This window comes from Athene noctua, chromosome 8 (assembly GCF_965140245.1).
Source record: "Athene noctua chromosome 8, bAthNoc1.hap1.1, whole genome shotgun sequence".
In the NCBI taxonomy this organism is placed as follows: domain Eukaryota; kingdom Metazoa; phylum Chordata; class Aves; order Strigiformes; family Strigidae; genus Athene; species Athene noctua.
Genome location: NC_134044.1, coordinates 24,555,608 through 24,669,332, shown reverse-complemented (window position 1 = coordinate 24,669,332; position 113,725 = coordinate 24,555,608). Strand labels below are relative to the sequence as shown.

At 39.9% G+C, this 113,725-nt stretch overlaps 4 protein-coding genes across 16 annotated transcripts; 3 read left to right on the top strand and 1 right to left on the bottom strand.

Annotated features, from left to right (window-relative positions):
• Positions 1-4,038: 4,038 nt before the first annotated feature.
• Positions 4,039-22,594, top strand: SEC62 (SEC62 homolog, preprotein translocation factor). Its single transcript, XM_074912383.1, has 8 exons — positions 4,039-4,111; positions 12,247-12,355; positions 12,734-12,839; positions 15,402-15,612; positions 17,005-17,097; positions 19,341-19,401; positions 20,285-20,404; positions 20,993-22,594. Exons 1-8 carry the CDS (start codon positions 4,076-4,078, stop codon positions 21,457-21,459), a joined length of 1,203 nt encoding a protein of 400 aa, XP_074768484.1. The 5' UTR covers positions 4,039-4,075; the 3' UTR covers positions 21,460-22,594.
• A 10,745-nt stretch (positions 22,595-33,339) lies between these two features.
• On the top strand, positions 33,340-36,650 carry GPR160 (G protein-coupled receptor 160). Of its 2 annotated transcripts, none has more exons than XM_074912095.1 (2): positions 33,340-33,558; positions 35,083-36,650. In XM_074912095.1, the coding sequence occupies exon 2, from the start codon at positions 35,136-35,138 to the stop codon at positions 36,153-36,155; it is 1,020 nt and encodes a 339-aa protein (XP_074768196.1). In that variant the 5' UTR covers positions 33,340-33,558; positions 35,083-35,135; the 3' UTR covers positions 36,156-36,650. The 2 variants fall into 2 exon arrangements, with proteins under 2 accessions (XP_074768196.1, XP_074768197.1); XM_074912096.1 differs by lacking the exon at positions 33,340-33,558 and adding an exon at positions 33,565-34,046.
• A 509-nt stretch (positions 36,651-37,159) lies between these two features.
• On the bottom strand, positions 37,160-75,367 carry PHC3 (polyhomeotic homolog 3). 10 transcript variants are annotated; one of them, XR_012634013.1, is made up of 16 exons: positions 75,323-75,367; positions 71,867-72,014; positions 70,937-71,095; positions 69,430-69,507; positions 67,684-67,842; positions 65,341-65,439; positions 62,475-62,715; positions 60,095-60,972; positions 58,513-58,663; positions 57,447-57,700; positions 56,491-56,647; positions 52,310-52,424; positions 50,762-50,912; positions 50,439-50,670; positions 45,102-45,929; positions 37,160-44,793 (listed from the first exon to the last, which is right to left on the bottom strand). XR_012634013.1 is itself a non-coding variant. In XM_074911608.1 (15 exons), the coding sequence occupies exons 2-15, from the start codon at positions 71,990-71,992 to the stop codon at positions 45,775-45,777; spliced, it is 2,955 nt and encodes a 984-aa protein (XP_074767709.1). In that variant the 5' UTR covers positions 71,993-72,014; positions 75,323-75,367; the 3' UTR covers positions 37,160-45,774. The 10 variants fall into 10 exon arrangements, 9 of the variants coding, with proteins under 9 accessions (XP_074767709.1, XP_074767712.1, XP_074767711.1 ...); XM_074911608.1 differs by having other exon boundaries at positions 37,160-45,929; XM_074911611.1 differs by having other exon boundaries at positions 37,160-45,929; positions 67,684-67,809.
• Positions 75,368-78,671: 3,304 nt separating this feature from the next.
• PRKCI (protein kinase C iota) lies at positions 78,672-109,016 on the top strand. Of its 3 annotated transcripts, XM_074912048.1 has the most exons (18): positions 78,672-78,968; positions 86,851-86,972; positions 91,683-91,772; positions 93,050-93,100; positions 94,267-94,352; positions 95,666-95,806; positions 96,778-96,832; positions 97,547-97,605; positions 98,060-98,236; positions 99,202-99,299; positions 100,340-100,426; positions 101,064-101,199; positions 102,214-102,301; positions 103,479-103,604; positions 103,708-103,787; positions 104,818-104,907; positions 105,178-105,293; positions 106,414-109,016. In XM_074912048.1, the coding sequence occupies exons 1-18, from the start codon at positions 78,853-78,855 to the stop codon at positions 106,499-106,501; spliced, it is 1,806 nt and encodes a 601-aa protein (XP_074768149.1). In that variant the 5' UTR covers positions 78,672-78,852; the 3' UTR covers positions 106,502-109,016. The 3 variants fall into 3 exon arrangements, with proteins under 3 accessions (XP_074768149.1, XP_074768150.1, XP_074768152.1); XM_074912049.1 differs by lacking the exons at positions 78,672-78,968; positions 94,267-94,352 and having other exon boundaries at positions 86,938-86,972; XM_074912051.1 differs by lacking the exons at positions 78,672-78,968; positions 86,851-86,972; positions 91,683-91,772; positions 93,050-93,100 and having other exon boundaries at positions 94,314-94,439.
• Positions 109,017-113,725: the final 4,709 nt, after the last annotated feature.

Below are 113,725 nucleotides of genomic sequence, written 5' to 3'. Positions count from 1 at the left end.
ACAATTAGTTTTTCCTAATTCTATATCCTTAAATATTACCATTCTTCTCCTCCCCTCCTGCCACTGCCAAAAAATAGAGATACAAGCAAGCCTTTTATAATTTTTTTTTTTTTTTTCCCAAAAACCTCAGCAGATTCTTCCAAAAAATGTATTGATGTATTTTCCATTTAACATAGTTATGTGTCCAGGTACATCCCCACTGACTCCAGCACGGTCTGCTGGACCAGCAGATTGATGGTGGTCTTTAGGAAGAGCTATATACCACTCCACATCAGGAGAGTCATGTCCTTACCAGGGTTCATCAGTTGTTGCTAAAATGAAAATAGATTCTTGCAACAAACAAAGCTGGTATTTGAAACAGATGCAATTAATTACAGAAGGACCAGAATCAGGAGAAATTAATTCTTAGTTCAGCTATGTTTTTTGTAAGTTATATGTATCAATTAATTCTGAGTTGTATAGAAATGAAAAGGAACTTGCAAGACTAGAAGTGTTTAAGAAGCTTCTTAGTGAAAGATAATTCTGGAGATTTGTCTAATGAATCCTTGTTGTTCTGCTAAATTAAAAGCTAAGTGGCTAACTAAATATTTATAAGCTTCTGAGATGGAAGTGACTCAGGATACGTCTACAGTGGAGTGTGCTTCTGAGTTATGACTCATGTATTTGTGGGAGGATTTTAGCTGAACCTGCCTTGAAATTATGTGATGCTGTACAGTACAAGGACTATATTCCTTGTATTTTAAACCCATATTCAGTGCTGAAGCTGACTGGATGAAAAGAGGGGTCACTCCAGAGCCTGCAGCATGCTACCATCTGTAGATGAGCTAGGAAATGGCTCCTAATATATTCCTGGGGAATTTGGATTCCTTTGTGGAAGCTCTTTCCTTCCTGCCTTCCTGTCTTCCCTCCTGCCTGCCTTCTTGCCCATCAACGTAATAGTTGAGGTAATTGTGATTTGTGTTCTCCTCTGTCTTCCCCCAGAGCCAGAAGGATTAACCATGGGTCCAGTGGATAAGCTTCTTGCAAGTGAAAAGTTTGTTCTGCAGAACAGACACTTGCTCAGACTTCTTGTGTCACTTCATTTTCTGTATTGTAGAAGGCAGTGTGACTCTAGAGATAATTCATTACGTGCTTGCCAGTAATTCAGTTGCCAACTTGTGGCCTTGCACTTCTGGCGTGTATTAACCATACCATAGTGGTAAGACCACATCATCTTAGGGACCCAGATGACTAACAATGAGCCAAAACCAATGAGATTACCAGTACCACAAATGCCAATAAATTGACAAGAATAAGTGCATATAAGGGTATAAGGAAATACGTACCAGAAAGAGTAGAACACCACCTAACTTGATGTCCTGCCTCAGAGGCCAAAGAGAGGATACCTAAAGCAAAGTGTAAGAACAGAGCCAACATTTCAGAATACTTCCTTTATCTCCAGGGTCCTATCTTGCAGACAGCCAGAGGTGATTTTTATATTTAATAGCTCCTGATACACTTTTGCTTCATGAGTATATCCAGCTGGTTTTTGAACAGTTTCCAGCATCCATACTGCCATATTAGATCACAGAGCTGGAGCAAAGAGGAGGAGAAGGAGGGAAAAGAAGCTAATGAAATGCTGTCAGTTTGGCTTCAGTTGAAAAAGGAAACCACTCCACTTGCATGCAATATCCTTCACAACAGTAATTTAAGTGGTCATGATTCTGAAACCCTGCTCTAATCAAAATGGCAGTTGGCACTTAAGGACTTAAGATTTTACTGCATGGTTCTGAAATGCTTCTTTTTGCAGCTTGCCCTACAGCTGACACAGACACTAACCTTAAACATAAGCTGTCTGAACCTTCACTTCCAGTCCCTGGCTTTCTTGAGATTCAGCCACTTGCTTCTCTCTGTTCTCCTGCCGTACTGACAACTGCAAATAAACTTGTCCCATGTAAGATTCAGTCTTGATAGGCTCTGTGCTCCATAGTGGTAGGAAGCTCACCATCCAGTGCCTCACACTGAGGACACATTCCTCAGACCACTTTCCATCCTTTGGTCCTTTCTTACAGTTCTGCTTGAAGTGGTCAGTTTGCTCCCCGTGCTGCACACCAAATCTGCTGCTGCATGCCCAGCTGTCCCGGGAAAAGCTCCTGCAAGTTGGTGTTTCTCAAACTTCGGATAAATTAAAAGTTCTGTGGGGAAAAAAAAAAAAATACAGATTAACCAGAAATCCAAGGTGTTTTTCTGGCAGCAAACAGCTTGATGTACTGCAGATAATACACCATGCCAAAAAAAAAAAAAAAAAAAGGCAAAAAAAAAATGTAAGCATTAAAGGTGGGTTTATGAATCAGCACTAGATTCCAAGACACAGAAGGCATATGGGAAGTAAGACCTTAAAGGAGCCTGAGAAGTATGAGGGATGATGATCTGGAATGAGACCCATCACAAGGCAATTGCACTCTTCGCAAGGAGGGCAGCGAGTGGACGGGAGCGTGGTTCCAAACAGCCTCTCCCATAGAGCAGGGAGGAGTTTCACAGCTGAAGTTCAGCTTGTGCCTATGCAGGGATAGCAGAGGAGCTCTGAGCTACACCATGCTCAAATCCTTACTGCAGGCATTGTGTATTATTAGCAAGCCCGAAGTTACAGATAGCTAAAACTTCTTCCACAAGAAAGCCCCCATTTCAGATGTGCTTTTATATTACTGTAAGTTAAGCACATGAAATAACTGTTAAAATGATTGCCAACTTAAAAGTGTATTTTTTTAAATAAATGCAGTTTGCCTACTTTTTACAAGGCATTGTTTTATTGTAACCATAAAATAATTCCCTATGCCTACAATTTTATCTTTTGAATTACACTTTTATAGTTCGTTCACTCTGCAGTCAGACAGCTTAATTTGTAACTTGTATAGATTTTCTGCCCAGCAACAGCAAAAGGAAAACATTCAAAAGAAGACGTCATACCAGAAAAAGCACAAAAACTGGCACGGTGACTCAGGGGCAAACACACTGCTGGAAACAATTTTAGGCTTTTAGTTCCCTAGTTTTCACTCTAAGAGGTTCCAAAATCTTAGGAACGGGAAGGGGCAACAAGATTTGGAAGGACTGGACAAGACCATACAGGACTGCACATACTTTTCCATCCCAAAGTGCCAGGGTGTGGTTTGGAAACATGGAGCCAGGATAAACCATTATAGGCTTTGCTAACTTGAGTGACCTCATAGCAAAAGCATGCGGGACAACCTCTGACAGAAGGCCATTTTACTTTATATAGGTTGCTTTCTGAATCTAATTCTGTAAGTATTATGAGAAGGTCTGAGTAAGCAGAGGCTGTTTAGGGAACAACTAACAAAGTCCTGCTACATCGAGCATCTTTTAAGGCCCAATATCCAATTTAGGAGTATCAAAACTATACATTTTTGCCGACAGAGAGCTGGAGCACCTTTATTCCAGCAGGATGGGCTAGCTCTTCAGATACAAGTGAGACTCCTGAGCCCCGACAGGCACCCAGGCTTTGTCCAGCCCGCAGACACGGCCAGGACGGGGCTGCATCGCTGCCTCCTGCCCTGGGTAAACCCTGACGCGCAGCCCCGACTGCCTGTGGGGGAACCGGGCGCCGAGAGGCCTCCGCCTCCATCTGGAAGTCGGACTTGTAGACGACGAGGCCTGAGCACCGCGGGGCGAGGCCGGGGCCCAGGAGCCGGAGAGGCCGCATCTCCCCCGCGGGGAGTTTCTCATTAACCAGCGCGCTGCCGGGGGCGGGGAGAGGGCTGAGACGGCCGGGCAGCGATGCCTCTAAACCAGGGTTGACCCAGACCCACCGCCGGGACGCTGCGAAGCAGTTTTCCCCTCACAGCCCCGCACCGCCCCTCACCGCCCGGCCGAGAGCCCGAGGCGAGGCGGGCTGAGGCGGGCTGAGGCGGGCTGAGGCGGGCTGAGGCGGGCTGAGGCGGGCTGAGGCGGGCTGAGGCGGGCTGAGGGGGCGCGGCCTTCCCCCGGCTCCCGCCGCCTCTCGCGAGGCCGCCGCCGCCGCCATCCCCCCCCCCCCCCCCGCCCCCCGGCTCACGTCACCGGCGGAGCAGACGGGGACAACATGGCGGAGCGGCGGAGGCACAGGAAGCGGATCCAGGTAGCCGAGCTTCTCCCTCCCTGCCCGGCTCGTACCCCCTCCCCGGCCTCGGGGTGGCCCGGCCCCGCCGGGTGCGCTGCGTCGGGCGGCCCGGCCGCCCCTCAGAGGAGCGTCCCCCTGTCCCCGGTTCTGCGGCCTCCCCGCCCCGACGCCGTGCCGTTGCGAGGTGGCGGCGGGCGGTGCCGGGCGGCCCGCGGGAGCCGGCGGTGAGGGGAGCGCCCTCGTCTCGGCCGCCGCCAGGACGGCGGGAGCCCCGCAGGCTGGGGGGGGGAGCGCGGGAGAAGCGCCTCACCGGAGCTCGGGGAAAGCCCGGGCTGGCACCGGGCGACAGGTTTTCCTCAGAATTTTCTAGCAAATTCGTAAATCCTAGTAAATCCGAGAAAAGCTAGAGCCCGCTGCGCGGCGGCGGCGGAGAAGCGCAGGTAGGAGCATTTCGGGGGTGCCGCCGCTCCGGGCCCCCTCAGCACCGGCTCGGCTTTAACCTCGCCCTCCCCTTTATCCGAGGGCCCGGCGGGTCTGCGCCCTCAAAACTGCAACGTCTTGATGAGCAGAGGGTGAAATCTCGAGCTGTTTACCTGTTTGTAACCCCGAGTTACACTTCGGGTTTCACCCGTTACCAGCGTCGAACAATAGCTCAGTGTGGTATAACAGCACAGGATCCCCAGGCAGCGACCACCTGAGCCGAGAGCTGGCACCCAGCGTGGCTGTTCCAGCGATTCTAAAGCAAAAGACGTGGGACAGATGGAATAAGCATCTTAAAAACAAACGTGCCCCAGCCAGGAAATGATGCGGTAAGGAAAGGAAATTTGGGGTTGGAAAACGTAAACAAACAACCGCGTCTAAAAATAGACCTAATCAGCTTTTGAGATCACGTTAAAATGTAGTGATAGTGATGTGGTGTCACTTAAAGGCAAAGTGAGGACTGCTTAGGTATTTTGACTTACCTGGAAGTTTGGACTTCTCAATATGTCACTTCTAACGAGTTTTACAGAGGTTTTTTGATGCATGTTTTGGGCATATTTACAGCCTCAGCTACTATAATGCCTGTTACTATCATGTATTATTAACGCTAAGCCTAAACAGCGTTTGTTTGGGATTTATTGCTCTGCTGTAAGTGGAGATAATATTCACGAGAGAAATCATAGAGCCGTTCAACAATGTACATACACTTCATATGTTATCCTGCTTGGCTGCCCTCTCCGTTCTCATCCTTTCCCTTCCCAGCCCACTTTCCCTTCCCCCAAGAAGATGGAGATGTGCCTGTGCTTGTAATGGTTCCTCTTTTGAATGGTTCCTTTTTTCCCCTTTAAACAGGAGAAATGTGGAGAGGAGTTAATCAAAATCTTGTTAAGCAAGCCTTATCAATCACTCACAATCAATGAATTATTGTAAAACACTACAGAATTATTCTCTTGTCATAATCGTTACAGACTGTCCCTTACCAAGGATGACAACAGCTCAATAAAGCATCCATCAAAACCAAATTAAATGTATTCTAATGTTTTGTATAATACCCAAGACTGTGGTGTTGCAGGCACTTAAGCACATGCTTAATTTCCAGACTGTTAGCAGTATTTCCCCCATCGATTGTTAGTAATTAAATCGATGTCTGGGTGCAGACATTTAAGGTTTAAGATTGTGGCCTAAATTTGTGATATAATGTTGTAGATAAATGTGGTTTGCATGTTCGTTGTTTCCCAGTGTATGCCCACAATAATGGGAACAAAGAATACTGTTGAGTGCCCAAAGGGTGTGCTTAGTTGGTCAGTGAATAAAACAACTTGTATTTTTCTTGGTAGTTGGTTTGTTTTTGGGTTTTTTTTAAAGCTTTTTGAACGTTTCTGGCATAGTTACAGTATGATTACCATGTTTCAGGGTAATGCTGCAAGTTTCTTCTAAAATGCAGTGTGGGATTTTTATTTGTAGGTGTTTCATGTGCTGTAGAAGCGGGTACTTATTATAGAGTGATGTGTACCTGTTAATAAAGAGACTATTTATCATACTGTATGCAAGTCTGACATTTGAATACCCCCCTGTCATTAAGGAGAGCTGTATTTCTTGACAAGAGTAAGATTCTTAGGAGGAGGCGGTGTACTTAGCTGTGGAAGAGACTGATGTAATAAAGTTCAATTACAAACGCTGTGTGTACAAAACCTGGATTCTGAATAATTTTTATAGCATTTGATGTCTGCCATCAAGATTAGACTTATGGGAGTTAGGTCAGCTAGCTATACCTGAGATGAGACACATAGAAGGTCTCAGTAAGGTAATAAACGTGCTGTCAAGCCTGCTTTCTGTATTTTCTGTCAGAAGTGATAATGGGGAAGATGTCTTTTAGGGAATGCATTTCCAGAAAGACAGTTGCCCAATCTGTATTGCATAGCTTAGACTCTTCCTCTGGCAACAAGCTGAAAGTGATGGAAGTTGTCGAAATCTTACCTTCAGAAGCTTGAACAAAGACATTTTAATAAGTTTTCAAAGTGTCATTCTTAACGGTAATTTAACTGCAATTAACATGGAGATTACTTCAGACATGCAGTAGTGAAAAGAGGCTGCTCTGTAGGATGGAGATTGCTCGAGCCAGTGGGCTCCAACGTGATTCAAATTTCTGAAATCAAGAATGCCTGCTGGATATAAAGGACTTATTAAAAGAAAAACGACATATGTTGTCTAATGGCTAGTTTAGTATTTTTTCTTTAGACAGATACATCTCAAAAGATGGGAGAAGTTTTTGAATGCCTGTTACTCCAGCAACCTGATCAAAGCTTTTTCCACTTCTTGGAAAAAAAACCATGGTTCCATATGTATCCTGAAATACTCACTTAAGCACAAAATCTTCAGAGCTGGTTACTTTGACAAGCATTCAGCTGGGTAACACGTGGCACTTTGTTGGCAGGTCTGCAATTTGACTGTTAAGTAGGCATTAAGTTTTAATTACATTGGCCAGATTCCATTGTGCACAGTTTTATTCTGCCCATGTGAAGTTTTGTGTATCTTTGCATTGAGATTAATAGCACTTGTACAGCACCTTAGTGCTGCGTCCTGTCCTCTACTTTAGAAATGTTAATGCATATAAACACTGCTCTTACTAATCGAGAAAACAGTTCTTAGGCAAACGTCTCTCGCTGCAGATTGATGGCTGAGGTGGCATCAGTGCTGTGTACATGCCATTAATGACACATACTTGTAGATTATTTTTTTTTTCCTCTTGATTCGCTGGATTCAGGCTTTGAGATTCTCCTGATGAAGGACATCTACTAGTCAATACTAACTGTTGTAGCCTACAGTTCTGTCACATTGTGATTTGTGCTCTGCTGACAGGAAAATGCAACAGCTGCATTGCTGCTCCCTGTGTTAGAGTTTTTTGTGAATGAGTGTGGAAAGGATCTTCAGAAATTACAGTGCGGTGGTTTTCCAGTAAAGCAGATTATAATCCATTTTGCCCATTTGTCTTTATTTTCTCCTAAATTCTAGTAGAGCTGAGTGGGATGATAGCAAAGGAGAATGGCTAAATAACTCCTTTGAAAATGAATGGTATCAGGTGATAGAGGAGGAAGAGACAAAGACTGAGGGGTGAAAAATTGCAGAAAAGTGCAGCCCCACTTGTCAGTAAAACAAAAGACACCGTCTTTTGAAAATCTGAGTTACATTTTTGGATGTGGGAAGGGAAAACGTTGAAACAACTGGCCTAGGTTTAGAAGAGGACTGAAGCTGGCATGTTTTGACTTCAAAGTATTGTACATTGCTCCTTTAGCATGTGTTTTAGAACCTGTAAGTTTACAGCTTTTGCTCAAAAAAAAAATAGTGATGGCTGAAAAGAAAGAAGGAAGAAAACAAATACTTTATAGGATATATATAGGACCAAAAAAATCTGTTAATCTTTTTCTGTGAAGAAGTTAATGTCTTGTGGCTAGCACACAGCCACAGTAATCCAGAAGAACTGGTTTCTCTGCATGGCTCTGCCACAGTTTCTTTTCAGAGACCTGGGGCAATCCATGTACTGGTCATCAGTGCAAGAGTGGGACAATTTCATGTTTATTAGTCACTGAAGAAAATACTGATGGACTCCTAAGACTCTAACATGTTTGTGTCCACCCTACTCACTCTCACCCAGTGATCTATCAGATCATGCTAATTTGTGTGATTTTTCTCTGTTCTTCTGCACCTTGATTTATGTTGAGCAAAATATAAATGTTTCAGCGAGATTGATGAGGAGTACCTGTTCTTCTGGCACAGAACATCTAGGCTAAGGTCCTGAGAGTCAACAGGGAAAGGAAAAAGATAATCTTGTGATTTAGCCCAAGCTTTGATGCGCTCAGACCATCTTCAGAGAAGATAACGCTAATGTGGTTGTAATGTCCTTATAATATGAGGAGAGATGTGAAGGATGGAACAAGGGGTTGACAGTGTCATTTTTGACATAACCTCAGCTTAAACAGGCTGCGCATGACAAATGTGCTTAAATTTCTTCTTTTCCTTATCTGAAAGCTGTATAAACTCTTAGGCTTCAGAAGTCTTCAGTGAGGGATGGTGTTCTGAAGTTTAAGTTCTCAGATGTAAGAGCAGAGAAATAAACTAGATATTTTATTGAAATCAAAGAATTTTGATGGTCGCTTTGAAACAGAGGAGCATAAATCCCTGTAATGTGTTTGCACATGGAATAACTTGTCTTGTTAGCGATGGTCATCATTTACTCTGTTCTCTGTTCTGATTTTCCAGAAACCTTGTTTATATTACATTGGTGTGGAAGGAAATCATTCTGTCTTGGGTCGTGCCAGTCTTCTCACACCTGTGATGCAAAGGGGGAAAAAAAATTGAGTGAAATTTCAAACTGCAAATTCGGTTTGGCCTTTCCACTGAGTGGTTCCAGGAGTAAGAGACCTGAATAAGTCCTACTTGGGTAGAGATGAGAAGGAGAAGGATGCTCATGGGCTGGTTTTAATAGCTCAGTTCAGATGCTTTAATTTTTAATGTGTACGGGCCTTGCTGCTGCTGCAGTCCCAGTTGGAGGTTGAATTAACTGGGAACTACTTGAGTGTATGGAAGGAGGTTCAGAATGCACTCTGCTATACTTCTATTTGGGAGATAATGGTAAAAAAAATAATTTGATTAGAGTTTTCCTTTCACTTCAGTGGGTGTGGAAGGTCCCCGGGTTTCAAAATCTCAGTGTCATTTTATGAATTCATATAAGGCAGAATTTTGGTAGGAATGCTTGAGAGTTATTCTTAAAAATTTAAAAATGTCAGTGCATTTCTATTAAGTAGGTAGACTGAACACTGCTTTTCCTGTCTTCCTGTAGGTGGAGTTCTTCTGTCTAGATAAAAAAGAAATTGGGTTTGATTTTATTTTTAATGGCATTCTTCCAGAGTTTGTACATTGTTAGGGTCATAAATCTGAACATTTTACATGCTGTCTAGTGACACCGTGTATGTTTTTGGTATGTAAAATTAAAGTAGGTGCAAAGGTCTAAACCAGAATCTAGAGCAGAAGTATTTGGAAGCTTGACACCATCCTATTTTTTTATTCATTGAGAACAGTTTAATTGTAGAATTTTAATTGAGAAGACATTTTACAATATTCCAGAAACATATTGCCTGAGATGTTTCTTGAATCCTTCTGTCTTTCCTGTAAAAACAAACTTTAAATACCCAGAAGTTTTCATATGCTTTTTAAGGCTGTGTCATCTGTTTTAAAGCTTTATAATTTATTGAGAACTACCCCTTGATTCACTTATATAATCTTTTTCTAAATGTATAAGACTTACAGTGCCTGGGTTTTGGCTATTTTTACAACTTGAACATAAAGATCAGTTGAGCTGCATCTTTAAAAAGTTGTGTTTAGGATACTGAAATTTTCAGTGCTTTTGTTGATTTTATGATGAAATGTAATGTTCTATCAATTGTCTGTTTTGATATTTTAACTGAAGTCTGGCTCTGCAAATAAAGGCATGAAAATAAGATGAAAAAATGGAGATTAAATTGCAGAGGAAACTTTCTCAGAATAAGCTCAGTTAAGCTGTGTCAGTCTCCCTTGCAGGGAAGCTTTTTTTTAGTGTGAAACTATCCCACAGAAAAGGACAAAGCAATGGATAGTAAGGAGCAATAAAAAAAAAAAAAATCTCCTGGTGCCAGCCACTGCCTGCACGGCACATCACATGACCTAGCAGGATCATAAATATTTTAGGAAGAAAAAAATTAGCAGTGGAAGTAATATTGATGTGAATATCTGTAGTTTCTCTTGACTGTTTTACTGTCTGTGCTGCGAAGAACAATATTTGCCCCGTGAGTTGTTGTTCCAAGTTTAATTTGCTGTTAGGAAATACTAGAAAAGCGTTATTTTGAAACAGTTGGCTGCATCAGTCTCCGTGGTACCTTAGCATCTGTGCCACACGGTAACAGTGGTACGCGCTTGCTCGTTTTCTTTAAATGCATTGTAACTCATTTTGTTGGTATTAAACCAAATCTGGTTTGGTACCAAACTTGGTAGTTTGTAAATCAGTACAGCTGTACCATATAAGGAGACATCAAACCACAGTACATAAATTATGCATGTACATGCACTGTCAGTGAATGTGTTATGTGACGTTTTATATGGATTTTTAAAATTTAAAAAGAAGGAAAAAAAGGATTGAACATGGAGTAGGAGTTCATGCAATCTCTATGAGGACTGTTGGGATCATCTGGCTTAATTTGGTTAGTTCTGAAACTAACTGGTGAGTGTGAGAGCATATTTCTATAGATATATGGAGAATTTAGACTTTAAAAAAGTCTCAGTAATCTCAAGACTAACAAAATGTGGAGTCTTTTCATCATTTGGCTATCTTATATCTATATTACTCTCTTTAAAATTGTCCTCAGATAGGAAAAGCAACAGTCCCATCTAGAAGGATAATTCATTAACCAGTTGATTTTGCAAGTTAGCTGTGCAGACTGTTGAAAATTAACAACTCTCACCATCTGAAGTTTTTATTCTGGTGTAACAACATCTATTTGACCTTGCATTTCCACTTAAGGTGCTTCCTGCTATATGGTTTTTACATCTTAAAAGCAGTAATGGAGGGTGTATATGTTTATTGACCTTGAAAATCATTACATCTTTAAATAGACTCTGGTGATTTACAGGAATATATAGAATTCTATCTGTTTTGTGGCTTCTGTAATGTATTTCTTTGGCCAGCATGAGAAGAATAGGTACAGAAAACGTAACTGGCAGTCTGAAAAGCTGTCCTAGCGTTTCTCTGTTATTGATCTGTGAGTAGCAGGGGGATTTGGAAAATTAAGCCTTACTGATTAAAAACACACTTCCAGAAAGGAATTTCTGAGGAAATTTGCATGAGTCAGTGTAATGTGCCAAATGTTTGTTTCAGATATAATTTTATGAAGCAGGAACACCAGAAAGGTCTTCCCTTCCTGCTTACAAATATTGGGTCTTAATTTGACATAATTGGAAATGCGCATCTCCATCCTTCTGTCTTACAAATCTTTGAATTCTGCTACCTCTCTGCAAGTTGGTAACTGCACAGGATTTACAGATGCGTGCACACCTGGGCCTCCTTTTCCTAAAACAGCTCTTGGCGTTTGTGTGCTTCATTCTGATGCTTCTAGTCTCTAGGTTGGAAGAATCTCTGTTGTACTCTGAAGTTCAAGTCATTTTGTAGTCACGCAGTGGTACTGAAATTTTCGAGCCAAATCTTTCGACTTCTTTGCAACATGGTTTTCTCCTCTTTCATGTGAAATTCAAGCTGCTTTGTATTCTGTCAGTGTGCCTGCATTGCTGCCATTTCATACGTGCTCGTTCCTCACTCTGTTGTTTTTCTTTGCTCTCAGCTTCACAACTGTTTCCATCCAAGCTTGTGTGCCTTAAGCAGCTTCCCATGCGCTCCCTGCGTTCCTCTTAGTTCCTCCTTTAGTTTGCTCTTTTTAGAGCTGCTCAAGGAGTTTGCAAAGGAATGCTTTTTTGCTTTATATAGACAGAAAATTCTTGGGAAAAGTGACTATTTTCACATCTTCTGTGTTTTATTATTTATACGTTGCCATAAAATAACAAAACCTTTGCAATATCTGATTTTTAAGCTGAAATGAGTGTCTCTCCCATGTGTTTCAAACTGTAGTAATTTTGCACTTTTACTGTTACAGGAGGTTGGTGAGCCATTCAAAGAGGAGAAGGCTGTTGCTAAATACTTACGTTTCAACTGTCCAACAAAATCCACCAACATGATGGGCCACCGAGTGGATTATTTTATTGGTAGGGTTACTTATAACCAGGGAATGAAACTTCCTTCTTCTAACATTGTACTTGCGGTGTGTGGGAGGGCCTGTCTTGTTTTTATTATTAGTGCTTTATCTAATAAGGACTGATTTTACAGTTTGGTTTTGAAAACTTATCTTGGCATTAGATAGCCATAAAATTAATCTTATCAGCCTGAAGCAAACACAATAAACTTTTTGATCTGTGATTGAAAGGTGTGTGGCTGTCAGGAGTGCTGTATTTCAGAATAGTGGCTAGTCTTACTTTAAAGATTAAGAGGATGTGGAGCATCACCAGAAGGGACTGGTTGATTTGGTTCAAGGAATGTAGACTAAATGTTAAAATAAATATTTCTAACTCCATTTTTCCCTCTAGCCTCCAAAGCTGTGGATTGCCTCCTGGATTCTAAATGGGCGAAGGCAAAGAAAGGAGAAGAGGCTTTATTTACAACCCGAGAGTCTGTAGTTGATTACTGCAACAGGTGCGACCTAGCCTAATTCATCGGTTTTATTAATGACTGTAGTTGTCAAGATGTCTTTGTTATTTAGGAAGCAATTTCACTTGGCTTCGTATATTCTAAAACATCTGTGGTTGTACGTAAAAATTACTGTATTTTTATTACTGTGTTTGAGGGTGGAAATAATGTCGTTTCATCATCTTTGTTCTCAAAACTCTTTCATGCTTTCATTATGCTGCTTAGGGCAGCAAGATGAACAAAACGATTTGTCTAAATTTCATAGTTATTTGAAGTCAGTAGGGTCAGAGCTCTCAAATCTCTCCTTCCTGCGGACCCAGTCTGCCATCGTGGCGGAAGCTGGACTTTGAGGTTTGATTTATGCCTCTCAGGTGGTGTGTCCCTGCTGCTTAGTGTACGCCAAGTGCTTTGTTTAGGTGAATGGCTTATTCTGGCTCTGCCTGGTTTGGGGCAGACATGAGGGTTAAGAGGGCTGCCTACACTTGGAGAGCTCTGCAAAAGCTACTTAGAAAAGAAGAATATGGCTAATATTTAGTCTTTTATTTCTGGCCTCTCTTAGATGGCCATCCAGCAAGGTGAGATTCTCCCCCCACCAGTTCCACGCCTGAGGCAGGGCTGATTCTGTATTTGAACTTCAATCCTTTTACTTTCTTCAAGAAAGTTTAGAATAAAAGCATTATTTTAATGTAAGCAAAAAAAAAAAGAAGTTTTGCATCCCAGAGTCTCTTTGGACTGAGGTAGGAGTCTGTGTGTTTGTTCTTCAGTTACTAAAGCATCAGATGAGGTGACAGTTGGTGAAGTCCTTCAGCTCCAGCAGTGTAAAGGATGCCTGTAGTGCACGCGGAAAATCAGTTCCACCCTCTGTTCCCGGCACTGATTTTTATCACCAGTATTGTTTCGTGCCCTGATGATCCGTTTGGCACCGTACCACGTCTGCAGTTGGGTTTCTCGTGCTCACCTCTGTATTGCTAATAATGCTAAGGCCATCTTTGGGTAGCAAAGCTGGTTTTAGAGTTTTAAACGTTAGCGCTGTCCACTTCCTTTGCCTTTTGGAAGGGATGGAGGAATATCTTAATACAAAACCAATCTCTTCATTATAAGACGCTGCTTAGTCTCATACTCATTAAAAACAAGTACCTTAACTCTGCTGGTGTGGCTATTGCTTGTTTTATCTGCCCTGTCAAACAAAAACCAAATATCAGATCCTGCTCCTTCCTCCTGTGTCAGCTGCATCAATCAGTTGTGTATTTAAAACAAGTTACTAACTGAATTCATAAACTATTCCAGTACATAAGGTATCCCAGTACACTTACATATTGATCTCAGTTCAACAAATTTCTTTTGAGAGGTTTTGTTCAGAAATAAGCTTCATCAATAATGCTTTGTTCAGTGGATCTGTAGAGGGTTGCCAAGTCGGGATCAGCAAGCAGCCTGGACTCAGTAGTTGTGTCGAGGTCTGTCCCGTGTTGGGACCTGGCTGTGGCTGCGCTGGCACCACGGCTGCCTGCTCTGAGCCGTCGGTCTTGCTCAGCCCTGATATTTGTCAGAGCCAGAAGTAGCTCCCTCAAGTGAAAGAGCTGGCCTGCAGGCCAGACCTCCCCTGTACCCGAGCCCCCTAAACTTCCAGTTGTGAAGAAAAGTAGTTTCTCCCAAACAAGTGATTTTCTGTTGCTGGAAAGAGAAGCCACGTCAACAGTTGTCTGAGGGAAGGTTGTTTTATATATCTGAAACAACTTTGCTTGATAGCCAGCATGTGCGTAAACCTAATTTGTAGAATGACTCCTCTCCCTTCAGTGAGTTTTCCTAATTCAAGGAGCAGTCCAGCGTAAGGATCTGGTCTGCAGCAAGAGGTGTGAGAAACCAAATCGATGGGACCGGGATTTTTGATGTGAAAGTGCTTGGAATTCCCAGCCTGCTGCATCCTCGCAGTCTGACGAGCGGCATTCTGTGCTGCTGTGATCCTTTCCAGGGTGTTACTGGTTGGTGACAACCTTAAGACTATAAACACTGTTTCCTGGTGCCTCACGGGCGTAGATACTCTCACTCTGAGGTGTGTTTGTAGGTGCCCTGACAGGGATGCGTGCACATGCACTGCAGTTCCAACAGGGCGCTGCTACTCATCCTGCACCTCTCGCAGAGGAACTCGATAAGCCGTATGCCCACTTCCTTACTTTTGCTATGAAATACATTGACATGAACTTGAAAATGAGTATTGGATGGAGTTGCGTTAACGGGAAAGATAAGTAAATTGACCTGGTGGGTTTCTCCATCCTACATCTTGAGTATTCATTTAAATCTAGGCAAAATGCTGCCACAGAAGAGTAAAAAGAAAACTTTTACCCAGTTTTGAGCAGGTGAACAAAAAAAAGCTAAGCAAGAGGTGAGACACAGGATAACTAGTTCTGGTGTATTTACTTGCAAATAGAGCAGATGATGGGTGATCTCTGTCTTTCAATCCTGTATTCATGATGATATTAAATAATCTAGAGTGTTATTTAATAGCATGAGTGTAAACGTTATTATCACAACCACACTTAAATGTATCATTTAACTTTTTTTTGCTTTAAGACTCCTGAAAAAACAGTTCTTTCATCGAGCATTGAAAGTGATGAAAATGAAACCTGAAAAGGATACGAAGAAAGAAAAGGAAAAAGGAAAGGCTGAGAGTGGGAAAGAGGAGGAGAAAAAGGGCAAGAAGGAAAGTGGCAAAGATGAAAAAACTAAGAAGGAGAAAGAAAAGGAAAAGAAAAAGGATGGTGAAAAAGAGGAGTGTAAGAAGGTAAGTGCTATCAGTAAGAGAAGAGACAAACCTGTAACGGAGAATACATTAACAGATTAAGATTATGTTGGTTTGAAAATGTGGTTGATGGTTCTAAAATGTAACATACCTTTTTCATACCTGTTTTCATCTCTAAAATATCCAGCTTTTTTCAAACTGGAGTTTTGATCTAGATCAAAAAAGAGGCTTCAGTTGGGCCTTTGTACCTCATCATCTCCTAATGTGGACTGAGTTAATCAAAAACTATTTGTCTTCAGCTGCAGCAGGCAGCAATGCTTTGTACAAGCGTACGTTAGCATCAAGACACACACAGATAAAGTTTAAACTGTTACTGTACAAGTTTTCGTGTGGGTTTTTTCATGCATTCATTCCTGATTTATTTATTAGCAGAACAGAATTCCTAAATTAAAATGTTAACGACCTGCGGGAGAAACTTGACGAGGGGATGTGTTTTTTCTTCTGCAAGGAGTGGTATGAATCCAGGGAGAGTTCAGGGGATAGTGCTCAAAAGTTATTCCTGTTCAGACACTCCCAAGTGAAACAATGGCACTTGGTGAGAGATGCAGTGTGCCTGTTGTACGAAGGTCTGGATCTCAGAAGAAAGCTACACATCTGATAGAAGAATTATAAATAATCTTGCTGGTAGTCCAAACATAGAAGCCAGTATACGATTACCCAGCTCTCTGAATACTTTAAAATGCTGATTATGAAAGTTGTGAACTCCTCCAATTCCCTGTCATCTGGAGAGTTAAAGTATTAAATATGTTAATTTTTAAACTAATCGTTAACTATTCAACTTATATTTTAGGGGCTTATATAAGCCTGTGGGTAGTAACTTGAAGAACAACACAGGACAAAAATGAGATTGTTAATTTTAAAGCAAAGAAATAAGGAAAGGGAAGGAAACAGGAGACAGGGAAAAGGAAGCACAAGATCCAAAAAGAGATTGAGGAGGATACAGAATAAACAGGCAGAACCTGATTCTGAAAGGATGCTCGTGTGGTAAACGTGGCACCAAGGTACCAAATAATTCTAATCAGGTTAGTGCTTATGAATCGTTGTACCCTGTTCTTGATCTTCATGCAGACTTTGTTATCAGCAGAGCTTTGCTGTGCATTTGAAGACAGAACATAATCCTGAAGTCACAGTCCAGTCTTTAGACACTAATTAAAAATAAGATTTCTCTTTCCTTACAATTTTATTTTTGAGGTACCCAGTTAGTGATAAATAAGAACAGGAGGAAATAAAGTGTCTTTACTTAAAAAAATGTAAAAGTGATCTTAAGTTTGTGGGAAGTTATCAGACTCAATATATTAAAATACTAGAAATTAAAACCCTCTTATTTTGTTTTATATTTTTTTTAATAGCTATATAACTTGTGTTTGTCCTCAGGATGAGACCCCAGGAACACCCAAGAAAAAGGAAACTAAGAGAAAATTTAAACTTGAGCCACACGAAGACCAAGTTTTCTTGGATGGAAACGAGGTAAGATTTATGGGTATTTTTAGAAAGTAGTCAATGTATTATTGTCAGATAATAGGTTAATTTACTGGATTTCTGCAAATTTTCTCAACATGAAAAATTAATGGCAATGCGATGACTGATCTTGAAACATCAGATTTTTAGATATTTGCAAGGAGGTTAGAGGGAGATAAATGTAGGACAGTAACTTTAAAAAAAAATCTAAAAGAAAACTTAATTGCCACTTGTTTAGGTGCTAGTGGCTGTGAGGTGAAATGTTTGTCCTCAGGGTGTAACGGAGGCTGCCCAGAGCCGTTCTGCAGCCACCGTGCCCAGAGGCTTTCAAGAAGGACTGGGTAAAGCCCTGCCTAACTGGGGCTGGCCTCACAGCTGACCCTGCTTTGAACAGGAGGGTGGACTAGAGACCTCCAGAGGTCCCTTCCAGCCCCAGTTATCCTGTGGCACACTGAAATATTTCTAAACGAAACACAAGCCTTTTAGGACACAGTGTTGGATCGCAGGAGGGGAAATCAAACATACCTGCCAGCCAGAGGCTGCCTGGCTTTGTGATCTGAGCAGAGAAGGGGACGCTGGGGCCTTCCTGGATTCTCATCCTGGCTTTAGCACTGAAACTGGTCTTAAATACTTCACTTTGCTTTCCTGGCAAAAGAATTGAATTCTTTAACAGCTCTGTAATGTACAGTTATATTTGTGCTTTTAAGTGGTAATTCTTTACTCCAGCAAAATTATACAGTGCTCTGCTGTGTGTCGCTGTACTGGAATCTCCCCTAGGATTCTTGTGTACCTTTGGTCATCAAACAGACATGGCAGTGCACGCTGTAAATAAACCACTTGTGCAGAAAATATATTTCCTTTATTTTACTCTTCTCGGTCAGTTCTTTTACACCTGCCTTTATCTGTTTCATCCCACCTCGTGTAGAATCACACCCACCTCTGATCCTCCCTGTTGTCTTTACATGGAGTAACCAGGATGGCATGCGGCATTCAGAATGAGGGTGCAGGACTAGTTGCAGTAAAACAGTATTTACTTCTTGTCTTAACATAACTTACATTTTTGTTTATTAGTCAACTGACTTTTTTTAAGAACTGCCACTCCCAAGAGCTTTTTTCTTTAGTAGCTAATTTAGAGCCAATCCTTGTGTATTTACACTGGAGCTGGTTTTTCCCTTTTCTTCATTATTTTGCACTTACAAACATTGAATATTACACACTGTCTTACTGCCCAGTCACCAGTTTGGGCTCACAGAACAGCTGACTGGCAGCAGAGCTGCACCTGTGTATAGTCAACTTTCATACCCTGTGAGAAGAATATTAAATACTTGTTGCATCACACTGAAAAACTGTATTACAGCCTCTACGGTTTCCTCCTGGTAGTTCCTGTTAACACATCTGCTATGAGGTTGCTGGTTTCTTGTGATCAGCAGCTGCTTTTCACAGTTAATAGCTAAGGTTCAAATTGTTTAGTTTGGCAAGAAAAAAATAAATCCTGTTTTTCTAGTTCAGAAAATCCTGCACTTTACCCTGGAGTTTTTTTCAATAAGGCTGAGCAAATCTGATTCGAATGGATCCACAGTTCTCGCACCAGCATTTGGTACAGTGTTGCACCTGCAGACATTTAGATAAGGGTGTGCTGTGGAACAGAGGGTGTGGTTACACTTGCCCAAGGCCATCAAACTTAAGCTGAATGGAGCATTACAGCTGGTTGCTTTGTTCCCTATGTTCAGTCTGGTTTTTTTTCTCTTAAGGGAATCTCTTCAAAGCTAGAAGTATTTCTTGTTTCCACTTGGTGGACCTGAGACACTTTCTACTTTTTTACAAGATTTTTGGTTTCATGCTGAGCAACAGTAATGAGCAAAGAAAGATAAAAACCAAACCTTGATTCAGTCATACTTCCGAATCTTTCATTTCCTCATTGGTTTTACTGTCTGATGGCTTTCCCTGGGATTTTATGTCACTTCTAAGTTACTCTGGGTACAGCTTCTTTCATGAAGTAGTTCTTTGACAGGTCCAGTCTGAGATTTCCACTGGTTTTCTTACACAGTATGGAAACCCTTTCCCTTCCTTCTTCCCTTCCTGGCTGAGGCAGTGGGTGTGGGGCCTCTGCCGTGACACGGTGGCGACCGCTGCGCCCGTTGGTCAGCACCCAGTGTGACAACACGGCGGTGAGCGCTTGAGTGAGGGAATAAAGGAAATCCTTTATCAGAGAGCTTGTTTTCCAAGTGTAAACCAGATCATTTCTGTTCTAGGTCTATGTGTGGATCTATGACCCCGTTCACTTTAAAACTTTTGCCATGGGACTTGTCCTTGGTAAGTAAGAGTAGATACTGGTGAGCACGTCACAAATGTAAGCACAGGATCAACAGGCCTGTCTGTCCTCGGGAAAGTTTGTCTTTCTTCTGGACAAAGCTTTTGCTCTTCAGTTTCAGCATGATTTGATAACAGTCATAAGGATTTTGATCTTGGGGTGGAGGGGCTACACGTGATAAAAAGAAAAAGCCGAAATGTGCTTTAGCAAATGCCTGAAACTTGGCACAAGTTTGCAAGCTGTTTATTTCCGTTGCTTTAAGCTAATGAGGAAGTTGTCCAATAGGCAAATGTGGGTTATATAAAAATGTAGAAGATGTTAAAGGGATTTTAAACTTTGAACGATACCTTTCTGACCCTAGAACTTGTATTTGTGTAGGATAAGCCCAGTCAGCTTTTATTTTGTTAATCTAACCTAGCACTGATGCTAACTGACATCGGTGAGCTAACAGATCATTGCACTGCTGGTCTAACGACCTTGACCTGTACCTTCCAGCTTCCTCGCCCTGGGAGAACCACCCTTCCTGAGAACCCCTGTCATCCCCTGGCACCATAGTCAGGCCTCTGACTGGTTCCTGGGGCCACTACCATCTTCACCCAGCTCTCCGTGCCCGTTTCCTGCTGTGTGGGGTTTAGGCAGCTCCCTGCTTGCCCATTTGCTCGTGCCCTCTCCTCAGAGGAGCTCTCTTTGCTCTGTTGACCAAACACACAGTTGCTAAATCATGTGTCTGTAGAGCCATGGGACTAGACAAGGTTTCACTCAAGGACTAAAATACTACCAGTAACTTGTACTATGCTAAGCCTTGAATAACTAGTAAGCCTAGAATTTTTATCCACATACCAGGAAAAACTAATCACAGGCTTTTCTCCTTATCTCTCTACTCAGTGATTGCTGTTATAGCTGCGACTCTGTTCCCGCTGTGGCCAGCAGAAATGCGTGTCGGTGTCTATTACCTCAGCGTAGGCGCAGGCTGTTTTGTCGCCAGTATTCTTCTTCTTGCCGTTGGTAAGTGTTGGCTTCACCGTCTCAGCAGGTGGGGTCTAGAAAGGCAGAGACCAACCAGCTGCTTAAACCTGGTCTGAGATGTACTGGGAGACGAGAGGGTGGCTCGTTGTCGGCAGCAGCCAGGCTGGCTCCGCGGATGTATTTCTCTCCTGCCCACTGGGTGTCACAGTTGTGCCACAGAAAGCAAGCAAGCTCATGCTTCTGTCCCCTGTAGAGTGGAGATTGCATCACTGCCTCTGTTTTTAAAAAAAAAAAAAAAAAAAAAAAAAAAAAAAAGGCAAAACAAACCCAAGGACTGTCCATAAGAACAGGTTCAGTGGTGAGAATGGTGTAACCAGGATTTCAGTGCTTTCTTTCACTTGTATTTCTGTAGCAGAGGGGATTCGGGGCTAAATCACAGATAAGATCCGTGCCAAGAACAAACCATCCCCCAGTGCTGTTGTGGAGTGGGGGCTTCTCCCTCAGGGTCGCCCCTGTCCCTGCCTTGGGGTGGGGCTTAGTAGGGGATACCTCTTACACTGTAGTTGTGCAGTGTGGATGTTTATATTAAAAACCCAAATGTCCCTTTTTTTTTTTCTTTAAATACAGCTCGCTGCATCCTTTTCCTTATCATCTGGCTCATCACTGGAGGAAGGCATCACTTCTGGTTCCTGCCCAACCTTACAGCGGACGTGGGATTCATTGACTCCTTCAGGCCCCTGTACACACACGAATACAAAGGACCAAAAGCAGACTTAAAGAAAGAGGAAAAATCAGAATCCAAAAAGCAGCAAAAATATGACAGCGAGGAGAAATCAGATAGTGAGAAGAAGGAAGAGGAGGATGGGAAAACGGAAGCAATGAGGAACTCGGGAACAGACGGCTCGGGAGGAGAGCGGCATTCAGACACTGACAGTGACAGGCGTGAAGACGACCGGTCCCAGCACAGTAGTGGAAATGGAAACGACTTTGAAATGATCACAAAAGAGGAACTGGAACAGCAAACGGACGAAGGGGATTGTGAAGAGGAAGAGGAGGAAGATACCGAAAGCAGGCCTTCACATGAAAAATCATAACTCACTGTGGTTTTTGGGACTAAGTATGTGCAAATGGTTGGATTTTCTTTGTTGGCTGATCACCAAAACATAGACCATACAGTAGCATCTTTGTTTGCTGAAATATACATGTTACCAAACGGTTTTATATCTAGTTCCTTCATTTTTTTTTTTAACCATTAACTTGATTACTTGGTACTATGTTAATCATTAATAGCCATTGACAGAAGTTTTATCAATCTGACAAGTTTTCTCTTGATTGATAGATTGCCCAGATCGTCCTCAAACATACTGAAAACCATAGTTTTCTGGTACTTGCATAACTGGTCAATTAGTTTAGCTTCTCAAACTTGCTTTTGTAAAACAGGTAAAAGTTGAATGACCAAATCTCAGATTATTCCTAGTTATACTCATTTGATAGCTAGTTAGGTAAAGCCCTTCTTAGCCCACAGCTTTGTTGATATTTTTCTTGACTTTGTTTTCAAAAAATTGTGAAGACTCTCCTAAGAATACTAGTTTTAGCAGAAGTATTTTGCTGAAAATATAAAAGCTGGTAGTGCTGAATTTGGCTGCAGTGTTCTCTCTTTCTCCAGACTGCGTGCCAGCAACTGAGGAAATCCAAACTGGTTTTGTACATCTGGTTCAGAGAAAGATGTCATCTCCAGCGGGTGAAGGAAGCAGCACGGTTTGGAAATGATGGCTGTTTTCTTTCTCCCGCTCCATCATAATTACAAAAAATAAGATGTATTCTGTACATAATTTACAAATAAAGCAAACCATTTACTTTAACTGCTACTTATTATTTAGAGATTTGATCCAGCATTCGGTTTGTATTATTAAAGCCATTTTGTGGTGTATCTATCGGAGAAATGCAAGTCAAGAGGACCTCACAGAATATTTGTGTATGATTGGTAGCTGTTCCACAAGAGCTTTAGTTTTGTGCCAACATTCCATGTATTTGAGTATGAGTAAATTGATCTTTATTAAATGAAAGCAAACAACATAGCTGTATGTATGCCTTAATGTTAAAACTTTCTATATTCTGGAACTGGAATACTTTTTAAACTGAAGATGCAGGAGAGTGTTCATCTGTTCAGAAATGTAGGGAACTCAAAGCTAATATGAAGTGACCATTAATAATTTGTTTATAAATACCTTGGAGTAGTTTGTGCAGTTTCTCTTGCGCATCCCTTTCTGCTGGGCGGTCGGAGGACGGACTGGATGTTTGGGTTAACTAAGCACTGAAGAATTAACCACTTGGCATCGTTCCTCTAGATGACTTCAACAGTAACTACAGATTTCATTGTCTCCTGAATCCCCTCAGAGGAGATCAGGGTAAGCTTGGTGTTTTAATAACTGACTTGGAGAACTTTTTTGCCTGTTCTAAATTGCTGGAAGCAAGGGGGACCATTGGCATTTTGGATGAAGATACTAATTTTTCAGGCTGTGCAAACACATACCTCGTAATGGGTGCACTGATAATTCATGGATATGGTGTATTTGCTGCTTAAATCTCCTTAATCTTGAATCTCTTAGTCTAAAGGAAACAGATAAATTGGATCACTTTTTTTATTAATACATTAAAAATTAAAGGACCCATTTCCTAAACAGCTTGACTGCTGGACACACGCATGCCATCACTGATTAAAATAGCTAACACAGTCCTGCTGCTGCCTTCAGGAGCTTCCTCGGGTCTGCACTTTGTGATGACGAAGTGTCTTGGCCAGCAGCTGCCTTCTCGTGTCTCAGCAGCGGGTTTGAGGCGCTGCGCTTTGCTCCGGCAGAGGCCGGTTCCCTTTGAGCATTTCCCATCTCCACACCTAGTGCTGAGAAGGTTGCTGCCTGCCTTTGTGCTCGAATCTTGGGCTTGTTGGCGCTGGAATTCCTGGGACAGCTGCCCTGAAGAGCAAGGACTGCAGCTTTTTATCCTGACAAACACTTCCAGCCCACCAAGAGAAAATCACAAAGGTACTTGGCCATGTTGAGTTAGTCATCAGGCCCCTTTTATATCGGGTATGTCAAAATTCTTACTGACTTTAAGGGCAGAGTTACGAAAATCTCCGTTGTGAAGATGTCCTTGTAGCTGGTTATGTTAAATTCCTGCTGCTTCCCGTGGGAGCTAAACCAAGGGTGCCTGATCTCTTGCAAATGAGCCCTTGGGAGAGCGCTGCTGCACCCTGAGCAGGCAGAGCACGGGGCAGAGCTGGCAGTGGGTCTGGCCGCTCGCAGCGGGCACCTGAGCCACTGCTGCTTTTTGAAGAAATTAATGCACTGGATTTCAATCATGTCTCCAGATGTTTCCTCCTAAAAGTAAAATAATAAAAGCTGAAGTGGTCAAATAATAAATAGTAATACTGCCACCTGCGTCCTATTAAGTGGGGGTGTGCTACATGACAGTGCTACCCACCTGTGGGCTGGCTCGCAAAATTAATTATCAAAAACTTGTAGTGTCACCTTAATAGCATTCCAAGCTTAGCTGTAGAATTGAATTGGCCTTAAACTCTTTCACCTGATCTGCAGTGAACAACTCAATCTTCTGAGGCAGTGGGAAGTAAGAGATATTGTTGGAGCTGTTCAGTGGCTGAGGAAAGGACTTTGTGACCCTTTCTGTAATCCAGCATTTTCTACAAGTATTCCCCAAATACCTCAGAATTATTTTGGAATGAGATAATGACAGAAGTGATTACAATATGCCAGGAATAGTAAAACTGTGTGTGGACTTACAGTATCTTGACAAACACTTCCAGCCCACCAACAGAAAATCACAAAGGTACTTGGACATGTTGAGTTAGTCATCAGGCCCCTTTTATATCAGGTGTTTCAAAGTCCTTCTTACTGATTTTTGACTTTTAACTTCTAGAGTCTAGGGTGACCTTACAGGAACAAGTATATATATACACATATATTTAGTGAAAAATTAAATAACTAGTCTATTAAAATATCCTTCCTGCAATAATATTTTATAGTGGTTTTACTGATACCCCTCCCAGTGTTTTATATACACAATATAATTTTCTGATTGTTTTTCTTTGAAAATACAATTATTCCTAACTTTTTTTGGAATTAAATAATTACTAGTAAAACACAAATGAATATTCAATGCAGATCAGTATTTAGTGATGTTACACCCAAGTATGAGTACACTCTGGAATGGATACATGCTCAGCTCGCTTGTGTTCCGGTGTTCTTAACCAAAGGCAGATCTTTCTCTAGCTATTAAAAAATAATTAAAAATTATTCTTTGACAAACTTGCATATTTCTTTATCTGTAGAAATGGTAACAGCACTGGTGATGCTTGTACCTGTGATGATAAGCAACTTTCTAATAGCAAAGTACCTTTGTAGCAGCTGCTCAGGGGGAGCATTTACTTTCACTCGCTATATATCATACAGCAGATTTTTCTGACCTTTTTAAATGCATATATTTTATGGGCGAGATTATATATATATAAAAAAATTGCTCGTTTAGGCCTTTTTCAGTTTGGAATCAATACCAGGTGGAGTTCACGGAGCACCACACAGCATCAAGAAGGGCAGATAAAGATGGAGAATGTCTCAGTTCCTCAGACACCCTTTAGATGACACTGCGCCCAGGACTCCCCTGCCTTTACTCAGAGCAGGAGGGAGGCTGACGGAACCACCTGCCCTACGGAAACGTTACATGTGGACGATGTAAACAGTAAATGTGGACATGTGGAAAATACACCTGCCTGGCTTAGCCTCTTACTGCAGCCACCTGCCTCACAGGGTGGCTCCCCAGCTCCTCTGAGGACAGATTTCTTTTCTAGTGGGGTCACAATGACAGCAAAGGATTATTCAAAACTGACAGTTGGCATCAAAAGCACTGGGCCACAGAATCATCCTCTTCCAGCTGCAGTTTTACTGTCAGCAGTTGGAAGTCCCTGTCAGAACCCCTCTTGGATCTGTTGGCAGACAGGGTTCAAGAGTAAATAAACCCTTTTCACCCGCCTTGCTGTTGCACCCTGCCCTTTTCCTCCCTCAGGCAGTTGCTGAGATGCTCACCCCTTGCTATCCTCAGGCCACAACTTATATACTCCAGCCAAAACCCAAGCAATTCACAAAATAAAATACACCTAAATAACACCTGGGGAAAAGACCATTGTGGAAGAGGGAAGGATCAATACCTCTGGTTTTCTCCCTGAGATGCCACGGTGAGGAGAGACAACTGGCTTCCCCATCCCAGGGTGTTCCAGAGCCTAAATGAGCTCTTGGTCCCTGTGGGCCTGACTGCAGACAACGCAGCCCAGTTGTTGCTTACAGGAATGCATCCTTCCCCTCTTCCTCATCCCCCAAATTTGCCTTGTTCTGAGCTAGGTGCCCTGCGTTGCCATCAGCTTGGAGCAGAAGACAGGATCTGCAAGCAATGCTACATCCTGCCTTTCAGAGGACAGGCCTGGGCTCCACTCTGCAGGAGATTGGGACTCACCCGGCCTGTGGCCCCTTCTGGGCCAGCCAGGCTGACAGAGCTCATGGCTTTGGCTCTGGGCACTGGGAAATGTTTGATACCAGCACCAGGGAGGTGTTGAGTCTGTGAGCCAGAGAGGTGCCAAATCCTAACACATGGCTCCGATGGCAACACTTGGTGATTTCAAAACAGGGCTGGGCCTTAAGCACCCCATGAAAGATGCTCTGGCCATAACTTACTTACTAAGGGAGAGCTGAGTCCTTTTATCATCCAAATTCCCTTCCCTCTTTCACTCCTCCTCCTCAGGTTAGTGCTTTAAGAGAGAAGGGCCATCTCAAGGTGACTGAAAACACCAGTAGGATGGGCTCAAAAAGACTGGTTGGGAAATAAAGCAATCCTAAGAGCTAGGGGAACCCCTGGCTCAACTGTATTCATGGTGGGCCAGACTGGGGATGCCAAAGCCATTCACCAACAACTGCTTGAAGCACACAGCAGCGTATAATTTCAGATCAATTTTTCAGAGAGGAAGGTTTCTTTGAAAGCTCATATTTGCCTTACTTCCTTACATCTGAGTCTCAGTTCTTCATGTAGTTGCACTGGGATAAATTCAGAGTAAATCCACAAATTTGTAACATCACAGAGCAGGGACAGGAAACAGACTATGGTGGTAATTTTTCTGCTCACACGCAGTGGTCAGAGAGGAAGAGTCCTGCAGGAGATGCTCAGGGACTGCCTGCCCTCAGGAGTTGGTTTCCCAGGGGCTGTGGGAGGGGAGGGCTGTATCACTTACTGCTCGGCTGATGTTTCCTCCAACTACTTCTCACACATTTTTAAAACCAAACCTAGTAATGTTTGAATCGGGCAAGTTTGAACAAAACATTTTATTATGCTATTTTGACCAGAAAGTCTTTATCAAACATTTTCTAATATCCAAAGTGGTTATGATGCAACTTAACAGTTTTAATGTAAGATCTACTGTTCAGCATTTAGCATGGAGATTACTGCTAGCATTAACTTTTCTTTTAAATTAGGCAACTCTTGTTAGGAACTACAGTCTGTTCGGGGAAGGAGTCTTCACCTACTTGCCAGCACAGGTATGTGATAGATGTCTGGATTTTTAAATACAGAAGAGACAGCGAGATCAGTTCTGTTAGGGACCTTTAGAGAAAGAGTGGGGATATTTAGCTATATTGAAGAAGGTTGACCCCCAGCTCACTCCAGAGGATTCCTCAGGCTACTGAGGTATTTTGTCTAACAAGAAGGGTTGACTGACTTGATTCTTAACCTCTCTGATCAATCCCTCTCTGTAAATCAGAATAATATAGTAGATCTTTACTGCTTTACCTGTTTGCAGAACACTTAGCTAGAAGACCTGGACACTGACTTCCGATGAACTTTTACAAGTCATAGGTACTTACCTGTTGAGCATGGTTTCTTACTGATTCTGATCAAATACTCCAAAGGGAGTTAGAGGAGAGTGGTGTGAAATGGTCCACAGCTCTGCTGTACACCAACATGGCACTGCAGCCTTCCCCCTTAGAGCATAAGAAGGACAAAACAATCCTGTCAGTGTAAATGAACTGAGACTCAGCAGCTGCTGAATGTTTTCAAAAGACTTCCTGGTAATGGCTGGTACAATTTCATTAGGGCATCTCATTTTATTTAATAAAACATTGGGTGATTTTATTTGTAATACAGCAACAGGTGCAGGAAAACAAAAGGCACATTTCCTGATTGTGTCCACAAAGGGTCCATTACTTACTGCCTGACACAGCAGGCATTTTACCATGCGTATTTTTTTTAACGTGAAAATAATGATCACTCAGAAAAATAATTGGTTTATGATAAAAGACTTTTCAGAGAGGATTAGTTTAGAGTTAGTACTAGCACTGTGCAAACGGTTTCAGTGCAAGTTAAGTAAAGAGAGAGCTAACAGTACTGGGTAAACACTGATCATACTTTAGATAGAGATCAAAGTACGCTCTGCAGGTGGTAACCACCATTAATCCTCATCAGGTACAACAGAAACCAAACACAGAAAAGGTTATGCTCACGATCCCCGAAGTACCCTGCAGCCTGGATGCAGTAAAGGATGTAGGTGCTTAGGAGACACTCCTGCAGTTTACCTTTGCTGGTCAATAAATTAAACACAGAGAAGAGTCCTGAGTGACTCTCATTAGCCTTACCAGGAAATAAATACTTATTTTCTCTCTCTGGCATATGAGTCTTCAACCAATAATTAAGAAAAGCTGTTTGCTGAGAATCAGAAGATGTAGTTTTGAATTGTTCAGATTGAGGATGGGATAAAATTACATTTCCCCTCTTTTTAGCTTCGTTTTAAATGAAAGTGTCACCACAGAATTTGTTTAAAATCGAAGTTTACCAGGAGGTACTAATATACTAAAAGGTTACAGAAGATTACGAGCTCTGTTTTGTTGTTTGGGAGCAACATAACAAGAGTAGGATCACACCTTGCACTTCATGCTGGCTTCAGTCTTAACATCTTTAGTTGTCACAGTGACCAGCAAGCCATGAATTGGGTTTTACAAATTACTGGTTCATGTAATGTCGTTTTCAGGGCCTTGCTCTTCCCCTCTTTCTTCTAGTTCCCTCAAAAATTCTTTGTGTCAAAGACAAGCCAAAAAAAAAAAAAAAAAAAAGAGGACTGCAGTGTCACCATGAGCACCAGGCGAGGTTACACCTTGTACAGGGAAAACACGTTGTGGTTACACAAATCAAGGAAACACTACTGAAAAATGCATCAAGTCTGGAATCAACTATGTGCTGCATTTACTAGATTTTCACTGAATAAGCAGAGGTAAAATTCTACAACAAGATGCCTTCAAACTAAAATTACTATGGAAATATTTAGTTTCTTCTCAACAAGAACTTCCTAAGAACAAACCTGTTGATTTCAAGATGAGCACCTCAGATGATTCAAATCAAGATCCAAATGCATGTTGTCTGCACTTTTAAAAGATCCCTGAAAAGTAAATGAAAACATCTCACAAGAAAATACTTGACTAGTGTCCCATTTCTTAAAAAATGAAGATCGTTAATTTTTAGTTAAATATTTTACTCGTTAAATATTTTATTTTAAAATTAAAATCTTCATAAAGACCACACTGTCTTTCTGAGACATGTAGCCTTTCAGGAACAGCAACTCCACAACCACTTGCTCATCAGCCATTGCAAAACTCTGGTTGCTAATCCTCAGCTGACGAGGCATAAAATCTAATAGCGCATTAAACACGCTCAGCTAGGCAACACCCAGTTAAAGGCACATCCAGGAAGAAGAAAAGGATACAGGAAGGGCTGAACAGATTGGCACTCATCTCCACATACAAATACATTCCAGAGACAGCACTCTGCTCCCACCACAGTCTGCTGCCAGCTCTGCTCACGGCTGCTATGCCTGTTCACCTCCAAACTGAGTCATGCCCAACTCCTTGCTGCTCAGGATACTGTTTTGCTCATAATTTTTCCAGGAGTTCACAGTGTAGAGCTTTCCCCACACATGACATCAAAATGCATAAATATGCATTTGATCTCCCTGTCTTGCTCCCACATGGCTTGAGGTGTCCAAGGTGTCAGCGTAAGATTTCTTGAAACACAAAAAGGGGAGGTTTAGATTTATTCCTTCTGCCCAACTGAATACAGGGGCAGATGGCAACTAGCTTCTGAAGTGTGACACATCCCAAACAGGAGAAACTGGGGAAAAGTAAAGATTCAGTTCTAACTACACAGAAAGCACACCCTATACTCCTTCGTGTAACGGTAAAGAAGTTGTATACATTATCTACACCTACCCCTGTCTGAAGGAAACTCCTGGTCCTAAATCAGGCAGCACTGAAGGTAAAGCAGAACCAACATGCAGAAACTCTGCTATTCCCCACTGGTCTTTGAGTGACTTCAGAAGCCGCAGTGAAATTAGAGGTGTTTTTTCAACTTGTTCCTTTCCCCTTTCTCCTAAAATCCAACTCTTACAGTTAAATTCAGCAACAGAACCCCAAATATGAGCAACCAGCAGCAGGAAACAGTGTTGAAGAAGGAAGGAAGCATCTATGCAAATCTCTTGTGACTACAGGGGACAGAGAACAACAACAGGATCATCTGAAGAATGCACAAACAGCTTTTGCAAGAGATTTGCTGTACCGTTTCCTGTACTTTCCTCCTGGAGGAGGCAGTCTTCTGTCTTATTTTCACACCCAGCTGCCTGCATGCAAGTATAAATGACTTTCTTTAACTTTTCTGTTGCTGCACATGAATATAAGTGCAGGCTCTTTAATCAAGCAGGATGGGCTCAAGCCATTATTTACAGAACATGGTATTTGTCAAGTACCTGGAAGTTTTCCTGCAAAGTTGCAAACTGATGCTAAAGAAGAGTCTGTCCATAATTGATACTGAGCGTAAGCAGCTCCTAACACAGTGAGAAGGAGCTGCCAACACTAAGGAACGCATTTGATTTCCAAGGCATCATTTCTCTGAAAAACAGGAAGATGAGACGTAGTATTCAGGAGCAGAAAACAGTCACTTGGGAGTAATCAGTGAGTAATAAGCAAACTTTCAAACAAGCACCAGAGAGGGCTTCGGTGGAGGGAAAAGGAAGCCAAGAAGTAGTCCCAGCATTAACTCAGGATGCAACTCGGGCACCGCAGTGCTCCTGTGGGCCACACCGAGGAGCCCGCTCGGAAGTCTCATGGAGCTGACATACTGTGCTGCATACTCCAGAGGTCACACGCTCATTGGGATTTTTATCAGCAGAAAAAAACCCCTTTAAATCATGCCCTTCCCCTTCTGGTTGCTCATTTCCACCATCCAGGTATCTCCCAACATAGGCCAGTGCAGTAGTTTCTGCAGTCATAAAGAAAGCCATGATCAGAAAGACACCATCCAAACAGTTCACTAGCTACCACTGGGAAAACCACGTGAAGAAGAAAACTAGCTACTACTGAGGGCATTACCACTGAGATACTTGTGAGTGGGACCATGCTGTGGACCAGGTGCTCAGAAGGTAAAATACCCATCCCATGTGTAAACATTTTCTTAAGATACTGCAATTTGTGCAGGAGTCCTGGGAAGTACTGCTTGGATGAGTAAATATGGCCAATGTGAATGCTGCTTGAGATTACTTTAAATTCTCACATTTTTTCAGACTGTAAGACCAGTCATCTTGTTTTTCAAAAAAAACCCCACTTTTTTTTTCCCCCCTGAAGTTATTTAAACCTTGAGATGAACCAGGAAAGAAGAAAAAAGGAAAAAAAAAAAGAAGAAAAAAAAGCTCTACTTGCATCTGAATTTAATTCTAGACAATTAGTTGCTTTCGGAAGAGGTACCAGCCACTTGATACTGCTGCACACACAGATCACAGATAGACACATCAAACATGGATTTGCAATCTACCGTGCAAGAAAAACAATAAAAAAACGTTTCTCTCCAAACAAACACTAGGCATGCTAAAAATGTAACTGCTCTATGATCAACGATAGAAGTTTAGACCCAACAACAGACAGGTTAAATTGAGTAACTCAAAACAAATCCCAAGAGCTCCCAAAGGTTTAGCTCTCCTTATTAGGTCCCAGAAGTCAGGTGTTCTGCCTAAATTTCTCAGGTGGTCCAATCTGCAGGAAGCATCTAAAAGATATCATTTATTCCCAGCAGAACCTAATTTTTGAGAAAAGCAGGACATTAGACACTACCTTTTCCCAGATCATCTAGACACTCACACTAGCAACTGCTGCTCAGTAAACTAGCTTGGACAAGCATCCCGTGGAGACCGAGGCACAGCAGCAGGGCAGGTGCTGCAGCATCAAAGTGATTTCCAAGCTTCTCCTTAGATTTAGCCCTGAATTACCAGAAACATAAAGGGGAAAAAAAAAATAAATTCATAGCGTTACAGCTGTATTGCCTACATGCAGCAATCAGGACACCACTGCCAATTAACTGGAGAAGCACAGCTCAGGTCCATCAGCAAGGCATTCCCAGGGTGTGATGTGCTCCTATCCTATGTGTGTTGGTAGATGGGAATTAAAACAAATGGAAAACTATATTAGTACTTTAATCTGGAAGAAGTGAAAAGCTGAAACTGTGAATTTTTAAATTCTATTAAGTGGATTGCGACAGGATGGCCAAGCTAAAAAGCCAACCCATTTAGAAGGTTTTACTTATACTTTCAGGATTATCTACTTTAATTCTTCATTATCTTAAAACAAAAATGGGTTTTCCCTAACCTTTCTCCTACACTTTTCTTCTTAAGAATCTCAGAGGAAGACAGAACTGAGAGAGCCATTTGTAAAAAATCTTTTTGCCAAGACAACATTCACAGTAAAATATTCCTTAATACTTAGTGTATTAGCCTTTTAACTGTATCACTACCAGAAGGTAGTTGCCAGTTAAATATTAAGTTCCCCCATGGAAGAGAATATACAGTATTGAGGGGTTTGTACAATTTTGTGCTGTATTTCAAAACCAGAAGCGTTCTATACGTCATTACATGATGTTAAGAATTTGAACTGCGTTGCAAATAACACCACTGGCTGATTTCTGCAATATTCAGATTCATTTGATGGCTTAATGATAGAAGTGGAGACATGCTGCAGAAAGGTGATTTCTCACAGTTTCAGAGGCATCCCGTGCTCAGTGCTGGAAGGGAAATGTGCATGTGGAAGCCCACAAACCCAGCGCATCTCCCGTGTGATCACAGCCCAAGGTGTGATCACAGCCCAAGGTAACCCACGCGCTTCCCATGGAGCGCTCGGTGGCCGGGGACAGCTGCCAGCCTGCAGGCACCACAAACACCCTCACGGAGAGTCCTTCCAGCTGCGGGAGAAGGAAAGAAGCAGAAATTAGTTCTTCCAAAGTCTGCTGAGTGCGTTCAGGGGCACCTCTGGGAGGGGATCAGCATCCCCGCTCATCGTGACTCATTCTGCGTGGGTGAAACCAGTGACAATTTACTAACGGAGCTGAATCCCAAGGGTGGGTAAGCACACGGGTGGGGACACGGCTTCGTAAATTAAACATCATGTGGTGGCTGCCACCCGCCACGCCACTGCGGTCAAGGACTGAGGGCGGCCGCCCGCGGGCCCCGAGGGCCCGGGCTCTCTCCAGCACCGGCTGAAGCACCCCACAACCCCCCTGCTGCCTTTTTCCCCCCCCCCCACGTCACACATTTAGAACAGAAAATGTTTACTTGCCACGTACGTGGTGATTTCAGCGGCCCCACGAGGGCCGTTCTGCTCTGCCCTCGCCGCCCAGGTAACGCCAGGCGTTCACCTCCTTTCGCGTCCCTCAGTCACAGCGGGAGTGTGCGGGGGGAGGGATTAAACGCAACATATTTAACCCTTTTCCTCGAAGCGGTTATTTTTCCCCTCAACGCGAGCCCCTCAGCGGCCGTTCCCCGCCGTGAGGAAGGGCCCGGCCCGGCCGGGGCTGAGGCGTCCCGGGGAGGGCGGGAAACGGGCGGGCGCCGAGCGGGCGGCCCGGCCCGGCTCGGGGCGGCAGGGCAGGGCTGGGTAAGCCCGGCCCCACCCGGCGAGCCGAGCCCAGCCCTTCCCCTCCCCACCCCGCCCGGTCCCCGTGCGATGGGGAGGGGCGGAGACGGCCGCCGCCTGAGGCGGCCGCGGCGGCGCGGGAGGCCGGGGAAGGTCCCGCAACACACGCCCAGGAGGAGCGCGGAGGGGCGGCGGCCGCAGCAGGTGGGACCCTGGGCGAGGAGGGGCCGGGAACCCACCGCGGCGTCCCCTCAGAGACCCTCAGCCCGGCGGGGCCCCGCGCAGGAGGCGGGGAGGGCCCAGGGCGGCCCAGCGGGGCCCCCTCGGGGAGGGGGCACGGGGAGGCGCCGCCAGCCCGGGGCTCCGGCCGGGCAGCGGGCACAGGCCCCGCGGCTGCCCGCAGGCTGAGCGCCGTTCCAGGACCAGCGGCTCCGCCCGGGTGCCCGCACGGCAGAGGACAGGCCCACCTGCGCGCAGGTGATGCCGCGCTGGAGTAACGCAGACGGACGGGAGCGACCGCTTGCACAGCGCGGGTCTGCGCGCGGGTTTCTTCTGCCTTTCTGCAAGTGCAGCATCCACTGTACGAAGACAAAATACAGACAGAGGGCTGCTTTAAGTTCTAGTGCAAAATGTATTAGGTTTTAGAGGATGAAATGTGCTTGTGCAGAGGAAGAATGAAGCGGCAAACCCAGGTAGGCTTATAACCGAGTTCGGCCGATACATCTCAAGCTGTACTGCCAAGTATTTCTACTTTTCTTACTCTGCCTTTCAGGAGACACTAACTCAAATGCTCACTAACTCTGGCAAGCCGGTAATAAAATGTGTCTATTTAAATACAAGCGAATCGCTCTTAACAGACGTCTTAAGAGGCAATGCCTTCTTACGACCGCTGTGGCTTCTCAGCTTTTCTCTGCTGTTGCTGAGAATGCTGACACTGTCCTGCTTCTTAGGAAAGAGAGAAGAAAGCATGTACAGCTTTGTCTAACATGTCTTGCTGACATACACGAAACCACCCTGTGTTCATCTTCCTTAGGAATTAACACACAGAGAAGAGTTATCAGGAAACTTACAGAAGTCCAAGGGGAAAAATGGCTGTTCTGAGGTGTCTTGTCATTATAGTACTTGCATTGCTAAAGGATGAACAAAAAAGTTCGATCAACTAATGAAGTGTGCGCTTTGGATTGCCTCAGAGTTCCAGAATTTTAGCACCAAAAAAGGATGAGTTGGGTTGATGCTTTTTCTGCTTTCAGGACATTGCTGCAGTCACAATTCCATATAGATTCTATGAGTGAAATGTTACAGTATGGCCTCACAGTTCATCTCCTGTGTCTTGTATGATTTCTGTCCTACACGGTTGTTTTAATTTCTTCAAAACACGTAGGAGCTCCGAAACACCCATCCCTCTGCCCAGCTGGACAGACTCGCACACTTTCTAAAGAAAAGGAACACAGTCAACCTTATTTCCTAAAGCTTTCCTTAGGACAATAGCTAGAAAAGTAACTTAGGTCTATGTTGACCTTTTAACTCTCGAGAACATAAATCGAAAAATATAAAATTTAGGCACTTCTTGACAATATAGTGATGTTGTTAGTGAAGGTATTTGCTCTTAATTAAGGTGCTGGGAAAATTCAGATGTAAATCTGGTAGTTGCTATGATGGAGAATTAACTAATTGGTAGAGGTATCCAGAAATAAATTTTTACAAACTTTTTTTTTTTTTTCTTTTCAGATATGAAGCACTGTGCCCTGTGATATTTACTTTGCTGTTCTCACCATCGGAGGATGGCTGCCATACTCTGTGAAAATTCTTCTGGTCAGTACCACTACACCCAGGTCAACCAACCTCTTGAAATCAGCTGCATGTTGCTCCTGATTATGCTCGGCAAAGTGTTCCTGGATTTCTTCATGTTGCAAGTTAAGCAAAAGAAGGTGAAAGTTAGTTTTATGGGATACTTTTGTGTTTCACTGACGCTTCTTGACTTCACGCTGCTGCTGAGTATATCTTTCATTTTCTATTTTGAGGACTTTGCACTCTGGGGTGTGCGATTTACAAAGTACCACATTTGCCTGTTCACTCAGGTAATTTCTCTCACCTATGGTATTTTGCATTACCCAGTGTATCTTGTGGCTGGTCTGGATTATTACATGACTATAGCCCAAACTTCTCAATTTCCTAAACGAGGTCCAAGATTACTCTATGTATTTGCTGTGGTTGTTATATGGATGTCAGGGTTTTTTTGCATTCTCAAAGTTCCTGCTATCTATGAAGAACTAGAAATTCAGAACCGTTTTTCTCCTTATCAGTGTCCTCTCTATGCCAGTGTGCAGAGCTACTCAGTCTCCTGTGCCATGGTGCTGCTCTTGGGCACAGCTCTCCTGGCTTGTCGGAAGGAGGTTATCACCATGCTGCTGTCTGTCAGGGTAGGTTCCTTTGCCAGTCAGCCCGTTCTGATGTTCTCCTACGTGTCCAACAACAACAGAGCTTGCTTTAAGTGGCAGCTCCTGACCAGACTCCTCATCTGTTTTCTTGGCACTTGGGCACCTTTTGTTCTTCTTCAAATTATCGTTTTGTTTCTTGGTGCTCGGATTCCAGCCTACATGGAGATGAACGTCCCCTGGCTGTACTTCATCAACAGCTTTCTCATCGCAGTAGCATACTGGTGTCGATGTCACGATGTTGAACTGACAGAGGAGATGTGGTCTACAGATCCATTTGTCAGCTGGAAATTCTGCTTTATGCCGTTTAACAATGAAAACACAGAGCCAGCTGATAAGCCCAGCACAGTAATTGTAATCTGTTAATGAGCTGATGACTGAAAAGACTGCAAATAAGTGCCGTGGGACAGAAGCGTGTACTCGGACGTTCTGTGGCCGTGTTCTTACAGATAACACAAGGAAACCTCAGTCCAGAGCTACAGCCCCGCTCCTGCACCAGAGCGTGGGACGCCGCACGCTTCCACGCCGAGTCCACTGGGCAGCAAGCACCTGCCAGCTCAGAGAATTTAACTTAACTTGAAAGTACGGGTTTAAAAGACCACTGCTTATATAAAAGCAGTTTTTGGTTAAACCTTATGTTTATGACTAGCGTTTTACACGTGCTTTAAATGGAATGATCTCAGGTTTTATAGTATAAAATGCAATAAAGTCTTCTTCAAAGCTGGAGGCCTTTTATCAGTCGTGGACACGTTATCCTATTGTCAGATGTTCAAACTTCTGTGATCTTTTCTTGTTAAAGTGTGATATTTTGTCAGTTTAAGATTAAGGGTTGTCTGTTTAGTAAGAAATAAATTGTTTTAATTAATACAAAGCTACAACTCTTAGTGATATAAACTTTGTTTACGTAGTACAAGAATAGTGCAAGATATGCAACTTTCACGACTACCAGAGAGGTGGTATTTCTTTGCTACTGCTTCTCTAATGTACAGATGTGCATATTAAAACGAAATAATTACAATCAGAGCAATAAGCTTGAATGCAGTGGCAATTACACTAACCAGGGAACAAATACGGATGTGCTTAACACATGAACAGTTCAACTCTCTATACTCAGCAGATGTGTATGTTCTTACACGGTTAGTTGCTATATATAAATACATGCCCGAGGTTAAAGAAGGGCTTAAATTAATATAAATTTTGGTTTAAAGGCAAAATTACTTTGAAATTAAAATAATTTATTTTGAAGTGGGACTACTTCAGTAGGGGAAGAATGAGTCAGGCTTCTAGCAAAAATACTCAATTTTAAAATCTTTACAGTTTTATAAATGTCTTAATTTAATTTTGTAGAAGAGAAATGATACACAACCAAAGCAGACAAATGGAAGTAGCATTTATTTCTGAAGCACTGAACTCACAATACAATGTTGTATTGAAATAGAAACTATATAAGTAAATGATGCTGTAGGTTGGTTAATCATTCACCCAGACCCACAGGGAACAATGATATCACACAAGAATACTCATTAAGAAAAATCTGCAGGATAACAAAAGGTGCAATTACAAGCAAGTTTAAGCAGCATAGTATAAGGTGCTTTGTTTCAGCATTTGTATGATGAATTTACCCATTAACAGACAGATTAAAGAAATTTCACTTCTACAGATCATAACAAATGAGAGAATCTAAAATTCATTCACATGCTACTTGGTAATAGGAAAGTGCTTTTTAAAAAAATGATTCACAAAGTGAAGATCATATTTTTACATAGTTCACTGTGCTCTTCAATTGTAAAATTTAATTTTTGGGTTATAATTTACATTATTATATATCAATTATAGACATAGATTTAATTGCAGAATTTAATGCTACGTGGGCTAAAATTTCTTATAAAAGAATATTCCAGTATATCACTCCATAAGAATACTCAATCCCATCTCAATCATATATTAATCTTACATTTCTGCAATGTATCAGTCCAATTATCAGTCTGATTTATTACTTCACCCCACATAGTGCTTCTTTCAACCAGAGTCTGTGGTAAATTTCTTTGAGGCCTCAGTGATGTACTCAAAAGGACATGAGCATTTTTAAGCAGTAGAAAATGGTTTAGGGAAAATCTGTTAAAAAGGCCATCAAAAGGACAGTAAATGATCAAAAACTGAATTTTAAAAAACTAGTGCAATAAGTGGAGGCAATGCTTAGCAACATGGTTTGAAGTGTTTGGCACCACAAATTATTTCATCCTTTATGCTGGAAAGTGTATTTGAAGGAAATTCTATTTCCACGTTAAAGGTAGGAAAGCACGTATGATGTTAACTTGAAAAACAACCTGAAGCAATCACTCCCTGCTCTCAAACTGTAATTGCTGTTATTTAGCACTTGAGATGCTGGAGGATAAACCATGTCCAAACACATTTTTTTGACAACAGCATTTCTTCAGGTTTTATATAAACTGGACACCCACTGAAATGGGGTTGACAAAATATTTACAAAACTTAATTCCCTTTAAAAACCAGCAAATATCTCAAATACAGTAATGCACCAGGCATTTCAGAAGATCATGAAATAACTAATCCCTACAGACTTGGCAGGCAAGGGAAAATTCCTAATTTAAAATTCATTTAACACCAGATGAAGGCAAAGTTATTTTCAAGAACATACACTTCAGCTGCTTCTGGTTTGTGTGGTTAGTCTCACCCTTCTAATTCATTAATGTATACAGAACTGGAACTGCAAGAAGTTGGGTGAGGCTGCTGACGTGTTTTATTTATTGGTGTGGTTCAACTTATCAACCCATAATTAAAGTTTACACAACCCCATCTACCCTGATGTGGCAGAATTCCCGTAGTTGCTGCAGTGCCCCTAAAGCCATTTTCAGTTCTCAAAATTGTATTTTTTACAGGGAAACCACAACACACAGCCAAAGCCAGTATGAAGGTACTGATGCTACATCACTGTATTGCTATCAAATTTGTTCTTCCATACACTTTGGGGAAATAGTGCCAAAGAGCATTAACCTTTAGGCTGGTGCTACACCACCGAGTAGGTAATAGCGGCACAACAGGCCTTCACATACCATCCAACTGTGGCGTCTGAGCCTCCTAAGCAACTATTTTAAAATACGTTAATAGTAGCTCTCTGTAAGCCCACTTTTATCCTTGACTTTTTATGGAGGGAGACACCAGTTGCAAAGTGATCTTTATCCTATTATCTTCCTAACGATTACGTCTTTTCCTCTGTGTTTTCTTTCATCTGGTGCTTCTGAGAAGTCCTAACGCTGACCCTTGCACCCAGCCATACACATAAACCATTGCTCTGTGGAACAGGATTACAGCTTTGCTGCTGGACAGAAAGAGCAGAGAAGCTATGCTGGGAAGGTGGGAATCTCTGAGATAATAAAAACTATAGACAACCACTGCTGTATCTATCTCCTCCGCACATTACTTCTTGTGCTGTGCCAGCAACTAATGGCCTTACACCATTCAAATACTTTACAGTCTTTAATTCTTATAGGATTATTTGATATTAATGGTAACAGCGGCTAAAGTGTTAACCCTTTATGAGAAACTTCTGTACTTTCCTCCTATAAAGAACCCCTTAAAAATCAACATTGATTTTAATGAGATATTCTGGGTTTTCAACTCCAAATAGAAGCATTTGGCACTCATTAATAAACCCCTTCATTCTTCACACACTTCTTTCCTGACCAGTACGGGTTTGCTACCACTGTAACACAAAGGCTACTTAAAAAGGAAGTTGGGTGTGCAGAATACTTCACTGTTCTTTCAAACAATGACTTTGCAAAAAGCTGCCAGAGGACGGCATCGTCCTGGCTGCCAATACACTGGCCAGGTAGCAGAGGACAACACGAGTCTTCCCACAGGTTGACCGGACTTCACCCGCAAAGCAGATATGCCTCATGAATCAGCTATATTTGTGCTTCTAGCCTAATCCCATAATCAGCAAGGATACCCTGATTTAGTACCTATGAACAATACTATAAGCCTTTCAACAACCCTACGTAACCGTACAGTGCTTTTTATGCACAATTAAAATGCTCCTTAAGTGTTATGCATTGCACTTAAATGACATTTATGATCACTCTTCTATGAATGTACAATTGTGCTCAAATTGTAATTCTTTCTAGTTGGAAAAAATCTCTTTAGATCTCCTTTTTCTAGTTCCTTACTATACATAGTAATTTTGGATAATCCATCAGGAAACTAATACATGCTGGAAGTTTAACATTTTTTTAACGCGAAACCTGTTCATAACACTGACTCCCAGAACTGTGCTTCGGAAAAGTTGGATCAATGGTTACAAAACCTAGACTATAAACTCACTATGCACCTTCAATTACAAGCATATTCACATCTTTGAATTTCGTTTTTTCCTTCCACTTCACTGTAAGAGATTGGTAAATAATGCACACAACCTTCAAGTGTGTAAGTTTTAATGTAGAGGTTACACAAACCCACAGAGCAGTTTAGGATGGGGGCCTTGAATACGTGTGGAAGTGCTGACCGTGAGACCCAGGGGACAAGACACAACATGCTCCAGCCAACACAGGTGACACCCAGCAGGGCAAAAAGCACACTGAGAAATCTCTATGGAGAAGGAAATGGCATGTCATAGAGCTCCTCCAAGTTGTGAATAGGGTAAAACCAAATCAGCCTGATCGATATGGATTAGGGTAATGTGTGCTACCTGCTTCTGTGCACGGCCTATGTCCCAGGCTCTGACTGCAGGGCACAGGCTGTCCATCAGCTCAAACTACGTTAGGAACAGTTTCTTCAAAAAGTAAACATCGCATCTACGCTGCAGGCACTTATCTGTACCACAATTACCATCTCTTTTTAAAATGTTGCTATTCACAAAGCCATCCAGTGGATGCAACGACATAGAACCAATAGGGTTTAATGAATTCTCATGCCTAAAGGCAAATTCCTTTAAAATAAACTTAATTTAGGCTTAGCTTAAATGAACTAAGCATTAAAGGAGTTAAATTCCTTTCTCCTCACAATACTTCCTGTCCGAAACTGCAGCTCACTGTGCAAGAGTGACTTAAAAATTAATTCATTATGAGCAATTATTAACACCTTATATTGAAATTACATATTTATCGCTCTGTTCATACTTGTTCCACTCAGCATTCAACAGAAACCATGTGTTTAAAACAAAATACTTTAAAATGTTAGTTTCTTTCCATCTCTAATAAACTTTCATTTGGGTGAATGTTAAAAAAATGTATCCTAGATTGATTCTTTTGCAGGGACATTATCTGCAGCCTAGAATAACTGATGAGTAAGTCTGGTTAATGAGTGACAACTATGTATCTATATATGTGCTAAGGGGACATCTCTGTGCAATACTGGTAAGAAAATAACCCTGCAAGCTTTTATACACATGCTTAATATTAACAGTCCCAATACAATCAGAAAAACTACTCATAAATTATGTGGGTGTCCAATTATTTACAAAACCAGGATTGTCACTGAATTCTTTGATCACTTAGAGCTATAATTTGTCAATGTGTAAAAAATTTCTTAAGGTATTGAGCTGTAAGTTTCTGCATTGATAGTGTGATATTAAAACGAGAACAGCCATCTGGAATAGGCAATACTTCTAACTGGAATGCCAGGCAGTGACACGCTACCCCAGCAAAGTCTCACTATATAACCTTTCATTCAAACTACAGTTGAATGGTTTTATACCTGAAAATTTCCTTAGAGCTAAGATATAAGAAGTGATACAAAAGCTATTGTAAGCCTGCTCAAATACTTGTTTTTATCCCATTCCTTTCCTCTTGCTGCCACATCTGCAGTTATGATGGACTCTTGTTCTATCCAAAAGGCTTGATTCCCACTTGTGATTTGTCCAAAAAGAAGTTAGGGGAAAAAAAAACCCAACACTTTCACAGGAAGGAAATGAGTAAACAGATGCAGGACACAAGCCTTCTATTTGAGAGATCTCATTGTCACAAATCTAGCAAAAGTTTTACCCTCCATCAAGAAATTCATTTCTTGAAAAAAATATGGATTAATGGGTAAAGAATGCATTTATGATGCAGTCTGTTTAAAAACCCTTCAGACATTCTCTGATGATTCAAGACAACTGGCAGTTTAACCTGACAAGATTTTCATTTTTTTATTCTCTGTGTAAGCAAGGTGATAAAGTCACAAATGTGAGGCAATATGGGTTGGCTGGGAGAAGTTAGCAATTCATTGGCAATGCTTGTTTCTGAACAAGGAGCAGCCTACAGCTCCCTGAGCACTTCAGTCAGTGGAAGCGGCCAAGCTTCCTTGCTGGAGTTCTCTGCTTCGGCTGCAAAGCAGGGTTGCTGAATGATAATGATCCAGATTAAGCAGGGGAGTGAGTCTGCATGCCCATTTTGACCGTTTAGGTGCATTTCTTTAAAGCCCCAAATATAAACTCTGAAGCTGCGACAAGTGTAATAGTTATAATTCTACTGGAAGAAATTTTAACAGGCACATTCAGCCCAGTGCTCTGCAAAAGGGTTTTGCCCTGAGCTACTGCTCAGTAGTAGGGTAAGATGGAGACTAGTGGAGAAAAAAGAAAGGGAAGAAGCCATCCAACAAATCTCCCATTAGAGCTAAGATCCTATGGCATCCTGTATTCCTTTCTACAGGAACTGAAATATTGCAGGGATTACCGTGAGGTGTAGCCCACAACAGCAGTCGTCTGAATGCACAAAACAAACCCCCAGGAAATAAAGCTAATAAAAAGGGTTTCTTGTAGACACATCCAGTGGGAGCAAGTGTTAAAAAACAGTCAATTAAAACCTGCAATACTTGCTCTTTTGCAAGACGGTCTAGCTTAATTTGTGGGGAAAGCCATGGGAAATGGTAGTATAAACCCTGAACAGAAACAAGTGATTGGTATGCAGAATGGTTCTGGAGGAATATTACTCTAAGTATTATATTGCTTTTTTGAATAAATTCAAAAGCTGACAAAGTAGACTTCAGTTGCACTTGGAAGTTTTCCAGCCTCCTTTCACATACAGGTGTGATTTTTTTTTTTTTTTAAACTGACTTTATTAACACAGCTACACTGGCAAACACTCCAGTACACGTGCACTGCTATCAGCATAGGTTAGTATAGCTGTGTCTGCTTTTAAGTTCTTGCTTAATGTCAAAATCAGTGAAGGAGAAAAAAAACTTCCAATATGCATAAGGCCCACATTCTTAGTTGCTGCGTTCATGAATATTTAAAGCATAACTCACTATCTGTGGCTCTCCCAAAACCACAGATAATGTAGTGTACTAGAAGAACCAGAACAGACATGCATTAATCAGGTCTACTCTGAGCTCCTGGCATCTGTCAGTGATTATGTCCAAGAGTCATATAGAAACACTAGCTGTAGAAGGTCTCCTGAAAGCTGTCTAATAAAGCAAAATTAAAACAGCTGTGAAATTCTCATGCATGTAACACCACTGTGATTAGCTGTGGGTCTAAATAAGACTCATAAGTCCACATTTTCAAATATGCCTTAAGCCATTATCAAATCACATTTACGTATACCTACTTTTTACATTGCCAAAGAACAATACAATCAGAAGACAGATTAAAAATTAGCCAGTGAAATTTTCGTATAAAAATAATAAAACTTTAAGACAAAAGCCAAAGGATAAATATCTAAGATATCTTTAGTCTTCAATTAGCTCATCAAAACAGAACGTATCCTTTAGAACATATGTTACAGATATGCTACACTGTGTATCTTACAGAAATGCTACAAATGGGAACCTACTGTCTCCATCATTTGAATATCTTTCAAATGAACATTGCCGAACATTGAACCTTCAACTAAGAAGTTTATTTTACAATAGTAACTGAAGACAGAAAAAACAAATTAGAAAGTGCTTAGCAACTTCCCTCCAAAATAAACCCAGACATCAATTAATTCTCTACAGCCTTTGGTGCCATTTGGATAAGGGCTCTCACCACATACTAGCACGTAACAGCAACAGGTTGTCCTAACTTGGAGCTTCAGTGGTTAATAAAAATATTAATAACATCTGCTAATAGTAAGCTCAAACAGTTGTAATTAAAAACAATGATTCTAATGTTGATCTCTGGAGGATCATGGTAGAAAGTCTGTTAGTAGAAACAAAGCAACAGTTTAATTAAAGGAAAATGAAGCACAGATTTTTCTGTAATCCCAATTTACTCTTTAAAGTCATCAGTTAAATAATATACATATTAATCTACCTGTCATAAACCTTCCTTTCAGCCAGTGTATGTGCATTGACTCCTTTTGATCTAGGTCAGCAGTTCTCAAGTTCTCAGTTCCTCTTCTTTTCAGGAACACTTTAAAGTCCCCCTGACCATCTCCCTACACAATCATATATTATGCATTAATTTGCATAAAATACAAAATACATTATTTGCAGACACATACACATATTTAATTCAAATATACAATGACTCCATTGGCACACATGCCCTTCTTTGCCCTATACAAGAGCTTAGGGATCTAGGTCTGTACATAGGGGGAGTGGAACTGCAAAAGGGAGGGAACAGAAGGTACAAAATACATCCGTGAGCATGGATCACGCAGGTGATGGGGAAGCAAAGGCCAAGCAGGCGCGGCTGCTTCCCAGCCCAAGCAGCTTCCGAGCCCGTCAGTAACTCGGGAAACACGTATTTGTTCCACATAAACAGTGCGAGAGGGGGAAGACGGAGGGAGACACTAAAACCCCACCACCTGGGTCTGCAGCATCCAAGTCAAAATCTCCTGGCAGAAGGACAAAGCAGGGTCCCTAGAGATTTCTCCCGGAGTCGCCCACCGGTGGCACTGCTCCTGCCAACCCGCAGCTCCAGGCTTCCTCCCTGCAGCAGCAGCTGCTCCTACACCGAGCTCTGAAGGGACCACGTCGAGCAACTCACCGTGCTCCTTCCTCAGACTACTGCAAGCCCAGCTCATGCTAGCCAGTGGACAAATAAAAGGTGCTTGGAAGTTTCCAGTGAGGCAGTGGGAATGCGCTACAGGGAAAGACAAGGTAGAAGAAGTATCAAGAAAGAGAGCATCTGAGCTATGCTATCCCTTCTCTACCTCCAGTCTTTAAAGTACACTTGTCTCAACATGAGCTAGTTCTGGCTGCAGTTTTCAGCCCCTCACACCCAGGCATTTGGGAACCTGAACCCCAAGTATTCTCACACCTTCTGAACCCCCATTTGAGAACTGCTGGTCTAGTTTAACTAGCAGCATGCAAAACTACAAACCTAACATCTTAATGCCCTCTTAGTGCATAGCAGCATACAAAGAGTAAAGTAACATGTGCTTCAGTTACCTCTGGCAAGAGTGTCACGCCATTGCATTTCAGTAGCCTGACGATGAGGATTTTGATGAAACATCTACACAGTTTATAGTATTTCCAGACTTCAAGAAAATACTACAGTGGCAGAGATGAGGGTAAGCTTCACGAGGAAAACTGGCTGCCAACCTACCCCTTACAAACAATTTGCTCAAGACTAAAAGAAACTCAGAGAGCACAACTAAATGCATAGCATTTTACTGTCATTAGTGCTTCCACAGGGTCTGTGGACACTTGTGTTATTTCAGTCCAAAAACTGCTGTATGTGGGAAAAATCTTTCAGAATACAGCAACACAATTTAAACGGTGTTTAGACTGGGGTGGGTGCTGAGAGTGTTAATCAAACATAAGATAAAGTACATGTTGGGGAATATTTAACCTAACACAGCGTATTTTACTTCATGTTTTCCCATGAACTCCCACTTCAACTCAAAGTATTACTCAGGCTTTACCATGAACCTGTTAATCGTTGGAAACTACAGAGGACTACCTGGTATAATCAAAGGAACATTTTGGAGTCCTTATGTGGGGAAAACCCCATATATTTAACAAAACATCACAGTAACACTCATGCCACAGTGAAGATGTTGGCATATTACTGTCGGTTCTGTCACTGAGAAACTGTTGTTTAAACCTTCATGTTAACCCCCTAAGATTCTTTCAATGAATTGATGCGTGCACAGATTTTCAATGCAGGTCCAAGCTTAATATTCATTGCACTCATAAGGTGATCCTCCTTCAACAAGAGGAGAGCTTGTCCATCAATTTCTTGTGCTCTAAATTCATCTGCAATATCTTGACAACCTACAAGGCAACAGTAAAAACAATTACTGGGTTAAAAATGTGCATTCTTAGATGCAATGACTCTATCCACACTAGAGCTTTTCAGCTACGCAGTTTCCAGTGCTCATCCCTCTAGCGTGTAGAGCCTAAGGTACGTGCAGGAGCTCAATATTATTACAATGGGGACTTCTGAGGTAATCTGAAAGTAATTTTCATTATAGCCTCTAATTACACTGTAATTATCGGAGAAACACTCACTGGAAATTTCAAGTCCTAGCAAATACAGCCTTTTCATTTCATTAAGAGGAACAATTGACATGATCTCACAATTGGAAGAGACTGGCAAAATAGCACTGAAATAGCAATGGAGCATAATTCAAGTGGGTTCTTTCCAGCCAGAAAAAGATACACACATTCTACTGCTACATACAACTCAATGAGAAAATTCACACAGCTACAATTTCCAAAAGGTGTTAATCTCATCTGTATGATACCTTCACTGGGTTAAGTAAACAGAATTTTGATTTATGGGCTTTAGCGTAACTCTCTCAAACACATTTATCATCAGTTCTCTGAGCGAATATTCTATACATAGCAATAACTCACTTCACAAGAACAACTTTAAACTAGTCATTGTTTTGGTTTTTTAATGATAAACTATTTTTTCTGAACACGAAATAACATGGTCTCAGGTTACTGAGGCCTACAATATAAGAAAAAGGACTCTTCAGCTGTTGGACTGTCCCAAGTAACTGCGGGCCCCTTTCCGATGAAGAACACTATGGAAACAAAAAGTTCCTCGAAAGATGTTCTGGACATCTGTTACACAGAAACAGTCAGTTATGCCTGGCTGTATGGCAGCTCTGTTACATGCACAAATGTCTTCTAACAGTGTGAATAAGAGCACTAATTGTCAGTTGTTTATTTGAAGCTTCTTTCTCCATAGCCGCGTTTTTTGTGGTTTTTATATATTTATGTTCTCAACTCGGTGATCTCTCCATCCGCCTCAGAGCCTTTCAGACACATTTTAATTTGTGCTCCACCTTCTATTCCTGCTTTCAATTATTCTGCAGTTAAGTCTACTTTTTAGCATTTTTATATCTTCCCCTGTTCTAAAAGTATACTATTACAGAGATATGAAAATACTGTCAAGGACTCCTTTTCCATCCCAGATAAGAGCAACTGACTAATTTCATGTCCTCTTGTGTGCTCAGATTTAAATCCTATAGAGTCTCATTTCCTGATGGATTTACAAATGTGTAAGAGACAAACAGAAAGGAAACGTGGAAGGAAGTATTGCCATCCAAGCCTTAATTAATTTGGATTATTACTGTGGAGTGGTCATAACATTCAAGGTTGGAAAAGAGTAGCTTTTCACAAAGAATAAAGCACAATTTTTTTTCTTCATCATTTGTTAAACAGACCTCATACAATAATTAACTGACACTTCATTAAGGAAAGGGAAAAATTAAAAGATAATTTGAAAAGAGAAAGGCCTTATGGAATTTTATTGTAGCCTCTGGCTACACCTCTAAATCTCTGTATTTTAGGTTACAACGTATAAACTACAATCCCCAAAGTAAAACAGTTTCTGTGTAGCAGTTGGCTAACTTTTAATCAGAACTAAGAACTACACTTTCCATAACATTTAAGACAACACAGCTTTATTACATGATAAATGCCCAGTCCTTGGGCATTATTTATTGTAACAGGAAATTAGAGTCGTATCTTTAGGAGAAAAAACCCACAAATGAGTTTGTCACAAACAGCATTTATATAGCCACTAAAGCCATTAAAATGTTCTAGTAGTTGCACGTATTCCGTAACATTTACTTTTAATATTTCTGGTGTGGTGATGCACTAGTGCAGCCCAGCTGCACACTGTACCACAACCAGTAAGAGGACATTTTTCAGGAGCCCAAAGCTGTCAACTCCTGGAATGGTGCTTGCAATTCCAGCTACAAAGTTAAAATAATGCCACCAGGAACATGAAGAAAAATCTAAAGACAACTGACCATTCTCAAGAAGATTAAACAGCTCTAACATCTTCATAAAGGTTCTTACTTATGTACTGACACCAGACAAAAATCTGTAAGTCAAGTACTAAGCAAGTATTCCTGTGAAAGGTATCACCGTATGCCTGACTTTAGACCTGAATATGGCGAATTATTTACAAAGAAATCTGAGAGATCAAGAGAAGTTTTTACATTTAGGAACAAAAGCAGTACTGTTAAAATAGATAACTGGTTGTTGTTGCAGGCTTTTTTATTTAAGCAGGATATGAAGCATTCCCATGCAACTTTTCCTAAAATACCTTTTCTCAAAGTCATTTTGGAAAAGCAAAGGATGAAAGTTGATGTATTTTAGTTCCCTCATCCAGGTACATTCTTGTATTCTTAAAGCACTTTTACAATAGGCTGTTGTGCAATAACCTACTAAAAAAAGGATGGGAAGTGAGAGAGAGACCATTAATCTTGCAACTGAAGGAAGAAAGGAGGAACAGCTCTGCTGGGGCTTAAACTATTACTGTCTCTTCCCCCAGAAGAAATAAGTAACAGTAGAAGTGTCCTACAATATTCATTTCTCCAAAAGGCTCCAGAGGAATTCAGGAAAAGCCTGACAAGAACACTTGACTCTGCAGTTAGATCTCAGCTACAGACTAATTGGAAAGCTGTATATCAAAACAGATGCCACTAATGTTTATGAAAAGCTGACAAATCACCATCTCCTACAACATGGCAGATGGTCTGCACAAGTATATATTGCAAAATAGCATCATGAAAATAGATATTGCAAAACAGCATCATGAAAATACAATTTCTTGTATTATTCAACTCTGACAGCATTGAAAAATTATTTTTTCCAAGAGAGTGGCTTGAGAATATATTGAACAGAAGAAATCCCCAAATTGCAAAAAAATATGAACGTAGCTATGTAACAATAAAAATTCTGGCAGGTTATGAATATAATTTTAAATACCTATTGAACATTTTTTCTAAAAAGTATTTGAGAAACTAGGCCTTAATATAGATAGGAATGAGTAACTATAATAAATTTTCATTAAATACAGAAAAATATAATGTTTGTTTAAAATCAAAGATTACCTTGTTTATAGAATACAAAACCCCCCAGATCCAGCAGCTAGCGGAATATTCTACAAGGAATGGTTTCAAACTAGAAACCACATCTTAAGAGTAATATTTTTGTTTTCATACTTGCAAGTGAACTGTGTTTATGTGGTGCTTTAAGTTTTCTAGGACAGGAACTATCATTTATTCTTTTGCAGAACCTAGAATGAGGAAGTTATTGAATTAACTAGAGCCTCAAATCTATAAAAACAGTAACTCAAAACAGCAACAATACAGTCATATTCCTGTAACACAGCTAAAGTACAGAAATATGAATGACCATGTCTTAAACCTAAGGAGATTTGTTTGTTTTTACAGACAACACTGCAGACTCCCAGAAGCAGATAGTGTAACTTAATTGCAATTTATAAACCACCAGAAGAAAGTTACTTCGAGGATGATTTTTGCCGATTTAAGACATCCCTTACTCAATTCTTTGCCTGACCTACTTTATGAAACATTAACTGTCAAAATCCGTGTTACGACTTAGCAAGGAAGACATTCCTTACAGGTTATTAGCCTAATGGGATATGCAGAAAAATGGTTTAGTATTTCTAAACCTCAAAAATAGGAGTAAACTTAACCTGGGTTTCATTGTTTTGTAATGAGAGTTACATGGGTAAGAAACAAAAGTTCTTGTATGGCTGATATTACGGAGAAGTACCTTGTTACCTGGAAGGATTACAGTACCTGATCCGATAGAACAGCATCCCCAGGAAAGAGAGGGGAGTGAAGCTTTAAAGCTTATGATAGTTAGGAAATGATAAACAAATGTCAAATAACCTGAAGATGATATAAAGGGAACAGAATATTGAGCTAAAGAAAAGGTTTGTAAATAAAGAGATTTCTTTTTTTCTGAGAATAGACTGTCTCTACCTGAGTCTGTATGCAGAAGTCCTCTGCATATCAGTTACTGAGTAAAGCTATGCAAAACAAAATTTAGCTCTATAAAAAAGAATAAGCAAGGTTCTTCTAATGATGTATCGTGACAGCTCTTTCAAATTTTTCAGTTGTATAAAGGAAAATAACTCCCTTCTTGCTTCTCCTACTGAATAAGCACCAAGTAAGGAGGGAAAAGAAAGAAATGTAAAAGGGAAGAAGTGTGTCTGATCTCTCTACTGACCTCCTGAGAGAAGTCAGACTGAAGGGAGCAACAGCTCTAATCTCCATCAGCTGCGGTGCAACAGCAGAAGTGGGACTAGTTCTATCAACATGTGATTTGTGCTGAAGGAACAAGCAAGAGGAAAGAAATCACATTCCAGTTTCTATCACCAACTAACAAGTACACTAGTGCTGTTAACCACACCACCTCCTCATCACACTAATGCTAAAAAGCAGGGAGCTTTACTGTTTACTGTTAAAAAAAAAAAAAAAAAAAAAAGGAACAAGTTATTGCACATACCAGGCAAAGAATGTATGAAGGCCCAAACTTCATCAACAGTCCATACTGACGGGTCGGCTTGCACCACTGGTAACAAGTCAATGCTCTCTGGCATTTTCCTCATTCTTAGTTCCCTAAGTTCACGTTCTCTCTCTCTTTCACTCTGTCTTCGCAGACGCGTGGTCATGGCAGCTGGAACAGCATCTTCATGAGAAGCCATATCTTCTTCTGCAGATGGATAAGTAATTGGAAGCTGGAAAACGTAGTACAAATACACTACAGTATTATATTTTATTTGTAATTCCCAAAACAATGCCATAGTTTTAAGCAAATATTCCACAGACCTGTCTAAGAAAATGGTCTCGTGGTGCCCCATCAGGGCCACTCGGTTGACGCCCGCGTCGCCCAAGACTTTGGCTATCTGATTTCCGATTCCAACGACTGCTCTTGTCTGATGTAAACAGCCCAAATTTCTTAGTGCAACTAAGGCTGTGCCTAAAGAAGTAAGATATATTCAATAATGCACTAATAGCTTTTTGGACTGAATTCAATCAAGTAACCATAAAATTACAGTATTGTAGAAACTCTGCCTAATTAAAGACAACAGCTGTCACAGAAACACAAGAGAAAGGTATCTCAACGGCCATTTACTACAAGCCCTTGCCTTGATGCAAGATCAAGTACATGTAGATCATACCTGGAAGATGTTCCACCTTTCCCACGCTTAAAAATTTCCCATGATAGAAACACCTTTGCATTTTATCACATAGTCCCATCCTGCTTCTCTAAAAAGTCCACTAAAAGCCTAAAGTCACATTATCTTTTGCTGCCACCTTTTCCTACTTAGCTGATACCCAGTCAAAGGAGCATGGAGGTAAAAAACCCCAACATTTTAAGATTAAGGGGCCAAATCCCTTATTAAGATTATTTCACTGGTACTATCCCAACAAGTATCAAATCAAAAATACACATTCCCACTACTTAAAATGGGAATGTCTCACATGGAGGATTAAAAAAGTAGCAGATGTAAAAGAAAGGTGGTCTCCAAGCACTCTGGTGAAAAAAAAAAGAACTAAGTGGTGATTAAAAATGGAAAACTATTCCCCATTTCTATAAAATCTGGGATTAAATATCAATTTTCCAGCTGTAATAATGGAAGATTTTACATTCAGATGTTGACTATGAATTCTTCCTCTCTTAACCAAAATGAAACCAGCATACTAAACCCAGAGAAACACACACCAGCCATTTTTCTGTGCCAACCATGTACAAGCAAACAGCATCACTTACTATTTTCAAGGAAGGAGAAGCTTTAGAAAACACTAAATGATTTATTTTTATGAATATTTCTATTTTACTCTATGCAAATAAAGAATTTTTATACTGTTACTAAAACCAGTGTTTTTCATAAAAGAATGCTTTGTCTACGCAGCATTTCAATTATGCCAAAATAAATTCAGTCACTTTTTCTTCCCCCTAGCATCACAGAAAACTGTAAGAAAGCCCACCTAGCCCAGCATTCTTTCTCTGACACTGCCCAACAAAGACAACAGGAATAGGAGAGATACATAACGATTTGTGGCCCACGAACCTTTGCACCAATTTCCAAACGCTCCGTAACCCTTCCTGGATTTCTCTTCAATGACACCCATCACCATCCCATAAGCCCAACAGCATTCACAACACCCTCTGGAAAGAGGTCCACAGTTTTACTGTAATCCCCTTTTGTCTATCTTCTTGAAATATATTATAATCTACCATAGTCCTCTGTACCCACATGCTCTGCTAATTCAGAAGGCAGTCATGCTTTACTGTTTATTCTTCAAAATCAGATACTATTTGGGTGCTGTTCCATTCACCACATAATAATAAGCAATAACTAGACAGAGTACCTTTTGGCACAGGATGTGGAGCAGAATCTTTTTGACCGTAGAAACTTATTAGAATATCCCATTTTCCCACAAAATTCACACTTCAAAAGATCATTTTCAATTTCATCCAGTCCCTCTAAAGAAAGGAGTGAGGCATAAAGAAGTCAGTTTCAGTGACACAAAATTATGTTCAAAACTCATTTCAAGCAGGTAAATAGAAGATTTTCAAATATCTACCACAATTAATACTTTGATTAACAGAAAATGATGCAAAGCTAAGCAAGTCACAGATTTCACTCTCTACAGAAAAGATCCTGAGCAAACTGAACCTTCAGTTAAGTTATTCAGTGGCCTTATTTGGCTTTTTTGTTAAAATTTCAAGCCGTCCATGAGCAAATATGCCCTCAAACATAGAGAACAATTAAAACGAAGTGTTACAGTCCTCATGAATTGCTTATAAAGAGTTCATTAAGAGAACCAGGCGTTCCACAGTCTAAATTCAAGTTTTCCTGTAATGACACAATACCTTTTAAAATACATAAATGACATAAACCCTTTAAAAATACTTTCTTTGAATAAACAACTGTTACAACCAAAGTAACTTGTGAAAGCAAGTAAAGCACTGAATCTTATCTATGAAAAAGATAAGTTGTGTGTAAGAAAAAAAGGGATTATAGCATCTACCAATTTACAGACTACTTTTACAGGATATTTTCCTATTATTGGTGAGATGAGGAGGCACTTTTCCTGCTTCTTGTGAAGAACTCAAACGCCAGCTGAGAGAAGTATCAGTGAAAGAAAAAGCAGAAAAGCCCAACAGGCAGCATACACGTCAGAGGCTGAATGCCTATGGTCTCTTCTGCTGGAAGCGTATTTTGTGGGTAGAGCATGGTTTGTACATAGTTTAGAATAATGCCACCACATCCACAAACCAACCTGACTTCTGGCATGGAAAAGAAGAAGCCCTGATCCCCATGCACCATCTGTGAAATACATCATAAGGAGCGAAGGAGTGAAACTGGCACAAACTGAAATGTAACATTTTGTGGTCATTCAGGTTAAGTAAAAGAACCACACACCACATGGCTGCAATCACGGACAAAATACACTGCTCAAAATTCAGAAGACTAAACAGACATTTCTCTCTTGTTTTTATTTTACCCGAGTCACTGTTTCACACACTTTGCCTCTTGCTATTCACCTTCTACTTTTCCATTTACATAATTAGTTTCAAAAATTGCAAACTAGCTTTTTGTTCTAAACTTTGTAAACTCTGATGCAAATGCAGGTATCAAAGGCTAACTGAAAGGTTTTAACTATGGATTTGTAAAACACTAACTATTGTACTGACAAGGTAACAAAAAAGCACTAGTACAGCAAAGAGGTAAAAATACTGAAGAGGGTATTCCAATAACATATCTGATGTATCAGGACTCAAAGACATAAATGAAGTCAACAAATCCTGGCAAGGTCAGACTGAAAATTACCATGTCGCAAGTCTCCAATTTAGGAAGTTTGTATCACATAGGAAGTAAAAACTGGAAATTGGAAACATAGCAAATCTGACCAACCTTGCAACTGAGGTTAAACGCCAAAGATGCATCCTTCAAATAAATCAATCACTCTAAACAAAACCAAAAAAACCCACTCACTCCCAATCCAGGTCATGCTATGTGGAAAAAAGTGACAAGAGTGAAGCAAAAATTGATGCTAAGAGCCTTTTCTTTTGCATATTATGTGTTTTTACCACACGTGCAATCATACCCTGGCTTAGTATCAGAAAATCACCTTTGCTCAACTTCTGCATACGGGGATGTATCACAATGCTGGATGTTTCCTACTAGCTCATTTAATGAGTAGTTGCAAACTGTGTACATAAACCTAACACTGCTGTCAGGAACAATAACTAAAACCAAAAACATGAATGTTTGAATAATTTCATAAAAAAAGACAAGCTGTTTGAAATCTGAGAAACAACACAGTGTTAATACTGGAAAGTTCCTAGGGAGTACCACTGAAAACTGAATTAAGATCTAGTGTAACAAATTAAGGGCAAAATAATGATTACAAACAGAGCTTCAAATATACTAGAAGATAGACCATACAGCAAAAAACGTGGTTTGTTTTTTTCTTTTTAATATACTGGATGAAACAAGTTATTAAAAAAAGACCTGTACCCTTGATCAAGAAAGCAAGTTCATTTAATAGAAATTTATGAAGCAATTTACTAAGCAGTCATGGGCTAAAAGATCTACATGTCTCATTTTGTGTGTAGAAAGGTAGTACAACTCCATTGAGCTGTAAAATAACCAAAAAATGTCAACGCCATTTACCAGATGTCTTTTTTTGGTTTTAAAGCCTCTTGTGCTTGATGCTTTCATGTCACTGGACCTCCCTCTCAAAGAACTGGGTAAATGGAAGCCTTCACTGGGAGATAATACCAAAAAAATAGCAAATTTAAATTAAACAAAGGTTTAGAAAACTTCCAGTCACGCTGCAACCCTTCACCATTAATGTCAGATGCTTGCCTTCTAAAATTTAGTGTCATGCCTATGTGAAGGTTTGTGAAGAATAAGGTATGGGCCTCAAATTATTTTACAGTAGAATATTGTGTAATATATTTAAAAAGTGGACTTCATAAAAATTGTTTCTTCATATTTCTACATAGGCAACTTAATTACAGCATATTCAAAAGAAAGTTACAGTTACAAAGCAAAGCACTTGAAGTATCTGCCACTAAACCAGTCTGTTACTGCAAAATGAAGAAGGGCTCTGGACTATAGTGAGACATACTAGTAAATGCAATCATGTAATCAGCCATAATTTAGGAAATATTATTTTATGTTTCATTTTCAGGCACTTTTCTACAGTTTCTTCCTTCTTTGCACAGATGTTATATTAACATGGAGGAGGACTGCAACCCGTCAATATTTCCTTCCAGTGATGTGCTTCCAAGCTAAACTGGCTCCTACTACAAATAAATGCTACAAGTAAAAATATACTCTTAATTTTAAGCAGAGATACATATTGCCTGAGCAGTAAAGTAAATCAGACTTAAGCAAAAGTTCCAACCATATTTACTTGACTTCACTACCAGCAAATACTCTTCTTGAATTCAGAATGCTTTCTAAAGCAAGCTTTTTACCTTGCAATCCTTGACTTGGGTCCAACCCAACACGCTCACAAGCAGTAATGGATATATATCATTGCAGTAAAAGAAATAATGTACCAGAATCTAATAGTCTAAAAGACTGAATTTTGAGCTAATTTGTTTGCTGAGATACACAACGGATGGAGCCAACTTCCTTACTGCATTTCAGTGCCATTCACTAAGGCAGAAATCACATTAGCTAACTAACTGCCATCGGTGTTGCTATCTTTAAAGTTCCTGGGAGAAAAGCTCGGAGGATGAACTGTTTTAATTAAGTGACAATTTACAATGCCTGGAGTGGGAAGGAGTTGAAGCACAGCTATGGTGACACTTGCTACTGCTCAAGACACGCTGTCCTGACTTTTTCCAGCCACTCCCCCGATGCAGACCTCTGGCAGTAGCAGGCACTGTATTTGTCCCTTCTTACCCCACTTACTAGTTTTGATATGAAAGAGGGAAAACAATTATTTTAAGAGAATGAAGCCAAGAGTTTAAGTCAAATCTGAACAAATCACCAAAAGCAGCTCCTATGCAATTGCTCAAGCTGTGGAAGAGAAAATCCAGAGGTAGCTGAAAAATTCTGGACTTTCAAATCTTGGGTGAATCTACAGAAAAATGTGAGTTAAAGAATAACTTGGCTTTTCTGGGCCATGCTATGTTTAATTTCCATTTCATAACACTCATGAGTCTACCTACGTTTGGGCTTGAACAGTAATAGTGGTGTTAACACATCCAAAATAGTTGATTGGCAAGTTCTGAAAAAATCCACGATGATGATTATGTCAGTTACTGCATGGGGAACTCAATTTAGCTTGTGAGTTGTGCCAGAGACCACTCTATTCTAAGCAGAACAAGTGCACAGCTTCTTCATATTTGTGTGCAGCCACAGCAACTGCTGTTATGAAGTGTAGCTAGTAAAAACCATTTGAAAATAGTTTCTATTAGAGATAGTATAAAGAGTGGATAAAGATGCCACAAGTACAGACGGGATGGGATTCTGTAATGCATACAGAACTGAAGAAAAAAGGATATTTAAACAAAAACTACAAACCTTCTGCAATCATATCCTCTATCTCTGTGTCTGATGAGTTGTCCGCATGTTTTGTATTCTGTAAGTCTGATTCAACACACACAACACTCATGATTTGACCCTCCACTAGCAATCTTTTTTCTGCAGGTTGTTCTACCAGCAAAGATGAACGACTTACCTATTGCAATAAAAGCAAAGCAACAGTGATTAACTGAACCACGAATAATGGAAAATAGTATTTGTGACTTAACAGTTGTAACTGCAACTAGAATCACAGTTTCTATTCTGTATCAATTAATCATTATTATATAGTATCAAAGCTCTAAATACAGTTTCTCAAAGAAATACAAAGACTCACTCCTGCTCTGCAGAGTTTGCAGCTACACTGAACAAAGGAAATGAAGCAATAGGAAAATGACACATTAAATTAATTAATAATGCAGGCACATAGGTTTTAAACTGTCCATTTGTGCATTTAAAATGTTCAACAGTAATTCTTACCAGATACAGTACTAACCATAACAAGCTCAGTAAGTGCTTCAAACAACAAAATTTTAACATTTTAGAATTTTAACACAGACTCATCTCAGAGGTTTAAATTAAGGTATCACTTAAATTGAGCTATCTATGAGACAAACACAAAACAAAGTTACTGAAAAAAGTAGCCTAAAATCGCTCTCTGTAGTTACCCTCAGATATAGCCTATCTACTCAGCTGTGTCTCTGTTTGCATTTAGTCCGTGTCATCCAGTGATACTGGGAAGCCATGAATTCTGATTATATATGCAAGACATAAACAGTATAAAAGAATACTCAGTTCTCTTAAGAAACAAGTTACCAATCACTGGAAAAAAAGTCAAAATCAACATTTGAAAAATGATTCAAGATCTAAATAGCTACTAGCCACAAACAACATCATCATTAAAAATAGCTTGTTTCAAAGATTAGTAAAAAATTCATAGCAACTTTTACACTTACAGGGAACGGCTCTAACCCCTCCTGAATCACAAAGCCTTCAATAACATGGGTCAGGATCTGTGGTTTAACAATAGCCTGTGGAGGTTTATTTTCTAGGCTAGGAATGCTATTGGGCATTGATGTGCTGTTGCTCCTTGTTGTTGCTGCTGGAAGCAACAGAGGTGGTGGTGGAATAGAAGCATGTGAGGGATCAGATGGAGATTTAATTACTGAGGCACTGACTGATGATGTCACTGAAGGTATTCCCCCATGTTCTAAAAAAAATAACAAAGTATGACATGTTTTTATCACTTATGTCCAACCATTAGCTCAGAATTCTAGAAGATGTGATAAACACACCCATCTCTGCACCCATCATCCCATAACACAGGCTCTTCCTATGGTTCATAGATTTTACCTCTGAAACAAGATCTTTTTCTTTGACACACTATTTCAACAAACAGTTCTCATGTAAATATTTTCCTTAACTAAGTACCCACTAACTATAAGCACATTTGGTCATTAATTACCTACACAAATCATAAATCTGTAAGTCAAAGGCAGAAACCAGTATTTTCAAACATTAGATTCTCAGGACTGAACAACTGGGGTATTTCTAAAGAGAGAATTTATTTTCAGGGATGCTCTGAGCCTCAGCAACCTGCAGGGTCACAAACATATACAACATCAAGCCACTAAGCACCCCGTTATATGTATAGCATATCTCTCTATATATACATATACTATACATCTATTTGTGTATTTAATTCATTGGGGAAGTTACAGTAGTTTGCAGGACAACAATTGATACAGGCATGTGTATCTTATAATTCACTGCAGAAAAATTTTCATTGGTTTTCTGCGCTACATGATATCCAAACAGATATATAAGCTAAATCTTTGGGACCGAGTCATTCATTTTATCATACAAATTCCTAATATACTTCATATAGTTTCTTTTACTTAAAAACCGAGACCACTAAATAATATAAAAAAGATCAAAATAATAAATTTTTATTTTAAAACATCAATAACTAGAAGAAGTTTCTAAGCAGAACAGCTATCTTAGTTTGACATTTGTTCTCACCTGACAAAGGATCTTCTGAATTAAGTGCCTCTCCATTCCCTAAGGTTATGGCTGGTGGAGACAAAGTGGGTGGTGTAGGTGTTCTAGCCATATGGACACAATCTGATTCCTCAGGCATCTCTTCTTCACATACATTCTCCACTTGGTAAATCTGCATCCAACAAACTATTGCTTTAGAGAGATTTCCATTCTATCTTAATACCTTAAAAGAGTTGCATAAATACAGTTTGTAAAATAAATTACCAGTTAAAATATGCTTATCTCCTAACAAAATACTAGTTTCCAAACTGCGTATAAAACTACATAAAAAAGAAAGAATTCTGGGGACAGTAGAGCAAAAATAAAGTAATTTGTTATAAATAGCAAAATAGAGAGGCACAATTCTCCTATCAAACAGACCAGAGAACTTAATTTTTTCAATATCTCATCCTTATAGTATTTTTATTTACCCACACATTTTTATTTATTTAAACACTTGGGCAAAATGCAAGCTTTATAACATAAAGACAAGTCTGCACATTGTTCTTTATCTTAAACAGCGGTGTAATTAAACTGAGTATTTCAGAAGAGTACACCAAGACTATACTATCAAGTATTAGTGGTTATAAGAGATAAGGTATTTTCCTCAGAACTACTGAGGTAAATTTATGTGAATTACTGACCAGATTAGGATGTAAACCACCTTGTCAAAAGCAAACCTGACTGCTACTCTTTAGCCCAATTTCTACATGAAATATCAGAGATTGAGATTATCACCATCCTCTTAATATAAACAGCACACCTTCTTCCTTAACCCACTGGTAAATCAAAAAAAGCCTACAAGAGCCGCTGATTCTTTTGCTCACGTTAATCTCATTAGCATGTTACCACTAAAGCCTAATGATGCCATCTTAAATGGCAGCATTGTTTGCATACCATTTTATTTCACTATATGTGATTTTTAGTTCAGTGTGAATGAAGCTGAAACCTTCACTTACAAACTGCAGATGTCTGAGACTAACACTGAACTCAATTAAATGGCAGTGATGGGGAACACCAAGCCAGCATCAAAAACTCCCCTACTCTTTTATGAAGAGGATTTTTCCAATGACAGTATAAAATTAATTATCCAGAACTGTTAATAATATGCTATACACCTTCACACCTTGTATAGAGATGATTCTCCTACTCAAAATTTCAATTGCCTATATTATATCTGGATTAATATAAAGAGGTAGAAGCTAACAGTCCATATAGTATAATTTATCAAAATTCACTGATGTGTTGACATATATTTACTTGTTTTTTTTAACTTTAGATATGCTGCAATTTCATTAAGAGATAAGAATTTAGGTCCAAAAGCTGCCCTTCCATGATTCTTGGTTGATATTCTTGACTGACAATCCATTACAAAAAGAAAAAAAAAAAAAAATCAGAGGCAAATGTCTATTGTTTTTTTAAACCTCATTTCTGTAATCAATTAGTGTCTTCCGGGCCTCTGTCTAGCACATGGTTTAGCTCCCCCTGAAGTCAATGAGCAAGATTTACAGTTCTTTAGAGAAGCCCAGGATAAGGAATAAAGGACTGCAGTATTACCACTTACCACCGGAGTTTCAATTGGTACTGATGGCTGCACCTGAAGATTTACTGCAACAGTCTGTGGTGGTGGAAGAGTTTGAAATGGCAGCTGAACCAAAGCCTCTGCAGCAGGAAGCTCTTCCTCAGAAACCAAAGTGTTTTGAACCAAAACCTGGCCCTGGGACAGAATTTCAGGCTGCACTTGTAAAGACTGCACAGACTGCAAGGGCAGTTGTTGAATCTGGGTTGAAGATGTTGACAGCTGAGGAGGAGCTGCCAGAGGGATAGGTGTGGACTGCAAGGCTGAATATTGCTGGTGGGGCGTCGAGGACACAATCTGTTGGCCTGGGGAAACTAAGCTGGGCTGATCTACTGACCCTATATGTACAGCGGGGGAAGAGGGAAGCGGCAGATGTGACGGAAGATTCAGTGGCTGTGCAATTGGTCGGACTGGATTGGTAGCAGCTTGCTGAGGAGCAGCCTGCTCTGGCTGAAGAGCTGTTGGCACGAGGGAGTTCGCCTGTGACTGAATAAGTGCCTGAGGGTGAATAATTATTGTGGGTGATTGACTAGGAGAGTGTGAAGGTGGAGGGGATACCACCACTGACTGCTGAGCTGACTGGGATGGAGTAGGAGATAGTGTTAGAGGTGGAGGATGGAGGTGAATGGGTGAGCAGTGGGACTGGACACTGCTGGGACCCGGAGGAAGACCGTGGCTTGGGAGTGGCAGGCAGTGCTGTGACGGAGGGGGCTCCTGGCCCGGCGGCGTCTGAAGTGCAATCGGCTGGACTTGCTGCTGCTGCTGCAGTATCAGCTGATGATGGGAAATCTTTGGAGGTGGTGAATGAAGTGGGATCTGCTGATGTTTTACTAGAGAATGAGGTTGCAATGGAGAATATGAAGCTGTGAGGGGAGAAAGAAAGTGGCAATTAGTATTCATTTAAGTCCAGAGAACATTCTAAAAAATATTAAAAGAAAGTTCTTCCTTTTACAGTAAGACAAGCACAACTTTTTCAACTCTTTGGATCTATGTTTGGAAATATCTTCTTTGACAGCATAAGGTACACAAGAATAATTTATTAGGGGAATATATCAATTTCCAAAGCAAAATGCAGCAATGAATAAAGGAACATAGCCAATGCTTTTTACATATATATACACAGGTAAGTACTTTCTATATAAAAGTATCTAAACTTATCTTTTTGGTGCTAGTTCTAAGATTATTGCTGACCCAGCCTTCACTTATTTAAGAATTTCATGCAAATTTAAATGGATTTAACCTTTGCTTTGAAACAGACTGGAATACAGAGATAAGCATGTCACAATCAACAGGATTTGTTGGTAACTGCTAAGTTAAACTTTAGGTAATACAATTTTAAAAGACTACAAAAAATTACAAGAGTTCAGTATGAATTGAAACCTTGCAAAGTATTTGCCTGAATCTGAACACACAACTGAAAGGTATGAATCTGAAAGCAGTAGAGCTTCCAGAGATATCACATCACCTTTAAGTGAACCAGTGACTCACTAGTTACTCCTTACAGCATCTGCACACATTTTCCTCCACATGCAAGCCTCTTCTTGCTTTGTCTTTTCCACTTGACAAAAAACTCATTTATGTTATCTTTTTCATTATTTATTCTGCTAGTGAATATTTTTTCCTTACAGAAGTGAGTTCTAAGAGCATTAGTGCTCAATACCTCAAGAATATTTGCCTCAGTCTTACTCCTTCTCTAAAAGCTGCCATTAAGTCAAGCTAAATTCCACAGAATTCAGATCAATTTTCTAGACTACCCTTACTCTTCCAAAATAATGAAGATAATGCAAATACATTGCATGCAATGTAAACGATTATCTAACCAACTGCATGTTTATTTGGGTTTTTCTCTTAATACAAAATACTAAGATTTTGGGGCACTAATACTTATGGATGTATAAAACTACTTGATATAAGAACATTCTGATGACACAGATAAGACAGAAAAAAAATAACACCAACAAAATAGATTTTGATGACAGCAAAAAATAGATTTTGATGAGATGGCTTGAGGTGGTTTCAGCCCACATATTTTTTCCCAGAGATTGGGGATGACGTGTCCTGACAAGGAGCACTCAGAGGGACCAGTAATGAGAATCATGTTTGCATTGTGATTCAGCTGTGTATTGAAATTGCTATATTGTGCTTCTATTGTGATTTAAGAACACTGCTGTATCACCCTGCTAAATCAAAATCCTGTGTAACGTCCAATAGCAACAAGTAAGTAAATTTACTATTAAACACTAAGCTCTATTCATGTGGAATACCCAAAAGAACCCGGTCAGAAAGCATTGGACTCTGACAGAACCATAACATACAAATTAACTTTAATTAAAATAACTTTCTTGTAGATCCATTTTCATCCTACCTGGCGTTATTAAGTGATGTATGCTTGATGTCCGTGTGACTGGTGTACTCCGACACTCTGGAGTTGGGCTCTCGCCTTTTCTATTGCTTTCGGAGGAATCTGGTTGGCTGCCCTTGGAACTGGTTACAGGTTTATTAGGGCACAGAGACAGTGACTGAGTTTGACTGCTGCTCTTTGGTGGGCCATTCTGTGAACTTGACAATACACCCAACTTCTGACTGCGCAGTGTCAAGTTCTGAACCTGGGAAATGAGCAAAATGTAAAAAATCCAAACCATATAAACACCTGTGACAAACATTCAGGCAAAAAGAGCAAAAAAATAATGTTAGGTCATGCTTCTCATCCCACGTGATCAAAGTAACGTGAGAAGTTATAAATCTGCATATTGAAGTATCCTTTAAGCCACAAAATTGAGAGAAGAATAGGGATCTTGAATTACTTCAGTGATTAAGAAAATGCGAGGAAGTCTTTTTTTCTTATTGAACTTTTAAAAGAAATGGAAGTTGTTCATTACGTTAATTTGAAATAAAGTTTGCAGTTTTTATCTTTTATTGTCCTTTCAAAATGAATGACACAAAGCATCTTAAGCAAATGCAATGATATTTTTATATAGATGCTGCAGAAGTGCAGTGGTTTGTAGGCATCCTTCCAGAGACTAACATAAACCAGAGCCTTGGGTAGTCAGTGGGACCAGAATCTGCTGTATGTTATCCATGTCTTAACAAACCTGAGCCCTTTATTTCTACAGCAATATCAATTTACCTTTTCATCATGACACCTCCAATGTCGCATGAAACAAAAGGTTTGCCTTCTGAAATGTAAATGAGTCAGTGATTATTTTCACTAATGCCTGTTGTATCACAGCCAGATTCTGTACATAATGATCCCAGCTTTCAAATCCTTCATGCTGAGATAGACTTTTATTTTCAAGGATAAAGACTACCCTTGTAGCACTAATTTACATCATACTTTACATGAAAAAGAGGACTAATTATTATCACCATCCACTATTTTGATTACATAATCCCTTCCTCATGCAACAGTTTGTACTTGTGTAACGAACAGCTAGTTTACATCTTACTTCTCGCTGTTCAGTGTGTTACCACAGGACACATTCAAATCCTGTTCTGAAGACAACAGTATTTGTTTCCTTATTGGCATGCATGAGGCATTTACTGCAATCCTATCTCTGTGAGTACAAATCAACCTTCAGCACACTTTAGCAGATAAGGTAACTAATCTTGAGATGTCCAGGTCATACATGAGGGGGACACACATGGTAAGAAAAAAGTATGAAAGCAGAAGGGAAGAAGAGTAAGTAGCAGAGAAGCGTCAGTTCACTTAACAGGCCACGTTAGGTGTGACACTGAGACACTGCTCGTCATTGATGAACTTCTGAGCTTCTCTGGTACTTCTACGTGGAAGATGATACCGTGAGATCACTACACTGTACCTTCACAAACATCTTGCTAAGTGTAAATACACCCCTATGTATATAACTAAATACTTTTTTTTTTAATAACTAGCATTGCCTACTTGCTCAGGTTTGCTTATATGGCAAACAGGGGCATTTCTCTAACCCAGCTGACAAACTCCAAGGATGTATTTATCATAAGGTAAGAAAAATAAAATGTATTGGCATTAAAGCTTTTTCACTGTATCACTGAGTACAGATGAAAATGTTATCTCTGCGATGTCACTGCTGCTATAGAAACTACCAGACAACCAAGGTTAACAACATCTAGCAATAAGGCAGTACTGAGCATTGAGAGGGGAGAGGAATGGCTTGAGTTTGGCAGGGTCACCACAGCAGCTCATCTGAGCGAGTAAAGCTCTACAGTCTGGGGTGAGATTCTTCTGTCCCTCTCTAACAACGTCTCAGGAAGTTGTGCCGCCAGGCAGACTTATGCTAAGTGGACCTCTAAAACCCTGCCATACAGAAGGACCATGACTGTGAAGTGACATGCTTTGTTGACATCTCTACCCTAAACAAAAAAGAAAGATACAAAATGCAAAAAGAGCTGCTGGCCTGGCCAGTAACCTCTCTGCACTTTCAGCCTTGATCTGCAGAATCTGGAGAAAAGAGAGGCAGCTGTGATAAAGGCTAATGAGCCATGATAGCTGCAAGACTGAAGGCACAGTCCATCTTTTCAATGAAGCCTCAACTGATGAACTTAAAACATTGTGAGCTTGCTCAACAGCATCCTGCATAAATACGCAGCTGGATTCCAGCAAGCTCTGCCCACCTCACAAAGCAAAGGGAAGATAAGCTTCAATGATTTACCATTGTCTCAGAACAGTGATGCATCTTTAATGTCTTCACATCTACTAGAATCTTCTGAAGGGGTCAACAAACATAAAGTCAGAGAACATTCATCTGGTATTGGATTTCTAAAAGGTTTCTAAACAAGGTCTGTTTATCAAAAGGCTTTTAAAGAAACTGCTTAGACAGAAGGGAAAATCTCTCATTAAAGCATAAACATGTTAGATAAATGTTCATTTTTCACAGCAGAAGACTAATATGTTCTGTAATGATCTGTACAATGACATTTTTTTCCAGATGATAAACAAATATGTTGTGCAGTGAAAAGGTGATACAAGTTCAGGTGATAACAGCAAGTTATTCAAAGTAAAGATGAGAGCCAATTACAAGAACCTAAAATGTCATATCCAGGACTCAAATTTTACATATAACTTGATCACCTCTAAATGTGTGGTGATGGCAAACAGAAGGCACTGAAGTTGTCCATAACCAGCACCTATTAGTAGTTTGTATAAGCAAGTAAACTTAAGCACAGTGTTTCCTTACTTTTCAGTTTTGACCCACTCTACTGGACATATTTTTAATAAAGTTACACAAGCTCACCTGAGTAGCTGCAGACTGACAAGAAGATGAGGAAGATGATGAAACAACAGGAATGTCAGACTGGACAGCAGCCACAGTGGTTGCAGGAGTAAAAATAAGCTGTTAAGCAAGAAAAAAAAAATCTGGTAACAGACTGAAACTTTGAAAATATGTGTAAGAAATGCAATATTTTACATGCAGTGATGTATGGTTTCTAAGATTTACTTTTTTACTTTTAGATGAACTTACTCAAAGAACAATTTATCATGGTAGTTTAAGTAAATAATACTAAAAGATAATAATGTAATTTAAATATAATAATGTAAAATATTTGTTCTACATATTGAGAAAACTCACATATATATATACACACCTATCATCTTTCATACAAGCATTTTAAAGAGGACTCCAATATTACAAATGAGTGAAACAAAGGCAAAAAAAAGTCAAGAGAGCAGCCCAATATCTACTATGTTAAAGAAAGAGAATTTAGATCTTCCAATCTGTCAAAATGTTATTTAACAAACAGAGTTATATGAACTTCAACTATGCTAATTAAATTTCGTAGCAAGAACAGGTATCATACAACCAACCTGAAATTACTAACTTCAGAATACCAGCGTACCTAACTATCATTAATTTTTTTTTTATAGGCAATACAACAAAGACAAGCTTATGGAAGGCTTTGAAAAAGAGTCCATTAGTCAGTTTTCCATATTTTTAAAGAGATCTCAACTGCAAAGAGCAGCTAAGAAGAAAACATGAAGGTATTTATCTGGAATGGAACTGAGCTAGTGATGAAGCTGTTGGTAGGAGCTAGAGATATGAGTTGACCTTATTACAGAAAACAAAAGTTCTTGGTGATGGAGAATACATGACTTTTGGTACATTAGCTAGAAACACTGAAAGACGGGTATGATGTCTGAACTACTGAGGCTAGCAAAATGATCTTGCAATACCATTCTAAACAACTAATAGAGTAAATTTCTCTCTTGGAACTGGGGTGTAAAGCAGTTATTCAAATAAGCATGGGATTTGACATTGAGACTCTGGATGAGAGTTTAGTGTAAATGAATAGGAAACTGTAGCAATAATCCATGTCATTGAGAAAGATTGCTACTACAAAACCCAGCAATGTCATCCTCAGTGCTTCAGCTACTATGTTGTTAAAACATACTGAAAGGCAGTGACATGTAATGAATTCATAATTCCTGTTCTGTTTAATAGTACTAGATGCATTCAACATCTAGATTTGCTTACAAACCAGAGACTCAAGAAATCCTTTCACTAGCAAATGGATAAACAGGTGCTTGATCTTTACATCCTTATCTTCAAGTTATACTTTTTTCCATAAACATATAGGAAAACAATAGCCAAAATAAAAAATGCAACCTAGCATAACAGCATTGCTGTGCATGTCTAAGAAAAGTATCAGAAAAAGAACAGAGGATCTCTTTTCCCAAACATACTTCATAGGTGCAATTCCTGCAAGAACTCACACTTGCATCTAGTTTTATATACCACTGCAGTCACTGACCTCTGGCTCTGAACCGCAGTGTAGCGTAACAGTGATTCTTTCTATTTCATGCAGTTGAACATAACACTAGAAAGACACTAGAAACACTCATAGAATCTTTGGCCTTTAACAAGTACTGACTGGTACCTGAGCATTCACGTACAACTTCAGTAATTTCTGTGAAATCCCACATAGATTATAAGGTTCAATTCATATGACACTCACTAGAGAAAGTATTTAAAAAAAAAAAAAAGAAAAATCACTGAACAGATTTTTCAAAGTTGCCCATTGGGAACTGGAAATGCCATATTGACAGAAAATTGCAAGAATCTAATGAGTTTCACATGAATCCAAAGAGAATGATAGCTATGTATCTAACTTGAATTCTAGAGACAATAATGCAAAGAACGATCTTAGTTAAATATAAGAAAATTTTAATCAAGATGGAACTCTGAATGTTACCCATGCATTGGAAAACAATCTACCTTGAATACAGGCTCCAGTATGCCCTTACACATGCCAGGAAAGACAGGTGCTCCTTTTCTATTTTTCCCCATGTTTGATCAATTTAATAACTGTAGTACAACCAGGCTAAAAACAGCTGAGCAAACTTCAAAGACCTAAGCTACAGCAATTCTTTTACTTCTGATGTCTACAGTGTTCCAGAAGATATGTATTCACAAACTAGTGACTAAATACTCAATGCCACCTGAAACTAAAGAAAAATATTTATAAATAATTTACAGAAACAAAATAAAAATTGACACAGTTAAGGTGTGGGAGGGGGATAGTGTGGAAACAACAGGGACGGACCAAAACCAAGCTTAAGAATCATAATCAAAACTTACCATTTGAGCTCGTAGATACATTTGAGCCTGGCTTGCACTCAGGGTTGGAGAGGTGCTCCCCAGCAACATAGTCTGTTGGGTAATACTGCTGCTGGTGGTGTTGGAGGTCTGTGAACGGCTTATTATCTGTGCAGGTGTAGGAGAGGTGGAGAGGTTAATCTAAGGAAACAAAAATATTGCTTCTGTCATGGAAATTCATTCATTCTAGGGTCTAAAGCCTTTGACAAAAATGGCAGGGGAAGTTGAAATCTCTGAACTGTAAAGATATCAAAAATATATTGAGCCAATCATGACCAAACTGAATTCTGGCAAGATTGTATATTTTCATTCTTAAACTGCAATCAACCATTTTGCAGCAAATAATAATAAGCAGTTGAGAGTATAAACAATGTTATTATGAAGTCTGAAAAATATACCTCACAGAAATACACATTTACAGAATATGTAGCATGAGCTTGTAATATTTTAAGAAAAATACCTGAATTTTAATATTTAAGCATCTTTAAGTGTTTATATTACCTGGCTGGACTGATATCTTCTATTACACTTTTTATACAACGTGATCAGGACACTCCTTTGTGCTGCCATATATGAAATTGTGATTCCTTATTCTACATATGCACATTTAAAAATGACTGGAGATTAAAGATTTCTACAATTTCACATGAAATACTTCTCAACAATTGCTCTTTAGCATCTTCTCAAATAAAAGCTGTTGTGGTTTGTTTTTTTTTTCTTTTCTTTTTTTTTTTTTCCCCTAACCAGTCTAACAGAGTTAAGTGCCCAGCTCTTTTTCATCACTTCCTCAAAAGATTTCCTTGAAAAATCCCAGCCCAATTATTCTGTTAAACATCAGACTTCTTTAAAGATTTTCCCTCCTAAATTTAATAAATGGATGATTTTACTTCTAACAACTGTAAGCCAAAGCAATGCTATGAAAGCTTAAAAAAATATACAGTTAAATCACTGAAGCTATGCACTGAAGTCATGAACAGCTTGAGGGCATGATTAATAAGCAGGATGTCTGTAGGACTAAAAGTCCTACTCAAAACAACTGTAGAACTGTACATAAGAAACTGTGCAAATTACATGTCTGAAGATGCTGCTTAAAGAAATACAGCATGAACTGAACACAGAGCTGCTAATAACTGAAACCCGAGCACATGCCTAGAATATGGATAAAGTAATTGAAGTGTATAAAAGATGCATGATAAAAGATGATAATCAATAAAGAAATGAGTGCTGTAAACATTTAATCAGTTTCATATATACAATGTCAGCACTGACTCGGATTCTTTAGATTTGGTGCTGTTTCATCAGTGATACGCAGTTATGATTTTAACCTACAATATTGCCTTGAATAAAGAAACTAATGTGAAAAATCCAGTAAGAAATTATCTAAGAGACAGAAGCTCAGGGAGTGACTCTTGCCATGGTCTGAACAGTCACTAGTGCTTGTGGAGTGAGCAGCTGCCCCTCAGAGCACCACGAGCAGGCTGGGACCAGGGAAGTCTCCAACGCTGGCCAGCAATGACAGCAGCCAGCAGCACGCAGCAGAATGACTGGCAGATGCTGGAAGCACAGCCAACACTTACTACAGAGTCGTCATACTTCTATTTACTGTTTCTGTAATACTAATTTTAAGCATAGAAATTTAAATACTGAAATCTTTTCTACTTTTCCAAGTAGTTATATACTAACCAACAGGGGTTGTGAATGGATGGAGGGCTTTGTTCAGTTACGTACCGAGGTCTGCGACATGCTTGACTGCTGAGTGACACTCCCAGTGGGGGAAGTACATTGCCTCCCACCTGACAGGCTTGCCTAAATAGCAAGAATATGTGTCAAATATTGAAATCAAAAAGTGTTTAAGTGATGTTCATATTATTGCATAAACGATCAGAAACATCCCTCTCTACCGTTACCTTTTCTCTGAGTTAACAGTAAAAATGCTTTACTCAGTGGAATTAGTTTTCAGCAAAGTGCACTCTGCTGTGAAATGCTATCTGCAAGGTGCTAAATGCCTTGAATTCCTACCCAATTTCAGGCACTCATATTCTTGCAGATCAAAAGTTGAAAAAAAAAACCTATCCGAAGTAAAGTCTATTAAACTGTTAATGATGGAGCTAACTAATCAGCTCATCACCTATCGTGCTCAGAACTTAAAACATGACATCATTAAAAACTGTCATTATTAAAACTCAAAACTTTTATTGCTATTAGAGTCCTCAAAAAATAAAACAGATTTTATAAATGCTCAAAGAACACCCTCATATTCTAGAATGATAATTTATGTATGCACATCTAGTGTCTGTAACAGTACGTTATTCCAGCCCTTCAGATGAATACAGGGACAGTAATTTAGATTTCTGTATTAACAGACTGCATACCAAAACTTCTTAGCCCTCCCCAATCCGATTTTCTTTGCTCTGTCTCAGTAACTGTATATGCACACACAAATCCATCACAAAAAAAGGACAAATCAATATATTACCATGATCTAATGGAAAAGGTAGAGAAGAAAAAGCCAGGAGCACAGAAGAATCAGTCTCAGTTCTGACAACAAGCAGCTAAATCTCTGACGTCTTTAACTCCATTTTAGCATTTCCATGTGTAAAATCATTAACCACCACCTATCTCTGCGAGACAGTATTCTCCATCCAAGGTCAACACAGGTCAAAGGAAATCTTTCCACTGCTTGAGTTTTCAAAATGGGTCTCCTCCAGTGTTCACTAATGTTAAAAGCTGTGCTTCAGAAATGAAATGTCATTTACTTCCTACATTTCCACACTCAGAGTTAAAACTGAATTTTGCCATTATTTATAATGCAGCCAGATGTGTGGCAAAACACACTAAGATGCCAGATGTTCATTATTGTTACTTGATTTCACTAAGATACATTGCTATTCACCGCTTTCCCCATCAACTTAGAGAAAATCATGGGATGAAGATTGAAGTAGTCTATTTTTAATATTTTATTACTGCTTGATGATTTACATGATGCATTTTAATGTATGCAATAAAGCATGGAATGGTCGCCTACTGGAGCATCTGTAACACTGGACAAAATCCTCCAAATAGTTTGGAGGAAGACACAGATTAGAATAACAAAGTCATCAAAATATAACAGTGAATTATTGTGAGGCATTAAGCTCAGGCACTTAAGCTGTTATTATGTTTGACAATGCTCTAGAATTGTAGTCCTACTCTAGAAAGTAGTAGACCATTCTTTTTCAGCAATCTTCACTCTCACCTGTGGTACAGTTGCCAGACTCTGAAATTGGGTACTGCTTAAGTGCTGCTGCTGCAAAGCAGCAGTCTGCAGCATTAGATGCTGCTGTTGGGCTGCATACATCTGCTGGAGGTACTGAGCAGCTGAGCTAGGAGGACGATGCAAGGCCTGCTGAATAACCTGTGATGAATCAGTAGGTAATTAATTACAATTACAAAATACACACCATGCTGACATGATGCTGAAGTTTACCTTTACAAGGAAATAAAACCAAATAAGTTCTTTTCACACCAATTATGTCATACTGAACTTCCTCCATCACTGTTCTCAACCAAGTCACAGAATATAGTCAACATAAATATATTCACGCTTTCAAAGAAAGCCTGACAATCAGCTGACAATACAGCATCATTCATAACACAACACCCAAGCCTCTTAGGTTCTTGTCAACAAGTCCTACGTAATGTTCTGCTTTTTTAAAGATCAGGACAGCATGTGACAAACTCAATTATCAAACCAACAGAATGGACTGCACAGAGTTTGAGGAGACCTAATTTAAAGAACAGCAAGAGGGGGCTGGATCCAGAGGAGCAGTTACACACAGAGAGATCCCTGTAGGGATCCCTGTGGTCAATGTTGGTCAGACAAACAGCCTTATTTTCTGTTATTTTGTAAAGTCTTACGTTAATAATCCATACCCTTACAGAATGGGAAACCCCCCCAACTTTCTAGTAGAGCATTTCCCCCTCCCCTATTTGGGAGGCAGGCGTGTACCCTGAACTATTGTTAAGTGGTCTGATACCCTTCAGCAAAACTGAAAACTAGTAAGACAGATATTGAGAAAGCAGACAGCAATTAAGAATGGAAAGTTAATCTTGTGTAAAGTATGGTGCAACACCTGTGTTTGAGAGCAATGTACGGTACAGGAAAGAATATCTCACAGCCCAGTACCTGGACGGCATGCCTGTCAGAGCCACTGTAGACAGAAATCTGTGGTAGCTGTGTCCGGGAAGTGGAGGTGGTAGTGATTGTAGTCGTAGAAGCAGAACATGTTGTTGTGTTTGGTTCATTCTCCATAGCTGTGCAGTGTTCGTCCAGCCTGGCAGAATTGAAATAAAAGTGGTTCACAAACAGAAGGCTGGTACACACTGATTTTAAAGGGAAAAAAAAAAAAAATAAAAAAAAAATCTCAACTTCACCGAGATAAAATAATGGACAGTTTTCAAATGGATAAGTTTGTAGGGTTTGCTATTACTTGATGGAATTTGTTGAGAGATGTGGTTATAATCTTCCAAGATACATCAAGAGTATCAATAGCTGACCAATTTAGGAATACACTCAAGATTTCTAGCAAGCTACACAGGAGTACTGTCACATCCCTCTTCCCCACAGCATAGCACAAGAAACGGCTGCCTGAACATTCCATACATTCAGCAAAACGTTCTTGGCAAAAATCACTGGTGCCATGTTCTATTTGGAAAGAAATGGAAAAGATGTAGAGAAAAACACTTCTACTTTTTACAACAATACCTCCCAAACCCAGCAACAGTCAAGGAAGAAACTACCTATGTTAAGTATTGCTGATGATTCCTCCCCAGCCTGACGAGATTCCCCTCTCTTGCAGAGTACAATCTCTCTCCCAAAATGTCACCTTTAAAACTGAAATCGCAATATATGAGGGGTGTTTACCTTAGTTTCTTTTTCAGTATTAGTATTATGATTAACAGGAAGTGGCATAGTTGCTGTTTATTGCTTTTAAAAGGATGTTAAAAAAAAAACAGGTGGGGAGAAGATGTGCTTCCTTCTTAAAGCAGGGCTCAGAAAAATAACCATCGAGAGAAATGCAGTGTACTAGAAAAAAAGCAGCGCTGCCAAGTGCTTAACAAACCGCCCATCGGATGCTGCAAACAGGAACGTAATTAGGAGTTTCAACGCACACAGCTGAAAGCAGAATGCAATGCTGCCAGGCTGCTGCCATCACCTCTCAAAACACGACTACTCTGCAAGTAGAGAACTGCACACAATGCCGTAGCTCCCGATTCCTTGGAACAGCTAAACTTTTTAACAGATACATGGTTACCCAAGGACCTCACACTTCTCATTCTAGTGTATATCTGCATATGTTTTGCCATCAAAGAAAATTCATGACAATAAAGCAGGCTTTAAAAGCACAGATACCTACTATTTGAACTGAAGAAAAAAATAGGGCTTTACTGTTAAAAATTCAGATCTGTTGAGCATTATCGATGCCATTTGTCTACCTACATTAGATCACAAGTTAACATACATGGTTAACCACTTCAATTGCAATAAAAACGGCATCACTTGTAAAACCACTTTACATTAATTTCACATAATGCTAATGAAAAGTACCTTGAAAAAAAGTCCTGTCTCCTCCAGAAGACATTAAAAGCACATCAAAATATTTACACCTACAACTTGTCTAGCTAGTTTTAGCTGAGAGTTATGCAACCAGTTAAATTAGCCTAAGAAAACAATATTGGATGTTTAATTTCCTTCTTTCTCAGCCATGTTTTAGATGTATTAGCGAGATGTGCAATGTATCCCACTCTACTAGCTATTCCATCGGAAGTTCAAGCCGTGAGAGCTGTTAATCCTTGAGCTGAAAGTGCCTCATTTTCAAAACTAATTTGGTCATTGCCCAAGTTGATGCCATAACAGATGTACAACAAAACCAGGAAAGAGCTCCTGAACTTTTGTTCAGAGTGGCCTGGCGCCAAGGGGCATCCCCAGTCCTCCTCTAACACCTTAGAGCAGATACGATGCGGTAGGGCCGTGGGGTAGTAAGTAAGCAACACAAACACCACGCAGCACAGCACTAACATACAGAAATAGCTTGCCCTCTTTCGGCTGAAGGACTAGTAAAGTGCTTCAACAGATGACACCTAGGAATCTCTCCTCTGTAAGTGAGAAGAGGGATGTTTAAGGGAGAAGAGGAAATACATAAAATGTGGTTGCTTTTAGCAAGGAAACCAAGCATCCATTGCAATTTAGCAGATGGATATTTTATGACAGCGTAAAAAACATTACAGGCTTAAATTTACTGCCTTTACAGTGTCGCTTTACTTTATAATGCTGTATATGCAGAGACCGCTACTAGTTATAAAAAGATCTCAGATATAATCGAAAATAATCTTCTGAAGTTGTTCACTGAGTACTCAATGATACAAAAAGGCAAAACTCCTAACACAATAAAATTAATTTTGTTAAACATATGACAAGGACCTTACAACATTGCCTGTGAGCAACTCGAACCTTTGTAATACAAAGAAAGTTTTAGAAAATGCACTAAACTCTGACTTTAAACAACCACTACACATTTAAGGAAGCCTAAAATACAAAGCACAATAGGACACTGCATTGAAAATAAGTATTTATTTAAGCAGCAACTGTAGGAGACACTACAGAATTTCAAGTTACACTGTGCATAATGTAAAAACTCAGAAGTTTTGTTCTCTTTATATTTTTTGGTCAAAGCAAATACCTAAAGTAAAACAATACCTGTTATTCTATACCAGTAACATTAAACTAACTTCACAGCAGATAGGAATTTCACTGCTTACGTTTTAGAAAGTTTGACATTTGGTAAACACCATGGTAATAACGAACTGCTGACAATCTGCAACCATAACTGGTATTTAATAATAAGTAAGTTTTTAACATATACAGTTTATTCTTATTATTTCCACTCATGACCTCTCCTTACAACTCCATGGGCCCAAACCACAGAAAAATAAATGAAAATTTCCTCCAAGTCTAACTCCTACGGGCATTTTCGTATGTGACCGAAGGCTTGGAAATAAATCCTCTCGTTTTCCCTTCACTCCAGCTACAGTATAGGCCAGCCTTGCCCAAACCTTAGGGCTGTGTTTTTGTTAAAAAAGGGGAAAAAAAAATATTTAAAACTATGCTGCGTGGAAAGAGGCCATGCGGTGCAACTTGCCCGCGGACCGGCACGGAGCAACCCAGCCCGGGGGCTGCCCGGGCCCGGCCGCCGGCGCGCTGGGGGAGCCCCGGGGCCGCTCCGCAGGCAGCGGCAGGGCCCCTCGGCGGCCGTACCCGCCGCAGGCCGGGCCGGCCCGCCCCCTCAGCCCCCCGCACCGGGCCGCGGCCTCGCCCAGCCCCGCCACAACCGGCAGCCCCGCTCCGGCCCAGCCGCGCCGCCGCCACCCCCCCCAGCAGCCCCGCAGGCGGCAGCTGCCGCCGGGGAGGGCGGAAAGGTGGGCGGGAGGGGAGGCACCCGCTCCCCACCCGGGGCCGGCCCGCCGCCGGGGCGCTGTCAGGGCGCGGGTCCCCGCCTCCGCGCCCCGCCCCGCCCCGCCGCGGCCTGGCCGGGGCCTGCCGCTGCTGCTCCCCCTCCTCCGCGCGTCCCGCCGGGAGACTCGCCTCGGACAAGCCGCTCACTCCGCTTCCGCCATCTTCTCGCCTCCCTCCGGGGGCGGCGCCGCGCAGGCGCGCTGGGCGCGGTCGGCGCCGGGCACGTGACGGCCCCCGCCGCCATGTTGTTGCCGGAGCCTGGCGTCGTGTGTGAGGTGCCGCGGCGGGGCCCGGGCGGCCCGCGGTGGCGGTGAGGTTGCGAGTGGCTTCATCGTAAGGCAGGGAGAGTCGTGCTGGGGAGCAGCAGCCTGGCTGGGCGAGGGGCCTCGTCTCCCTCGGGGCCTGCAGTGGTGTGTGGCGCTGCAGGTTTACCTCAGCAGGACGACTTGAATTTCCTGTGGGAGTGGTAGAGGTCAGCTCTGTGTTGCTAGGGCCTGTGGCAAATAAGCTTTACTTATTTCGTGTTTTAGCTACCGTAGAAAAATGCAGGATGTGATACATGGTGTTTTGAGAGTGCTGCTGGCAGGTTAAGGTCAGGGAAATATCTTTAGTAGTGCTTTTGCACATTGGCTGCTGAGGGACTTCAGCAGCGCTGACCAGGACACTTTTAGCTTCTCTGAGGAATATGAAGCAGAACAGTCTTTTAGCCACGTTAACTCAGCTTTCAGTTCCTTCCTACAAAATTATGGCTGAGCCTTTCCCTGCTATGGGGAAGCCCACCTCTCCCTCTAAATTAACTATAATGGATATGGGTTGAATTATGCCAATAACTCCTGTCTGAAATTAGCAGCTGCTGTGTATTACCTGGAATAAACAAAGTATAACCTTCATAGAGACAAGTAACCACTATACCACATAGACCTAATTCAGATCTTACGTGGAACATCTTGATAAACTCAGTGCCTTGCCCTCTCTGTGAAATGACTTGTGATGAAGAAATATTTTCTCTATCTTAGAATTACGTAACATTATCACAAAGCCTCCAGGTATACTAGTATTTTCAAATCTTGCTTGTATTTGCAACGATACAGAAAGAAAGCAGCTCAGTGCAGTGAGTTACAAAGAAAATTGCTATGTTGGACAGGAGTGCTGGTTCGTGACACTTTAAATATCTGATAGAGAACCAGTTGTGTGAATGAAAATGAAATTGGTTAAAATTTTTATAAAAGAGCAATAGGAACAAATAGTAAAATGTAGCTCAACAGTACTTCTTTCTGCACTTTTTTTGTGCAGAAAGTGAAGAAAGAAATTTGCACAACTGCAGCTAGGTTGCTGTTTCCTTGCATAATACAGTTTAACCAACTGATAATTGGGCATGAAGGGAAAAAAAAAAAAATTGCCAGATGTCTAGCAGCTAGTTGGGATAGACAAGAAAAGAATCTTGACAAGTGCCTTGCAAAACAAATACCTTCCAAGGCATTATAGATAAACTTGAAGGGTGAAACAGTCACACCGACCAAGGGTGTACTGCCTGTGACAAGTAGCGACAGTTTACCAGGTCTAGTGAGGATACCTGGTTTCTATAAATGATTACACGATTCAGTAGGAGAAAATAGGAATTTTTGTAGGTTAAAACAGAAGGAGGTGTAGGGAGAATGAAGATTCATGCTTGGAGATCCAGTAGGAAATAGAAAACACGTTGGAAGTCCTGGTGCAAGATACAGGTGAGTTAAGATGCAGCACGGTACTTCCAGATGTACAAAAAGGGTATGAGACTGCGCAGAAGCTGGTGGAACAAGTAACTTTCTTCTGAGGAAAAAGAAAACAACCGCTGCAGGAAGGTCAGGTAGCATGAAAAAAAATAATCTGTGCTTTTTAACCACACCTAAAGTAAATGGCAAATAAAGCTTTATCACCAATACGAGAGAGAGCAAGGTGTATTGATTGGAAAGTACTAATCTCCTGTAGCAGCCTGTAACAGAACACAAGAACCTGAACTCCACTCTGCTCTAATACAAACATCCAGGTGTGACGCTGAGTGGAGTGTAGAGGGGGGCAGTGGGAAAAAGGAATTTTTCGCTATAAAAAAAAAAGAAAACAAAGGTTCCCTGTTTCTTAGGCTTGCCGGAAACATCTGTTCAGGGAGTGTTGGGCAATATAAATGTGTTATCAGAGAGTTATTAATCTATTTTTTAAATAGGCAAAGCTGGAAAGAAAAACTACTTGCAGTGATAAGGTGGCTTATGATTAGCGGTTTTAATAAAATGCCTTTTGTTAACCATCTCTCTTTGCCTTCCTTTAGTTAAAAAGCATCCTTCATGCTTCTTTCTTAAAAAAACATCTTGGCCATTTGATAGATGGCAAAGCTTCACCTGAACTGAACACACTGTCTTTGCAGGCAGTGCACACTGCATGGATTCTTTAGAATTCTTATAGATAATGTTTTAAGTCAACAGTAGTTGCCAGAAACGCAATGTCATTGCTTCCGAACGGCTCCGGTTGGCCATCGGCTCCGCGCTGGCTGCCGAAGTGCAGCGTGATGGTTTGCAATATTTTTCGTGTTAAAATCCTCAATTTTCTTCGGCAGCTCTCAGATTAGGTTGGAAGTGACAAAACTAGCGGAGGAGCGTGAAACAGGTTGCGAAGGAGCACAGCTGCATGCGTCTAAGGCTCTTTTTTCGTGGCGCTGGGCTTGGTTCCGCAGAACAGCCCCGCTGGAGCCTGGTCCCCAGGCTGCGCTTCCCCAGCGCAGCTGCTCTCCACAGAGCCCCTCTACAGGCGTTTCTGGCTCTTTTAACCCTCGAAAGCAGGAGAAGCCTACTTGTACCTAAATAAAATGACGAGTTTTCCCCCTTCGTTCCCTCTCCTCAGCGCGGCTCCGGCTGTGGTGAAGCCCCCGCAGAGCGTGCGGCTGCGCACGGAGACCAGGCACCTGGAACTCAGAGGAGGCGCTTCGGCGGGCCCGGCCCGGCCCCCGCACCCCCCGGTTCGCACGGCCCCGCCGAGCTGAGCCCCGCGCCGGGCTGCGGCTCCCGCTCCCCGCCGGGCCGGCGCCAGGGCCGCGCTCCGCCCGGCGGTCCCAGCACGCCTCGCGGCGGGCCGTACCAAGCGGCGGGGGGCGGCGGCGCGCCCGGGGAGGGGAGCGGGGCGGCCTTGGGGGGCTTGTGGCCCCCCTGAGCGGGAGCGACCTCGCCGCGGGGTAGCGCGGCCGCCTCTGCCTCCCCCCTTCGGCCTCGGCGAGGTGCTTTCCGCCGCTCCGGTGTGCGCGGGAGTCCCGCGGGGAAGAGCCCACGGAGCGTGCGTAGGGGACACACACACACAGAGCCGACCCGCGAGGCGCGGCGGCCGCCTGCCCCGGGCGGCAGAGCTGCTGAGCGGCCGCTCCCGCGGCGGCTCCTCGTCCGCACCGGGGGACGGTCCGTGCTGCCGTCCCGCACGGCTCCGCGCTCTCCCGTCTCCCCTGCCCGGTGCCCCCCGCTCCCGTGGTGCCGCCCGCCCCGGGCTGGCGCCGCGAGGAGGGGGCGGAGCCTCCGCGCGCTCGAGGGACGGCGGCGCCGCGCGCGTGAGGCGGCGGGGAGTGGCGGGGGTCGCGCAGCCGCCGCCTCCTCCCGCTCCCCCAGCCCTCCCCTCGCCCGCGGAGAGGAGGAGGAGGCGGGGGGATGCCGACGCAGCGGGACAGCGGCGGCAACAGCACCATGTCGGCTCCGGGCGGCGGAGGGGGCGGCCTCGGCGGGGACAGCGCTCACCAGGTCCGGGTGAAAGCCTACTACAAGGGGTGAGTGGGGGCGCGGAGCCCCGGGGGGCGGCGGGGACGGGAGGTGCGGCCCGGGCAGGCGGGGAGGCTTTGGCCAGCGCCCGGGGAGGAGCGGAGCGGCGCGGCCGGGCCCGGCCCGGTGGAGGGGGGTGGTGGGGCCGGCGCCTCCCGGCCCTGCCCGGTGCCTCGGGAGCGGCGGGTGGCCGGCTGCGGGGCTGAGGGAGGCTCCTCTGGGGACCGGGCGGAGCGGCGGGGCCGGTGTGTGTGGGGCGCTCGGCATCGGTCCCCTCGAGTGCCGGGAGAACAGTGCCGGGAGAACAGCCCCGGCTCCCGCCGGCGGCGGAGGGCGAGCACGGCAGGCTGGCTCGTCAGGGCTTCTGCCCGCAGGTTTGTGTCAGTTCTTACAGCGCGCTGCCCTAAATACCAGGGTTTCGGTGCAGGCGCTGCGTCGTTAACGTTCGAGTCCTGGATATCCACTGGCTTGGAGGGAAGGAGAAAAAAAAATAAAATCTTCACGACTGAACAACCGCGTTAAAATGGCTTTCGAGTGCTGCTCTGAACTGGGCAGAAGTGTTGAGGGGAGCGTCTCCCGGGTGTGGGGTTCAGCGGGCAGCCGGTGGCCGGGGCAGGGAGCGGGCCATTACCGGTAAACAAGGATGAACCTGAGGGGCCTCCCCTGCCCTGCTCACCCTGCGCCCCATGCACCCCGAGGCCCTGCTTGTTTGCCCGCTGTCAGTAATAAGTGCATATTCCTTCATAAAGTACCTTTAGTTAACCACCCCCCTTCGCCTCCCTCTAGTTAAAAAGCATCCTTCCTGTTTCTTTCTTTACAAATATCTTGGCTGTTTGATGTACGTCTGTCTGATGTATGTCTGTCTTGGGGGACACATGCCAAAATGCATACTTAAAAAAAAAAAAAAAGATCACGTTCAGGGTCCAGCTTTGGTCCTGATCTCTGCGTATTAAGTTATATTCAGGTCTAAAGGAAGAGGATGTTTGGATGAAAACCCGTTTCATCGGTTTTCAGGCTGTTTCCCAGGGATTGAGTGACTTCCGAGGGAGTCTGAACGGTAACAAAGATGCATCTACTGTCAGTTACACTTCTGCTGTAAAAAGATATGCTAGAGGTCTGCACAGTGAAAATCTGCGTTTTGCTGGTCTAATTCAATGGCTTTCCAACAATAACATAAAAGACAGAAGTAGTGTTCTGCTTTGGGTTCACAACTCCCTATTAAATAGTACCAGGACCTGACTTTAAAAGTTTTGAGTGCAAGGGTTGACAGTGGTTCATTGGGCCATTAAGTCTGAGAGGAGGTGATCTAAGCAGAAAAAAATGTAGGTTGCGTTTTTGGATTAAGAGTTGAACACATGATACTCTCGACAGCTTCCTTCCAGTTATCTGTGTTAAGTACAAGAAAATATTTATTACGTTTACAGTATTTACTATCTGGTATCCCTGTAATTTTAAGGAGAGGTATAGAAACCAGGCTGAGCATTTGGTGCTTGCTACCCTGTTTGATTGCAGGGCTGTGCTTTAGATGTTTTCTTGACAAAAGTCTATAGGAGTACTGTAGCGACTGACACAATCCTTTGCTTTAAAGGATGTGTGAAACACTGTCAAAATAATAGTATGTGAAATTCTAAACTCTTTGTTTTACAGCCCCTTTAATCCACCATTTCTTAAGGATATGGAGATGCCCCTGGCTATCAGCTGGCAGAAGTGTTCCTTTGGTCAGGCAGTGAATTAAAGTGAGAACTGTTCTGGGTTAAAACCATTTCTTTTTCTTCTGCTGGGTCAGTTTTAATCTTGATCATTTCCACATGCAATCACATGAAATTCTTGCTTTAGCACAGGGAGGCTATGGTGCAAGAACAGAGAGAAAGCAGCTCAGGGTTGTGGGAGTAACGAAGAAAACAGCTACATTGGACAGGAATGCTGGCTCATGACACTTGAAATATTAGGTAATAATTTCACAGACACGGGAATGTTTCTTTTGAGTCTCATGTATTGACTTTTTATCTTCTAATGCATTTATTAGTTTACTTTTAATAATGACACTGAGTCATATAGGGTGTTGGTTAACCATTGTGAATACCAACAAACAAGCTGAATGCCTTAGTCATTATTTGTTTTGAGATCTAAACAAATTATTTTCTCAACTTTCTTACAACAGAAGGTCTCTTCAGACTAGCACTGTCAAAAAGTGGATATCAAAGCAAAAAAAATTACCTGTTTACACTGACATGACTTGGAGACTGAGGATCTAAATGCTGATACCAAAGGCAGCATTTTCCCCTTTGTCAAATAAACTGTCTCAAGATCAGAGCTGGATAGAGAATTTAGTGGGAAATAGTCAGGAAATGTTTAATATCTTGATTTTTTTTTTTTTTTTCTAATAGAAGCATTGAAGTGGGTTGTAGAAGTTATTGTTAAAGTCTTGCTAGGAAAGTTTTTTTCAACTTTCAGAAGGAGTTTCTGGTTAAAGAAAAAAAAACCAAAACAGCAACTCCAAAGAACAGATTTGTTCTTGAAAGGGTTGAGAATCCAATAGTCAGGATACTTGCCTGGGGCTCGAGATGCCACACTTGCCGACTTGGAGCAAAGAGCCGAACCTGAATCCCCAAAACATCGCTTAGTCTGGCCCAGAGCCTAATTGCTTTTCTCAGCCAAGACAAAGACTTTCATGAAGAACTCTTTGAAGAGTCTTTTAAAAGTTTTATTCAGCCGTGCACTGGTAATTCTTTATCCTAAATTCATTAAATATGTAAAACCAGAAGGGAAAATTTTCCTAAAATGAACAGATAATGAGAATAATGGGATGGGAATTCCTGGAGACTTGGGAATTGTGCATTAGGTTGAGTTTATCCTCTCTGCTAAGCCACTCATCTTTCTTATAGGGCTGGTTGTTCAAAACGCTGAAAATAGTCTTATCTATTTTAAAGAGTTACCGTAATCTGTGCAGTGTCTTTAATGAGGTTCCTGAGTGTGATTTTTAGGAATTCACTCTATTACACCAAATGTTCACATACTTTTTTTGTTGATACAGTAACGAAGTGTAGCAGCTTGAAATGTGTGGCACTGAAGAGCAGTTACAGACGTTTCGGCTTTCTGGTATTATTCAAAGTTTACCTTTTGTCTTATCTCACTTGTAGATGCTTTTTGTCAGTTCACTACAAGAAGCTGTTATATCATTAATACGTACAGGGAGGATTGCATTGTAGCAGTAGAGAGCAGGTAGCACTGCTTATGCTCTAGGAATGCTGTAGAATTAATGTTGTTTAAAAAAACCCAACCAAAACCAACCAACCAAACTCGAAGAACCATTTTTCTGTCATGATTAGAACTGCTAGCATGTGTTCTTTCAGAGCCTGACAGATTTTGCGTGGTTTCTAACTGCATAGGCTGGCACGTAGGTTAGACTTTTAATATACTTAATGGCGTAGGTTACCAGTGCTTTGCCCACCTTCAGTTTGATTTGGTTCAAATGAAGAATACTCCTCACAGTCCTCCCATGATACATTTTTACTTCTTAATTTTAATATGCTTACATGAGTGGGAAAAGTGGGAAGAAAAAACCAAAAGTAGTCCAATTTTAGTTGTAAGATCAAAATGTATCTCCATAAATATTTCCTGGAAATTATTTTCTTAAGAATTTTTGAGTCCTTGAATCCTTCCTTTGTATTCTTTGTCTTGAGCACTTTCTGAAGAATTTGTCAGGTCCCTGTCTTTCGTTGTTTGTTGAGGATCAACTTCTGCATAGGAGAGTGTTCAGTTTAAGAAAGCTTTGGTCTAGGCCTATGAACACATTTTCACCCCTTCTTGCTGTTTCAACAGTGATTTAATTTTCTGATGATACATATTTTCCAGAAAAGCAGATTGTGAGAGCAAATTGAGACCTCAGACTTCCACTGGGGAAAGAGGTGCTCTTTAAATTGTTCTGAACGGCAGTGCCTGCACCTCATGGTACTGAAACAGCAGAATTCTCCAGGAGTCTTGTGTGGACTAATTTCAGTGAGCTATAATTGGGCTTTATCCAAAGCCTTAATGACTGACCCAGGTGTATGATAAATGTGTGCTTATGTATCTGTATCCACATACGTAATATATGATAGCTATAATAGGCTGCAGGTAGAAAAATCTAAAGCAGTAGTCTTTGTTCTTACAGTGGATTGTTTTCTCACAGAAGTTTAAGCCCAGAAGTGAAAAATGAGATAGGGATATTGAATTGCATTTAACTGTTGGCATTGGGGTTGGGGTTTTTTTGTGTTGGTTGGTTGTGGGTGTTTTGGATTTTTTTTTTTTTTGTTAAAGGATATTATGAATGTTGGCTGATTTGTAAAAGAAGAGACATGAGAAGCTGTTTGATCTCAGGAAAGGTGGGGAAGATAGTGATAAGATTCATGGTCTTCCAGAGATATTTAAAATCTGTTCTTTAGTGTTTTTGTTTAGATTTGTCATTTGCATTTTCTGAGTCTTCTATGGTTTATCTTTTACCAATTCTTACATTTGCATCGTATTGATTCAGGCAGGCCTTTTATTAGTATGAATAAAATGATCCTTTATTAATATTTATGGAATATATAAATGACAACGTTTTAACTGAATAATTCAGGACAAGTACTGTCTTGTTTATTTGCATGTTTCCTACTCACAGGTCTCTGATTAAGACCTATTATAGTAGTACTGAAACAAATTCTAAAAACCTTGGTGCTTCCATAGTAAGAGCTAACTGACCCATCCAAATGTGGTGGTGCAAAGGGTGTGCTTGAATCAGATTTTCTTCCAATTCCCTGTGTGTGTCATAAGGAGACAAATAAGGATATTATGCCTTAGAATAGCTTTATAACAAACATGTTTATTAAAAGCAGTACATAAACTTATCTTCATCAGGAGCAAAGGGCTATTGTTAAGAATTTTTTTCCCACATCTTAGTGAAAGAAAGTATTTTGTATTTTTTCATGCAAGGCAGCAGTCTATGGTCCACGTTAGCTTTTCTTTGTTCTTTAACTTGGCCTACAAATTTTTCTTTCAAATGCCAAATGTTTTCTCAGTAGAGTTTAACTTCATGTCTTAGCTTCAGTGAATACAGCTTTTTCCTCATGAAGACATCATCAGTGCAGTGTTAGGTGCAGGAAGTGTGGAAAACACCACAGAATGCAAAGGTGTGCTAACAGAACCGCCCTGGAAGTGAGACCTGTCTCAGTAAAAAATGTCAGTGTCATCAGTGTAGTTAAAATGGGAAAATAAAGCTTGTCAGAAGACCTGTAATGTTTTGGTTTGTGTTACATGAAGCTGGCTTCACAGCTCTAGGAAAATTGTGCTGGAGATGTTGCTTGTGGAACCTTATTCATACTTACATGCTTTTTAAAATATTGCTGTTAACTAGAGTTCTCTGAAAGTCTGATCAGTGTTTGTTGTAACAGAGATGGTTAGATCTTCCAAATGTATTTAATAACGGATACATGTCCTGTTGGAGGTATTAGAGTAGTAGTTTAGAGAACTTGCTTAAATTCTAAAATAATTAAGCTCTCCTTTTATTTGAAGGGCAACTATTTTGCTACTTAAAGGTAGTAACAAGTAGGAAGAGGGTTTTTTCAATTGGTATCAGTTTTAATTTATAGATACAGAGGGATTCCCTGACTGTTCAGTACATCTTAATGCTGTGACTTTTTCTGTTTGCTGTAGTACAGATAAATCTATTTTAAGTGGACTTGAAGTATCAAATTTGAAAACTTGCTGGTTGCTAGACAGATTTTGCTAACTTTTTTTTAAAAAAAAAAAAAGAAATCAGTTTTTGTTAGAGTATCAGTGATGATAGTCTCATGAGATTACGGTCTGTCACCTAACTCTTTTTACTTGTCTGACAATAATAGTCATGTAGTCACCACTTTTAACATACTCTACTGTGACTAGTTCAATCACAAAATAAACAGCAGCAGTCAAAATATTTAACTCTGACTTCTTGCTGCCCTTCAGAGCTGAACTTTTTGTCTAAGAAATATTCCAAAGTGAATATATCTGCACTAAAATGTGAATAAATAAAGGGATGGTAAACTTCAACACAAAATCGGTGAAGCTGCTAAGTAAGCAGTGCCTTATTTCCTTCCCTGAAAAACAGGAAATACAGGTTAAGGCTTTGCCTCCTAATACAGCCTCGTGGGTTTCTCTTTGGTTGATGCCTTCTGTCTGTAACAGCGATGCACTCTTAAATCTGCTTCAGTTTGTAGAGACAAACACTGGCATTGGGTTCACAGTTTGTGCGTTTTGAGAGAGGATGCAAAGGGAGACTTTTGTATCAGAGAGAACAGTTTGCCTTGTGGGATGGGCACAGTCCGGTGGTTCAAACAAAGCCCCATTTGCCCCAGAGTACTGTACTGTGTCTAAATACTGGGGTCCAAATATTGTTCTGTCTTGTGTTTTGTCTCGTGTGGAAAGAAGAGGAGCAATTCCTCAACTAAATAATGTAGCAGCTTTTTGACTGCTTTATTCAGCTTGCTGAAGGGGTGTCATTTCACTATCATAACCATTTACTGGAGTCTTTCCCCTAACTAACACCGATCATGCTCATAAATCCATAAGTAGGCAAGTTGCTGTTCTAGAGTGCTTAGAAATTGCTGCTTTATTTTATTCATGATGCTGAATTTAAAGGAGCCTCGGGCAAGCATGTTTATCCTGTGTGTTCTCTGCCACTCCTGAAAGTGGTTCAGGTTCAGTGATCACATTATGCTATGTTAAGTCACCTTCGTGATACCACTCTGCCCCCGCACAAGGTTGTTTAAAGATGTTTAACTTGCTGCATATGTACGCTTCAGTCTGGTAGGTATGTTGATGTGAATTTTAACCAGATACAAATTTTGTCTGTTGCTTCAACTTTTCTTTCCCCCCACCAAATAGCGCTGGCAGCTGGCACCAGCTGAAACAAATCCCAACTGGCTGAAGTTTTTATGGGAACATTAAGTTTCATAGGTCAAACATTGGGCTGAGATGTTTGAAGAGTAGTGTTGTACATGGCTCTTTTTTTTAAATTTCTTTTTTTCCTCCTCCACATTCCTCTGAACTTTATTTTGAAATCCTTTGTTTAAAGGACTGCAACCAAGTCACCTGTTCCCTTTTACAGCCCAGCAAACACCAAGACAATGGGTTGGCATTTTATGTTAACATATTTAAAACACTAGGTTAACTAAATCTTAATCTTAATTAAAACAGGAATCCCCATTCTGCATAACAGTAAAGCAGTAAATTTTAATTCTACACAATCAAAATGTTGTAAGAACATATGTGTCTTCTCCAACTAAATTTTGATTGTGTAGATGTTATGAAACGTTAATGAAAAATATTATACAGGTTTCCTAGCAGATTAGGGGAGATATTCCAAATATTGAAAGTTCCTTTAAAAAGAGATCTGTGATGCTTCACTTCGGTGACAGGGAAGGAGAACATAGAGGCATATACTTAGAATTAAAATTCAGTACTATTAACTACTAATGAGCAAGCAAACCCAGCAATATGTTAGTGTCCTTCAAAATCTTTTCAGCATCTCATTCTTTGATCTCATTCTTTGGTTTCCACTGGTATATATCTTATTTCTCTGTGTGTTTAGTATTGTGTTACAACTCACTTCATAGGTATTTTGGGCATTTAAATCTTTTTTTTTTTTTTTTTTTTTAGGCAAGTATCTGGAGGATTAAATGTCAAGTAGTTGGTAATAAAAATCACTCAGAGCCTGACTGCTGTAGGAAGGGAACTTATGTGCTAATGGTTTACTAATATTACTTTAATATTTCTTAGGGGGCTGCAGCAGGGATGGGTTTTATGTTAGTGGTATATGGAAGGCATTAGAGGTGATGATCAAAAGCTACATATTGCAGTATAATTTCTCAAACTTATTTTTCTCCTGCTCAGGGACATCATGATAACATATTTTGAACCCTCCATCTCATTCGAGGGACTGTGCGGTGAAGTTCGAGACATGTGCTCCTTTGACAATGAACAGCTTTTCACCATGAAATGGATTGATGAAGAAGGTAAATCGATGCTTGGTTCTTGGTCTTATAATAAATATTTGATCAATATGTTCTTTAACTGTCTAGCTCTCCTTTCTCTTTCACCTTTTCCTTTCCCTCTGCCTTCATAAGATAAGCTTACAAAACATACTTCATAAGTATGTTTTTAGAAATAGTAAATGTGACTAAAAAAAATGGCTAGCCAGTGCCTTTGTACATTTATCTTAATGGAAAAATTGCTGTTTCAAATAACTTAGTGTGGAGAGCTCTTTTTTTTTACCAAATAAATAAATAAAAACTGATTCATTATCAAAATATTAATTCGATGTTGCGTTTATTAGGAAGGGAATGGAAAGTATTCCCTTATACTGCTGAAGAATCTCATGGTTCCCCTTAAATCTTTGAGAGTTAAAGTAACATTAAATGATCCATATTCTGGTATTTATCTACCATATCGATACAAGTTTATAGTTGAATTGTATGTGTAACCAAAACCATTATATTTTGAGCGTTTGCATCAACTGTTATTTTAGCAACCTGAAGTTTATTAACACATAACTATTAGTGAAACTTGTTCTATTAAAAGAGAAATTGCTTGTCCAAGTAGCTTTTCATCAAAATGTAGTAGTAAGAACCTCAGCTGAGGACTCTTATCATCTCTAGCACTTATGTTATCCACGTTAAAGTTTTCCTTGGGGGAAAGAAAGTCAGTCTGTTCTCCCTTTTCCTTAACAGATGTAGTCCAGTTGAGCTGTATGTATACATTAGTAATTTTTTTGGTAAAAGGTTATTTGTAGTTTCTGTTTTCATTGTGGAATTGGTGTATTCTACACAGGTTTTGAGATACACCAAAGATATGTCTGAATTATGAAATAGCTGCTGAGTTATTTTAGCATGCTAAGTACTTGATGCAGTACATAAAAGGCCATAATGTGCAGTGATTTGTCGGCAGTGATTAGTATTTGTATGTAGTGATTAGCATAAATGGTGCTTATAGAACTGTTTCCTCCCCTTCTCACAGCTTTGCCATTCAAAATTGGGCAAGTGCCAGTTTATTCACAGTTTAAAGCTAAACATGGACCAAAGCCGATTTTTGGAAGAGCTGTATGGGACAGGTGTGTTTAAGACTGTGGTTTTGGGAACCTGAGCAGGTTTTTGGTTTTGTTTTTGATTTTTTTATTCCTCCCACCATTCAGAAGTTATATACACCAGACTCAGAGTAAAATGAACAATGTTTATGACCAGACTTCTGTGCAGAGTTGCACGTTTACTTCATAATAAGCTTGCTGTTTTGTTTTGAGGAGTGTAGTAGCTTTCTCACTGAAGAGGGAGAGTCAGTCGTAGTAAGAAGTGTGTATCTTTTTAATGAAACATTTGTAGAAGTTTTTGTGCAGGTTCAGTGATCTACCTGAAGAAGCAGTTCTGTCAGAATTTCTGCTCTTTAGAGACAAGTTTTTAAAAAGAATGCTGCAGTTTTTACTTTTTTTTTTCCCCGTGTATTCATACAGGATTCAATTTTCCCAAGCAATCTATGTTTGCTTTAATCATTTACTTCCAGTTTCATGTCAGTAGTGAAAAAGTTAATCTGGTGATGGGGAGTGTGTTTAATTAAAAAATCCCCCTGTCTCTGTTATGAGTAATTCTTTCATCTACAATGTGTGGCTTCTTGCCAAGACCCAGGACTCCTCTTTTCCTCTATTCACTAATTTTTAGTGTTTTCAGTTGGTATTCTTTCTAGAACAGTCATAATTTTCTTTCTTGGAGAATTCCTGTATCGTATCCTCTTCACTAAAACCGTAGGTCACTATGTAATAGTAGCATGAGGAAATGTGTGTAGAGTGGACTGATTCTTGTTATATTACTCTCCCATGCTTCTTGCAGTAGAAGACAGGATATGGTATCTAGGCCAACTTTCACTACTTACTAAATTGCTTGATCAGGTGTGTCACTAAACTGGATTTATCTACTCACTGAAATTTTTGTCATTTACTAAATGTCTTTTTAGCCTTTGCAAGATGCGGAGTGTCTTGTATAATCACTTCCATTTCATAGAGTAATGGCACACAAAAGCAGACCTAATTTATTGGAGTGGAATAGCTTTAAAAAAAAATGGTTGATTCCACTGGAAAATAGAATTAACTTGATTTTAGACAGTTTTCTATTTTATCTGTATGTGATCAGTTCATCTTACCTCTGTCTTGTGAAATGTACTTACTATAGGATGAGATGAGCCCTGTGTTTGTGTTCAGTCTGTTGTTTCTTGCTATGTAATTCAAAAGCATTTTCTTGACACTTTATCTCAGCTTTCTTTAGATGGCTGCAAAATTCTTACTAGTCTGATCTTGTGGAAAGAGTATTTGTAACTCATCTGTTTTATATACCTAGTCACCACTAAAAACGCTTAATGGATTAAGACTTCTGTTATCCCCTTTAGATTTTGAAGTGAAATTGTGAGTCTGAGGGCAGTGTTGGAAAGGATCAGTTACGTGCTATTGCCATTGTCAGCTAAATTGTGATCGCCAGTAGAAAACTAACGTGCGAATCAGGTTTAATGCTGAAGCTTCCTACTGATATCTATAAACCATCTGATCCTAGTGTGAAGAATGGTGTATGTTCTTGAGAGCCTCCTTTTCTTCTGCCAGAAAGAAACACAAAACTGTTTGCACAGGTGTCAGAAACAAATGAAGACAAACTGGTTCGTTGATTGTCATAGTGAATCTGGATATAGTTGTTCCTTCTCCTCCCGCCGTGCTCTGTACTGTGTGAGTTTGTGCAGTGCGTTGGCAGTCTGATGTCCAGATAGGTGGTATGGTGAAAAATAACTACAGCTGGCTTCAAGTAGTAGTTTTGAGGATCATGACATGCAGAAAAGAATAAAGACAGAATGCTGCAAATGGACAGTTTACATTTATTACTAATAATTTAGCAATGGAAGATAATGGATACCTTAGAAACAAAACAAATTAACTAGGAAAACTTTTGTAGGGTGAGTTTTAAATATCCCCCTGCCTGCTGGGTGTGTGGTTCTAATGAAAAACAACGCCTGTATCTTTTTGGTATTATTTTGGTATCTTGTAGTACAGAACAAAAAGTGAATAGTTAATAGACTGTTGCTAGTTCACTTTCAAACCATAGTATTGACTGAAGACTCAGAGGAGTAAAACTTCAGATTTGATCCAGTTCAGCTGAGACAGAAATTGTTCTACCTTCTTCAATTCAGTTACCCACAACCAGCTGACCACTTAAGGGTGTGGGAAGTTGTATTTCTGTTAAAAATTGGAAATGGTATATGACATCAGACTTTCTACATGGGGTTTTGACTAGAAAGAAGCTTGTTCTGCTTATGTGCTGGAGTGCAAGCAGGCAGAGAGAAATCCCATGTTCTTGCATAGGACATCTTATGTAGGTGGAGGGGGAAAAAAAGTAAGTTGAACTAATAATCAGACATATTTTCTTTCTTTGGATCAATGATGATTCAGATTCAGCATTGCTTTGAAAATGTTTCAGCTGTAGTATTATTTTGAACAAGGTTTTGTCTTTTGGGGGGATATTTTTTTTATAATGTTACTAACCTGCATTGGACACCGAAGAAAATGTTTTGTTACATGACTGTTGTTTTCAGTCCTTATAGCAGTTTTGAAACACTAACAGACACAGGAGGTCAGTTAAAATATCATGAAGTCTTTAAATTAATTTTGAGAAACAGCTAAAGTTCAGGCTGTGTTTCTGACAGAGTATGGACCAAGTCTAGAATTTAAGGTCCTTCTTGCTCCTGATCCTGAATACAGCAGATCTTTAGCTTGGTCTCCTTTGTTCCTCCTCACATGCCACTGTCCCTAGGTTTTAAACCTACCTATGTGCCAAAATTGCCCTCATGTCTGTAAGTGTTGTTTAATGATTCTGAAATACCTTTGTGGATACATGTTATTTCTTTAGAAACATAAAGTAGATATCTACAAAGAGACCTTAGTCAGTCCTAAACTATTACTTCTGAAACACAGATTTGTTAAAGCAATCTAATGTAGTCTTGTCAGAGGAACTTTTATCATACAAGCATTTGGCATGTATTTTAATCTGTTCCATCTCAAATAGACAACAAAAGTTGCAATTGTTTTATAAAAAATATATTAAAAAAATCAACCCACACTTATTTTTTTTTCTGCCTTGGTACCCTTTCTTTAAGGGATTTTACTTCAAATAGTCCTGAGGGTGTGAAACTAGTAGTTAAAAATCTGAAAAATGGTGTGTTTTCACTTAGGTTACATGATTTGTCCAATGTCTTGATTGGGGATTGAGGAAAGACTAGAGGTCTAACCTGGTTAAAGTTTTGGCAGTGTTGAAGCAGTTGTGAATATAGAATTGACTCAGTTCTAATTAAAAATCCATGAAACAAAATGGAATCTTAGCAGGATTTTAGGTGCAGGAAGATAATCTGCACCTCCAGTACTGAAATGATGTGTAACCATGCTTGTAGCAGACCAGAGCAGTGATGTTTTGTGATTATGATCTGCTTGCCTCTTGGGAATAGCTCATATTTTTATTTTCCCTGAAAGCATTCAATATGACTGTATTTTCAGTTGTACTCTCTGAACAGTGTTGAAAATAATACTACCACATGACAATATTGTTCTGGTTTGCTACAGTAATTATCTTAGAACCGACTGTGAGGGAACTGTTGAATGGCACAGAACTAATTGGATTGTGTTTTGTATTGTTCTTTTCTTTCTGCAGGAGATCCATGTACAGTTTCTTCTCAGCTGGAGTTAGAAGAGGCCTTTCGGTTGTACGAACTAAACAAGGATTCAGAGCTTCTAATTCATGGTACTGTGAAATTTACTGTATTAGTTCTCACGTTTGTACCGGTGAAGTGGAATTTTTACCCCGTGTTATCTGTGTCTTTTGTACTATTCCAGCATCCTCAGTTAAAGCCTGTTGTGGCATTCTGTCAAGAGGGTGTTGAAGACCGTGCACCGTGCTTTTTAGCTGTCAGCACTTTGTCAGCATTCTTTATTAAATTAAGGGAGGAAAAAATACTTTGCTGTTAGTTTATTGATGAAATACAGCCCCTGTCTCCATTCATTCATTCATCCCAAATGTCTTCCTATGCTTGCTGGCAACGAGTGGTAGAAGATACATAGTACAGTGTCCTACACTGTGATAAGTGCTTTAGACCAACATCTGTATTGGGGAAAAAACGCTGATGAGCTCCATTTGTGATGCCAGATTAGTCAAAAGTGTGACTTTTCTAAAATTAAGTACTTTAGACCGCTTTTGAGCCTAATAATATCATGCCCTTGTTTGTATAATTGTTCATTTTTAATTTTTCAGAGTTATATGCCTATTTTGATAGCTTCTGCAGTATATTTTTCTTACTGTTTGTAACTTTTACAAGTAGAAGATAGATTTCAGTTTAACAGAGATTCTAGCAGAAAAGCAGGGGATGACTCTAAAGAATGTTGCTAAGTGTGTTACATGGTCCTCTAAAATGATGCAAAAAATCTAGTTCACTGTCAGCTCATTTAGAAGGGACAGCTTTTCAGTTAAAAAGTGGAAACATGTAATATGTTTATATATATAACATATATGTCTCTGTTTCTGTATATATGTTTCAGTATGCTTTTTGATCTACCCTTTCTCCATTTAGTTTTGTGTTTGATAAAATTCTGATTAAACCAGCACCAGGGCTCTCTCCCCACTTCTCTCTGACAGTTACTGAAGATAAATAAACTGGAAAAAATGGCTACTGTAGACAAGATCACATGTAGCTGTTAGGACACCATAATATAATACATTTATATTAAAGATTTCCAGATTCTGACTGTGATTGGTGACATGAGAACCAGAATAATTACTTTTTTCTCGTTACTTTCTTTAGGAAATAACTTGTTTTATTCTGCTTTTTGCTCGTAAATCTCATGTATATTGCTGTTACATCCAGTAAAAGGGTTTTGTGGCAGCTTTTCAACTCACCTGCTCTTGCACAAGGTTTTGTTAAAACGCTGTCTTCCTAAATGGTTGAGTGCCTTTCAGAAGTATTGTGTAAGATTTATATTTTCTCTGAAATAAAAATTAATCAGAAGTCAATGTCTTTCTTGCAGTATTTCCCTGCGTACCAGAACGGCCTGGCATGCCTTGTCCAGGAGAAGACAGTAAGTAGGCATTTCAGTTAAGACGTACAGAAAATCAGGAATTCAGATTTCCTGTTTTAGATCTTGATGTTATATGGTTTGGCATCCTACACTTAGGAATATTAATAATGCAAATCTCGGCAAATTAAATATTTAAAATGAATAGAAAGTCTTGCTAAATTTAAATGTTGTTTGTCACTTCTGAATCATTGTTAATAAACATTTCACATTCCTGTTAACTATCCATGTCACTCTGCTTTCCTTGCTTTTGCCTCTTCTATTGTGACAGTTTTTTATTCTATTCCTGTCTTTTTGGTAGTTGCCACATTGCTGGCTGACTAATGTGGACAAAGGCTTGTAACCAATGGTAATGACTTCTATCACCATTTGGAGATCTCTGGTTAGTTCATTTTAAACTGATGTTTAGAGGTTTTGCAGAACACTCCTGATAGTACCTAAGTTATGGTAGCTAATGTACTAGACATTAAAGAGGTAATTTTTGTCTGTCTTAAAGTTCTATACGAGATCATGTGTATGTTATGTACACGTACACATCTGTCAGCTTCATGTCCAAGTCTCTGACAAAAGAAAATGTGCATGTTTAAAAGTTAACTTTGGTGTGGATAATGCTGCTTTTCTGAAAAAAATGAGGCTGCAAGCTGAATCGGAAATAGATTTGTGACTCAGCATAGTTTTGTATGTGGCTTTCAATTTTGGTTCCTGACATGCCTCTAGTAGTAAAAAATAAAAATTAAAAAAATCCAAACGGTGTCAGCTGTGGATTTAAAACACTGGAGGATTTGCGTAAGCAATCTTATAAATCAGGGCATGCTCCTGAAATTCACCTTTCCTCCTTTCTCTTCCCCACAGCTCCTCCCCAAGTTGAGGTGAGGTAGTGCATCATTTGCTCACAAGCGTTTGTATTGTTAGGGCAGTTTTCCTTCTCTTGACTCACTGTTCCTTTTAACTTTGGAAAAGCAGAATTAACTTTGAGTTGATCAGGATATTCTACTTAAAATTTTCTACAAAACCTAAGAAATAAAAAGATACTTGGAACATTGTGTTTCTGGAAGATGCAGGAGTGAAACTCTACTCTGCAAATCATTCTTCACAGAAGCGTCCATGAGAAGATGTTGTAGTTCTGTGTTTATATTTTTATGGATATAATCGTATGTTTTTCCTCTTAGAATCCATTTATCGCCGAGGCGCCCGCCGGTGGCGAAAGCTCTATTGTGCAAATGGTCACACTTTCCAAGCCAAACGATTTAACAGGGTGAGACTCTTGCTGGGTACTTAAAACCACCGTACAGGGATGTCTTACTTTCGTAATTACAGTGTCACTGCCTTGAAAAATTATAAGGTAGTTTCATTCTCATTTTTGTTGTTTGTCTGTAGTATGTAGACTTTTGATAACCATGTAGTTTTGGGAAACCTATTATTAAATTATGAGGAACTTGTGAATTGCAACCATTTTTTTTTTCCTTTTTCATATACTCTGAAACTATTATATCAATCATATAAAAGTTCCCTTAAAATCTTCCCAGAGGGCAAACTTGAACATTGGCATTACATGACTGTGAACTGAAAGTACATTTTCAGTTCTTTAACTTCTGGGAGTAAAAAGGTCTGAACTTGCTTGTGATGCACAGAATTTGCTTTCATGACTTTTAAACGAGAAAACGGAGATGTTTCTCCAAACAGCCTGCTTATTATGGCATGCAATCAACTGAAAATAACAAGCTATTTGTAATATTTTCAAGAAGCAATGTCAAATAGCCTTCTTGGTCCTTAGCTAATTATATCTGTTGTATTTAGAAAAATCAACAGCAAAAACCAAACCCAAGATATTCGAATAAGCCAGGTTCCTTGACAGCTTCAATAATCTCTTCTTCTTTTCTAAGCTTAGTGTATTGTGTGCTTAATGCTTGAGATTGTCTCAACTAAACTTCATCTTGAGCATCCTTCATACCTAACTTCTGCTTCTTTTTTTTTTTTTTTAACCTTCCTGGTCAAAGGCTGTCAAGACACTGTAGATTAACTTTCCACTTTTGGTTTCGTAGGCACCACGTTTTCATGGTTCTTTTGAGTTGTTTTGTGACTGTCCTTCAGTGAGTGGTGATCTTTCCAATTCCTGTTATCTGGTGGTTTAATGTTTTGAAGCTTTTGCTCTACTGCCTTCCTCTGTACAAATGTAGGACTCATCTACACAGAGAGATGACAAGATACAGAGCAAATTGGCTTGACACAGCAGCCTGCTGGTTCAGCTGCAATGCTTTGACCTGGAGTTGGCTCATGCCTCTCTGGGTCTGTATGCAGCAGAAGAGACTGCCTCTGCCTGCACCTTTCCGTGTAGATGCACGATTCCTCTACAGCAGTTGCTGCGTATCGTTCAGCTGTAATTTGGGAGCTCCTCTGTATTGTGTCTGCCTGTTTGTTCTTAAACTTTTCACATAGAGCCTCTTGGTATAGTGGCAGGTTCAGTAGGGCTCTCTCTGTTCTCCTATCCTATGTTTTTTGTTAATGAAAATGTAGCTGGATAGTTTTTAGTTTTGCTCTTTAATCGGCTTTCTTGATTTGTCATTCTAGAGAGCTCATTGTGCCATCTGCACTGACCGAATATGGGGCCTGGGTCGCCAGGGATATAAATGCATCAACTGCAAACTCCTCGTTCACAAGAAGTGTCACAAACTTGTCAATACTGAATGTGGTCGTCATACACTACAACCAGTAAGTAAAACGTATCTGAATAGTTGTCTTGAAAAAACAACCACCAACCAATCAGTCAAAACCCCCTTTTAGTTATTAGTTTTATACTAATGGCTTTCAAACTACGGTCTGCAAACGATCACAGTAGATGAAACATCTTTCTTTGTTTACTGTGACACTTTGCAAGAAGGTTTGGGATTCATTTAGCAGAATGGCAATTTAGTGGCTAGTCAGGAGTCTAATTTTTACATCTGATATTTTTTCCTGTGTCAAATGTGAACATATAGCTGAAATTTATCTCATCCTTCACTATGTTGTTACATAGCACGCATATATATCTATGCACACATGCTATTTTACGTCTTCAAAGTGAAGCACAGGTAAAACAAATTCTCTACATATCTGTTAGATTATTAGACTATTTCCAGTTTTACAGAAAGGAAGGATGAAGTGCAGAAGTTTTGACTTTTCTTCCAAAAAATTCAAGTCCCCAGAAAAATTAAAATGATTACTGCTCTTGGTTTAATATTAAAAGCAGACAGCTACAAGTCTACATTTTGTGAATTCGTGTGACTGATATATGTACTGCTGAAGTACTTGAGCTTTTCTATCTCATTTCTCATCTGCTATAGTTCTTTATTCTGTTGTACTACATTATCACTTCAACAGCTTCTGGAAACGTGTCATAACTTCCAGAAAATAGGTAAAATAAGGACTGCAGTGGGGTTTTTTTATTTGTTTTTTTGGTTTTTTTTATTGTGTAGGGATTAGAGCAGTAACTATGACTAATCAAGTTAAAAAGTAGATAGGTTATATTCCTCAGACATCATTTATTTCATTTATTGTGTAGGGATTAGAGCAGTAACTATCACCGATCAAGTTAAAAAGTAGATAGGTTATATTCCTCAGACATCATTTATTTGATTTATTATGTCTAAAATAATGTCTCACACTTGAACGGTCTAATATAAAAACCCTGTGCATATTTGCAGGAACCAATAATGCCTATGGATCCATCATCAGTGCATCCAGATAATGTAGAATCAGGTAAGATGAATAATTTTTTTCTTTAAATTACTCTTTTAAGTTGCTTAAACATTAATTTGGGTTTAAAAAATGAAGCGGAATAACTGTAAGTAAAATTACTTTAAAACCTCTTCATTACTTTTTTTCATAGAACAACAAAAATAGGATGACTTCTTAATGTGAAGTGGGATAAAAATACAAAAATTCCTCAGTTTTCCATATTTATCAGTTTAAGAAACTTGGCTAAAAAGGAAGAATTTAGGCTGTCAGTTATGCTTTTCCATCAGTAAGCTGTGTACTTTAAATAGGACATTTACAAACAAACCAAACAAACAAACAAAAAACTTAAAAGGGCGCTTTCTACTGAATTGTAGAAGTTAATTCTTGCAGCAGAGTGATGGTCCTAACACTTGAATTTGGATATAGATGATGAACAGATTAAACACCAAACAAACCACTCTTCTGCACAAGATTGTCTGTGCATGGAGTCAAGTTTAATCTGAAGAGAACTCCAAACATAATTCCAGGGCTTTATATTAGCCATATCTGTTGATTAATGCAGTATGGCAAAAAAATTATTCTGTGGTTTAAAAAAGAAACAGCACCAAATCAAACAGTTTTGAATACTTAGATGAATTTAAACTGTGTATCTCTCTGAGCTCTTGTGTGTGGAAATTTTGAGACAAACAACACTGCTGTATTGCTTCACTCTAATTGTTTTTCTTGCACCTCTAGTGATTCCGTACAATCCCTCAAGTCACGAGAGCTTGGACCACGTTGGTGAAGAAAAAGAGGTAAAGTATCGTAACCATGGTAGTTGTATTCAGAGATTAAAGCCTTTGTGTCTCTCAGTTTCAAGATGTTAGTAATTTAACTTGTCACAAACTGAAAACTAGTACATAAAGCACATTTGGATTGCTCACTCAGGTGTATGCACGTATGGCTTGCAAGCTGTTTTATTTTGAGCCTTGAGTTGAGATGTGCTTTGATTTAGAAAGTATAGGAATGCTTTGACTTAGAAGGTATTCCAAACTCCTCCAGTTTAATTTGTTTCTTATCTGCCAAGTCTCCTCTCCCTCCTTCCTTTCCCCTCACATTCCTTTTCAGGACAGTCCAGTTTTAAGAAAAACAAGTGTTAATCAAATCAGTTGTTTATATTAATTTTGCTGTTCTGTTTGAAGTGCTAGCTTTTGCAGTTGTTAAAATTGGCAAGCCTGCTTACTAATTTCAAGTTATCTTCATCAATAGGCAATGAGCATTAGAGAAAGTGGCAAAGCTTCCTCCAGCCTGGGTCTTCAGGATTTTGATTTGCTCCGAGTTATAGGAAGAGGCAGTTATGCTAAAGTACTGCTTGTTCGATTGAAGAAAACTGAACGCATTTATGCAATGAAAGTGGTGAAGAAAGAGCTCGTCAATGACGATGAGGTAGGCGAGGTTTTTATCAGTAAATTGGGCAGCTCTTCAAAAGAGCTTTGGTATCTACCACAAGATGGGAGCCAGGCTTCTGCATCGGCAACACTAATTGAAAATCATACGTGCGGTTTCTTATACATACTATACTACCGAAGGTTCACAATAGAGGTAACCAATTTTGAGGTCGTTATTGACAGACTGATAGCTCACAGCTGCCCTGTGCCAGTGGTTTCTGTCATGAGCCTCATTGCCTCTATTGTCAGCGTCTCCTTTTGTGATCAGGACCATCTGCAACAGTGCTCTTGCAGAATTCAAGTTAATAAGCCTGGCTTGCTTTGTTATTTTGGAGCAGTATTCCCTATCTCTCCTATTATGTTGGCTTGTTGGGCTGAAAAAGAAAGGGGTGGAGTCTGGCGTTCATATGTTCAGGTTTGGTTTTTTGTCACAAAGGAGAACTTGCAATGTTATTTTAATTGCTCTTTAAATTGAACGTCCATCTTAACAATTTGTAGCTTATACAGTGATTAGTAGAAACTAACGGAATTGCACTATTAACACCTCTTGTTGCTGAAGATTTCCCTTGTGTTTCTTTGGGCTACTCTGAAAAGACTCGAGTGACTGTGGTTTGCTATCCAAGAGCTTTTGCATTTATTTCTCCATCTACCATTTATTTCTTCTGCATTTCCTGATGCTATTTCACATTTGTCTGCACCAGTTTATCTTTTATAGATGAGTGTTTTTTTACTCCTAAGTACTCCTCACACAATGAGGCTAAAAGTACAGGACATTCAACACAGAAAAAAAAATAGTATGCTAAATTGTATTACTTCACATTGCAGAACTATATAACATTTAACTTCTTGCTTTTAAAACAAGGATGGCAAAACACTTGAATATATTTCTGCTAATTGTCATTAATACTTGACCTAAGAAGTGCAACAATCCTTTTCTGAATGTCATTTTTCTTAAATGAATAGGATATTGATTGGGTTCAGACAGAGAAACACGTCTTTGAGCAGGCTTCAAATCATCCCTTTCTTGTTGGACTACACTCTTGCTTCCAGACAGAAAGCAGGTAAAGGTCATAAGATAATAAGAAGATAGTCTGATTCAAAAAATATTTCATACTGTTAGGCACCACAAAGGCCCATTTAATACATGAAGTGTTAGGTAGGCAGCAAAAGTCAATGTACTGTAAATCATTGTAGCATTTTATGAGGAAAAGGCCATGTTCATCATCTAAGCTTTTCATATCGGTGAGATGGAGAAGAATGTAAAGTGCTGGTAGGTATGATGAGAAGGATTCTGGATGTGAGGAGAGGTGCAGCTGGTAGGACAAAAGGCTTAACCATATGAGGTAGGAGACAACCTAGAATGGGAGGAAAAAATGTTTAGGGAGAGAGGAATTAGAAGATCAAAAAATGAGGAAATTTTATCTCAAACTTTCATGGACTCTCTGAAGATGAGTCTCTGAGCAAGACTTGGAAAATAGTATCTGAATTTTAAAAAGGAAAGCAGTAATAGAGAACAAAAATTATTATTTTCATCTGTAATAAAAGAGATTGTAGCAGACTAATAAATTACTATTCTATACAGTAATAATTTTCAGTACATATAAATTTTTCAATATATATAAATTATAGTTATTGTATATTTAAACAACATCCTTGCTGTTTGAATAGGTGACAACCTAGTGGAGGGAAGTCAGAAGAAAGAGTATTCGTAATATACTAATAGCAGTAACCAGAAACAAAGGAGATTAAAGGGATCAGGAAGGCAATTGAGAAAAAAATACTTTTTTTCCCTGGTTTGTGCATAGAATCTGATGTGAATCTATATAGTCACATGCATAATAATGACAAGCAGTAGCTGTAATGCTTTATGAATGTGGGAAGGATTAGTTACTTTCCTTTAGCAATAAAGAATTATCTAGAGAAATTCCATATACTTGATTTTCAACTTTGTGAATTTATTCAAAGTGAAGGAAAATAGTGAAACCAGTGATATTACCAGAGACGTGGGAAGAGTTGAATTGTTTGATAACAGACCTGTAACATCTCAGACCTCTTTCAGCCTTGTATACGATCATTTGTAACAAATTCCCGTGTCTTTCAGGTTATTCTTTGTTATAGAGTATGTAAATGGAGGAGATCTAATGTTTCATATGCAGAGACAGAGAAAGCTGCCAGAGGAGCATGCCAGGTATGTCTAATTCAAGATTTCTTGCATCAAAACAGTTGGTTTTCTGACACTGTGCAGTAGTGCAGAGATAATGATGATGAGCTAGAAAATCCTGTCAAGATGTTAAGGATTTAAGAAATGTAAAACTGCATACTCATTTTAATGCTTCAAGCTACCATATTTTTATTTCAAGGAGGAACTGTAATAGGAAGCACTTAGGTAGTGTTTGCATTAGCATTACCCTAGATGACTTCAGTCTGACTTTTTTTTTTTTTTTTCCTAGAAAAACACTTTTGTGTGTTGGTTTGGTTTTTACTTTTTATTTTTTTTTTAAAAAAGGTCTAATGAGATCAGTGTGTTTCTCTTACAACAACCACTACCAGCTGTCCAGGCAAATGCTGAGTTCTTGGTGCATATGTTTCATCTCAGATAGTGAGATGAAAGGGATGATTTCAGTAGACATTAATATTAATTAAAAATAATTTTTGAAGTGACTGTGGATAGAAATATTTGTATGATTATAAATAACTTACCCACTTCTCTGATGAAAAATATGAGCATACATAGGTTTATATTTAGATAAGTGTCATAATACCAAGACTGTTATTGTGGTTTGGGTTTTGATTACCTGAGTAATCAATATCTCTTTCTACACTAGATTTTATTCTGCTGAAATCAGTCTAGCGTTGAACTATTTACATGAACGAGGGATAATCTACAGAGATTTAAAGCTGGATAATGTGCTACTAGATTCTGAAGGGCATATTAAACTCACAGATTATGGCATGTGCAAGGTAAGATCTAGTTCCTTTGTTAACCAGTAAAATCAACAATTAAGAAACTATAATGAATTAGAAGATGCAGAGGCTTAAAAATGCAAAAATGTCAAGGTATTCATTTGTACACAGTGCAGACAGGCTGTGTGCTCATTTCATTTCTGCAAATAGAGAGAAAAATGCTGAAGTGCACAGACTACATATATATAATGATTATGTTTTTGTAAAGCTGCTGTATCAACCTGATGGGAGGGGTAGGCTGAAATAGTCAAGATAGCTTGATTCCAAAAAGAGCAGGAGGGTGAAATATATCAGTCACACTTGCTCCCATTTGGATTCTGTGACACTTCTCATTTTCTCTAGAAAAATGCTGTCACTACAAAGACACTGGAGTACAGTTTGACTTTGCCATCGAATTGCCATTATGCTGATCTATTAGAAATATTTTAAATACTGTCATTTTGGCTAAGCAACTGAAAAGCATAAACTAATACAGGTTGGAAAGGGCCATAGGAAGTCTAATCCACTCTCCTGCTCAGAGGGGAGGTGCAGACCAGGTTGCTAAGGGCTTTATTCAATTTGATCTTGAAAACTTCCAAGGATGAAGACTGCACAAATTCTCTGGGTTACACACACACCCCCCCCACCCCTACCATTCTGTATCCCATGCTGTTCTCTGAAAAGCTTGTTGTCTGTCCATTGCAACACCCCAGTCATGTAAGCTGTTCAACCATGCCTCGCTTATTCCCATTTGCCTCTTGCTGGACATGTGGTGGAACTTAATGACTAAAACCTCAACAGATGATGTCATCAGTAGGTATGTGCCATCCTCTTGAGACTCTAGATACAACCTACTTGTTTTTTTCTGAAACAAGTGGTGATTTGTGTTCATTTACATACAGATTTAAATATAGCTTTACTAAAACGAAAGTGGTTAATTCAGGATGCTTAATTCAAAACTAAGTTCTTAGCAGAGGGGGAGTGTGGGGTCTTTAGCTAACTGAAATATTTTCTTCCCATCTTTTCTTAAAGGAGGGTCTGAGGCCTGGTGACACAACCAGCACGTTCTGTGGGACTCCAAACTATATTGCACCTGAAATTCTCAGGGGAGAGGATTATGGTAAATGGGATTTTTCATTGCTCCCATATAACTTTCACCTTGTCCCTTACTCCTTACTTTAGTTGTTTAGCAGTACAAAGTATAAATCTCCATTAGACATGAAGTCACTCTTAATTCAGCATCCTGTCTGAAAAAGTAAATAAACCCTTCAAAGGAAGGACAGAAAACATCACACCAAGCAAATAAGTTACCATGCCTTCCACATTTTAAATTTTTTTCAGTCTTGAAGAATAGCTTGAGTCTTCCAAATTTATTATTGTTAATAACTATTTTAAGTACTACTAATGATATACTTGCAGTCTTGAATTGTGTTCAGGTCTGGAGCTTTATATTTGGCAGCAGCGTTAGTATTAGATACTGCAAAGGGCCTAGATAGTAGATCTCTCTTTCACAAATCTCAGTGTTAAAAATAAAATTGTCTGTGCAGTTGCTTGTTTGGGAAGTCCACAAGATTCCTGAAGCAAGAGATGTGAGAGAGTATAGAGGGCTTGCTGTGTGTGTTTCCTATTACTTTTTTCCCTTAAGCTTCCAATACTGTGCCAAGCAGATCTTTGGTCTGTTTTCTTCCCTTAAGATTTTAACAAGTTCTACAGTTAGTTCCAATTTTTTAAAAAAAGTATGTGTAACTTTTAAACGTACTTCTTATTCCAATTGAATGTCGCTTTCGGACTGGCTTCACCTCTTCCTTCCTTACCACAAAACTTCTAAGCCAACCAGACTTTATCAGTCCTAGCCTAGCTATTAGAATTTTTTTCTTTAGCAGCAAATAGTACCACAGATATGCTTAGCTTCATAAATGACTGTCGTGCTACTATTAAGAATCACATACTTCCTCCTTGTCCTTATTCCCTGCTCTGGATAACCAATCCCATGTTGGTTAGTAATGATTAGGATTAAATATTATCTAAACCTTTGTTAAGGTCCTGACACCAACCTTTAAGCTTTCTGCATTTCCTTTCCTTTGTACAGCATATCCTTCCATCGTGCACATAATGAGCCAAGTAACGTCTAGTACAATTGTTAGTTACCTCTCCTTTGTTCAAATAATCAGAGACTGGCAGTACTTGTATCATTGAATTAATTCTTTTTTCTCAAAACATGCCTGTCTGTAGCCCCAAAAATGTTGGTATTTTTTCTCCAAAATATCTGCAGTAGTGTTTTCTCCTATGAATTCTAGGCTTCAGTGTAGATTGGTGGGCACTTGGTGTGCTTATGTTTGAGATGATGGCGGGCCGGTCGCCCTTTGATATCGTGGGGAGTTCTGACAATCCTGATCAGAACACAGAAGATTATCTTTTCCAAGGTAAGTACCATGAGTGTTCCTACACTTCAGTGCTTTGTTCCTGCATACCCTTTAATCTAACTTTCAAGATGCAAAGGTTGATATGAACCTTGGTTTTTTGCAGTAATTTTGGAAAAACAGATCCGAATTCCTCGATCCCTCTCTGTTAAAGCAGCGGGTGTTCTAAAGAGTTTCCTTAATAAGGTAAGAGCTGAAGGGGACTGTTTAAGACTTCTTAAGAGCAGCTGTTTTTTAAAAACACGTTGACTAGTTGATCTGTAATAGACATACTTTATCTCCCATAAACAGGGTACAAAAAGTGTGAGGCTAAAGCAGAATTCCAGTGGGGCTGGGGAACCTATTCTAGATACTTAAAATCCAAAGCTTCAGATTCTGAGACTGGGATCATGAATAAATTTCAAATTCAAAGGCTTAGAAATGCTCAGAGCGATTTCATTAACCTGGGGAATTGGACAAACTTACCAGATTTATTTTGGTTCTTGAAGAGAAGCAGCTTAGCAAATCACTCTGACAACTGCTGATGATTTCATCGAGGGAAATGCAGAGGCAGTATGTGCTCACTGCTGGTAGCTAACCAGCCAGAGAGTCAAACGTGTATGTGTGTGGTAGTGGACTAGTCCGAGCAGATGCTGGCCTTTATTTAGTGAGTGTTAGGTGAGTGGGACGGAAGAGGTACAGGGCAAAACAGAATTGGTTAAATTATTCTAAGAAAGTAATACTGTTGAAGAGCACTGCTGCTTGGCTGTGTGTGTATGTGTGCATAGGTGTACATGGAGATGGAATGCTATTGTTAAAGTAACCTTCTCTCCACTGTATTTATCAGTAACCTGCAGTTGCTACCCCAGGGTGATTGCCTGGCATAGTCAGTCTGCTCAGGGAGGGGCAGGCAGGGGGAAGAATCAAATTCACTAACCAAGATAAATCAAATTCATCTAACCAAGTTTGCTCTGACACATATGATATGTTTAAACAGGTTTTGAATAGAAGTGAAGAAAGCTGGCATGGTTGTTTATATAAAATTCCATTAAAGGCTTCCATATATTCATGCCTATGTCAGACAGTAAATTGGAACAGTGGCCAAAATAAAAAATGCTTAGTTCTTCAGTGTCCCTTGTAACTGTGTTGTTTAATTTCTCATGGAATTTGTAACATTTGTGTTTTATTCATGTGTAGGCCATGGCACCCATTTAGAAATATTTTCTTCCTTGCACAGGATCCAAAGGAACGTTTAGGCTGCCATCCTCAAACAGGATTTGCAGATATCCAGGGACATCCATTCTTTCGCAACGTTGATTGGGATCTGGTATGTGCCCACTTATTTTCTTCGTTTACATTATATTTTGGCTTATTTTCTTTGTATACAATGCTGGCTTGACAACTTGTTTTTAGCATGAGCGATGACGTAAAAACTTCAAAAATTTTAACCCTTTTTACACACAGTAAGTACAGTAGATTAATAGAATAATTGTAGAAAGTATACAAATGAAACTTAATAGTAACTTCCAGCCTTGTTTAAAAATAATTCAATAGCTTGTAACTCGTTCTTGGTTTCACTAAGTGCATTTATTCTTAGATGGAGCAAAAGCAAGTGGTGCCTCCATTTAAACCAAATATATCTGGAGAATTTGGTCTGGATAACTTCGATTCCCAATTCACCAATGAACCTGTGCAGCTCACTCCAGATGATGAGTAAGTAATGTAGAATTTAAGAAGTTCTCATAAGTCAGTGAAGGAGTTATAAAACTTCATTTAATTGCTGTAGTTGCAGTCCACAGAAGATACGTAAAGCAGTAAATAACATTTTCTTGTGTTAGTTTGGAGAAAATTGTTGTGTCCTCATGGTAGACTTCATATGGCTGGATTAAGTATTGTCTTCTGGCATGATGTTAAAATCAACTAACAGTAGGAAAGTTGCTATAAAGAATCTTAGTTCAGGGAAAGATGAATAAGTGCTATTTTACAAGTTTTAGTGGTATCTGCAAGAAATGAACGTGTGAAGGAAAAGACCTGTTTTGTCAAGTGGTTTATTTTAGCTTTAAGCCATGAGATTTCTAGAATGTTAGGTTTAAATTGAATTTATTTTGGGTGTTCTGAGCAAGAGAAGATGTTTGTTTGGTTTGTTTGGGTATTTTAAATTGTTAGTAGTCAAATGAGATTATCCTGGATGAAAAGCCTTGCTAAAATCCATGATAATGTATTTGGTTTTGGTAGTGGTTTTGTGGTTCCTTACTCCTGAGGGGTCCTGATTTGAGATGAGGAGGGAAGGGCCTTTCTAGTTTGACTGAGCCACTGCTATTTACATTTCAAGAATTTTTCTAGGGTGTTGTATATTGTTCATGTTATACGTAAGCACAAACAGTGGATGATAATTGTTACCTACACACCTTAATTAGGTTTGAAATCCAATGTCCTTCATCCCTTGGTAGATGCATAATGTACAAATAAAGTTTAGAAAAGATGCTCAGGCAGGTTGCAGTATTTATCACATAGTAATATTTTCAGTTTTTTACAAAATTGTCTGTTTTGGACAAGTTTTAAATCTGCAAACCTTGCAGATTGCCTTGTGGGGAGAATATGTGCATGAGAGCAGCTCAGTCACTGCTCCTGAGTGGTTTTATTTTTTGTTACTATTATAGGGGCCAAAAGAAACCCCAGCAGTAACTGTAAGGATGGAGTGGGGCAAAAGAGAGAAGGGAAATGTTCTCAGTAGCAATCCATTGTACAGGTCTAAATTTTACAACAAAGTATCAGTTAATATTGTTAACTTTTTAATTTTGCTGAACTAATGGCTGTTTTTTAATCTTAATAGTGATATTGTGAAGAAGATTGATCAATCTGAATTTGAAGGCTTTGAATATATAAATCCTCTCTTGATGTCAGCTGAGGAATGTGTCTGAATTCTCCATTTCTGGACTGTGCCAATTGTTACTCTGTTTGTTTCTGCATGGATAAACATCTCTTCATTTGGATGCACTTGCATAAAATGAGTAACTGAACATCTTACCCTTTGCCACGTAGTGTGAATTACGAATTTTCTTTTTTATTAATTGTCATCCAGGACAGTTGTTATGCTTGAACCTTCGGCTGCCAGATTTAAAATGTTAAACTTTCCAACAGTCTTGCCAAACTTGAATTTTAACGTAGAAGCTGATCTGAGGCTCCTGACTGAACAATGGGATCTGGCTGTATAATCTGCCAATACAGCATTCTGATAAAAGAAAGTTCTCTTACTGCTTTAAGAATACAAATTCCATTAAGGGATGTAATAAAATATCATTGAAGGACTTCGGTTTTTCCAGCGAGACAAGTAAGACCTTATGACTTCTGTAGTTCTAAATCTTTTCTTTCTAAACATCCGATTTCCCTATTCTCCTTAGACTTAGAAGTTAGAGCTTCAGATTGAAATGACAGGAAGGAGAGCAGATTTTTAAACTGACGAGGCCAAGAATGGCTGCTTTCATAGGCTATATTGATCTATTCAAAAGGAGATAATTATATCTCAGTAATGCTCTGAAATTAGACACTAGGAATTGTACGCTGATACACGGAGAGTGCCTTTCTGAGCCTGTCCCTTTCCGTGAGGGTTGCACATGGTATAAAGTGTCAGTTTAAATAAATGGAATTCAATTAATACTTTGAACAGTTAAAATCTGCAGAGTGTAATTTAGCAGTTAACGGGCAGCTAATACTGACGGATGTAGAACATCATACTATTATTTATTGCTTTTACACTTGCTGTCTTAACTGTATCAGAACTGCGTATGTTACAGCTGTGGCCTAGATGAGGGCATTTGTTTCCTTTTTCTTAATCTTATTGCCATACTGTTGGAAATGCATTTGACTTTGCCAGTGGAAAAAGCACATCTAGGAAGAAATAGGTGCTGTCCACAATGACTCCCTTACCTTCCCCACATGTAGATGGTGATTTGTAATCACAATCGAACTGTAACTGTGGGTAGTAGACTCAAAAGTTAATAGTAAAGCTCTTGGAATGAATTGAAAGAATGGTTCAAACTAGGACTTTTGGGAGGTGTGATTCTTACATTTCATGTTAGTAAACAGTGTAATATACAGCACAGATAATTCTTATTTTTTAATGTTTAAGGAAGTTTTGAATGTTTAAGGCTGAAGAAATGCCAAATATACCACTTTATTTTTTTTTTAATTACTCTGGGGAAAAGGGATTAAGAGACATTGAAGAAAAGAATCTGTTATGTAAGTATGAGCTATAAGGCAAGCTAAGCGTTACTGAAAGCAGATCTAAGTATCTGTAAGCACAAGTTAGCAAACCTTATCTGAAGCTTTTAATAAGACTTCTGCTTGGTCAGTGTCTCTCCTTGAAAATCCTTGTATGGTGACACTGTAAATTCATAGCACAAATCTTCTGGTGTATGTTTTTTTCACTTACATGTTAGCTTCAAGGAGAGAGATTGCACAAATACACAGCAGTGTCGTGGTGTGGTATTTTAGTTCATGTTTTTCTTTGCAACGTGAATGGGAAACTCTTGAGGAGGTATTGGGCTGAGTTTTCAGAACCGGAAAGTGATTGAAGAGGCCTCAATTTCAGGGAAGCATTGAACCTCCACACTGTTAAAGAACAGGTTCCCTTAAACTCAAGTTACATATTTTCAAATGTAAAATATCAGAGTAGACCTACTTTTAAAGTGCAGCTCATAACTTCAGCATGTTTAGTTCACGTCAAGTGAACTGCTTGCATGCAGTTTTAAAATTGTGATTAATTGTTTAGCCTCTAACTTCTACACCTGCATGACTAGCTTAGACATCAGGACTTAACTGATATTAAACTTGGAAATTATCTAAAGCAAACAAGAAAAGCCTTGTCTCTGCAGTGGCTTAACTTCATATGAGGTGTTAAATAAAATGGCTTTAGGTAAAGAAGGGCATTTCTGTTCATCACAGAAGAGTAATGGAGTAAAACACTGTCTTTGCTTAAAGCAAAAGTTGGGGGTTTTTTATAGATAATGTCACAGAAAAGATACTTTTTCAATTTACATATCTAACCATTAAGAATGTCTCTAAGTGACAAACATCTTAAATAACTGTAAATTTATTTTTAAACCTTTTCTTCAAAGTGCCATGCTATTAACAGTTATTTTTTTCATTGTTAAGCATATAGCAACTGTCATAAATATTCAGAAGGGACACTGGGTGTAAACAGTCCAGGGCAGTAGGCTTTGTCTTTTGGAAAAAGTGTCTGCATCAGAAGCATGATGTGTTTATGTGGAGCAACCTTCTTTTTGTATGCGAGTTGGATTCTTAAGGGTGCTCTGCTAGTTAATATTGTCACTACTATTTTCCTGTTTCATACGGAATATGGTCTTGAATGTTGTTGTGTAATCATTCCCTTTATTTGTGCACACTTTTTACTTTAAATAAAACATTTCTATTAGGCCTCTGTGTGTTTAAACTCTAAAACAAATACCACGAAATGCTGGGCTTTGCTTCAGGTGGTTGTCTGACCTTTAAATATCCAGGTCCCACAGGAGTGTTGTTCTAATCTTACAACTTCTTCTAGAAGGTAGCGGTGGGATAGACCACAGCACCCTGAGAAATACTTTCCTCAGCCTGTGTTCCCTGAGCATGTCTGAGGGTGCAGGTCCCTCTGATTTGCCAGCCTTACATTCATCATGCCCTCTGGAGAAAGAAGCACCCATGTAGGTTCTGTCTTGCGTTCCAGCATCAGTGAAAAGTAAGTAGCGAGGCCTCGGTCAGCTGCGCAGGTACAGAAAGCGTCAAGTAAAATATAAAATGCAATTCTAGCTTGCTTGACCCAAGGACCTCTTTCAGCTGGAACTTCTAAGACGTCATCTCGGCTGCCAGAGCTGGGGATTTGGAGTTTAGAGCAACACTCTCATCTGCTGCGCTTACTTCTGCATGATTTCTTTCTTTGTTTCTTCAACTCCTCCCCCGCGTTCTCGCAGATTTCTGACACGGAGGGCAAGGGCACTTACCTCATACCCTGCTGCAGATGCAGTGTTTTAATAGATCTCTATTTTGATATCTGTGTTATCTATATTTTTAAAAGAGATTTCCTCTTGCAATCTGGCTTGTTATTAAAAGTATGTATCGGCAGTCCTAGGCAACTCCTGCAGATGGTTGCATATCTTAAATGCTTAACCTCCCCCCACGCACACTTCTTGTTTCTGTTCAGTTTGGTGGCCAACTGCTCTCGGCTCAGTCTGAGCAATTGTTTATGTTAAGATACTCTATAAAAGAAATTAATAGCTTGTATAATCTATATATACTTGATACCTTAACTGCTCAGCATGCATCCTCACTTCATGATGCCTGAGCAGTTTAAACAAGAAAGGTATCTGAAATTGCCTTAGATTAACAGTGTTTTCCTGGGAAGAGGGAGGTGGGGATTGGAGCCCCTTTCCGAAAAAGGGGATTTTATCATATCTTGCATTTTCTTGAGAAGAGTTCTGTTAGGGTTTATTTTAAGACCTTTTTTTCTTTTTTTTTTTTTTTCCCTGTTTATAATAAAAGGATCTGAACTGCGTACTTGAAATGCATGATCTTGCCATTTAATCACCAACAATTAAAGGCAGAGAAGCATCTCCCTCCTGGATGTGTTTGGCTTTTGCAGGAGGTGGGCTTTTTCAGGCATAAATAGAACCAGAAATCTGTTGCGTCCGCATTTGACTTCTAAGCTTGAACAAAGTGTCTGGGCTTATATCCCTCTTATGCTGGGTGGTGAAGCATCTGGCTGAACAGCTGAGTTTTGACCTTGATTTTTAGATGTCAAAATTAAGTCCTATCTCAGGTTCTTCATTAGCTGTTGTGTATTTTATAGAACCAGTTCCAAAGTAACTCATCCTGTAAGATGTGATGGATGCTAAAATCTATCAACTTTTTGTGCTTTACCCAATTACAGATCTTATAGTATCTCTAATACAGTATCTTGTCTGTGTTAATCTGTCATAGCAGGTTTCACAAGAGTGGTCTTAAGTATTACAATTTAGCATTAAAAAATCACTAAACTGATTTTTTTTTTCCTTTAAAATGCTCAAGCTAGTATCTTCAGAAGGGAAAATGTACATTTTTTTTCTCTGTTCAGTGTTAAATTGTGCTCTTCAGCATCTTCAGAGACTGTGTATATGGGAACAGTTTTATAAAAAAATGCCTTTTTCTGCAGAAAACCCCCTTTGTTCATAAATATGCAACTTGAGTCTTACTCGTAAAACTGTGACAAAGTTCTTTACATGCTTAGCAGTTTGATGAACAACTTTGTATCTATGTTAACCAGCTCAACTGAAAGATAATTTTATTTTGTTTTAATATGATATTTGGCACTTCACTTTATAGGCAGTAGTTTAAAGGATTTATTTTTATTTGCCCTTAGAAATGCAGATTAGTTTGTCTCGCTTGCCCTTCTTCCTAGTGTGCGAGTGGAAGAGGTATCAACCCCAGTGACTGTCGAAGGTGGCCTGCGGGGAATTCAGAGGAGCATGTGTGGGGAGGATGGGACTTACTCATTTTTATTTTTAAAAAACTTTTGCTGCATGATATCTTAGAGGTCTGTGGATTTGAGTGTGTCCTGCCTGGTATTATCTTAGAAATACCATGAAATAAAAATTATACACTTACCAGGGAGCCGCTTGGTTTCCCATATATTATTTTATATCCCCTATTTCTTACTTTAACTGAAAATGACACTTTCATAGTCACTATTTCATTGCAATGTAAAAATTTCTTTTTTAAATAATTTCTTTTTTTTTTTCCTGAGACCTGACTTAAAAAGATGAAAGACAAAAATTCTGTACAGGTTGCCTTGGTGTTAAACCTAAGGTGTTGAAACCAAGCAGTGAAGGTGCTATTTGTGAATTGCATTTTAAGATAACCTTAAATGTTAATTGTGTAAGCTTCCACAGAGCTTTGGCACTTCTTGAAAATTCAGAGGCGTTAATAATAAAAGGATGATTCCTCCTGTGCTCTGTTAGTGCAATTTATTGCATCTTGCAGAGGTCTGTAACTCGGCTTTCAGTTGCACAGTGCCTTTGGAACTGCTTTTCACAGTCTACAGTAGAAGTTGTAGGCAGAGTTAACATCTTTTTTTAGACAATCCTCTACCTACAAACTTTTGTCTTACATTGCCTGATTATTGTAGCTCTATAGCAACACTATCATTACAGCACAATAGTTACCAGGATTTGCAACCTGAAATGGAAAATGTGCAGCAGAACTTGAGAAACCCAAATTAAACAATGCCACTGAATTCCACAGCTTCCATGACATCAGTAGGTCTAATAAAAGATGTAATATCTGCCTACAGACGTTGCTTTCCTTGCATCCATAGATCAGTCCCGCTGTGGTGTTATAAATATTGTATTTTCTTCAGTAAACTTAAAATGGAAATACGGCATAGTGTGTTTCACTGATTGGTATTCGAAGAGAAATTTTTTCATCAGATCCTAAACTCCTAGAGGGTGGAGAAGACGGGAATGTCCAGAATATCTGGACAATTGTATCACAGGCCCATGTCTTTCAGGATTAGCTCCAAAAGCTGGTAGATTCAGAAATCTTGTTTTAATCTGCTATATTGCTGTGGCTTTTAAGCCAACCTTTTATCTGCTTAATAACTACATACAGAGTGTTAGTGTTCTTCACAAATGTGCTTACTTTTCCATAAAGCTATTTCTTGTCTTACCCTCAGATGTTTTATTGCAGAAGAATGAAGAATTAAACTGAATTTAAGCAGACAGTTGACATCAAACGCGAATGCACTTTTGCACATTCTCATCCCTTTCCTCAGTCTCCCCGCCCTGCACAAACGCAGTTCACATTTTTGTGTAAGGTTTAGCACTTGTGCTCCAGCAGCTGCTTTGCCTCTTGTTGTTTGCTTAACTGTAAATGGAGGAAAAATACCAATATTTATAAAATCCTTCTGCAGAATCATTACATGAAGCAATGCTCTTTTCTGTCGAAGGCTGGAAGTGCTGCAGAAGCATTTGATGTAGCAGCCAGAGTGAGACGATGCTTGCAGAGTCCTGTGTAATTGTGTTGCTGCAGGCTAAAGAACAGCATTTATGAAAAGCACCAGGGTACTACTCCACACTGCTGCACAATGCTGGAATTCATTTAAACATGTTTAAAACACTTCCCTGCTTTGAAAAGTACAGACAACAAGCCGAGATATAAAACTGCACATTGAGGTGGAATGGCTGGTGTTTATTAACCACTGTGTGCTGCTAAGCTCCATCAAATGCTGTTGGATGCAAAGATGAGCCAAGAGTAGGTTTATGGCCCGACATCCATGAAATTTCCTTAAATACACAGATCCTATTTGTGATGAAGCTCAAGTGGCTGGAAAGTACCCAAGTGCCAGTCCTGATCATCCTTCAGTTCCTGCAGCTCAACTAATGCATAAAGCCTGATGTTTTTATACCAATATGTTTCAGCTGCAATTCTGCTGCTATGGAGGAGTGACACAGATGAACTCTGGCAAAAGGAGATGGAGAGTAGCAGGGTAAATGTAAGTAAGGAGAAGTGCCCTTCCCATAACAGTAGTAGTTATTATGATAAATGCTCCCTGAGGAAAGACTGAGTCAATCTTTAATGATTTACAGTAAAAACAGAGAAAATGAGGATGGAAGAGGACAAATGGAGTATTAAGGGGGGGGAGGGATAGCATTCTCCAATACTTGTGTTCTTCCCAGTACTAAATCTTGGTTCCAGTTTTGGGGAAGCTTTTATCTCTGCTTTGGCCTACATGGAATGGAAGGAATTTATGCCTCCTTCCCTTCCTTCTGTTTTCTCTGGCCTATGAAAAGTTAGGTTTTTCTATAGGCATTCTATGAAATGTCTTTTTCAAGCAGCTGCAGAAAAAGAGCAAACTTGATTTCAAGTAATTTGGAGGTTTACATCCCTCGATAAAATTAAGGCTTCTTTTGATACCCTTTCATTTGTAGGAAAGCCTTCTGCCTGAGTGCTGCAATATGGCAACAGTAAAACAACGACCCTTGTTATGACACCTTCCACTGAATATAAAAATTGAGGTCGTGCTCTATTTCAGTTTTATGATTTCTTCATCTGTATCTAAATTCTTTAATAGTAGAAAGGTCAAGTGGTTTTTCTTTAGGTTTTAAAAAATAAATATA

Coding starts and splice junctions, on each gene's coding strand:
- PRKCI (XM_074912048.1), top strand. CDS start 78,853: ATGCCGACGCAGCGGGACAGCGGCGGCAACAGCACCATGTCGGCTCCG. Junction 98,237..99,201: donor AGCTCGTCAATGACGATGAG/GTAGGCGAGGTT, acceptor TTAAATGAATAG/GATATTGATTGGGTTCAGAC. Junction 105,294..106,413: donor CAGCTCACTCCAGATGATGA/GTAAGTAATGTA, acceptor TAATCTTAATAG/TGATATTGTGAAGAAGATTG.
- GPR160 (XM_074912095.1), top strand. CDS start 35,136: ATGGCTGCCATACTCTGTGAAAATTCTTCTGGTCAGTACCACTACACC.
- PHC3 (XM_074911610.1), bottom strand. Junction 65,440..67,683: donor TGTATCTACGAGCTCAAATG/GTAAGTTTTGAT, acceptor CTTGCTTAACAG/CTTATTTTTACTCCTGCAAC. Junction 50,671..50,761: donor GAGACCATTTTCTTAGACAG/GTCTGTGGAATA, acceptor TACGTTTTCCAG/CTTCCAATTACTTATCCATC.
- SEC62 (XM_074912383.1), top strand. CDS start 4,076: ATGGCGGAGCGGCGGAGGCACAGGAAGCGGATCCAG. Junction 12,356..12,733: donor CCGAGTGGATTATTTTATTG/GTAGGGTTACTT, acceptor TTTTCCCTCTAG/CCTCCAAAGCTGTGGATTGC. Junction 19,402..20,284: donor TGCCATGGGACTTGTCCTTG/GTAAGTAAGAGT, acceptor CTCTCTACTCAG/TGATTGCTGTTATAGCTGCG.